Here is a 139,218-nt window from a genome sequence, read left to right on the forward strand (position 1 = left end):
TGGGGGGTGCTTTGGCTTTGTTCCCACGGTTCCTTTACTTGAGTATGGCGTTTGCTTATCACCACATTATCCACATGTTGTGCTTGACTGCTTTTGAGAAACTTGTATATCTTGGGGGCTATATTTTAAGACTCCTTAGATGTGTTAATCTAGAGAGATGGGTGCTTTAAAGTGTTTCCCAGATCCCTTGTACTTTATTTGCTTTGTGCAAATGTACAGAAGTATGGGAATAAGAAATTTAGATGCGTAAGGAAGAAATGGCTAACAGCTAAAGAATCAAAAGGTGGTCTTTCTAAGCATGACTTAGAGTGCTTTCCTGAGTCAGGATGTGATTGGTGAAGGAGGGACTTCCTTCTAATGGCTGGTGGGGATGTGGAAAAGGAACTGAAGCGAATGGTTATCCTGGAAAGTGAAGAAAAATCCATGTCTGAGTTGTTAGGATATAGGCTGTGAGCAAAGAACATAGGGCGAAACCACGAAACTGGACAGAGATGAAGTACAGTGCTGAATGGGGACCGTGTGCTGAGAGGCCATCCCGCGGTCCTTGTACAAACATGCGGAGCCCTCTTTGGAGGTACTGGGTAATTGCCCTTAGTCGTGTGACTTCAATTCCATGTACCACTTTAATAAACCTGTGTTAGAGACAAACGGTCTTGCACACGAGTCTAAAGCGAACCCAACTCCTGAGTGTTTAGGGACCACAGCTACGTTGTCTGCTTCGACACAGAAAGGAAGATAGTTAAGTAAGCTAATGGTGACCCTAAAGAAAGAAATAGGTTAGAGTTGTATTTTGTGGAGGGAATTTGACTTTAATTCATGAAGGAGGATTGAAAAAGAAGCTATGGAAGGCAATGTAATTTTTACATGTTCCTGAACTTTTTGAACACAAGCTAACTCATGGTTACTGGTTTCTCCTTAGAGCGGCGCCATTACCGTTTCTGCTCTTGTGTATGCTGTGCTGTGTGCTGCTGTTCCAGGCACTGTCCCTGCACTGCTCAGTTAACCCTCCCAGTGACCCTGCGAGGCACAGGGTTTAACACTAGGTGAATTTTGCAGAGCACTATTGGGAGTATTTTGATTCCAAATTGGGGAAAAATACACAAACTACTTGAAAAACATTTTATTTATTTTTTTAAAAGGTTTTATTTATTTATTTGACAGAGACACAGTGAGAGAGGGAACACAAGCAGGGGGAGTGGGAGAGGGAGAAGCAGGCTTCCCGTGGAGCAGGGAGCCCGATGCAGGCCTCGACCCCAGGACGCTGGGATCATGACCCGAGCTGAAGGCAGACGCTTAACGACTGAGCCATCCAGGCGCCCCTTGAAAAACATTTTAAGTTTAGCTTTTATAAAATTTCTGAGGGAAAATGTAAGAAAACAAAGTCAGCACATCTGGGTAAAGAAATACCTGTTGCCTCACCCATTTACCTGTGCTAACTTTAATATTTTAGAGCATGAATGCATGTGAGGTGGGGGGAGGGGCAGAGAGAGAAGCCCAGGTAGGCTCCGTGCTGGGTGCTGGGCAGGGCTCAGTCCCAGGACCCTGCGATCATGACCTGAGCCTAAACCAAGAGTCCAACGCTCCCAGGCACCACTGCCCGTGTCCATTTTTAACTACTTGTTTTTGAGTACATGAAGACTAGATTGCAAATATATAATTTCAAGTAAAATGCAGTTTAATGTTGAATAGTGAATGTTACTGGGATCACAATAAGCATAGGATTAATTTTTAACGAGCTGGAGAAATTTTACGTTACACCAGAAATAAAAGGCCCTCTGCCATCCCTCCTGTTTATGACTGGAAGAGACCCCATTAGCTGCTGGTGAGCAAGGAGCAGGGGCAAGGCTTCTCTTACCACGCTGCATGAGGATGACTTCTGCCTTTAGATTTTTATGCAGGTGTTCATAGTACTTTGAGGTAACTTTCTTGGATTAAAAATTATAAGGATGGCAAAATATTCAAAGCTGGGTGGTGGGCACGACAAAGAGAAATTGTTTTCTTAATTTCATTTGTAATTGTGCCAAAAAGAATAAAAAAGGAATAAACATAATCAAGGAGGTGAAAGACTGTGAACACTACAAAACAGTGAAGGAGCTCGAAGACGACACCAACAAATGGAAAGATGCTCCTGGGTTAGAGGAGTCCATGCTGTTAGCGTGCCCGTGGTCCCCAGATTAGTCTGCCGATTCGATGCAGCGCCTGCCAGAACCACAGTAGTACTGGCCCCAGAACTAGAACAAGTAGTACTACAGTTTGTGTGGAGCCACGGAAGGCCTGAGGTAGCTGGGGCAGCCTTGGGGAAGGGCAACGCTGGAGGGATCCTGAACCCCGTTTCCAGGGCACACTGCAGAGCTGTGGCCGCCAGTACAGTGCGGGCAGAAGAGTAGACACAGACCAGTGGAACAGAACTGAGAGCCCAGAAATGAGCCTACGGCTGTGTGTCTAATAGAGATAAATATTATATGAATCTGTGGCAGAGGAGGCAAGAATATATAATGGGGAAAGACGGGGTCTCTTCAGACAAGGGTGTTGGGGAAAACTAGACCACTTTCTTACACCACGCACAAAAATAAACTCAAAATGGATTAAAGATCTAAATGTGAGACCTGAAATCATAAAACTCCTAGAAGAAAACAAAAGCAGTAATTTCTTTGACAACGGCCATAGAAGTCTGTTTTTTGGTATGTCTCCTCAGGCAAGGGAAACAAAAAACTTAGGAGTGCACCAAAATAAAAAGCTTTATCACAGCAACGGAGCCATCAACAAATGAAAAAGACAACTTGCTGAATGGAAGAAGTTATTTGGAAGTGATCTATCTGATAAGGGGTTAGTGTCTAAAAATATATTAAGAACTTACACAAGTGAACATCAAAAAATCCGATTAAAAATGGGCAGAGGACCTGAATAGACATTTTCCCAAAGACCTACATGTGGTCCAAAGACCCATGAAAAGATGCTCCACATCACTAACCACCACAGACTTAATCTCAGAAGCACGGTGTGAGAGAACCCCTTATCTCAATCGGAATAGCTGGTATCGGGGAGATCATTAAGAGGTGTTGACGAGGATGTGGAGGAAGGGGAGCCCTCGGCACTGTTTTGGGAACGTCAGTTGGCGCAGCCGCTGTGGGAAACAATATCATGGTTCTTCAGGTTGCAAACAGAAATACCATATGATCAGTAACTCCACTACTGAGCATTTGCCCAAAGGAAACAAACACTAATTTAAAAAGATACACGCACCTCTGTATTTATTGCAGCATTATTTGCAATAGCCAAGATAGAGAAGCAACCCAGGTGTCCAGACAGATGAGTAAAGGTGGTATATATTCACAATGAAATATTACTCAGCCATAAAGAACGAAATCTTGCCATTTGCAGTAACGTGGATGGACCTAGAGGGTCTAATGCTGAGTGAAATAAGTCAGAGAAGGACAGGTTCCACCTTAGTCCACTTGCATGTGTTAATCTGATAAACGACGTAAAAGGCGAAAACGAAACCCGTAGAGAACAAGCTGATGATTGCCAGAGGGGTTGGGGGTGGGCAGAGTGCGCAAGAGGGAGGAGAACAGTAAGTCGGCGACAGGCGGGTCTCCAGCTCCCATAACTTTCTATTTTGTTGGAAATTTTCCATAATCTAAAATCAACTTGTGGCTTCCTGAACATAATTTTGTGATCTCTTGATTGTATACGGCACTGCCGTTCCCAAGGCAAGGATTGGTGTTTTCAGGGTGCTCTTTCAAAGCCCTTGGGCACACGTACTGACTCCGTGCTCACACCTCTGGTTGGGCAGGTCTCTCCTGACCACCTCGGAGCTTGCTGTCTGCAGGATCCTGCTTCTGGGTCTCTGCATCCGTCTGCTCCTGGACAGCTTTCCTGCTTGTGGTGCTGACATGTTTGAGCAGTTCTGATGTTTTGTTTGCACTCACCTGGAAATTTTAACTTCCTTACCTTGGCACTTCCCTGTTGCTCCCTCATTACTCTTTTCTTGGGGTGAGTTCTCCCCGCTCCCCACCAACAGCCTGTGCTGAGCTCTCTCCGTGCCCCTCTGCTGCACACTGGGCCCCTCCCCCAGACGGAGGGCTCCGTAACTGCACTGGTGAGTGGGGGCCTCAGGCTGTGACTTGGGTCTTGTTTTTCCTCCTGCCTGAGGCTGACTTCATCCTTTTTTATTGGGGAATAAACCGGTCCTGACTGCTTTGGGGATTCCTCCTGTCCCTCTCTACCCTGAGTTTTCATCCCTTAACTCCTGGTAAGTATGACCCTGGGCTCCCAAAGTCCCTCCCTCCCCCCACGTCTGGGGAGAGTAGTCACCTGAGGAGAGGATGTGCTTGCTTCCTGTCGCCCTTCACTGGGGGGCGTCCTGATGTGAGCCCGCAAAGCATTTCCTGTCCCTGTCCTTACTACCTCCTGGGACTGGGGCCAGCCCTGGTCACTGAGCTCCCAGAACAGTGTACAAGGCGTGCAAGACTCTGTATCTGTGTGTTCCTCATGGTTTAAATCTTCCCAGTTCCTCTGTCCAGCAAGCATGGAAATACTGGGCTGGTTCAATGTATTATATGTCATCAATTCTGAGAGCTCTTTAAAACCTTTTTACACATCTGAAAGTAACAAGTGTCTTAATGGCTGATGGTGTGTCCTGACGGCATTTGGAATGCAAAGGGGGCACCGTCTAGTTGCTGGCATCTTCTTTTTGACGGAATACGTTCTGAGGAGACAAACTTAGAGAAGTCCTATTTACACAAGGTCTCGAGACTGGGAAATACTAGCCATTGGAGTAGAAATTGGGTCTTCCCTTGACAGGCTTTTCTTCTTTCAGTGAAATTATGGGTACTTCCAGGGAACAGAGGATGGAGTTCACGTGAAGGCAGTGCTCTGGGATATCCTGGTTTTGGATTATTAGGATAACTTCAGAACATGGGATAAAAAAATTGCTTGGTGAAGATCTGGATGTGCATGGTATTGACAGGCAGGCCATTGTAGGCATCAGGAGGTGGCTTTTAAGAACAGATGTGGTGGGGACAGGTTCCTGCTCCCAGAGGAGGTACTGTACGTGTACTCCACAATTTCCTCCCCTCACTGACCTGAAACCTACATCTAGAAAACAGCTGGATGAATTTTTACAAGTCACACGATCCCACGTAAGATGGAGAAGCAGAACCTGACCAGTGTCACCTTTGTTATGTTTGCCTTTCCCACAGGCATCTGCTGTCCTGATTTCTGACCGTAAAGATGAGCTTTACTTGTTTTGTATATGACATAAATGGAATTCCCCAGCATATACTGGCTCTGTGAGCGGCTGCTTGGGCTCAGCCCTTTATATTGTGGGCTGTCGTGGTGTGTCAGCTTGAACCCAGATACCTCATGAGCTTTAGTTGCAGGAGCACTTAGAAAAAGGGGAAGGAGAGAAATCCAGAATGAGATGGTGGTTAAATACGTCCTTGCGGTTTCCTGACCCCAGCAGCAGTGACTTGAGCACTCCTCGTCTGCTCAAGTCCTAGACAGGAGGCCAGCGGCCGCCGTGTGGAGTCATTGTGGCATCCTGTCTGGTGCACCCCCTTGCTGCATCTTGCTCTCTTAGCAGCATTCCTCAGAACAGTGTCTTACATTTACGTCTCTAGTAGGTGCTGAACCAGTGGACATCTGTGGAATCAGAAATGCAGACCGATCTGGGCTGGCCCCCGTCCTTCTGTTGTGGAGTTTCTGAAGTGGAAGAAGCGTCTGTGGTGTTTGCCTAACGTGTGCCTGAGTGCAGAGAATTTGCAGCTTGGGGGAGAGAGTGTGGTTGACCTTATTTGTCCTGTTCTGGTCGCTGTGGCACCTGGTTGCTGAGCTGAGGTGGATGGGCTGGCTGTAGGGTGATTCCCGGGGCGGGGGACAGTTTGAGCTCCGTGGGGCCCGCTCTGTGTGTGCTTGCTTACGTGTTGTGTTCCGTTGTGGAAGTTCATCACCAGGATTGGCTCTGTGCAGGTTTTATACCAAGCCAACTTGCCCAGGGCGGGTCACAGAAAGGAAGGTGTTGGTGGACGACCTATGCAGGATGACCGTGGTTTGCAGAGATGAGCTGACCCAGCGTGGCAGCCCGACGTGGCTTCCCTCCCCAGAGCGGGGACAGATGTGCCCTTTCTAGTGGGGGGCTTCAGCTGCCCCTCACTGTTCAAGTATGCCAGCAAGCATCACGTGTGAGATGAATGGTTGGCCAGAGCTTTGTCTTTCAGTGTTGCCAAATGCTCAAGAGATTTCCTTACTGAGCATTCTAAGCATTAAATATGCAGTAGGTGTGACGTGTGTAATTTACTAGATAAAACATTTAATGGATGTATCTAAACGAGTAAATTTTTTTAATTTAAATTAATGTAAAGTACACAGGTAAGTATTAAATATCTGAGGAGCTGTCTGCCCCTCCTGAAGCCCTGTCCCACTGTGCTTTCTCTTTTTCTTTTTGTTTGGTGACACATGCACCTAGTTTGGAATCAGGTCCTTCAGGACTTGGTGCAGGAGGAACTGGGCAGCCCGCTACTTCCCATCTTCCCCGTTGTCTCAAGAAATGCCTGTGTGAAGCTTAATTTCTTAAACCTGCCGTGGAGTGGGGGTGTTGGGGTCTCATGCTGCACCCTGGGCCCGTACCTTCCTCTTGCCTGGGTTTCCCCTGTGGCTTCTGTTGGGTCCGGTCCGCATAATGTCACCATGTCCCAGACCCACAGCGTGGCCGGGGCATGTGCTGTGATTGTTCGTCCTTTCCTGACCATGTTTTGTTATCTAGAGTTAATAACTGCTGCCTGTTTGAGCTTTCTCTGCACCCTTGCAGACTGCAGCCCTGGTATTCTGCCTGTTTCTAAGAATCTCCTGTACTTTCAGACCTGCTTAGGATTTTTCACTTTTTCCCTGGGAACTCCCCTGCAGTCTTGTGGCCACTTGAGAGTCTCCTGGTTGTGGCCAGGCTCCTGCCAGCTTCCGTCTGAGCTGTCCTTCTACGTCACCTTCCCCTCCCTCTGACCCAAGCCCGTCCCTCCCTCCTCCATAGAGAAGACGTAGAGTCTTCTGTTTTTCCCTGGCTGATTCCCCTGTTTTGGAGGGGCACATCTTTCAGTAACTTGAGGAGAGAGTGCATGGGCCATGAAGTGTTTGATAGCTTGCATAGCACCACATGCCTTTTTCATACTGATTCTAAGCTTTGCTTCAGTTTTCCATAGTTCAGTGACGACGTGACTTGGTTGGGGCTTCTTTGGGCTGCTTCTGCTTGGGGTTCATGCAGCTTCGGTACTCTGTAGGCTTGTGCCTTCTGCCAGGTTGGGGACATGTTTAGCTATGTTTCTCAACCCACCTTCCAGCATGGCTCTTTCTCCTCCATGACCCCGATGACACCAGTCTCAGGTCTGTCATTTTCCACACGTCCCTGGGGCTCCCCACGTTTTCACCACTGTTTTGAGTAAATTTTGTAAGTCCTTTTTTCTTTTTTGAGATTCTCTGTTTCATTCCTCAATTTTGAGAGAACTTGTAATGGCTTTTGGAGCCTTTTGACGAAAGCCCTTTGTGATCCCAGCGTCTGCTGCATGTCAGTGCGGCCGTCGGCGCCTTCACTGGTTCAGGCCGGGGTTGTCCTGGTTCTCTGAGCGGTGCTTTGCCTTGTATTCTTGACACTTGGGAGGAATTCAAGGAGATGCTGCATCCTACTTTTATGTCTGGTGTGTTTGCAGGCCGTGACCCTGACTGGGCTTGACATAATGGTCCTGGCCTGTGTTGGTAGGTTGTGCTTCCAGTGGTAGCTTAGTTCCCAGAGTCCTTGTGGGGGTGTGTGGTCAGCCTCACCCCCCTGGTACTGCTGGGGTTCCCTCTGGTCCCTGATGACCTTGCTGGATGGGAGAGGGGGACATGCTGGGCCTGGGCCCTCCCCTGAGGCTGGCTGGAGGACAGGGGACACCGGTGTAGGCACATGGGGCCATTGGCTGCCCCCTGGTGGGGGTGGAGGTGGGGACTCCCTGCCTGATCTTTGCTGATGTCTCCAGTGCAGGGGGAGTGCTGGTGCTCCGTGAGGTGTGGGACGACCTTTCCTGTCCCCGTGGACTCCCAGGTGCAGGCTGAGAGGGCGCACCCCTGCCAGTGGGTGAGTGGGCCTGCCCGCTGGCCCTCTTTGGCTCCTTTCACCAGGAGATCAGGCTTCCTTGGGGGGATGTGTTTAGTTTACTCCTGCTGGTAGTTTCTAGTGGCAAGCCTCTCCAGCACCCAGTCTGGGGTGGATGGGAATAAAAAGAAACTCTAGCCAGTCTGCCTCCCTCTTCCAGCCTTTCAGAGATAGGCACATATGCTGAATCCCTGAGGAGAAAAGGCAAATGAAAAGGAGATAGCATTTCTTGCCAGCAGTTGGGCACAAATAAAAATGCTGGGCAGTATTCAGTGCTGGTGAGTGTGCAGAGAGCCAGCTCTTCAGTACTGCCGGGGGGAGTGTTGCTGGCTGTAAGTAGAGCCTCTGGAGGGCAGTTTAGAAATTGGTACTAAAATTTAGAATGTGTCGTACATGTTTTCTGACCTGAACTTAATGTGTAGGCTTATTTACAGGTGTGTTCAGAGATGTGCAGATAGTTTTAATGCAAACTTGTTTTGCAGTAGAAAAACGGTAGCAATAACCTTAAATCCAGTAATGGAGAATGAGTTAATGGCATGGCCATACGGTTCAGTTGCATGGTTAGTTAAGACTAAAGTAATTATGCTAGAAATGACCACACTGTGTTAACTTTTGATAAATTGTCAAGATGCTCCATATAATTTGATGTAAATGTATGTATGAAAGTGTGTAATGTTAACGTAGGCCTAACCTTGGCCAAAATAAGGCCTTTCAGACCAGGAAGAGGGTTTCCCCCGGGGCTGGAACCAGGTGCCGGTGGTCAGGGTACACTGTAGGAGGTCCCAAACCTGTTTCTGTACTTGAACGGTGGTTCTGTTGGAACGGGGCAGTTACGCTCTACTCAGACTGGTCAGACATCATCTGATTTTATGTGAAGTAGACTCCATGAAACTTTTCTCCCCCTTCTAACCTTTTTAGGACATGACTGACAACAGCAACAACCAGCTGGTCGTGAGAGCCAAGTTCAACTTCCAGCAGACCAATGAAGACGAGCTCTCCTTTACGAAGGGAGATGTCATCCATGTCACGCGGGTGGAGGAAGGCGGCTGGTGGGAGGGCACGCACAACGGCAGGACTGGCTGGTTTCCCAGCAACTACGTGCGGGAGGTCAAGCCCAGCGGTAAGTGGGGCCCTGCCGGAGGGGCGGCTGTCTGTCCAGGCACGAAGCACAGACAGGAGGGCGTGCGCTGCACACGGGGAGCTCCTCTCCGGGTGGACTGGGCAGAGGAGTCCTGCTCTTGCCCCCTTGCTTCTTCCAAGACGTGGTCCTTGCTTTCCTCCGCCTTGGGGCGCTGGCGCGAAGGGTCCATCCTTACACGGAGCATTTCATTCAGTCATGATCCCCGGTGAAAAGAAGGACTTGGGGTCTGCCCTATCACACAGGCTGTTAATTTTTATCACTGTTGGGTGCTTTTGGCAATGGTGTATAATTTGCTTTTCTTTGTATTTATGTTTGTATAGTATTTTAAAATGCAGCACTTTCCTTATGTTTTCTGTAATTAACATCATTGACTTCTAAAAAGTTATTCAGAGGCTTATATTATTTTGAAAGGGAATAGTTGTAGTCGGCACTTACGTCACTTGTGTTGAGCGGTTCTTGAGGAAGAGAAGTTCTGAGGCTGGGGCTGTGCTTTCTGTCAGAAGGGTGTGGGTTTGACAGTTCTGTCCCCTGCACGTGCTGTCCTGCTTGGGGCAGTGCCGGGGAGGGGGGCAGTGGCTGTCCTGAGCGCGCGTCGCTTCGTGGCTCGTGTCATGAGCCAGCGTTACGCGGTGTACAAAGACTGCTGGGTTTATGAGTGCGGCTGTGTTGTTCCTGACTTCACAGATTTCCTGCATACAGATGCCCCTTGAACAAGGTGGGCTTGGGTGCCGACCCCCTGCGCAGCCCCGAGTCTCTGTGACTCTGACACTGCAGAACTTAATGGCTAGTAGCCTACCATTGACCAGAAGCCTTACTGATGAAATAAAGTGTATTTTGTTTGTCGTCATACACCCTATCCTTAAAATAAAGTTGAAGGAGGCATTGCTAAAAAAAAAAGCAGGAGAAATCGTGCATTTGTAGTACTACAGTGTATTGAAAATGGACCCCTGCAGTTACAGCCCGTGTTGTTCAAGAGTCCACCGTATAAAAACCCTTGTGCTTCTGTGGACTCGGCGCTAAGTGCCACCCTCCCAGCCCTTCTGACACCAGGTGGGTGGTGTCAGAGCAATTCAGTGACCTCAGAGCTCCCAGAACCCCGTCAATTTCCTGCGTCCCGAACCAGGGGGGCAGACCAACATTTTTTCTGTTTCAAAACCACATTTTGCTTATCCATTCATTTGTTGCTGGACATTTGGGTTTCCACCTTTTGCTGTTGTGAGTAGTGTTGTTGTGAACCTGGGTGAGGTTGCTTGAGTCCTCTCCGTTCTCTTGGCTGTGTGCCTAGGAGTGCGGTTGCTGGCTCCTGGGGTGACAGATTCTGAGGAGCCGCCATGCTGCTCTCCCCAGCAGTACATGACGGTTCCAGTTTCTCCACGTCCTTGACGACACTTTTTTTTTTTTTTTGATAGTAGTTTTTGGGTGTGAAATGGTACCTCAGTGTTGCTATTTTTCTCTAGTTGATAACAAATACGGTATCTTCATTCCAGTAAAGGTCACAGTAAATAAGTTTCTTGGCTGCTTCTGTTCTGGTTCCTGTATGAAGTGCTGTTATCGCGGCCTCATGTAGTCCTCATCACGACCCCGGAGGACACGGATATTCAGGGCCTAGGGCACAAGTCCTCCTCCTAATGCATGCGGCTGTGGAGTCGGCCGAGCACGCGGCGCTGGTATCAGGCTGATAGGGATGGAAGTGTCGCCTTAATCTCACAGATACAGCTGCTGGGGCGGACTTGCCCATTGTCCCTGGTCAGGCCCCGGGAAGGGCTGAGTCTAGTCTCTGAGCCCAGCTCCTGGCCAGTCCTGTAGTCTGCTGGTCATCCTGGGGCCGAGAGTGCTGCCCTGGGCCAGGAACTGGGCTCCAGGATGCTGGAGTTGGGGAAGGGAGAGGGGAGGGTGAGGTGGTCTTTGCCTTTACCAGTGAGGGCAAGGGGTCACAGAGCTGGTGCTGGGGCCCGCCATCAGAGTGGAACCTGACTGGGCCTGTCTCTTTTGAATCCAGGCCTTGAATTCTGCTATGAATGACTCATTTATTTTCTGTTTATTTTATTTATTTATTTATTTATTTATTTTTAAAGATTTTATTATCAAAGAGAGACAGAGGCAGGCAGAGGGAGAAGCAGGCTCCTTGCTCAGCAAGGAGCCTGATGTGGGATTCGATCCCAGGACTCTGGGATCATGACCTGAGCCGAAGGCAGACGCTTAACCGACTGAGCCACCCAGGCGTCCCTCTTCTGTTTATTTTTAAAGATTTTATTTATTTGAGAGAGAGCACGAAGGGGGGTGGGTGGCAGTGGGACGGGGAGAAGCAGACTCCCCGCTGAGCCGAAGGCAGACTCTTCACCGACTGAGTCCCCCCAGGCGCCCCGGGAATGACTCGTTTTAATGGGAATCTTGGGCTGACTTTGAGTTGCCACAGGAAGAGTGCAGGTGAATTTTTACTTCTCAGGTATTTCTCCCCACGGAGTTTTGAGAGTTACGTGTTGACAATTACATGGAAAAGATACTCCGTGGGTCTCAAAGTCCTCTTCAGGTGACTTTGGGAGTTGTTTCCTAAAGGACTGGGGCATGTGCAGTGTTGCTGTTGGCAGTAGGTGGGTTCACAGTGTGCTGTCACCCTAGTGAAGTCTGGCAGTGCCGCTCTAATGCCTTGCACTGCAGAGCGTGGGGACAGACAGCTGCTGGGGACAGATGCTGCTCGAACAGCTAGCCATTGCATGGGGGGTAGAGTTGACTTAAAAGTGAGGGGCACCTGGCTGCCTTGGTCAGTGGAACGTGTGACTCTTGATCTTGGGGTCGTGCATTTGAGCCCCATGTTGGGTATAGAGATTATTTAAAAATAAAATCTTTAAAAAAGAAAGCCATTACGTGTCTGTGTTTACTTATGTCAGGGGTAACTGCATCCTGTTGCACCAATTTTTACATCTTACCCTGTGTTTCCATGTGCACGCGCATGAGAGAGACCCTTTTAAACACGTATGTAACCGCATTGGGTCACATGGAATCCCTGGTTTTTGTACTGAATGGAGACAAGTAACTTTGGAAAATTTCCTGTTTTTCTGTTTATTTTTTCAAGTATAAAGAACACGTTTGCTCCAGTTGGTGACCTCTCATGCTAAGTATTCTTTAGCTCACAGTTGGACTGAAGGAATAACCTTTTGGGAATAACTTCCCATGCTGTGTTCACAGATGATCTGAGTATATTTTAAGGAAACTTATCTCTGAGTTTAGTTGTGGGCATTTGAGACAAACGGGAAATCCTATTTTTACTCTGTCACTTTACAACAGTGGAGAATTTGAGGGTCACAATGACATGCTAGTATTGTAATTCCTCATTTATTTCTGTGACTTTCTGATTTTGGATGAGGATCCCTTTTGGAAGGGTGTGTTTCAGATAAGCATTGTAATTCAGTGTAATTCTTCATTTTCTGTAAACAAAATGTGCCAGATCTAACTGGTAATCATGTAGGATCATTTCCTCGTAAGACAAAAATACGGACGTCCTCTAAGTTGTGAGTTTCTCCTTGTTACAATTCTGATTTACGAATCTCTTTCTTGAATGAACACACCCGAGGTCTACACCTCAGTGACCTCTTCTGGGCTGCCTGTCTCCAGGTAAGTGCTCAAGAACGTCCACTCGATCTGTCCCACTTCTTGGAAGTGTAAGTGACCCTGAGCATTTGCCCTCGTAGCTGCAGACTGCAGCCTTCCTGTGGGGCTTCACCCATGTAGGTGTGTGCCTTTGACCTGTGTGTGCTTGCTTGCTTGCTTTTTTAAATTTTATTTTGTTATGTTAATCACCATGCATTACATCATTAGTTTTTGATGTAGCGTCCATGATTCATTGTTTGCATATAACACCCAGTGCTCCATGCAGAACGTGCCCTCCTTAATGCCCATCACCAGGCTAACCCATAGCTCTCTTTGAAGACCAGTGTCCCCCAAGAGTGTGCAGGAGGGTATTTCCAAAGCTTGCTGCGAGTGTGCTTTTCTCCCTGAGTATGTACCCGCTTATGGCAGGTACCCCCATTATTTAGCGTTCATTTTCCATGCACGTTGTTTTGATATGTAAAAGCCATGGAGTTCTGCTTTTTGTACATACAAGGTATGTGTTTAATGTGCATTCTCTAAGGAATTTCTTAAATTGGAGACCCAAGGAGAGAAGCAACAAAGCGGGTAGTCCTGGGGGAGAGGGACATTGCTTGCTGCTACTGTTGAGTCGGTTGGTAGTAGTGGGCCTCGCTGCAGGTCATGTGCCCCTGGGGCTGGGGGGGTCATGCTTACTTTTGACAGGGAAAAGTGACCTAAAATGCAAACTGGGTTTTGGGTGCAGCGATTAATTTAGTTATAGAAGAACAGTGGTATGAATATGATCTGCAGGGAAAGGGACAGAGGTAACAAGTTTGTTTTTGTATTTCTGGAAGTAAGAGTGTGCGTATGCGATGTTAGGTTTCTGAAGGTGCCCAGGATCAGGTGGTCCTGGAGGGTAGGCCTGTCTGCTCTTTCTTCCAGATGTAGTTGCGGTAACAGGCGGGAAGAGTCATCCCACGTAAGAGTTGTACCTCTGAGGCACAAGTGGGGAACCTGGCATGACGTATGGTGGGGTCTGAGATACGAGGGTATGGAATTTTCCTGGAGTGTGGGAGTGAGTGTTCCTCTAGATTAACGCAGTGTGCGCTTCCCCAAACAGCTGTGTGTGCAGGTGCTGTAGGGGATGTTCTGGGCATGGGTGTGGCCGTGTTCCAGTGACTGTGATTGAACGTGCTGTTCCAGGGACATGTCCCCTAGGGTAGCTGACATAGAGTAGTTTGGGGGTCAGAGTTGATAGTCCTCCAGTATTAGGGATGTTCTTTTAAAGTTTTGTGTTTGCTCATAAAACACTGTCAGTAGTACGAGCCTGTAAAGACCAAGCGAGGAGGACAGAAGGCCCCGGGGTTGCAAGCGGAGGTCCTGCTCCGCCTGCCTCCACATCCAGCCCACAGCTGCCCTCCAGCTCCCGCCCACACGCTGGGACTTCTCTGGTGGATGTGTGTCCCCGAGATGCTCTCCCTAGGTGCGTAGTCTTCCCTTCCCTCTTCCTCGTGAGCTTGGGCTTTACGTTTTCTTCTCCTGTTGCTTTCCCTTCATTGGTAATGCTTGCCGGTAAACATGGTGGGTGCTCGGCTGTGACTCGCTCTGTAACACGAGCGTCTGCCTCGACCTTTCTGCCTTTGGTTGGCCACGTTTTCCACGTTCCATCAGCAGGACTGTTAGGAGTACACTGGGTTCCAAAACCACAGGCCGCATCCGTTCAGCAGATACTTGAGTGAACTCTTATGGGAACTGGGAGAATAACCGTGACAAAACCGAAATGTCTTTTCAGAAATCCTGAAGCTTACCCGAGACTCCCTGAATGGAAGGTGAGGTGGAGTAGACAGTCGAGAAGGTGAATGTCCCCCGGGCACTCTGCTGGCATTAAATAAAAGACTTAGAGGCGGAACGGGGCACGCGCCGTGTGGATCTTACCGGGTTCCCTGGGCCCAGTAAGCCAGCTACAGCAAGTCGTTGTGGTGATGAGTTTGAGTCTAGGGAACTCCGACTACAACTGCATGTGAGAGGGTAGGGCCTCCTGGTTTTGTCCGCTGTGATAATGGCCTAGTGGTTGGGTTTTAAAGTCTGAGTGTGATGGATACTGTAAAGTACTGAAGGTAAATTGCTAGTACCTGGGATCCTGTATAATGCTTCCAGAAAAGAAGAGGAGGGATCTAAGGGTTAACTGTTGAAGCTACAGAAGAGCGTAGATGTTACTCTCTCTCTCCTGTGTAAGTTTCTCTAATTCAGTTGCAGAAAAGCAGGGGCAGTGTAATCCTAGCGTGGAGGGTCCTGAGCGTTTACTCCTAGCGCGTTCTCGCTGAGAGAGCTGGGAGGACTCGGCACGAGATGCCGTCCAGGTCGAGGGCGCCGTGGCGGCGAGGAGGCTGCTGGCGGTAGAATGAACCTGCACAGAGTGAGTGACGTGAGCCGGCGTGGGGACTCGTAGCTGAGGTGACCGCTGTCGTGCAGAGGAGAGGAAGAGAAGTGGGAATTAGCTGTTCTCAGGGCTGCCTGCCCGCTCTGTTGGTCACTTCCATCACGGACGAAGGGGCAGCCGTGGAGGTGGAGCTTTCAGACCGGTTATTCCTAATCGTCCCTTCCGTCAGCGTTCTTACTCCAGAGCAGTCACAGAAGGAAGCCTGTGGTAGCTGAGTCATGTGCCGTGCCTGTGTCTGGCCACCTTTGCCCACAGCCGGGGCGGGCGCTGCTGTGTTTGGAGCGCCCCCTCGTTGGCGGGTCCGCGTTTCGTGGTCTGTTCCCTCTGGTCAGCCGAGGTCTGGAAGCAGGGACGTGTGTTGGGAGGTGAGTGGTAGCCTGACACGCTGTCACTCGGCTCACTTCTCAGGGGGCGTTTTATCCCTTTACGTCCTCACCTCACTGGGTGAGCACAGGACAGGTGACTATTGTTAGGGTTTTCGTTAATCTCTCACTGGGCCTGGCATACCAGTTAAACTTTATCATAGGTCTGTACATAGAGGAAAAATTGTGGCATGGGTAGGGTTCGGTATTCTTAGTTTCGGGCATTTCCTGGGGTCTTGGAACCTAGGTCTCCCCGGTAAGGGGCGGGGGTCTCCTGTATGGGCCTCCCCAAGTGTCCCTACCTTCAGTGCTGCTTAGAGGCGCCATGCCCTCCATCCAGGCATGGTTCTGATTCTGGAAAGCATCTTCTCCTGCTCGTTGCTTTTGCTTTCTCCTGAAAATCCTATTAGATAGGGTGGGGGGATGGGTTAGCCTGGTGATGGGTATTAAAGAGGGCACGTTCTGCGTGGAGCGCTGGGTGTTATGCACAAACAATGAATCATGGAACACTACATCCAAAACTAATGATGTCATGTATGGTGATTAACATAACAATAAAAAATCCTATTAGATAGCTTATTTTGCCCTCTGTAGCTTTTTAAAAATTTTTTTGTTATGTTAATCACCGTAGATGACATCATTAGTTTTGGATGTAGTGTTCCATGATTCATTGTTTGTGCATAACACCCAGCGCTCCACGCAGAACGTGCCCTCTTTAATACCCATCACCAGGCTAACCCATCCCCCCACCCCCTCCCCTCTAGAACCCTCAGTTTGTTTTTCAGAGTCCATCGTCTCTCATGGTTCGTCTCCCCCTCCGACTTACTCCCCTTCATTCTTCCCCTCCTGCTTTTTTTTTTTTCCTTAACATACATTGCATTATTTGTTTCAGAGGTACAGATCTGTGATTCAACAGTCTTACACAATTCACAGTGCTCACCGTAGCACATACCCTCCCCAATGTCTATCACCCAGCCACCCCGTCCCTCCCACCCCCCACCACTCCAGCAACCCTCAATTTGTTTCCTGAGATTAAGAATTCCTCATATCAGTGAGGTCATATGATACATGTCTTTCTCTGATTGACTTATTTTGCTCAGCATAATGCCCTCTGTAGCTTTTAATCTGTTTTTCGTATGTTTTGTTTTTCTGGGCTTCATTCGTTTGGAGTCCACTCCTCAGATGTTTGTGTTCACCAGTCTCCCCTCACCAGTGATGGTAGCTGTCCATTGAGTTCCATTTTAGTGACCACAGTGTTCACTTCCAGGAATTGTTTCATTATTTTCCAGGTGTGTTTTCATTTTCGTGTTGCCTTTATTCTTCATTATGGTTCTTTTTTTCCAGGCGTTTTAAACATACTTACTCTGTAGTTGCCTAGGTTGCCCCATTTCCAGGTCTTGAGTACTAATTTCCCTTGCATGTCCTATCTGTTTACACTCTTGGCTCAGTTCTTCATGAGCTCATACTTTCTTGTTACAGATCTGTCTTTGGGGGTTCATTTGGGGGGGGTGCCTGTGTACCCTGGCTTGCAGAAGTATTCCTACAGAGCGGAGGAACATTTGCTTCCTGAGGGGCTCCCGGAGTTTTTCTTGCCCCAGGCAAATCCTGGTGGGCCTTTGGGGCTTGTTGTGGATTTGGACCACATACCACACAGCAGGGTCAGGCTCCGGGTTTTGATTTCTCACAGGCTGCGTCTCCCATCACTGAGTAGCCAGCCCACGTCCTTGCTGTTTCTCTGGATTGGTGGGCAGGAGCTTTAGGCTTCTGTCAGCCCTAAGGGTCACCAAGAGATCCTCCTGTTTGAGTCTGTCTGGCCCCAGCCTCAGCCCCCAGGGACCCTCACTGTCAATGCCACTAGGGATTCCCCACCCCCTTTACTCATTTAGCACATTTATGTTTAAATTTTCTTGTTTTTGGCGGTTTTAGTTCATTGCAAGAAAGGGGAGATCTGCATCCTCTGGCCCCTGGAAGGGCAGCATGAAATTACATTCTCATAGTTTCCCTGCCTCTCAGTCACAGTGGATTGTGTCCATTCTTAGCTATCAGTTGGGCCAAAAAATGGGTTGTTTGGTGGTGGTGGTCTTTTTTTTTTTATTTTTTTAAGGGTACTGGGAAGGCGGAGTATTTTCTAATGTTTCCTATGCACCTTTTTTGTTACGACTGGCCATAACCGTATGTAGGTTTTGTTCTTGTTTCTTTTGAGGGTGGGGGAGTAGAGGAGAAAGTGCTGGAAGGTTCCCTAGGGCTGCGCAGGAGTTCCCACGGGAAACCTGGGAACCTAGGCCCCTGTCGCTGTTCCCTTGCGGTAGTGTCACCTCCGGGCATGACTGTCCTGAGTCCAGTCACTGGGATGAGTGCGGGGCGGGCTCTCGTGGCTGTTAGCGGGGGTCCTGCCAAGCCTTCTGCCTCAGGCTCGCGGTGTGAGCTGGTCGAGCGGGGGCAGAAGCCTCTAAGCCATGTGTCGGGTGTCCGTGGCAGACAGGCTTCCTTACGCGGGGGCGCCTTCAGTTGGCGGCACTGCAAGCCTGCACAGCTGGCTCCTCTGTGAGGCCGCTCAGGACTGGCCCTTCTTACCTTAGGGCCCTCTGTTGAGAACGGCACACAAGTTTTGGGGAGATGTTTGCAAGCCCTCCCATCCCAGTAAGTTCCACACAGCAGCCAGCAAAGCTGTGGACTCCTTTTTGTGAAGGGAGGAAAGACCCACCCAGGGTTCGGACAATGACTACGTTGTCTGGCTTTCTTCTGCCTACCCTTTGTTTGGATACAGTGTTGGTGGCCTGAAACTTCTTTTAAAAAAGCTTTTTCCCTGAGGGTTCTAGAGGGGAGGGGGGTGGGGGGATGGGTTAGCCCGGTGATGGGCATTAAGGAGGGCACGTTCTGCGTGGAGCATTGGGTGTTATATACAAACAGTGAATCATGGAACACTACATCAAAAACTAATGCTGTAATGTATGGTGATTAACATAATAAAATAAAATAAATAAAAAAGCTTTTCCCTTGTAATTGTCCTAGTAAGTTAATTGAATACTGTTATCTATGGTGTTGGGAGGTGTGTCTTAAATGAGGCATTTGGCAAATTATTTGCTTTTAAAATTTAAAGCAGATTCAAGGTAGTAGCATGCACGTTGGTATTTGTGGTCTCGACGGCTGCCATTGAGGCTCCAGTGCTCTCCCCTTTTATATGTATTTGTCCCCTAAATTATGGGTTTTAAAGATGAAAAGGCATTGGTGGGGTGAAAGCATGTCAGTATTTTCTTCCGCAGTTGCACACCTAGCTACACATGTGAGATTGTTCTAGCTACCACACTTTCCTTCCCAGACTGGTATTTCTTAGGTGTTCAGAAGTAACTCCTTTTCTCACGGAGTTCTCTTTTCCATCCTGTGGGCAGAGAGCAGAATTCTTTCAACTGGAATAACACCCGTTTTGTTCTTCATTTTCAACCATTTGGAAGAGCTTTACAGTGAGGCATTGAAGGAAGGTTTAGGTGGACAGTTGCACAGGAAGGGGAGGGCCCACAGTGGGTGTATTTTAGGCATTTGGAGTTTCTGTTGCTAGGAAGATAATGGCAGTACTGGGCAGGCAGTTGGAATTAGGGGCCTGAAGCTTTGGGAATGTTTGCGGAAGTGTTTGTGGACAGGCAGGTGGAAGGATGCTGAGCACACAGCACAGGACAGCAGAGGGACAAAATGTCGATTTATACAGGGAAGGTGGGTGGGGATGCTGCGAACTACATCCCTTAGGACGCGCTCCGCAGAATTTCTCCTTGCCCTTGCTCCCCACCAGCCCCGGGAGCCTTGGAGGAGGACCGGTGGGCGACGTGCACATCCCCCCGAGAGCCGTGTTCTCAGTTAGCAGACGCTGCTTTCATACCGGTTGCACTGAATTGAAGCTAGACCCCGTACAAACACTCGCCTCTTTGCAGCCATCACAGTTGGCTCCCTTCGTCTCTGGTGCAGAGGTTTTCTGTCCCTGCTTGGCGTGGCTTTCCTTCTTCTTTGCTTGTCACTTGGAGCCAGATCCTGCTTGTTTAGAGAGATTAGTGCGTTCTCAGTGCTCTGGATTCCTGAGGTGTAGTCCTGACCGGGGGTTGCCGGCATCTGGTTCTGTTCCGCTAGTATTTTATCTTTCCTATGCTCCTGAGTTGTGTGGGTGTAGCTCTGTGGTCGGTAATGGAGCACAGTCTGTCAGATACTGAGCCTGCACAGGAGGTATGGGCCGGGGGCACGCTGGCTCCCTGACCTCAGGGAGCTGAGTGTAAGGGGCAGAGACGTGGGTCTCTGTTCAGCTTCCCTTTTTGGTTGGTGGTTTCCGTGGAGGCCCCTGGACCAGCAGCTCTGGGCCGTGTGGGGCTGGCGTGTTCGGGGGTCTCAAGTGCTGGTCAGTAAAACTGTGTTAACGTTTTCATTTCAGAGAAGCCTGTGTCACCCAAGTCAGGAGCACTGAAGAGCCCTCCCAAAGGATTTGACACTGCTGCCGTTAACAAAAGCTACTACAACGTGGTGAGTAACTGCACAACCTGTTTTAGGAGTAACTTGGGTTTGTTTTTGGAGGTCTCTAAAACTCTGCAATGGAGAAGATAGGTAAACTACATAGAACATGGAGAAGGATATAAAAATCATCCCATTACTGGCTGCACAGTTATAACAACCATTAATGTTCTGGTGTATTTTTTTCTCATCTGTTTTACAGTCTTATAATTTTTTTCCAGTATCTATGCAGCATTGTGCCATTTTTGTCACATAATGTGGTGTTCCCTCAGACCATTTCAGGTCTTCAAAGATGAGACTGTAAAGAGGCGCATGATGTGATGTAAAACCATTACAGGCATCAGGTGCATTTTACTTGTACTCAGAGTGGATTGTAAGTACTTTAGATCAATTACTGTTTCTGGTTTACTTGATCTTAACAGAGTCTTTCCTGGGATTGATGTACATATATATCAGAAAGCATGGAATCACAGGAGAGTGTCTACACGTACATAGTAAAGATGAGTGTTTTAGGATCTAAAACTGCATTTTGAAACTTAGGAGCAATTTGTGAACTTAAAAAATACCTGTGAAGTCTAGTCTAAACCATTGCATATACTGCAGGAATAGGAAATGATACTCTTCATTTGGATAACCTTTTAAATTGCTGGCATGTATCAGTGAGATAAACCAGCAAAGTGAACCTTGTAAATGTGGCTTGGTCTTATTCCGTGGAAAATCTGCATTTTGGGTTTCTTCCCCGCTCTGAGTCTTCCGGAGAAAGTTTCCTGATCGCGGTTGTCCATCTGAGTGCGTGAGGCTGTGCGTCTTTGCCGTGGAGCGGCTCCGGGCTGGCGCTGCTGTGAGCAGGGCTCGGGGTTTTCCTAACTGTGCTGCTGGTGGGCGAGAGGGTGAGGCCGCGTGACGCTCCGCCATGCTGACCTGCGGCCGCGGCCCCTGCCGCGCGTCTGCATTCTCAGCGCACTGTGCACTCGCTCGCCGTCAGCCCCACATCTTACAGAGCGGGGTGAGCCCGGGGGCGTTTGTTGCCCTCCTCGCGTCGGTTCGGTTACGTGCCCTGCAGTGGGCCCAGGTGGGGGCAGTGGGTTGTAGCAGTGCCGGAAACGAGGCCAGCCCCCGTTCTCCTGTGTGAATGCGGTTCATTGCTTCCTCTCCCTACCTTCCCTGCCATGTGCACGCTGCCTCTGCCTGCTTTCCCTTCCCCCCTTCTTGTCCCGTGGCCTCCGTGCGATGCCCTAGCCGTCTCACATTGGTTTTCTTCGTGTTCCCCGACGCCAGGCCCCTCTTCCTACGCAGCCCTTCGCTTGAGTCTCAGCCTCCGCTTCTCCCACTTCCTGTTCTTTTCCCAGTCCCCTCTGCTCCCTCCGAGCGCGGGCTTCCACGCCAGTTCTGCACTGAGAGAGTGCCAGGCTCCCCAGCACAGCCTGTACTGGGGCCACGCACCTTTCCTGGCTGTGCTCTGCCCTCCACGTCCTGTTTGGTTCTTTGTCGGAGGTTTGTTCCTGGAACATGGCTCTCCTGAGGTCGTTGGTTCTCAGTGTATGTTGTGCTATGTGCGTGGCTCCGTGCCACAGTAAGAGTCGTCTTGTTGTTCTTCAGGGTTTCACAGTACGAGAACTTGTGGAGCTGCCTTTCCTCTTGTGTTCTTACGTGGGATGTTGGTTTCTTTCCAGGGGAAGGCTTCATGTGGGGAGTGTCAGCTTGTCTGTGTACCGATGTTCTGAAGGAGCTCGCTTCTCCTAGAGGTTAGAGGAAGCAGGTTAGCGCCCTGTAAACCGGTACCAGCTGCATCTCTCCTGTCTCTCTAGTAATCTTGCTCCCATTAGGGATTTTTGTCAAAGTAGGCAACCATGCTTTTCTAGAAGTCCTGGCAGGTTGTTTTCCTTTGCATTTTATACACGCACACAGACACACTTAAAGATTTATTTGCTTATTTTAGCGGAAGGGAGGGAGAGAGAGAGAATCCCAAGCAGATTCCCCGCTGAGCGCGGAGTCCGGCGTGAGGCTTGATCTCACAACCCTGAGATAATAAACTGAGCTGAAATCAAGTCAGACGCTTAACTGACTGAGCTCCCTCCCCAGGTGCCCCTTCCTTTGCATTATAACTTCTGCAGTCCTCTTCAGCTTGAAGCATAATCAGTGGCTTTTTACATTTCTTTTAACTGTGCTTGTACAGGGTAGAGAGCCTTCATATCACACGTGCTATTCTGAGTCAGCTACTCTTTAATTCAGAATGCAGGAAAACACCTTGACCTCAGAATCACGTCGGAATTGTTGTTTACATAACGCTGTGTTAGTAAATAGCGCGTGTGAAAATTGCAGTTGTTGTTATGGACTTAACTCAGAACTCATAGGAATCACCTTTTAGGATAGCACTCCCATTTTATAGGGGAGAACACCAAAAGCTCTAGAGGTTAAAGCACTTGTCCGAGGTCACACACTGGTTAGTGACCAAGTCAGGAATAAATTCCTCTTCTTTGAAGTTTGTATTTATAAATGACGTAAAGTAAAATATAGAACAGAATACCACATGCAGAGCAAAGTAGAATAGATTATGCATTCGGCATTTTCACACTGCCTTGGGTGGTTTCATTTTCTTTTTTTTTTTTTTTTAAGATTTTATTTATTTGACAGAGAGCAAGAGCAGGAACACAAGCAAGGGGAGTGGCAGAGGGAGAAGCAGGCTTCCCGCAGAGCAGGGAGCCCGATGCAGGGCTCGATACCAGGACCCTGGAAACTAGGTATTTCACAGGAAGTATAGGTATTTTTAACCCCACTGATTGGAGAAGGTTCTCCAAGAGGAAAGACTGTTCATGAAAGACTGGGTCTCTGCGTAGGCCCAGCGGAGAGCAGTGAGGAAAGCTGTAGGTGGAGGTACAAGCGTACTGAAATTAAGACAGGAGACAGGCATGAATGGGTTGGATCTGTAACCTGTTTCTCCTGTATGATGGTCAAGACAAGCCCAAAACACTGGGGGGTTCAAAGTGATTCTTGGTGACTTAAGACCGTTGCAGGACATTCATCATGTTTCCTCTTCATGGGACTCCCACTGCGCACACGTTCATTGTGATGGTGCCCATGGGTCTCTGAGGTGCTGTTAATGTTTCTTTGTTTCTTTCTGTTCTTCAGACTGAAAAATCTCTATTGTCCTTTTTGTTGGCAGATTCTTTTGCATTTCAGATCTAATGGTGAGCCCCTCTAGTGAATTTTTCACTTTATCACACCTTTCAGTTCATAATTTCCATTTGAGTTTGTTCAAATTTTCCATATTTTTATAAAAAAGATTTATTTGAGCGAGCGTGCAAGTATGTGTAGGGCAGGGTCAGAGGGAGAGGGAGAATCTGAAGCAGACTGCCTGCTGAGTGTGGAGCCCGACACACGGGGCTTGATCATGACCTGAGCTGAAACCAAGAGTTGGATGCTTAACTGACTGAGCCTCCCATGTGCCCTCATTTCGTTATTTTTATAGTCAAATACACACTGTATTTGAGTCATCATTTGACTTGCCTATTTTAGAGCAGTTTTAGGCTCACAGTAAAGTGGGGAGGGTGATGGAGGTTTCCCATGGACCTCCTGCCTCCCAATGTGCATGGCGACCCCCTGCGATCAGCGTCTCCGGTGGCCTGATGGTGCTCATTTTAGTGCAGGGTAGTAACCCACTGTCTGGATGGGCCAGTTTATCCATCACCTACTGGGGGACATCTCGCTTCCTTCCAAGTGCTGGAAATTACGAGTAAAGCTGCTATAAACTTGCGTGTGCAGGTTTTTGTGTGGACGTGTTTTCAGCTCCTTTGGGTAAGTGCCAAGGAGTGCTATTGTTGGGTTGTGTGGTAGGAGTACGTTTCGTCCGTAAGGAGCCGCCACACTTGTCTTCCAGAGGAGGGTTCTCGTGGGACGGCCTCCGCGTCGGGTGCTGTCCGTGGCTTGGGTTTCGCTGAGGCGCTAGGTGTGCGGTGCTGTCTCCCTGTTGTAGTTGGCACTCACCCTGCTGACGAAGGATGTGGAGCACCTTTTCACATGCTTATTTGCCATTTGTGTATTTCCTTTTGTAAGGTATCTGTTCAGTTCTTCTGTCCATTTTTAAAGTTGGGTTCTCTTACTGAGTTGTAAGGGTTCTTTGTATATTTTGGTCTTTGACCAGATGTGTTACTTTTTCCCTTTAACTTTGTAGTTTGAGGATAATATGCATGGATATAGCTTTTTTGGCATTTATCCTGCTGGGGTGTGCTCGAGGCTTCCTGGGATCTGTGGCTTTGGTGTCTGACATTAATTAGGGGAAATTCTCAGTCATCATTTTTCAGTCTCCTGTTCCTTCTCCTCCCGGGATTCCCATTAGGTGTATGTTACACCTGGTGCCGTCCCACAGTCTTTGGATATTCTCCTGTGTTTTCTTGTGTCTCTTTGGTCTTCAAGGATTCCTTTAGGTGTTGGAGCGTGTGGTTCTTTCTTCAACGTGTCCCGTCTGCTCATGAGACGGTCACAGGAGTTCTTTTCTGTTAGTGCTTCTCTATCAGTTTGCAGTTCCTAAGATTTCCATCTTCTTGCCAGCTTCCCTTGCATGTGGCCTGCTTTATCTGCCAAATCCTTTAGCACATTAATCATAGTTGTTTTCAGTTTCTGGTGGGATCATTCCAGCATTCCTGCCATGTCTGTCTAGCTCTGGTGCTTGGTCTCCTCAGATTGTGTCTTGCCTTTTGGTGTACCTTGTAAATTTTTCTTGATGGCTGGACATGCTGTGTCAGGTAAAAGGAAGTGCTATAAATAAGCCTGCCATGAGATGAGATGAGATGAGGTGTTGGCGGGAGGGGAAGTGCTCTCTAGTCCTGGGATTGCCGCTCTATCTGAGCGGGTGTTTTTACATACCACCCCTGCCCCCACCACAAGATGGGATGGCTGCGGTGAGCTGGGGCTGGGTGTCTCCCTTCCCCAGGTCTTTGAAGCAGGTTGGGCTCTGGCTAACTCCCTCCCCTGAGGGCAGTTCTCATTAAGAACAGAGGCACGGGGGGGGGGGGGGGGGGGGCCTGGGTGGCTCAGATGGTTAAGCCTCTGCCTTCGGCTGGGGTCGTGATCCCAGGGTCCTGGGATCGAGTCCCACATCGGGCTCCTTGCTCGGTGGGGAGTCTGCTTCTCCCTCTCCCTCTGCCTCTCCCCCTGCTTGTTCTCTCTCTGTCTCTCTCGCAAATGAATAAATTAAAAAAAAAAAATCTTTAAAAAAAAAAAAAGAACAGGGCACAGCATATTTCAGAACGTTTCTTTTCCGTTTCTCTGCTGGAAACCCAGGGGCATTTTCCTCTGATACTTTGGGAACCTCCTCAAACTCCTGGACTTAAATTTCCCAGTGTTGTGAGGGCTTCTCTACAACTGGGTCTCCTCCCAGAGTTGTTAATTCTCAGCTTGTCTGCGCTGAGCCTCCAGCCATCCGTCAGTTCTAGTACCTGTTTTCCAACCCTGTTGCCGGCTCTCGGGCTGGTTTCTGCCGGCCCCCCCAGGCTCTGATGAGTAGGACTCCCAGTGTTTGCAGCCTCGCCAGTCTTGGGGTTGGGGGTCTGCCTTGTGTCCTGACCTCTCTCCCACCTGGATCCAGGACACGCTGAGTTTTCAATCTGTTCAGCTTTTTACCTGGTAGGATGGAGTGATGATTTCCACACAGAAACGGGCAGAATGGGAAGGCCCTGTTCGAACATGTTGATAGCAGCTCTTACGAAGTTTTAACCTGCTGAGCCCAGCTTCGGGGCCCCTCAGCCCATTTCCATGGAGTGCCTGGTTTTTGTGTATGGGTGACATGTTCTGGGTTCTTCGTGTACATTGTACATTTTCACTAAAAAGTGGACACTTTAGATTTAGTAATTCTGGGTTCTGAACTCTCCTGCTCCCAGGATTGGTTGTTACTTTTGTTTACTGACTGACTTTGACTAACTCTGCAGTTTATCTCCCCCACAGCCACTGAGGCCTTCCTAGTATTCATACTCAGAGCTGCAGAGCTTAGTATGTAGCCAATGATTGCTCAAAGATTGTGCTTAAACGGGCTTCCATTCTCTGCCAGCGGATCTGTATGTGGTCAGTTAATGCGTTGGGGTGAGAGGAGGCTTTCTAGAATATAAAAGCAATGAATGAAAACAAAAGAAAATACTGAAATTGATTAGGCTTCATAAAAGTTTTATAAATTCTTTGCCTTCAAAAAATGGAAACCAAATTACAAGTTAATTGGAACATTTGTAACAGTTATAACAACACAAGAGTATCCTTAATGACTGAGGAGCTCATTAATGCACATACATTATGATTAGTGGATAAATACGAGAGGATGTGAGCGGTATAAAACTGGAGATGTTGGAATCGTTTGGGCCACCGTAACAGCGCCACAGAGTGGGTGGACTCCTCCCAGTTCTGGAGGCCGGGAGTCTGAGATTAGGGTGCCAGCTGCTTGGGGTTTGGCTGACTTCCCTCTTCCTGGTTGACAGAGGGCTGCCTTTGGTCACGTCTTCACATGGCTGAGAGAGCCGGCCTCTTCATCCCCTTACGTGTACTGCCCGAAGGCCTCATCTCCAAGGGCCACCACACTGGGGATTGCGGGATGCCCAAAACATGCGTTTTGGGAGGACACGAACATTATCTATAGCACTCTGACAGTATGGTTAAGTTTTGCATAAAAATTCTGATAGCAACCGCTTACAGATCTGGTGTGCAAAGATTTAAAGAGAATCTTCACTCTGATAGTGGTGGAAATGTAAATCCATAGTGCTTCTCAAAAGTAATGTGGCCACTGTGTATAGAATTCTGCAAATGGTCAAGCCCTGTAATCTAGTAGTTCTAGAGGAATTACCTAAAATGTGTTCAGTGATGTTTGTGCAAAGGTGGTTTTATTTATTTATTTTTTTTAGGATTTATTTTAGAGAGTGAGAGCAGGGGGGAGGGGCAGAGGGAGAAAGAGTTCCGAGCAGACTCCCTGCTGAGTGGGGAGCCCCAACATGGGGCTGGATCCCACAACCTTGAGATCACGACCTGAGCCAAAATCAAGAGTCAGACGCTTGACTGACTGAGCCCCCCAGGGCCCCCTGTGCAGAGGTGTTTCGATGGGATTATTATAGTGTTAAATTGCAAGCAACCTAAGTATGTAGCAGCTCAAGAACGATTAAGGAACCGGTGGCACGTACATTCATAATTACGAAAAATGCACATGAAGCTTTAAAAAAATACCTAAAATGCATGTTTACGTGCAGTATAAGCAGAACACGAAATTCTAAAGGCTGCAGGATTTAATGATGCAAAACCATGGGCCTGGGAAGTAAAAGCGTGCAGGAGAGCGTGGCTTCTCGGGAGTGGCAGACTTCGTCACTCGATCACGCGAGCCACGGTGGCTCACGACTCTGGCGCCAGAGGCCAGACTGTCGGAGCCAGAAGCAGGGCGTCAGACTTGAGAGCTGCAGTGGAGGAAGTTTCAGGTACTGGAAATACGGAGTTGATCCTTTTCTGTGACAAAGCCAGCCACCACTGTTAAGTCTGTTTTCAAATGGGAAAACAGAAAGTTTTCTGTGTCCTAGATCAGTGCCCGATCTGGAGAGCCCTTGTTGTGGGTGGCGGAGCTGGGGGGGTACAGGCCCGCGGGTCGTGTGTGTGTGCCCGTCAGTGGGGTGGGCTGGCCTGGGGGAAGCCCCCTCGCTGCCTGCACAGGGACTTCATTGTTAGATGAGCTTGCTAGTGTTGGCCTTGACCTGGCGTGTTGGCTTTAGGGAGCCTGATGAGGTGCTTGGCCTTGAGGAGGTTTTCAGGGTTGTGAGGGAGAGCATGTAGAAGCACTTGGGGCATTAGGCATCATTGGGGTCACCATGCTGTTGTGTTTGCAAACAGGCATCCCCTTGAGGGTTACCTGGGAGAGCTACAGTCAGGGGTGACAGGAAGCTGTAATGAAATGTGTCTGTGGCTTGCCTAAGCTTGGAGGATTTTAGCAGTGAAAGCACATGAGCTGCACCTGCAGGATCGTTCAGACCTCTTTCCAGCAGAGCTGAGAGAAGCTCCCGGAGAGAGGGAAAGCTCTGGAGATTGGTCCTTTAGGGGGTGAGGAGTTTCCTCAGTCATCATTAGAGAAGGAGATTTCTTAAATATGTCCATCTATGGAGACAGGTCCTCATGACCTTACATGTTCAGTGGTACTGGCTCATTCTTCAGGTTCTGTCGAACGCTTTTATTGAGGACATTATGTCGGTATTCTTTATGTACAGGAACAGTGAGTAGAGAACTACTTCTCATGCCAGGGGTCGTGAAAAGGCAGGGTAGCTTTTGCTTTTGAAACATTGCAGTTACGGCAGGTGGCAATCACCAGCTTTAATAAATGTACGGGTTATAGGTGTGCTTTTTTTCATAAAACGCTGTAGCAACTTCCATGGACCTTTACTGTGCTCTTGGTGCCTTGTGTCGCTTGGAGCCCCTGCATCTGGTCCAGGGGAGACCGGAGACCGCTGGCCCAGCATCTTAGGCTCCCGTAGACCGGCACTGACCCCAGGCCCTCGTTTTGCTGCTTCTCCTTTTCCTTTTGCTTCCTGAGATTAACCAACACCTTAACCAAGATGGCTTTTCAGTTCTTCTCTCCTGATACTGGAGTCATGTAACAAGTAGCACCACATGGGAGTCCAGGTTTGGGTTGGAAGGCTGCAGTACGTGGTTTGTAAGATTTCTTCTACCTTAAGTCAGGGAAATACTTGATATTGATACTCGAGTGTCACAACCCTGTAAAATCGGGACACTCCCCGCCCCACCTCCACCATACTGCCTTTCTTAAACAGACCCATAGATGTGTGCAGTCCCAGGTGGGATGTGGCAGAGCCAGGAATTGCACCCAGGTCTGCTGGGCGCCCAAGGTTGGCTCTTCACTCATCCCTGTTTGCTAAGCCTGGCTTCTTGCCCCGACCTGTATCGTCATTGACCCAGAGCTTTTGCTGCAGCTATTGCATCATAAACCTTTAGTGTTTGGAAGAAATCTATCCTAAGAACCTATGAATCCCCAAATGTAGAAAAACAGTAATATAACGTCTTTCAAAAGGCACAATAACGTTAAACTTTTATCTGGCCCCTCCGGACTCTTTTGAGAGTTGGTTACTAAGAATATGCAGACATGAGCAAGCTCCGTTCAATCAGTAATTTCCAGTGCGAGTGGGTGGGGTTGGGCTTCTGTGTCCTTAGGGCTGAGGGTGTGGAGCTGGGGGAAGGGGGTTTGGGATTGCTTCCTCCAGCAGCGCGGCCAGGCTGTTCCTTCCTCTGCTTTCCCCAGAGGCTCACGTCCTGTCTTACAATCTGTTTTTTGAAAATGTAAGTACAGTTTAATAGACTGGGTTGGGAGGAAACAGGCAGGGATAATGTTTTCCTTGTGTGGTGGGGCCAATGAGGTGGGGGTGGTTATTTCCTGCTGTCTGATTTGTTACTGTCCCAGGGGCATGCTTAAGAACAAACCAGGGTTATGTTTCTGTAAGTAGGTTTTAGTTTATGATGATCTTTCATCTTGACCAACTCTCTAAGAAAATGTTATGCTTCTTAGGTAAATTAGTTATTTATTTTTAAAGGACTCAGTGACTTAAAGTATGAAACCTACCAAAATTTGCGGTGAAAGTCGCAACTCATTTGTAAAATCAATGGTACTAAGTGTTCCTTGAACGGTGCTGGTAATAAAGTGAGTTTCTGCGTGTCTGCAAGGTAGTGAAGTCAGTCTTTGTTTTGCTCTGCTGTAGCGGCCGAAGCTCAGGGATTGTCTTTGTGGCCTGATGTCCTCCTCCTGTGTGGGCCCATTGTCTGCTGGGCTGGGGCTCTCCACGCCTCATGCCTGAGGGAGAGCTGACGCTGGCGGAGCCCCGCTGTCCTTTCGCGGCTGTGGAACGCAGGCCACTCCTGCTGTGAACCCTGCCCGCGCTCTCTGGGGCCAGCCTTCGTGTGATGGAGCTCTGCAGCGCGGCTGGGAAGTCACATGGGGTCCTGCAGCAGCCAGAGCGTGCAGAAGTCCAGAAGGGGGAGACAGGTGCTGATGAGCTGGGGGGGGGGGGGTGGGGGGGGGTGGCATGTGCGGCTCCTGGCCTCAGCGGGACTCAGGCAAGTCTGGTGGAAAAGCTGAGTGTAACTTGGATTGTTTGGGTGGGAGGGTTATAGAACTTGTCTTTAGCACTTACTTGAAAAGCATGTTTGTGACTGCTAGTTGACATTAACCAACTTAACTGCCTTACTATAGTTTTTTGGTAGAGGATTCTTTGGCATTGTTTCTGGTACATTCTTAGGGGAGGCTTTTATATCTGCATACTATGATTTAATGCTGTGATGGAGGAAATGCCATTTTATCCGACTCACACTCATCCTAGTGATGTTTTCTTGTACTTATTACCTCTCATTTTATAAAAGGTGCATGGGTTTTCAAGCACTCTCTAAGCAGCACTGCTAATAGTTTGTAGTATTTGTAACCAACACATGAAATCACAGTTTAATTTTTGTTGGCACATTGAAGACTTTCCATCTTCTGCATCGGTGACAGATTAAATTTTTGATTTTTTTTTTTTTTTTTTTTACAGTTCAAGGACTATTCTACTTGGATTCATGTTACTTTTAAAGGATAAGGTCTGGTGTAAAGTATAGTTTTCTGATGCAATGGCTGGTGTCACAGTATGTTCTCTGTCCACCGTTCCTTTGACATTTGTGTCTAGTGACCATTTCTTCGAAGGGAGACCTTGTAATCCTGGGACCAGCACCCAGATTTTCCCACAAAGGAATGAACTCCCAGAGCAGCCCCTCCGCCCTCCGGCTCGCTCCCCCACTCTTGCATGAATAGACCCATTCAGGGGCGAAACCAGAGCCCAGTGTCACAGTGAAAGCGACTGATTCTCTTCATCTTAGATAGCGTAGCATGTAAGTTACTTTATCAGGTTTACATTTACTTATGAAGGACTGTGCTCTCCCGAGGACACAGAAAACAGTGAACAGACTAAGAATCCATGTAGTGTGCATGTTACTGATGTTGAAATCTAAATTTAGCTGAATGATTACTTTTTTCTTTAATGTTTAAGCATATATATTTTAATTATCAAACTGGGGAGAAGACTGTATTTGTATTCTATACAACTTTGTGCGTGATTGAGGATGGTTGGTTTCGGAAGAGAAGTAGCACATCTTAGTGCATTTTGTGGACACTCTGAAGCACACGGGACGTGATTTTCTCATTGAAGAAGGTGCTGGGCTGCTGACAGAGCGGGAAGGAAAAAGGGGATGGAGGAAGGGATTTGCTTGCGTTCCTTACTTACATCGGGTCTCCTGGGAGCCCAGATTCTTGCACTCAGCCTGGCAGCCAGAGAGGGCACAGAGGGGGCCGGGCTGTGTCCAGTCCAGGTGCACACGCCCCACGCGGGCTCTGCTCCTCACTAGCGCTTTGATTTTGGAGGATCCTTCCGGAGGACCAGACTGAAGCCGAGAGGGTAAGAGGGGTACTTCTCTGAGGAGGAGAGAGCTGCTGGCCTTGGCAGCTCCCTGCCCTGCCCTGCCCTGGGAGGGGCCTGTGCTCTTGGCCACTGTGATGGAGAGAGGCTCATTTTTTAGTTCAGCTGTTGTGCACTTTTTTTTTTTTTAAGATTCTATTTACTCATTTGAGAGAGACAACAGAGATCATGAACAGAGAGAGGGAGAAGCAAGCTCCCCACTGAGCCGGGAGCCTGATGCGGGACTTGATCCCAGGACCCTGAGATCATGACCTGAGCCGAAGGCAGATGTTTAACCGACTGAGCCACCCAGGCGCCCCGTGTTTTGCACTTTTTATCTAACATAGGGTATCAGGAAATATTTTAAGGTTGATTTATCATTCTTTAAAGTAGTGGCTATTTAAGGGCTTTATACTGGTGGACTTTTAATTTTTAATGTGTATAGCATGATCTGAGACCATCATTCTCTAATGAAATTGATTTATATTTGCTAGGCTCAATCTAAAGAGTAAACTTGATTTTATTATTAGTTGAAGTATACTTTGCGTATGTTAAAATGCATGGATTTTAAGGGTACAGTTCAGTGAGTTTTGACAAGTGTATTTATTTGTAACAACTACTCAAATTATGATATAGAACATATCTGTCACCCTAGAAACCTAGGCCCCTTCCCCATTGTCACTTCTCCCCCCTTCTGCTTTCTGCCCTCAACAGATTAGTTTTGCCTGTTCTTGGACTCACTGTAAATGGGATAGGCATGGCATCCTTTTGTGAATGGCTGGCTTCTCCTGCACGACACCGTGTTGGGGATTGATCTGTGTGTGCGTGCTGTTGTGATGTGAGCAGATGAGGCATCACTTCTCTGATGATGGAATTCATCCCAGCCTCGTTCGACATGTTACCCGTCCCACGTGTGCTTGGCAGTGAGAGGAAGTGAATTGTGTCGCTGTGGGAAGAATCTGTTACACAGGTTTTCATGGTTAACGGTCACAGGGAGGGGTAGCAAACACATTGGTATTCTGTAGAAGCAACACTATCCTGAGTTTGGATAGTGATGAAATTCCCAAAGCTGCTAAATCTCAACGGCGAATAATGCGATTTGTCCTTTGTTGTAGGTGCTACAGAATATTTTGGAAACAGAAAATGAATATTCTAAAGAACTTCAGACTGTGCTTGCAACCTATCTCCGGCCTTTGCAGACCAGTGAGAAGTAAGTTGGATGATAAATTGTATTAACTGCAACATAGTCGACACCTAGACTGTTTGCTCGTGTTCTCTGAGAATGGAGGATAAAATGCTGGTACAATCTGGTGCGCCAGTTTGTTTTAGATGTGGGGGTTTTTAGTGGGTGGAGCCTCGGCATTGGGAGGGGAGAGGAGAGTGAAACTGTACGTACTTTCACTGTTATTTTTCTCGGTTCTAGGTTAAGTTCAGCAAACACTTCATATTTAATGGGAAATCTAGAAGAAATATGTTCTTTCCAGCAAATGCTTGTACAATCTTTAGAAGAATGCACCAAGTGAGTAAGACCCTAAAAATCTGCAAAATTCAGGTTATAGTACAACTGGTATTTAAAGAATCAAGTTTAATGTAATTTTAGAAATCACATTTCTCATGATGGAAACTGTTACTTTGAATCTTTTTGCTGTATCAACTTTTATAGTAAAAGTTGTGTTTTTGACTGTCCAGTGTTTATAGTAGGGGTCTCTGCTGACTGTAGAGAAAGGAAAGAGACTTGCCAGGAGTAGGAATTTTTAAGGGGAGGAAGATCCCGTGCCGGTGGGCTCCTTCTGCACGTGTTCCTGGCTCTCTGGAAGCGGAGGGATCGTAAAGCACTATGTCTATAATGTGATTATCATGCTTTGTTTTACCTTTTCCATGGTATTTTGTGGGAAGTGGGGAGGCATGTTCTGAATGATTGACCATCTACTTGACTTTTTTTTTTTTTCTGTGTGACTGTTTTGTTCTTGGTCAACATCAGACATAGCGAAGGGTGTTTACTAAGTGCCTGCTGGGCTTTGGAAGATTTGAAGTCATAATGCACATGAACACACTTTCCTCGGCTGTAGGTTTCCAGGTGGTACTCAATGTTGATTTACCTGTGGATTTGGTAGAGGAAGGAGATCCTTCTTATTTTTAAATTCTGTTTCTGTGTCAGCAGGACCAGGAAACTTTTTCTCTTGGAATCTGGTTGGTCTCTGGTTTTTCCTTCCTGTAGCGTTTTGTCTTTCTCCGTCTTGGAAGTGGTGAGGGGTGTTCTGCCCTCTGTGCCCCAGGCCGACAGTTGGCCAGGCTCAAAGTAGGTTCCAGGTTTCCTCCAGGCTCTTGATCCTGGAAGGTGTGACAGGGAAGCTGAAGGACACAGGAAGTACTGACTTCCAAACAGAAATTCACATTGTGTTTCCTTTTGTAGCATTTTTAGTTTGTATAAAGTGGCATTACTTACCGGGCATGAAAAGAGTAGTTTGAGAATCGCTTTGCTTTCCTTTTGGTGAATGGAGGTCATTTGCCAGCAATGTGGGGCCTTCGCAAGAGTCCAGCCTCCATGTGTTTGCCCCTGCTTTTCCCAGTGGCCTTGGATAACGTGGACTAAATAATATTTGTGGAGTGCACTTGTAGCACCTCTCTTGGGCCTTCCCTCAGGCTTCTGTGCACCGCACATGTATGGATCTGAACCCTGAAATTCAGGGAGGGCACAAAGGGGACGAGGTCCAACATCTCGTCAGACCGTAGGCGTTGGCGTCATCTCGGACCTCGGTGTGACCTAGGTAGTGTTTTGGTCAAATTCCTCAAGGGCATGGTGCGGTTGGTGTTAGCTGTTGGATTTTCGATGGTGGAACGGAAGGTTTGAGCCTAGCTTTCCTTATCAACCGTTCCTCTTTTCTCCTGTCACGAATATTCTGAAAGTTTGCAGAGATTGGTGTAGAACTCAGGTGCACAGTCCTAGGATTTCCCCCCAGAGCCCCAGCAGCTCAGGTTGAACCAAACTGTGCAGTTTGCTCTTGGGGCTTAGCTGTCCCACGTGGTCCAGCCTTGGCCACCATTGGCCCCGGAGCATAGAGAACTGTGTCCTTTCCTTCTCCAACTGCGGTCGTCTCCAGAATCTTCCTCTCTGGCCATCTGCTGCCCTCAGACAGTTGGTTTTATCTTTTGTCCGAGTTTGTGTACCTGCAGGAGAGTCCGTTTGATAGGATAAGGTGGCTGTAACCTGAAGGGGAGCCGCCTCCATGCTAGAAGCCAGCTGAGGGCTTGGCCTTGAGCTTGGAGTCTGACGGGCCTCCCAAGTAAGGACCACTCGTCATCTGTTGCTGTTCTTCCACAGTTGGTGCTGACCATCTCCCCTTCTGTTCTTTTTGTTCTTGAGAGTTTATGCCTGTTTGAGGCTCAGCAACTGTCACAGCCTAGATTTGAGAAGGGAGAAAGGGGGCCTGTAGGGGGCTGGGCCTCCAGCTTCCACCTAAATGGAAGGAGGGCTGTGGTGTTTCGTGGTGTGTGTGTGGGGGGCGCCTGTCTCGATGCTACCTCAGTAGCAAACCTCGCCAGCCAAGTGATTTTGTAATTCCCCTCTTATACAGAGCTGAAGGATTCATGACGTCTATTTCTCTCACTGCTCAAAGCCTCGCTCTGTGGGCTTGTTAGCTGTGTCCAGGTGGGTCACGGCAGCCGGATGCTGGAGGAAAGAAAGGCGCTTAGTTTGCTGCTTTATAGCAGGAGCTTTCAAGGCTGGCACTTGCTAGATTGCTGGTATGAACACGCGTTCTGGGATGTGTGTATTTGGCTTTCGTAGTGGTGGTATACAAGGAGGTCTTCCTCACTCAAATTTTCTGTGTTTATTACTTGGCAATTTCCCTTCTTTCTGTAAAATTTAGGGTGATTTCCCTTGTGTTGCATATCTCTAGGTTGCCAGAAGCTCAGCAGAGAGTTGGAGGATGCTTTTTAAATCTGATGCCTCAAATGAAAACCTTGTACCTTGCGTATTGTGCCAACCACCCATCTGCAGTGAATGTTCTCACAGAGCACAGGTATGCTCCCTCAGACACCCTCCCCTGAGGGGAAGGACCTCGTGGGGTGTGCTCCACGTCAGCTCGTTTTGACCACGCGTTACATGAAACGCAGTGCGATATCCACTTGTCTGTTGAATGGTTATGGTGTCTTTAGTCTCCTCTTGAGTTGAATGCCCAAGAGGCACTGGTAAGGGGTCTCTGAGGTGCTGAGTAGCATTTTTGGAGTAGAAAAAGAATGTTTTTGTGAAGTCTCCCTTCAGCCTGGAGCCCTTGGGATAGTGGGTTGGGGGAAGTGTTAGGATTCTGGAATGTAGTTGTGAGCTAACTCCAGGCTGCTGGAATCCTGTTTCTCTGAGTTCATCGAACTGGAAGCAGGAGGGATGGAATTAGATTTGCTGTAAGAGAAAATGCTACTTTTAAAAACTGGGGCTGGGTTTTCTAGGTAAAAGTGAAAGTTGGGGATAATTAGCTTCGGGTTCTCAACCTGAAACCGAACTAAAAGAAGTGAAGCGGAAGGCACAGATCTGCCACTTGTTTGGTGAGACCCGGGAGGCGGCAGGAGGCAGAGGAGCAGCTCTGTGGCTGGGGGGGCGCTGCTCAGTGGAGTACAGGGGCTCTGTTTCTGCTTCTCAGAGGGGCACCAAGCTTTACTCTGTGTGCTAGGAAGATTGTCATGGTTACTTTTGAAAAGAGCCATTTAAAAATCTTTTAAACCGTGAATGAAAAAATTGTTCCAGTAGCATTAAGGATAAGTTACAGTTAAATATTTGAATATTTGAACTTAAGAACTCTTGGTAAGCAAGCATGTTTGAGCTATTTATAAATTGAGCTGAGGCTCAAGTGTAGTGTCCCTGTGAGTGGGGCTGGATTGTGGGGCCGTGGAGGGAGGGTCTCTGGCTCACTTGACTTGGTTTGAGCCCCAGCTCCACTCAGCTGGTGAGCCTTGGGTAAGTCGTCTTGCTTCTCTGGGCTTTATTCTCTTCTCTGAAAGTGCCGACTTGATGGGGTTATTGTAAGCATTAAGCAAAACATATGTGAGCAGACCGGAACTGAGTGAGCGTGGCGGGTCGTCTCCGTGCCCCTCCGCCGGGAGACCCTGTGCATTCACTGCTGCTCAGTGTGCTGAGACACAGTAGGACAGCCTCTCCAGTCCTGAAACGAGGCAGCAGCCTCTGCTGGGTGACAGAAGGAAAGGGAGGTCAGGGTGTATGGTGTCCACAGAAATGGAATCCAGAGAACCCCCGCCCTCTCGCCCCTAAACTCTTCCTCTTTGCCTTTCTGGGACGGCGGCTGTGTCCACACATACCTTCCGTTATGTGCTCTGCCATCCCCTCCTGGCCATTAGAATTTCCATAAAAGTTGAATGTGCAAGGATTACATTTATATTTCTGAGAACTCCACAGGAATTCTTGACGTGGCAGTAGGGGAGACAAACAGAAAGCAAATAGGATGTTAGGGTTAAAACTGTCCTTTAAAATTTTTGTTCTCCTTCCTTTTGGGGGGTTGGGGGTTGATCCTCTAGGGTTGGGCTGGAAGTCTAGAGAGGGTGGGGTGGGCACTTCTGGGGACCGATTCTAACTAGATATTTTTCCCCATGGAAGTGAGGATCTGTCCTGGAGATGGCATTTAAAGTGATTCAGATTGTTTACGAAAATGTTCAGACTTTGAAGGGAAATGCTTGCGAGTATGTGATGTTTATTCCCTCTTCTGTGCTATTACTTCAATGATTGTTTGTGTCCTAGCTGAAACTTAAGTGCAGCGTTTTCCCAAAATAACAGGGAAGGAATACAGACAAGTTTGAGCGGGGAGCCTCTGTACCGCCTCCATGTGGCATGTCCTTGGGGTGGAAGGGTCACGGTCCTGCTCTGGCAGGGTGAGCTGTGAGAGCGGGCGCAACTCAGGCTGCCGGGATGCGCTGCCTGTGTGCCCCCCTGAGGTCTCTGGGCAGCGAGGGGCCCCGCCCTGCCCACCTGTCTGACCCTGCTCCGCAAACGTAAGTTGGTGAATTGAGACAGGGCTGCAGTTGGCCGGGAGCTTCTGTTCGTGTTCACCACATTTTATTCTGGCCTCTTAACCTGTAAACTCTTCCCTGCTTCCTTTGCATTTGTTGGGAGTCTTAAAGCTGCCACACTTACGGGTTGATTCACCTATTTTTATGCTGGAATATGCTTTTTAAGGATTGATTCAAGTGTACTGATGAGAAATTTTAAAGGCTTTATTTGCAATTGTGTGATTGCTCATTGTGTTGAAATTCTGAGTGTGAATCTTGGGAATGCAGAGACAGTGATGCCCGTTGTGTAGAGTCAGAGCTGAGAGGTTCCTTTTGCATTTTCATGATAGTAGACATAGGTTCCTGGCTGCCTATTTTAAATGAGTTATGTGTTTCATAATTCAGTCTGTAAATGGGTTTATTTCTTCCCCAGCACTGTAATTGTTGCTTTCTGCTTGGCTTACGTGATGGTTCTCTGTATGAGTGTCCTTTTGTTGGAGCCCACAGTGTCATTTCAGTAACTCCAGAGGAGATCTTCTGTATAAAGGTTGCTAGCATCAGTAGAAAGTAAGCTGAAAGAGCCATTGTTTGGTCACAATGGCCGTAACCAGCTGTTTTCTCTTGTACTCAATTTAAAAAACTAAAATGAAATATGATCTATAAAGACCTAACTGTGTACATGTTCTGGCATTCTGAGATCATGGATGTTAAAAGAAGTTGCTTTTGTTTGCAGAAATGTCATTTTAAATTCTTAGTTTTAGGGTGTTTCTGGAGGGGGCGAGGAGTGGAACTTGCTTAGTTCTGTTACTTTTTCTCTGCCATTACTACAGTTAGGAAACTTCATATCCAGAAATATATATATAAAAAAAAAAGACCATTCCGAATGGACTTTCTTGTGTTTTTTTCTTGTGGTAGGAAAGGCTCCGCATGGATCATGTTTGAAGGAGTTGTGAAATACACTTTTAGTTTAGTGCCATAAGTTCCGCTTTTGTGGGACTGTGCCTGATCGGTTGTTCAACTTAGAGAAATGCTGCTCATAATACACCTTCCTCCTTCTCAAGTCCGTCCCTTTCACTCCACTGCCTTAGGGGTGGGTGGATGGGGTAGTGGAAGAGACGGGCATCTGAGGAAGGAGGTGTGCGGGGCCGGCAGCATGTGTGTGAGACACAGAGGAGTACAGCAGGGTCAGAAGGACCACACCAGCCGCTCGGGTCCAGCGTGGGCCTCGGAGCCCTCCTCGGGTTCAGCCACCCTGCTAGCAAGGGGGATGGGGGCCTCCGTCCTCGCAGGGTGTCTTCCTCTGTAAATGTGCATAATAACGACACCTGTGTGGCAAGCTCGGGGACGTGCTGGGGATTATGTACAGAAGCCTCTCAGATGCCGAGCAGAGTGCTTGTCCAAAAGTGGGTCATCCCCTTCCCTCTCTCCTTCCTGCTGCATTCTCCTGGCTACAGCTCTCCCTTCCACCCAAGTTGAGCAGAAGGGAGTGGCTGGGAGAAAGCCGGCCTGGGAGCACTCCTCAGTTACCCGCCCCATCTTAGTGGGGAGAAGTCGATGTCGAAGAAGGGAGGAGGCAAAATGGTGATGCAAACAGGTGCTCGGGGTGCTGCTCCTGGCCCTTAGACCCCCCCACAGTGTCAGGGCCAGACACTGGACCAGTGCGTGGCAAGGTTGCAAAACCCTGCTGTGCCAGGCTTCCTGCCGTCAGGGGCTTGTCCAGAGAAAACCAGTCTCTGAAAGCGTGTTAGATACACACACACCCACACATACCTCGAGAGAAAGCTCAGCAGCTTCTTTGATGATTTAAGTCGCATCACCATGAAGGGCTGTCTTACAGGAGTAAAATCATGAAGGCTTAATCTTACAGAAATGAGAAAACGTTATGTGTGATAAGTTTTTATAGCTAGGATTATGTGAAACCTTCCCCTTTTTAATGATTTGCCTTGACTTTGATAATACTCCGAAATGTGTATATATAAATTTATTTGAAAGGTTGATTTTAAGAAATGGAGCAGTCGGTACAGATGAGTGGATAGGCAGGCAGATGGCAGGTACTATTCACCGCCTTAGTCCTGTATTGTTTACACAGCCCAGGCGCGTGCTCTGGCTTCAGTGAGTGCCCCTTGCTTAACCAGGCCACCTCCTTTTCATAAACCCGACTTTAGGTAGAAGTAGCTGTCTAAGGGAGTCTTCGTGCTTAAGAAGTGTAAGACTGGTTTCATAATGATCGATTCCTTTGTTTTCAACCTGAAATGTGAAACCTTTTATTTCTAAGTTGGTTTAGTTAAGTGAACTGCTTTCCCCGTGGACGCGTGAGACCAGTCGCGGTTGGGTAAGAGGTAGGTTGTGCCCACACCGATTCCTGTCCTCGCGCATTTCCAAGTGAAGTCCTTTTAGTTGAACTATAGGAGACGGTCGTACTCAGTACTTTGGAACTAGCAGTCTCAAAGGGTATACATTTTCGCCAGGAGCCTTTAGTGTGGCTGGTGCTCCCAAGGAGCTTGGGCAGTGGGCAGGTGTAGCTGAGTTGGGGCTGAGGGGGACAGAGGAGGTGAGGCAGTGGTTGGGGGCCCCTGGGGTCAGATCAGGTCACCCGCACTGTTACAACTGCTCAGTTATTCTTCAGGGTTTTCATATTTTTTGGCTTCGCTTAGTGTTCTTCCCAGTAGGTGACAGGGGGGGCTCAGCACCTGAGCTGGTGTGTCCTCTCCCCCAGCTTGTCTGACCCTCCCGTCCCCATGCCTGGAGTGATGGAAGGGGCAACAGCGAGGAGAACAGGGCAGGGGTGCAGGAGAGGCACAGGTGGACAGGTCCGGTCTCCGGCGTGAGTCCTGACGTGTGTGTCGCTGACCGAGCTCATGCCCACCGCTGCACTCCTGGCCTGCTTGGCTCATTCCAGACGATATAGCTGTTGAACTGAAACACTCAGGGCAGACCCAGCGTGCTGGTCGTGGAAGTTAGAAGAGAAATAGAATGAAGGTGACAGGAGCGCGGAAAGTATGCGGGCTTTCAGCTCCTTTAATTTCTGAGTACGCGCTCAGTGTCCTCATCTCAAACACGGGCGACATTCTTTATATATTGTGAGGGCTGAGTGAAGTGATGATGGAACAGTGCTTTTGAAATTGTAAAGCCCAAGTGGATCAGTTACTTGATTGTGCTGTTGTCTCGGGCTCGTTCCTCACAGGATGCTTCAGGGGCTGTTGTCTAGACCGGTAGGCGCCTAGAGTGTTCGTGCCCTGGTTCAGTGCATGGTAGCACCTAAGCGTCTTCTACCTTCTTTTTTTTTTTTTTTTTTTAAACCACCTCGAGGTACCCAGATAATGGAAATCCGTTCTAGCTTGGAGAACGCTTGCTGGAATTTGGACGCTCCTGTGTGAACTTGCGGGAGTGGCCTTTCATGAATGGAATCGCCTGTGTTCGCTTAGGCGCGGCTGTTCTTGCTCATAACCAGAGCAGTAATAGCACAAACCCCCTGGGGTTGTCCCCTTTGGTGTTCCAGTGTAGCCAGCACCCGTGTGGCTAAGTGTGAAGTGTTAGAGCCCCCGTTACCTCACAGGCTGGTGCTGCTGGTGGGCAGAGTGTGGTCCCCTGCCTCTGTGCACGCGCTAACTGCCGCGCCGTCTGCTCTCCCCACGTGGCCGCCGGCCGTGCAGCGAGCAGCTGGGAGAGTTCATGGAGACCAGAGGCGCAAGCAGCCCGGGGATCCTGGTGCTGACCACCGGCCTCAGCAGACCGTTCATGCGCCTGGACAAGTACCCCACGCTGCTCAAGGAGCTGGAGAGACACATGGAGGTACTGTGTGCTGCGGGCCGGTCGCTCGGGATCCGATACCCTGTCAGAAAAACTCCCAGTCCACTTCGGAGGCCAGGACCAACCAGCGTGCTTTAAGGGGTTTGATTTAATGGAGTTTCAGGAATGGTTCTGTGAAATACTAAGTTTTCTGCTTATCCCAGCTCCATAAAAAACATGTCGTCCTTCATCTCCTCTGTCACCCACTGCTGCTGTTAGAAAAATCTCCAAAAACTAGAGAATGTTAATCTCGGTTTTGAGTAGCACTGAGGTGCCCTATTAGGGACACTTAGCCACAGGTGGTCAGGGCAGTGTTTATACGGTAGTAATAGTAAGAGAGTCCATCAGTTTCTGATCCAGATGTGTCTTCCTTTTGAGTAATAGGCTGTAGGCCTGGCAGACACTTGTGTCCCAAGTTACCGTCTGGGGGAGGGTTGGCACACTTTCCCTGTGAAGGGAGGGCCCTGCGGCCCCTGCCCCGCCGCCCACCTCCACTCAGAGCCGCAGAGGCCCTGTGTGAGGCCGGGTGGAGGGGGGTGGGTGCAGACTCCTGCCTCGGGCTTCTCTCTTCTTACACTGTTCTTTCCCCAGAGTCCAGTGGCTCTGTGAGAACAAGAATGGCACTGAGAAAATGCTGAGAAAATAAGATCTGCTGTGGGTTGAAAAGTGTTGGGAAAGTTTCAAGCTAGTCTGTAGAGTGCCTTTTAAAGAGAAAAAACTTTACATTATGAAAGCTAATAGTGTTTCTTCTATTCAAAGGATTATCATCCAGATAGACAAGATATTCAGAAATCCATGACTGCCTTCAAAAATCTCTCGGTAAGTGATTAAGCCAAATGTTATGGCTTTATCCCCCAGGCATTATTATGACAAGGGAATGTAGAAAAAATTTTTGTCACCTAAAAATGTCCGATGATAAAAGATACTGAGAGCTAGAATTTGGATGTACTCAAGTAAAAATGAACATGGTAGTTTATTTACCATGGTGGTAAATTCACATGCTTTCCTGGGCTGTGGACACCAGGAAAGTTACAAGTAGTTTACCCTTCAAAAAGGCACCGCATCTCTGATCTATAGTTACGTATAAAGGTCCTCCTCCACGGCCAGTGCCTTTGGCGAGGATGAGTTCAGTCCCGCTCTGTCACCGTGCTGCCACATCCCCTGTGTTTCTGGAATGTGCCTCACAGCATTTGCTCTTGGTCCCCTGCTCAGCCTTTGCACTAGCAGAGACCAATAAAACCAGAAAATTCCAGTTTAAAACCAGTCCGGAGTGCCATGGGTGTTGTCCCTCTTAATTCCGTGCTCTTGAATTCAGCGCATTCTCATTCAGTGGACTATCTGTCTCAAGAAGAAACAAAATAATATGGCCAATACTTGAGGTTCTGGAAGCTTCTGTGTCTTCTAACAGTGGTGTTCTGTGTCTCAGGCCCAGTGTCAGGAAGTACGGAAAAGGAAGGAACTAGAATTGCAGATTCTGACGGAGGCCATCCGGAGCTGGGAGGGAGATGACATTACGACCCTGGGCAGCGTGGTGTACATGTCCCAGGTCATGGTTCAGTGCGCTGGGAGTGAGGTATGCAGGGCCCGAGTGCCGTGGCGCCGTGCCCCCCTCTGCAGAGCGGTGGGAATGGAGTGGAGGGACGAGGTGGCTGTTGGACTGGTGGCGGTCCTGTTCCCATCTCCAGAGTGTCTTTCTTGAAACAATTTAAGATGCCTTGGGGAAAAATGGACTTGAGAGCTGAACATAATTTGTATTCAGTATAATTTGTTTTCTAAAGGCTTTCTCAGATTCCTCAGTGACAGTCAAGAATGTAAATACTTTAGAACATTATGCTTTTATGATCGCATAATAACAGATTTTAAAGGAATGTCAAATTTAATAGGACTCTTGTATCCTAATTTGGTATCTGCCTTTTGTCCTTGTGTGACATAAAAGTGGCTTCTGCTGTTAGGGAGGCTCAGCTCACAGTGGACCACTTGACCAGTGTAAGTCAGCCAGGATGAGTGATGATCAGCCTGTGTCACCTGAAGGGTGGCATCCAGACAGGACCTGTGTCTCAGGTGTCTGTTGCAGAGCAGGATGTATGTCCCCACCTGCCTGGGCCTTCCTGCCAATGCGATCACTCTAGGAAGTCTGTCTTCGATGGTTTAGATCATTCAGCCTGTGTGTCCTCTCTCCTGGTTGGCAGTTGTGGAAATCCAGTACCTGGTGGGTTTGGTTTAAGTGAGAGATGAGTGTAGACTGTTGTATCACCACCCAGGGAAACCATGATTTGCTTCCCTGTGTGTGAGTTCCATTCACTTGCTCACCAAGCAAGTGTCTCCTCTGGAGTTTTGTCCTACCTTTGTGTGTTTCAAAACAAAACAAACCAAGAACAGTAATTAACCTGACCAAAATATGCTAAAGACCCACTTGCAAACTTGAAACTCTGAGGACAGTAAGAGAACTGAAACTAACGTCAGTTTGGGGACTGTAGGAAATCGTGATTTCTAGTCTACTACATTGACTGAAAGACCCCAAACCTTTCCAGAAAGTCTTAATCATGCACTTTTAAACGTTGGGAAATGTTTACTTTGTAAGCAATGTTTTCTTTATAATGTGAGATGTATGAAACATGAATAGGTGTGCTTAGACAGTGGTTCCAAGCCGTGACTGGGAAGATGGTGGTGGGTCGGACAGGTTTCTCGATGAGGGGGGCCTCTCAGGGCCTGGGCTCTGAGGACTCCTGCCACGCGTTGCACACCTCTGTGCACGGCATGTAGGAAGTGCTATCACACAAGTTTGAAGTGCGCAACCTGTTTTCAAGGCCCGTGGCATGTGACTGGCATCGGAGGACTGCGGAGGACCCGGCTTCTGGACCCCTCGGCGTTTGCGGGCCGTGTGGAAATGGCCGCTCGTGGAAAGGGCTGTCTGCATTCTTTACATTCCCAGGAATCTGTCCTTTCGTTGTGGTCTCTCTGGGGCTTTTTTTTTTTTTTAAAAACCTTTTTGAAGCAAGTGGTTTTTAATAGAAATGCTTTTAAGTCTTTCATGTAAACTAGGTAAGGTTTGTAGCGTGGATGAAAACAACACTGAAATTGATGTATCAGGCTTTAAGACAAGTGCCAGGAATTATTAATAGACTAAAGTTGATTTTAACATTTTATCCTGTCGTCCTTTAGCTTGAAAGGTCCACCTATTCTCCACCACAACCCCCAAACGTTATGAGTTCTTTATTTTCTCTGAAACCTAAAAAAAATTTTAGACTAATTAAAGAGTTAACGGCAGAGCTGAACTCCTTAACCAGTTTTTTTTTTTTTTTTTTTTTTGAAAGAAGCTATAGGGGCTACTTGTAAGTCTAAGAGTTTATCGTAATTTTGTTTCCATTTATTTTAGCTGATAGAATTTGGTGGAAACAAGGAAATATGGTACATGTTTCATAAGATCTAATGTAGATACTTGTCCTCACATCTGTATGTTTTAAAAACAAAATTACTTGGATTTTTTTGTTCTTTTACATTAGGAAAAGAATGAGAGATACCTTCTGCTCTTCCCAAATATTTTGCTAATGTTGTCTGCCAGTCCTAGGATGAGTGGTTTCATCTATCAGGTAAAATACATTTTAAGTTTGTGTTTCCTTGTTCGCTGTGGCCTGAGAGCCTGTCGCAGGCGCCGTTTGCGGCTCTGGGTGAAGCACTCCGTGTCTGTGCCGCGTTCTGCCCGCGCTGCCGGCCGCTCAGCGCCCCTCCGCTCCGCGCGCACACAGCTCCTGGCCGCGCCGCCGGGCAGCCGGCGCCTCGCGGTCACGGAAGCGCGGGCGGGAGGAGACCAGCGCCGTTCGCGGGCTGCCTCCTGAGGGTGTGGGCCGCCTGAGGTGCCCGGCGGCTGTGTCACCGCCTGAAGTCCCGTCTCGGAGCTGCTGCCTTCTGGGCCACCGTGGGCCGGCGGCAGCGGCGGGCTGGGCTAGTGGGGGGGGGGGCGCGGGGGGCGCTGGCGCTGCAGGGGACCGGCTGGGGCAGCTGGGGCCACTTCACCTTCTTGTTCGTAGTCGTCTTGCTGACGTGCTCTGAGAGGAGGGGTGAGCTGGTTTAAGAGGAAAACGCAAGGGGGCGGGGGAGATGCTTTGTTTCCGTACAGAAATTTAAAATGGGGTATTACGTAGCTGTTTTCTGTCTGGTAGGTGCTCCTGGCTTCCCAGCCTCTTTTCTGTGTGCTCACAGAAGGTCGGGTCCTCCCCGCCGCTCCCCCCCGGGTCCTGCCTCCACAGGAGTCAGCCCCCTGTTTGCCGAGTTTCTTCAGACGTAGTATGCTTTCTGTCAGGGACACGAACGCAGGTGACCTGGAGTTGAGGCACCCGTGGCGTGTTTCTGCCTCCGCAGAAAGCTTTGCCGCCCGAAGAGGGGCAGTTGTCGCACACTTACTCCAGAAAGAGCACTTTGAAATGATAAAGCTGCCATGTGCAGGTAAACCCAGAAAGTCAGCTCCTCTTACTTTGTCAGCGTGCTGTGGAGCAGGCGTCCGTGGCCGACATGCCCCCGCCGCAGGTCCCCCCACACGGGCAGCTGCACCTTGTCAGGCAGCCCCAGTAAACGTGCAGCCGAGTCCTTCCCACCGGCCTGCTCCCGCTTCATGTCTTGTACCCCGAGAGGCTGAGGATGGGCCCTGCTCAGACCTGAGGGAGCAGAGGTTGCCGTTTGGGGCGGGCTCAGGCCCCTGGCGATGAGGCTGGCGTCCACGCAACGTTTGCCCTGGATGTTGGCATTGACGTGCCACTGGAGGCCTCATGCCCGCAACGGGACCCCACTTTGCCGTTCTGTGCAGAGTGTCCTGGGCAGGGTGTCTGAGTGCTGTGACCCATGCTGTGTGCACCGTCAGGACCCATTTCTGGCTCTCAGGGACAGAGGAAAGCTTGCCAGTGCAGTGCAGGAACGTGCTGCCTGCTGGAGTCGGTGCTGGGTTCAACCCGGGCCCGCACCTTCATCTTCCGTAGCACTTCCCCAAGCTGTCCTTACACTGCCGTGTGCAGCGTAGAGCGGTTTTCAAGTCTCTCCGCCCCTGGAAGTGCCAAGCACGGTCCAGTGTGCTACCGGGTGAGCTTCCGGACAGGCTCTGCTTGTGCGTGTGTGTGTGTGTGGGGGGGAGACCACCATGGCTGCTGGAGGATGCTGGACAGCTCCTCGGCAAGTCGGGAGTGCCCAGCCAGCCGTGGCACTGCCGCTGTCCCTCTCGGGCCCCCTCCCTTGCGGAGAACTACTGCTTTGGGAGCCGCAGAGTGTCCTGCTCCCCTGGGAAAGCATCAACAGACTTTTCCTTAAGTCTCTGTCACTGTGTGCCGTGGAAATAACGTTTTGTTTTTAGCCCTCTGCCCTTGCTGATGCTTCGTTTGCAGCCCCGTTCTAATGGTGTCTGTCCACTGACCTTTCCCGTTCTGGTTCCCAGCCGTTTTCTGCATTCTGTGCAGTGCTCGGCTTAACTACTGACTTCTTCGGTGGACATTCAGGTGTAACTCCTGTGCAGTTCCTTTTGCTCCAACTTCCCTGTTTTTGCCTTCCAACTCAGAACTTCCTCTGAATTTCTTTGTGAGGCAAATCAGTGCCTCCTTTGCATACTGCATCTGAAATATAACTACTGTAGACTCTTGTTTTTTTGTCCTAATAGGGCCCATGTTCTTGTGTCCTGGTGTTTATGTTTAGAGGAACACATCAGATGGAATTTGTTTTTGTTCTGGTTGCTGCTCTGTACCTTACTGCTGGCTCCATTTTTTTTTTTTTTTTTATTACAGTGTTATGATTTCTTACTTGACCTAGAGATCTTGTAATATAAATGCATATGGCACAAAGAGCTTTTTTGGTTTACACAGTTCCTCTGCCATTTCTAAAATCATTTAATACTTATTTTGATAATGGTACCTTCTTTACTAGAAAAGCACTAATTGTTTTTTTTTGTGGGGGGGGTCTTTTTTAGGGAAAGCTACCAACGACAGGAATGACAATCACAAAGCTTGAGGACAGTGAAAATCATAGAAATGCATTTGAAATATCAGGTGATAGGCACAGACTTTGTGGATACTCTCTGTCACGGTGATGAGAGGCAGCTTTCCATTTGTGTGCAGATTCTTGCTGGACTGTCCAGAGGGCTGATGGTTAAGCGCTGTTCAATTCTACTCTGGGTGTGTGTGTGCCTGTGTGTGCTTTCTACCTGTTTTCCCATTTCAGCCTGTGTCTTCTCGCTTCCAGGGAGCATGATTGAGCGGATCTTAGTGTCCTGCAACAACCAGCAGGATCTCCATGAGTGGGTGGACCACCTACAGAAGCAGACGAAGGTCACCTCTGTTGGCAACCCCACCATCAAGCCGCATTCTGTGCCGTCTCACACCGTAAGGATCCCTGTACTTCTGCCTCCACACCGGGGGGTCAGCCTTTGGTGGGTTGTCAGCGAGTCAGCAAGCACAATGAAGCATGATCGATATTTGGACCAAGAGCACAAATACGGGCCTGGATTTCCCTGAGGGTACTGGCGTGTCCGTGTGGCATCTGATTGCCTCACACTGCTTGCTCCTAGGCTCTGCCTCCCTGCACGTGGTTTGCTGGCATCGGCTCCGAGGGGGACCTGGGAGACCAGATTATGGGGGTTTTCGCCTGAAACCTCAAGAGCCAGCAGCCCATGGATTTTGTTTTGTTTTGTTTTGTTTTGTTTTTACTGAGAATCTTAATCATTGTTTTGATTTTAAGAAATCCATTCATCTTCTACTTAGAAGAGCTCACCAGCTCTTTGACTTTTTAAATACTTAAACGTTTCAAAGTATCTCAGCACAAAGTGTCCCGTGTTTAGAACCTCTCTTTCCTGGTATTTTATGCTTAAGATACTGGTATCAAGTCCTTGTTGTAACCTCCCTCATCTTTCTCCCACAATATTGAAGCACGCACACCTTTTCACAGGTGACCTGTGAATGCACAGTATTTCCAGGTGGTCAGTTTTCCTCGAATCCCTATTAGATGGTTGTGATCTTTATTTGGACTTTCTACCATGTGGTTTGTTTCTACATTCAGTATCCTTAGCAGTCAAGTTTTTGCTCAGGAAGAGTGGCTGTAGTGTAACATCTTTTTTTTTTTTTTTTTAAATAAAGATTGATTTGAGAGAGCACGCACTTGTGTAAGCGGGGGGAGGGGCAGAGGGAGAGAGAGAATCCTCAAGCGGACTCCCCACTGAGCAGGGAGCTGGATGCGGGGCTCGATCCCAGGACCCTGAAATCATGACCTGAACCAAAATCAAGAGTCGGACGCTCAACCAGTTGAGCCACCCAGGTGCCCCTGTAGCGTAACATTCAGCTCAGTTTTATCTTACTTGGTTTCTCTTGACAGTTTGGAGGTTGAGACTACTTGTTTGCTTTAGCTAATGTTTCATTTTGAATGGCTCTGCCATTTATAACTTCTCCATACTTAAAAAAAAAAAAATACTAAAGATGCTTAGCTTACATGGAACTAAATTTGTTCCAAAGGTATTGTATGTACACGTGAATGTTTATAAAGAAAAATGGAAGTGCTTCTTCATATTGTCAGCAACACCTTGAAACCAAGCAGAGGGATTTCACACCAGATAAAACTTTGTTCTTTGAACCCTGGCGGTGTTTCTCACAAACAGGCATTTGAAATGTTAAATATTCTTCCTAGAGAATTTCCTCTTTGAGGTATTATGTATTCTCCCTGTGACCTAGCTGTGTCCAGCTGGAATATTCTCATTTTAGCATAGACCATTCCCTCGTTTGACTTTTTAAGGAGAAACAAATCCAAATACTATTTACTATGATGTTACTGCTAGAAGAGATATTCTACATAATTTCTCTGTGTGAATTATGTAGTTTCAAAAAACTGTTATGCAGTGGTTGTATTGCCTGTTACAAGACACACGCACACACACATACACACGCGTACGCGACCAGGACGGGCCTGTGGTTACTGTGGGAAGTTTCTTGCTCTTGCCCTGGGGTGCAATGGCATCAGCCACTGCCAGGCTTCTCATTAAGTGTGTGTTTCAAATAGGCAGTTCTTTTGAATGATGATCTCACCCTGATTTCCAGCTTGTAGAACACTTCGCTCTTTTATTAAGAAGCATGCCTTTTTGTTTTGGGTAATTTGAGGTCATTGGCTGATTTTGAGTATTATTTTATTGAACATTTTTGCATTTAATTGTCACTGTAATGGAATATTTTGGGGTTTTCCAGGCATATGAACCCCATTATCTTTCTGAGAAACTATATTTTATATAACTTTATTTTGATTAAAGCTGGTTTTCCTGAGAAAATAACTTGTTTTACCCTAGGGATTGGCAAAATTTTTCTGCAAAGAGACCGTAAAATATTTTTAGTTTTACAGGCAGTATGGTTTTATACTTTGGTTTTATAGCCATCAACAGGAATGGGCCTGGCTATGTCTTGGGAAAACTTTTTAAATGAAAACAGGCATTTATCCCACTCCTAAATCACCAGGCAGTAAATTATGTGACTGGGGAGAATTACCCTCCCCCATAACCACATTCTCAGTACAAGAAATGCCTGTTCTTTTACAAAATTCTGATCTAGGCTATAAATGGAACACCTTGTTGCAGATGCTACTCCGTGGCAAATAAAGGTGGCAGTGGGGTGCTTGGGTTTGGGCCTCCGCATCCTGCTGCCTGCTCCCCCAAGCTGCCCTGACGCAGAGTAGACGGGTGGCCCAGAAGCTGACTGCTTGGGGTTGGAGATTAAAGAAATGATGACAATCTGGGAGTGTTTTAGAAATAGGCAGAACCTCGTGGGTCTGGTTGAGGGGACCCCTGATGGCAGCTGTGGTGTTTCACGCTCTCTTCCCCCGTAGCTCCCCTCCCATCCGATCGCCCCATCCAGCAAGCACGCGGACAGCAAGCCGGTACCCCTGACGCCTGCCTACCACACGCTGCCCCACCCCTCCCACCACGGCACTCCGCACACCACCATCAACTGGGGGCCCCTGGAGCCTCCGAAGACCCCCAAGCCGTGGAGCCTGAGCTGCCTGCGACCCGCACCTCCCCTGCGGCCCTCGGCTGCGCTCTGCTACAAGGAGGTGAGGTCTGAGCGCAGGCGAGTGTGAACTTGACATCTCGGTGGTGTTAGGTTGTCTGTTCTCTGCTTCGTTCTGTGTTTCTGTCTGTGATTCTGTGACGTAAGACAAATACAGACTCGCTTCAGAACCGTGAAGGTCTGCCTTGGTTCTTCTGTCCTTCCCTTCTGCTTTGGCTAGCATTAGATGCTCTGTGCCCCTCGCGGACAGGCCTTGCTTCCTGCCGCCGGGAGCCTGGAGCGGGGGGCTTCCCTGGGCCCCGCCTCCGGGGAGCCTGAGTTAACTTTGCGCACCTAAATCCATGGTGGGTCTTGCCGAGGCTTTCTGACCCTTCTCCAGGTGCGAGTGAGGGCCGCCCTGGAACCCTGCGTTGGTCACCGGGAGCTATTTGAGAGGAAGAGAGCATGCACAGATGGAAGTGGGAGCGCACGGCTCTGCAGCTCTGTGTTGGAGAGCTCTGTCTGCGACAGGGTCCGTCCTGCACGGTCACACCAGGCTGCTGACGCTGCACCTGCGTTCAGGACACGAACTACCTTAACTACCCGAGAAATACTTGCACTTGAGGAAGCTCATGACTGAAGTGCTGGGTGTGGTCATGAGCATGAGTAGGCGTGCACAGCCTGAGTGCGAGTCTGAGCGCAGAGCGTGAGGTGGCACGTCCTGGTGCACTTCTCGTCCGTCTGAGGTCGCGTTTGCCTGCGGCCCTGGACCTCCCCCATCCTTGCCAGCGGCCCTACGTGTTTTACGACCCACAGAAGTATTACATAGGTGATGATCTGTCCTTGACGTGTTTTTGTTAACGAATTTTGCTGTTCAGGACCTCTGTCTCGCTGGTGATCACATGCCCAAGTCCGAGGTTGCTTTGCCGTGGGCGGTTATGTGACACGTGGGGTTCTGTTACCCATTTAGCCTGTGCACATGGTGTCGGCTGTGCCGGTGGGGGTCTCCCTGCTGTCGAGGAAGGGTGGGCGGAGAGTGTCCAGTCATGGAGCACAAAGCATGAGGGGAGAGGTGTGGCCGTGAACCTGAGCTTCTGGTTTTGCTGTCTGGGCTACACCTGCTTTGCTGGACCCAGTGCTGGGGTATCTGTGGCCTTGTGTCCCTGAGCCCCTCCAGACCCTTCGTGCAAGTCTTGGGCCCACGGGTGGGCGGACGTGGCCTGCGTGAGCATGGCGTGCTGCCCAGGGCTGTAGAACACATGCTGTAGTTACTTCTCTGGGCACTGATTTCTGCCACATTTTTAAAAGCCTGTACAGTTTAGCAGAAGAGATTTTGAAGAGCTACCTTCCAAAACCAAGCTGTGTTCCTTCTGTGCTTTTGGTCTGATTTCCTCTCATAGCCCCTGTCACGTTGGTTTCCTGTCGTAAGACTCACAAATGGTTTGTGTGACTTCAGTGATGCAGCATTAAGACCTTATCGGTATTTCATACATGCTTGGCCGCTGGAGCCTGGCCTGTCCCTGCGGACCTTCTCTGTGGTCTTTAGTCACTGTGTTTGAGAGGGAAGGGGCGGATCGTTGCATCGTGACTCCGCCATGAGCTCATGTGTCCATGCCAGGGTCCATGCCAGTGCTCTGTTGTCTGCATGCGTCTGCACTCAGGGCCCACGGGCAGATATTCTTCCCTTTTCTCCTCTCTGGAGGCTTCTACTTTTCCTCGAAAAATGGCCCTAGTTTTCCTGATCTCTTTCTGGTTCTCTGCAGCAGATGGGTCTGCTCCAGAATTTGCAGCACGCGTGCATCTGTGCCTGTGTCAGCTAGCTTGCCTGCGAGCCTGCAGCACCTCTGCACTCTGTTGTCACAGTGCCAACGGGTCCAAGGGACACCAGGGTTTTCATCAGAGCCTGCGCCCTCTTGCTTTTGCTTTTATTATATCAATGCTCAGCAGCTGGCCAAGGAAGCCCAGCATGAGTAAAGTAGGAAGTTCTTTACCTTGAACGGCTGTAGAAACTTCTATTTCATGCCATCAGTGACTCTCACCGACACGTCAGGAAAAATTCCTGCCTTTGGAATATGTCAGCACTTTTTCCCCTTTTTCTTTCTCCAGGATCTTAGTAAGAGTCCCAAGACCATGAAAAAGTTGCTACCTAAGCGCAAGCCTGAGCGGAAGCCTTCCGATGAAGAGTTTGCATTGCGGAAAAGTGAGTACACACCACGTGTGGCTGAGGACACGGGCCCGTCTCGGGCGCAGTGCTCACAGCGTAGAGAGAGGGCTGGTGGCTTTCCGGAGGCGTCAGCTGTCGGGGTCTGAGCCTTAATGTCTTGTCTAAAGGACACTGAGGAGCGAGGGCAGTGAACCCTTCCAGCGGTGACACCCACGAGCAGGAGAGCTGCCTCGTGCTGAAGCACATGCGTGGTTTTCCCCTTGATGGAACCGCTTGCAGTCTCTTGGCCTCTGTGATCACTTGTTCTGGGGACCCAGGCCAGGGGTGTGCAGGGTAGCCCTGGGACCACCTATTCTGTCTGGCCCCCTCCTTGGCCTGGGCTGCACCAGGTGTCTCTACGTGTCCGGGGGACACTCCTCCACTGATAGTGTGTGAGCAAGTAGAGCTATTTTGAGAAGTGACTGGAGAGATTGTGTGTGCACGTGTCCACCTGCTGCTTCCCACTGCCGAGCTGGTTTCCCGGTGCCACAGGCAGGAGGGGTTCCATGGCCGCAGACGGCTGTGGGACTGTCTGCGCTGCAGGAGGACCTCAAGGGGGAGACGGCCCAGGCAGTGGCAGCCTCAGGGAAGGGGTGGGCTCTGCCTCCTTGCCCCTGTGCTCCCGGGACCTGTCACGGGTCTTCCTGACTTTGTGGAGCATTGCTCTTCTTTTTTGCTGTATTTATTTGGGACCTTTCAGGGATTCATTTATAAAAGAAGACTCGTGGGAGAGATGTTTGTAGTCAGAACGTGAGCATGGCTGATGTCACCCCAGGGAAGGGGGCTGCTTGGTTCGGGGCCTCTGCAGGATCCCTGGAGTCCAGGTGGCCTGCACGCGGGCCTCCTCCCCCACTCATCTTGATATGGCTGATAAGCTGGAAGTGGTAGATGCAGGGAGGGGCCTAGAGGCTGCTCCATGAACGTGAGCGCTTACACCGCTCGGCACTGCAGCGGGCACAGCGTCGCTTGCCATCATGGCGGTCCTTCTGCCAGATCCTGAGCATGCAGAGCAGGGTTGCACTCCCTGGACACTAATGAAATGGGTGAGGAGACAGTCCTGCCTTGGGGGCTCTGGAGCCAGTGCCTGGGCTGCTTTCTCCACGTGGTGCCCTCTCCCCACCTCCCAGCTGCGCCCTCTAAAGTGGCCCCAGCGCCCCTCCCTCCCCCACCCTTTGCACCAGCACACTATCTGCCTGTTGAGTCTTCTGTCTTTTTACTGAAAGGTAGCTCCATGGGCACAGCAAGGACCCCGTGGGGCTCACGTGGGAGGTGGCGGGGTTGGTAGTGAGAGCTGATTCTCAGAGGCGCCCTGAGCAGATGGGCCGCTGCAGTCCTGCTGTGAGCGGAGCGTGTGATGGGCCTTGGTTTGAACACAATCGCCGACTGCTGTGTTGAGTTCAGGCAAGCAGAGGTGGGAGGAGGCAGGCCAGGTAGGAGGTGAACTGGTCCAGGTGAGGAAGATAGGATGGTGGCTGGACCAGGTGATGACGGTGTAGTGGGCCAACGTGGACAGAGTTCAGATTTCTTTGAAGAGGGAGCCTGCAGGCTGTGGTTTCTCAGCCGGGGGTGACTTTGCCCCCTCTGGAGGTACTCCCGTCTAGAGGCCTTTTTGGCGGTTACAGTTGGGTGTGTGGGCACTGCTGCCTTACAGTGAGTAGAGGCTAGGGATGCTGCTAGACGTCCTAGAGCCCACGGGACCTGTCGTACCCCCCCCCCCCCCCCCCCGCCGTGCAGTCTTGCCGAGGCTGGGAAGGGGTCCTGCAGGAGGAATCCCAGGCCCGAGGCCGGTGGAAAGGCGGGTGGTGAGGATTCGGAGCTGCTTGCGGGCTGACACGGCTGCTCAGGCCATGAGATGTGATGCGAGGAGAAAGACAAGGTCAGGCCTGGGGAGCTGAGGAGCCAGCGGAGGGAACTTGGAGGGACCGGGGGCTGAAAGAGAACCAGGGGTTCCATGTGGGTTGGAGGAGAGATGTCAGCCTTGCGACCTCTTTGTAAGGGGGGCCTGTACATCTCTCGTGCTCCCTGAGCACCTGCTCTAAAGTCACACGGTGCTTTCCCAAGTTCTTTTAGTCTTGCTTACATTCAGAATCCTGAAAGTTTTTGTGGGCTAGCCTGTGCCACATAGGGGCTGCGAGGAAAGCAAGCTCGGTGATAGCCATAAACTCCGTCGTGGGGAGGCTGGTGAGCGTCCTTTCTGGTGTCCGTGCTGTCTCTGGGCGTTAGGTGTTGCGTGCATACCGACTCACCTCTGACATAGCTGTCCAATCCTGTCATCTGGACAGGTAGTCCCAGGCACAGATCGCGGTCCCCTGGGCAGAGGTGGAACGACGTGCCTGTGAAGTTGCCATATTCAGCAGGTCCTGAAATGAAGTGAGGAAGACCCTCTCTTACTCCTGAGGGAGGAGCTTGTCATGTACATAATGGGCTCCAGTCAGTGGCGCTAAGTCCATTTTCCAATAGCTCTTCAACTCTGGGTGCTGAAATTTGTGTTTTCTTTGTAAATTTTATTTGAGTGTAGTTGACCCACAACATTATGTTAGTTTTGGCGTTACCCCATGGTGGTTTTATGTTTGGATGCTCTGCGCTGCTCAGCACCTGTGCGGCCCCTGTGTGTGACCACACAGCGCATCCCACCATTGACTGTACGCCCCGTGCTGGGCCTCCCATCCCTGGGGCTTACTCATGCCTTAACTGGAAGCCTCGGTCCCCCGCTACTCCTCATCTGTTCTGTTACCTAACCCCAAGCCGTCAGTTCTCTGTATTTACCAGTCTAATGCTGCTGTTTGTTCGTTCGTTTTTATTGTAGATTCCACATATGAGTGAAATCATGGTATTTGTGTTTTTTAGTCTGACTTACTTCGCTTAGTGTAATATACTCTTGGTCCGTCCATGTTGTCACAAATGGCACGATCTCATCCCTTTATGGATGCATAATACTCCTGTGTGTGTGTGTGTGTGTGTGTGTGTACACCACCTTCCTTGTCCATTCATCTATTGGCGGACACTCGGGTTGGCTGCTTCCATAACTTGGCTGTTGTAGACTATGCTGCAGTAAACATACGGGTGCATGTATCCTTTCAAATTAATGTTTTTGTTTCCTCTGGGTAAATACCCAGTAGTATTACTGGATCATATGGTATCTTAAGAAAAACAAAGCCGGAGATACCATAATTCCAGATTTCAAGATATACTACAAAACTGTACTAATCAAAATAGTATGGTAGGTACAAAAATAAACACATATGCCAGTGGAACAGACTAGAGCCCCAAACCCATAACAAAAGAGGCAAGAATGTATCATGGGAAACAGAACAGTCTCTTCAAACAATGGTGTTGGGAAAACTGGACCACTTTCTTACAGCATACATGGAAATAAACTCAAAGCAGATTAGAAAGACCTAAATGTGAGACCTGGAACCCTAAAAATCCTAGAAGATACTGTTATTTATTTTTAGTACAGTATATTCGATTTGTCTTGTATATGTATCTTACTATCATAAAATGTTGAGGCTTTATATAGCTTCTACTTAAGCTTTCAATTCTTCCACATTTTTATTAGAGTAGGTGAACCTCTTAAAATACATACCCAAGTGTAATATCTTAGAAAATACAAAAAAATATAGAAAATGGAGTAAAACAGAGAAGAGGAATAGTTCACCCCCATAGGATCATGTGAAGTCTGCTATGCGCGAGGCACCGAGTCCGGGACTGACGGCACTCGATGTTGTTGGTCTGGAAGCTTCTCTCCTCCTCCATGCGTGTGGTCTGAGTACATGAAGCCAGCGTCTGGAGGGATCCATGGTTGGACAGTGCTGGAGGAACACTGTCAAGGTCTCGGTAGTGCTTTGTGACCATCTGGGGTGAGGTTGGCATGAAATCTCTCGTACAGATGGGGGGTCAGAGGAAGTGCTCTTTCTGGAGCTCTCCAGGATCTTCGTGCTGCCCCATAGCACTGGGGATTGTCAGAATTCCTTATGTTTGTCAGGCCAGTGGGTGAAAACCTGAGGCTTTGTTTTGTTACTTAGCAAGAAGAAGCCTCTTAAGGTTTTTTTGTGTGACTTGCTTGTTCCTTGCCCTTTTTTCAATCCCAGCATGGGAGGGTACCGCCTTTCCTACGGACTAGTAAGACCGCTGCTGCATATGGAGGGCACTGGCCTTTTGCCAGGTATGGGGTAGGTATAGTTGCACAAACTAGGTAGGTATGTTGCGCATAAAAAATATTCTAAAAACATAGAGCTGTTTTATAAATGTTAGGAAACCGTTCTCTGATAAAAGAGAAGTTGTTTTTTAGATCGTGACCTGTTCTACTTGTTACTTTTAGCTTGATTGTGGCGTGTCGTGTCTTGACAGGCACGGCCGCTCTGGAGGAAGATGCGCAGATTCTGAAGGTCATCGAGGCTTACTGCACGAGCGCCAAAACGCGGCAAACGCTCAACTCAAGTAAGTCTCACCGTCTCGGACTGCGCACTGCAGCGCCTCGGTGGGGTTAGGGTCCCCATCCGAGGGGCCTGTGCTGGGCCCTGTGTGTGGCTGTCACTGAAGGACACCTGGCTGGCCCGCCCGGCGTCCCTGAGGCCCCACAGAGGGGCTGAGCTGCCAGGAAGAGGACGCATTTCTACCAGACGTTCTGCTGGGGAACTTTAAGTAGGAGGTGCTGCCAGGGTGTAGAAAGCTTTTGCTTAGTAAGAAGATGTGCTTGGAAGACAGAAGATGCGTTCAGTTATTTTTAAGCTCTTTAAGCTATTGGTAGTGGGACTTTTTTCCTTAAGATTCGTAGAATTGTCAAGAATGTAAACCTAGAGCAAGTCTTTTTTAGCAGCCCCCCACCCCCCGCTTTTCTAAATGATGCATTTATAAACATTTTTGGAAGTGGACCCCAACTAATTTATGTGGTGGATTTCAGCACCACTGAGTTTCCTGTATCTTTATGCACAAGGTCTCAGTTGAGGAACCTTAATCTGTCGGGACAGGAAAAGGTGGGCTCTTTTTGTCTTTAACTTCCCAGCGTTTGAAGGTGGAGTGCAGCGCGGGGGTGCAGACGCAGTGGAATGCGTGGTTTGTTCAGGAGAAAGGGTCGCCTTCCCCTCCCCTGGGGCCAGGACCACAGGCACCACAGGGTGTCCTGCACGGTCCTTTCTAGGTGGGCTTTTTGGGGTTTGGTTTGGTTTTGTTCGAGAACTGGTTTACGTATTCTGGCTTAGAAACTGGTTTCTGTTGGATCGTGTGTCTTGGATTCCCTTTCTACCCTGACTTTGGGCACATTGCTGATCACTGCTTCATTCCCACCACCTCTACTTTGGTGGTTCAGATCTGCATCCTGGCTTGTGTCAGACTAATTCTGATAAAAAGGACGGGGGAAAGGGAATTTTCACCCGCTTTAGCTTTTGTTAAAGATGGTGACAGTTAAAAAGGGCTGGCAGGATTGAACCCCAGGGGCAGTCTGCAGATCACCTAGAAACTTCCCTGTGGCCGGTGTTTTAAGTGTCTGGTGTGCGCATCGAGACTCTTGTTTGTCCTTGTCCTGTGAGAACACACATTCATAGTAACTGGTCAGCAGAATGGGGGAGACATGGAAAGGCCTGGAAGTGGGGTGTGCATCAAGTCAAACGGTCATTTGTAAATACAGTTTGTCTTTTGATACTGATTTCATAGATTTGGTAAGAAACTATTTTAGGTTTTAGGTTATATAAAATGTGGCCATAGTGTTTTGGGTTTTGAATTGGAAATTTTGAAGAATTCTCTCAAATTACTTGAAATAAAATTGCAACGTGGTAGTCTCAGGTAAACAGACCAGGTAACATGAGCTTTGTGTGTGTGTTCGTGAGAGCTTCGTCTGTTCATCGGGGAGACGGTGCCTCATGATGTCCCTGTGGCCTCGCTGCTTTGGTTGCCTGGAGGGGACGGCCCGTAGACCATGCGGGTTATCTGTCATCTGTATCATGTGTCTCCAGTTCTCCTGTGTCAGAGAAGTTTGCACGATACATGGATTTTTATTTTCAGCTGATACTATGGGCTAAGCACTCTGGGGCCTCGTGTGTCCAGTCCTAGATGGCTGTAACCCTAATACTCTTAGGACCAGATAGGATAGGGGAAATGGATCCTTGATGCTGGAAGGGTAGTGTGGGATTACAGTGGAGGCAGCTCTTTTCATATTACATTGCTTAGTAAAAACAGGGTAATATACTTTACCTAAAATCCACCTCCTTTCAGTGTATGTTTGGATGCCAAGAAGACATTTATAAAGCCAGACACCTTTGGTTATCGATTTCTGTCTCAAGGAAGTAGTGACCTTCATTAGACTCCAGGGATTTAGTTGAAGGAATCCAAACTGGCCCACTGCTTGTTCTTGTTGTGGTTTGGGAATGGAATGCCGTTGGGGCGGCAGCAGGCTAGGGCGGGGCCCGCGGGGGCTGCGGGGTGCCCTGTCTGTCGCGCAGCGTCCCTGCATGCCTCCCTCACAGCTGCCTGGCCGGTGCCCTTGCTCCCAGCTGCTGACTGCTCTCCCATCTTGTGCCCACTTTTGTCTGTCGCCCTGCTGTTAACACAGTGGCTCTCGGCTCATCGTGTCTCTTGTCCTGTCGGTAAAAGGGTGTGCATCGGGGCTGAGAGTGTTTGAACAGGCCTCCCACTTTTTCTCTTCCCCTGGCCGAGCTCTGGGGTACAGCGGCAGGAAGGGGGTCCCAGAGGGACCCAGACCCTGTGTAACCCTTTTCTCCACTCTGAAGTTTTTACAGTGGTGGTAGTTTGATAAGGTAAGTTTAGACCTCACCATTAAGATGACTTCTGGGGAGTTCTGGTCTGGCAAAGGGAGAGCTGAAGAAGTCAGTCCAAAAATCCTCTGAAGCTCTCCTGCTTCAGTATGTCCACTTAAGAGTGAGACACCGTTCCTAATGAAACGCATAAATGGCTTCTCTTACAAACGTCCTGAACGAGGCTCACGGTTAGTAGACTGGGATAGAATTGTTGATCTGGGAAATGTCCGTGGAAGTATCTGTGGACATGGGCTTATGTGAGGGACCGTTTGGGAACAGTATTGTGACTTAGGTTTATGTAAATAATCCTGTTTTACTCTGAGGGTTGTGCTATTAAAACCCACCGTAAATAAGGAGAAATGAACATTGTTGCCAGTTTTTAACAATATTTTCTCTCTTCCTTCTCTTCCCATCACCTTTTGCTTTTGTTTTCATGTTTTTGGTTGTGGCTCTTCCTGTCCGTCCCCTCCCACCTCTGCCTGTCACTCCATCCCTCCCCGTCGTAGCATGGCAAGGCACTGACCTGATGCATAATCACGTCTTGGCTGACGACGACCAATCAAGTCTAGACTCCTTGGGTCGTCGCAGTAGCCTTTCCCGTCTGGAGCCTTCAGACCTCTCGGAAGACTCTGACTATGACAGTATATGGACAGCCCATAGTTACAGAATGGGTTCTACATCTCGTAAGAGCTGTTGCTCATATATCTCTCACCAGAACTAATGCACTTCTGAGCTTTTCTTAACAAATGCTTGTTGTATCGCAGCCTGCTTTTCTTAGATGTTTTCTTGCTGTTCCTTGTCTTTTATGTGATATTTTAACAACTTTTGAGAGCATTGCTGATATTTCCCATTGTACTGTGTGGAGGCCCACTTGCCAGTTCGACCGTCTGTTCGAGCTGCCGCGGTGGAAGGAGGCGGTGCGCTCACGGGGCCGCGCCCGAGGGTCCCTTCCCCCGTGGGTGGTGGTGGCTCTCCAGCTCTGAATGGTCTGGGGTCCTGTTCTCGGTGTAGCACCTGTCTCATTTCTTTGTGAATACAGCTGTGTGAACACTTTCCTATTTTATACGAGACCATACAGGTTTGTGATCTAAGTGCCAGCACCACAGAGGCGACTCTGGCCTTACATAGGGGTCTCAGTGTTCTGTGTGCAGCAGCCCCACTGGGGAACGAGTTGTGGAGAGAGGCCAAGGAAACGCGCACTGGGAAGATGGGGTCAGTTCAGACGGCTGTGTTCTGAGGACCCCACAGGGTGCTTGGCTGCCACGCAGGGCTGTGTGTGGGTGTGGCTAGCGTGGGCCGTGGCTCATCAGGGTGCCTCAGACGGCCGTCCCACGTCCCCGTTTGCCGGGGGTGGGGTTGGGGGTGGGAGTTCTCCGAGGGCCAGGTTACTGTCAGAGCTCAGACCCTCCCCCACATCATCACACCCAACTCTCCTGATTTGGAGCAATCGCTCTTAACTGGCGCTTAGCACGCCCGTGCCGCTCCACTGAAGATTCAGGCCAGACTCGGAAGCACTCGGCCTCTGAAGGTGTATATGCGACTCCGTTCAGAGCCAGGTGAGTGCTTGGCTCCAGTCCCAGCCTGGCTGTACCCCACATCCCTGTCACGCTGCCTGCGACGGACACGGGGTTTGTTTTCAGCAGCTAGCTGCCGTGAAACTCCGTTTACAGCAGCCCGTCCTCTGTGACCCCCATTCCTGATTGTCACGGGGACATCTGAGTCCATTGAAGACCTCGGTTGCCAGGTCACTCACTCACAAGAACGTCTCAGATTTGGAGGGAACTCCCCCACTTGCCTGGGATTTGTTGTAAGGAGATTTCACTGGCCTCTCTCAGATGAATTTCTGCTTCAGAAAGAACTGAACGTGACCTGTTACTTTGAGTTGTGGCATCCAGATCCACATCTGGTCATTGTTCTCTCCCGTGCATGCTGTACTTGGTGTTAAAATGGAACCTCAGGGTTGTGTTTTAAGTATTCATTGAAACCAGCTTCAGAAAACAAGATGCCATAACACGTTGGGAATCACCCGTTTTCCTCTCCTCAGGGTGACTGTAGTTCCGGGTGGCTGTGATCTCTCTCCTCCCCCGGCCCCCAGCGAAGCCCTGTAGCCAGTGTGTGTTTTGCTTGCGCAGAGACAGCCGGGCTGCGGCGCGCCCTAGTTGGCTGGGCGCCGGTGAACCCTGGCGGCGGCGTGTTGCTTAGAGGGTCACACGCCTTCAGTACTGCATGTGGTGAGGTCCTGAGGAAAACCAAGAATTCCAAATAGGTCTCTGTTGCCACACAGCTATTGAGCTGCTCACGCCATCTGGAGATTTCATACTTTTATATCAATTAATATAAGTAAGAAAGTTGAGGAGCAATCTTAAAATTAGTTAGAGCCCAGTATTAACCCACGGTAGAGATGGGGTTTATATGTATTCAGCCAAATAGTGGAAGTTTGGGAGAAGTAGGACTACGAAGTTCATGCAGTGAACTTAGCAGCAGTTGTTTTATTTTGTATGTGTACAGCAGTCACCTTTTCTGACGCTAATAGTAGAATGTCTGTCTGTCTGCTCTGAGGCTGCCGTTGGTGAGTTGGCGTAGCCGCCTTTGCCAAGAAGCCTCAGTAAGCGCGGGGGCCCGTGTCGCGCGTGCCACAGCACTGCGATACTTCCTTATCACCAAGTGTCGTTTGGGTCGTTCTCCGGAGACCTCACGTTCTGTCCACCGAGGTCTGACACTGTCCCCCAGTCCTTTGGTACCAGTTAAAGCCACGTGCGCGGTGATTTTGCTGATGCTGGGATCACTGTATCACACCGCCCTGGCTTCTGGTTGTTTGGGCTTGTTTCGAATGTCTGTCACCATTTGCTCTTGTGACCTGGTTGGAAGTGTTAGTGCCACGGGCCTGGAAGTGGTCCCTGGGGGGCAGTGGCAGTGTGGCACCAGAGGGCGGGGACACTCCATCCGTGGAGCTCCGGTCACGCCGAAACGGAGTCTGCTTGGTGCAGCTCTGTCCTGGCCGTGTGCACAGTTAGCGCCGTCGTGTGCGGGTGCAGACCCTGAACCTGAAGGTAGGTGGAAGCCGTCCCGGGCCTTCCGCGGGGCCCTACGTGGTGTTGACCTTGAATTTACCCTTGCCACAGTATATAAGCTATATTAATTATGTGTTTTGCGTAAAATTGCCAAAACACAGTAATGTGTATATAGTGGAATAAGAGACCTTGAAAAAAAACTTCTATATTGTGTTTTTTCTCTGTGAATGGGAAAGCCATTTTTAGTGGGTGACGGCCATTTGAAGACTCAGTTGGATGTACACCTGAATGTTGCATTGTATTGTACAGTATGCATACTGTTTGTGGTTGCATATGGCAAATGAAGTGTTTGTTTTATAAAAAAAAAAAAAAGACATCTGTTATGTACAGTTGAAATAAATTTTGCATTTGCTAGCCTGTGGCTTTTAATATTTGTTACCTGGGGGGCGGGGGAGTAGCATAGCTTGCAACTGAATATGATTTGGCTGTTCTCCTGTATGTTGTCTTCCAGAGGAAGGCCAGGCAATGGGACACTTTCTGTCTGCTTTGGTAGAGAGACATGCATTTCCTTAGAATAAATACATTCTAGACAATACAGGGTGACTCCTGACACACTTTTATTTCCTTTCTCCCTCTTTTTTTAAAGAAGTTTTCGGTCACTGAAAGGCTTGTCTTCAGAAAGAAGCACTCTTGGTTTTGTTGTGCATAAATGGGGGGAAAAAAGCCTATAAATAATAGATTTTTTATTTTTTTAAGACTAAGGTCAGTTTTAATCTTTGTTTTATAAAGTGCGTGCCCAGCTGGCTGAGAAGTGAAAAGGAGTGTCCGTGTGGGGCTAGGGCAGGGTGCAAACGGTAAACAGATGCAGATGGTTCCCCAAGGAGATGCCTCACATTTTCCTAAGAAAAAAATTAGAATCCTATGATAGCCATAAATAACAAATGACCTTTGGGAGAGGTTTTATTAAATAGATTTCTTTTAAAAGTTGTAATATTTTCCTTCATTCTGAAAGTTCGGTTTCGCTTGAGTATAATTAGGTGCAGATTTTAGAAAGATGATGAATTTAAGAATCTATGGAGTTCTCCCACAAATGTACTCGACTGCTGGCCAGATGAGCAGATGATCTTTCCTGAAAAACACCATGTTTAGGCTTCTGATGCAGGCTGACTCTGTCACGCATACACACGCACATGCCCACACGCACACGCTAGCCCTTGTGTGCCCTGGAGTTGACTGAGCCATGTGTCCTGTCGGTGTGTCCGGTCAGGTGGCAGTCTAACCACGGAGAGGCGCCCGGGCTTTGAGTCCCCTGCTCTGTGCTGCTCAGGCAAGGCCTCTGTGCGGTACCGGCCCTCGCTAGATGTGTGTTTCTCAAAGACCCACAGTGCTCTGAGAGGCTGCAGGTGTTGTAGGGGGCAGGGCTCCACGTGTCTCCAGCTTGTAGATCACACCTCTAAGGGCACAGGCTCGCCTTCCCGTCTCCCGCTGTGTGGCAGTGTGCAGCTACCATGGCGTGTCTGCCTGTGGCCTCCGCAGCCAGATTCTGCGGGCATGTTCTCTGGAGTCCTCCAGTTGGAGAAATGTTGGATTGGTGCTACGTGTCGATTACAGTTCCATTGTAGTCACCCCCGTACTGAACAGCAAATCCAGCCAGTACTTGTGTGCATGTCCTTGTAGATGCAGACAGGGTTCTAGGCTAGTCCAACACCCCTTTTAAACCGTGACACACACAACTGTGGAATGTTGCTGAAAGGAGGCGCGGCACTCAGGTGACTTGAGGAAATGCCGAATTAAAGTAAGTGGGTATTTCTACTACACACCCGGTGAAAACCGTCAGCATGCCCTGTGTGCACTGTGGACCTTCCAGAAGTGGCCGTAGCCGTCGGCATTTTCCAAAGCAATGTGGTGCAGAACCCCTGCGTTAGAAGGTGGAGGGACAGCAAAATACCCCCAAACCGAGAAGGCACTTTGAGGCAGGAAAAGGAAGCAGGCGACACCATACGGCTTACACAGTGTTATTCTGGGGGGCACCCCCTTACTGATGGGGGGTCAGGTGGGCGATGATCCAGGTGCTGCACGGCTACTCTCCAGGAAGTGCAGACCTGAGTCCCCCAGATGGTGTAGACGAGAGGGCTGTGCAGCAGAGGCTGCTGTGGGGGCCCAGCGTCCGTGTGCCAGGGGTGGGAGGGGAGAGACGTCTCTCTGCTAGCTGTGTGAATGACTTCAGGCACGTTCCAGATGAGCCCTTCGGGTCAGGGCACACACTCCCTCCCTGGGGCCTGGAGCAGTAGCCCCCCAGGGAGGTCACCGCATGAACGCCCGCAAGATGGAGTACTGACAGTGCTCGTACCCCATTACCTCCTGGAAACGCAGACCTTGAATGTGCTGGACCATCATGAACCCATTTCTCTGTGTCTCAGCCCCTTTTAGAGGATTTTAAATAAAGTGACAGAACATTCTTGGCGGGTTCTGTTGTTTTGCCAAACAAAGTAATTCAGGGAAAACATGCTGTGATCCCTCTAAAAATACCCAAGTGATCTTTGAGATAACTTGTTAAATCTACTTTGTAAGACTTGGCTATTTCTGTAAGAACAGACTTACTTATAAACCTGGCTGGAGAACATCTATTTAATTTTCTGAAAAACCCAAGTTTTCCTGTCCTCGTAGAAACACATTCCACTGAAACTAGGCGCATTACTAGCATCGTATGGATTTCTCTGCAGGCTAGTAAATATTCATTTTCCACACCAGCATCTTTCAGGAATCAAGCCGTTAAGTCCGTACATTCTGCCTATAACATTCTCAAATTTAAGTTTGTATAATAAATTCTGGTATGCTTTCAGTGTATTTCCAAAAATAACCGTCACGTGTATGCTACTCGTGTATCAGTTCTCACGGGCTTTTCATCCTCTGATGTCCCGTTACGTAACGGGATTGAAGGCTTTCGTTTTTGTGACTTTACCTGGTAAAAGATACTAAATGTGATTCTTAAATTCTCAGAGCAGCTCTGCAGAGTTGGTAGCTCCGTTCTGCTTTACGAGCCCTGGGCCTCCCTACTCGTGCGGATGGGACAGCGCCTGCTGTCTGACCCTTGTCCTTATGGCACAGGCGTCCCTTGTTTCTCCTGCTGCTTGAAGCTGGGAGCGCCTCGCGTCAGCGGGCAGCCCAGGAAGCTACAAGGTGTGAAAATAACCGGAGAGAGATGCGAGGAAGCCCATCTTCCCACAGCGCTGCCCGGTGAACTTCTCATCCTGTCGAGTCCTCACATGGATGACCTAACGAGACGTCGTATTTCCAGCCGGGGGTGATGGACTCACAGCTGGGGCCTCTTCTGATCTGACCATAACACAGAGTGGGTGGCAGGGGCGGGGGCACTTAGGAGCCGACTAAGTTGACTCATGACCTCTCTTCATGGCGAAAATTCACTGAAACCGTTTTGTCCTACACATGTGGTATACACATTTGAATTTTTATGTGAATGCCTTTGTTTCTCTGGGGAAAACAGCACATGAGCAAACTAACTCTCCTGATGAAAACGGAGGTAACGTTGTGTGTCTTGGAAGCACGGGATGTTCCACGGCCTTCAGAATTCTCACCTCAGCTGGTACCACTGAGCTTTCCCTTATTTGTCCCACATACCAGTTTCCTTCCTAAGCAGTATTTTCCGGTGTGGCCCAGAAGCCCCCAAAGGATCTAGAAGATGACGTGCCTGCAGTCCCTCGCAGAGCCGTGGCAGCTGGAGCCGGCGATACTCCAGGAGGCCGATTGTCAGCGTACTGATGTCTTAAGAAACCTGTCCCTCTCAGGAGCCGTGTCTTGAAGGATGTTGCCCTCTGTCTGAAGAGTAATTCCCCTTGGGGATGGGTGACTGTGACGGGGTGGGGTTCTGCCCCTTAGTGAGGGGTACCGCAGAGTGACACGTCCCAGTCCCTGGCAGCGACGGGACCGGACAGGAGAGCGGCAGTGTGCTGATGTGCGCCCATACACCGGCTGTTGGGGCTTGTGACAGAATCCTAAGTGCCCCATCCGATCAGAGCACTAAAGTTACTGATGCCCCGAGGGGCCCTTCCTTCCTTGGGCTGGAGACATATGTACGTGCCGAAGCGTGCGCCGTGGGACACATAGTGGCACTTGCTTGCCCGGAGTTTAATCTTCTCATGCTTGGGACGGCACAGCAGGAGGTGGTCCACATCCTAGCTTTGTCCAGTTCCTGCCGTTACGTTTCATGGTGCGCTTGGATCTGACGTCCTTCCCAGGCTGTGTGACGGGAACAGAGCAGGTCTTGAAGTTGTCCAGGTGGCAGCAGGGAGAGTCGAGGCCAAGGCCCTGTGGCCAGCGAACTCCAGTCCTCTGCCCTGTGGTGTGCAGCCGTGGAAACAATGGAGCCCTGTGGCTGTCAAGCTTTGATGGTAATTGTTAGTCCTGTTGAGAGGGGATTAAGCTGACGCTGAAGTGCTGGTGAAACTATTCTTAAAACCCTGTCTTTAAGAAAATTGGTGTCCTGCTGAATGTCCCCATGACGCAAGGAGGCACAGCCATCTTAGAGTTTGGCAAACTTTGCGGAAGGCGGACTAAAGGTAAACCAGGAGACAGTGAGTTGTACCATCATCTCTGTAATCCGTTAGCAGCTGTCAAACACCAGTTGTATTTGTTTAATGGAGAAATGTTTATCAAAATACCACTTGCAGGTGTTTACATTCTGTGGTAGATTCTTCCCTCAAATTTGCATCTGATACTTCTCAAAAGTAGAAGTTTTGTAGTGTTGTATAACCTTTTAAGAAAGTACTACCTCAGATTTTCTTTTTTGTGTCCTTAAAAAAGATTTGAGTCTCCTTTCTTACCTGTGAGATATTGGGGTTTCCCGGTTTCTTTTTTTTTTTTTTTTTAAGATTTTATATATTTATTTGAGAGAGAGAATGAGAGATAGCACATGAGAGGGGGGAGGGTCAGAGGGAGAAGCAGACTCCCTGCTGAGCAGGGAGCCCGATGCGGGACTCGATCCCGGGACTCCAGGATCATGACCTGAGCCGAAGGCAGTCGCTTAACCAACTGAGCCACCCAGGCGCCCTGGGTTTCCTGGTTTCTAAAGTACCCATCCCACAGCGCGTGTTCCTCGGGACAGGGCCCAGGCAGGCTGCAGCGCGGGCCCCGGAGAAATGGTGCACGCCTCCCTCCGACATCGTCAGCACTTTACCACCTTCCGCTGGGAAAATGTGTATGTTCCAGGGAATGTCAAATGACGTTTTCACGAAAGAAGTAATAAATCTCAGTTTTTCTAAACCACGTGTCTCAACCTTTATTTTTACTTGTTGCTCTAAAGTTAAGCGTTTCGTCAGCTGTTTGCATTTATGAGCACCCTGTGCGCGCCACTGTCTGGCCCATCTTTCTAAAATGCCCGGACTGATTGGTCTCAACGTTTGATTCAGATGTTCCCCCCAATTTTTTTGGTATTTATTCCAAAACATCCAGGGCACTGGGGTCAGGACCTTGCTACCTGTGGAAGATTTCAGGATTTGATCCCGATTCATGAAGGAACCGAAGCTTAATAAATCACCAAAAGGCTGGTGCTTCCTTTCGTCTAGATGCTTTAGGCATGAGAAGGACTGAGTTCGCTAGGCAGAAGTGGAGAAAATTGGTAAAAAGCTGCCCTTCCTGTGTTGTATCTAGAGAGTTTCCTAACGCACGATCCCCGGGATTTAATAGTGATGTTTAAGTCGTGTTCTTGAGTCCGGTTTTCACTTCCACCATGGCATTCACCTGTGGCTTTGTGTTTCTGTTGTTTTAATGACATAGGTTCACGCAAAGAGCCTGCTCCACAAGTTTTGCTTCCAGAGGAAGAGAAGATGATAGTTGAAGAAACCAAGAGTAATGGTCAGACGGTGATCGAGGAGAAGTAAGCGACCCCCAGCGTTTCAGGGCAGGGAGGTGGGGGTGGACGCTAGCCTTAACTGGGCTGCTGCACGGCGAGTGGAGTGGGACGGGTAGCGGGCGGGGCACTGTTGTGCCCCCTGGTGGAGTGCTTCCGGGCGGCGTCCTCACTCCCATCCCGGTTCAGGTGTTTGTCCCATTTTCTGTTTCAGGAGCCTCGTTGACACGGTCTATGCGTTAAAGGATGAAGTCCAGGAGTTGAGACAGGTGAGTCCTGACCACCTCTTCAGTCTTGTAGTGGGGTCAGAGGAAAGCACCGTGTGAAAAGCGAGGCCATCTGTCCCTAGGGACACTAGCACCGAGGGGGCAGCCTTTCTCTCTGCTCCAGGGTCAGTTTGGTCCCCTGTGAATGGGACAGACCAGGAAATGAATTCTTAAAGTGACCTGTTCAAACTTTGTACTGTACTGTCGGCATTATAAATCATCTCAGGTCCCGTTGGGATCATCATTTAAAACATCCAAAGATCCTGCTGGGAAGTTCCACCACTTGCTGGTGGAATGCACGGTTCTTGTTCTTAAGAAGTCAGGTGAACTTGGCTAAGTGACCGAGTATATTTTGCGTATTTTGGGTAAAGTACGTTGCACACCAGCTTGTGTCTCCGAGGAGTGCGTGGTGAGCCCTGCATGTGAGGCAGGGGGGTTGGGGTGTGGCGCGATCTGGGCCTGGACGTGCACTCGGCCGACCTCGCTGCGTCCTCGCGGCTTCCACGTGCTTCTCTTCCGAGTTTGAAGGGACCCTCAGCAGTGGGTACAGGTCTGCACGCCTCGGGGCGATCGGGTTGAAGTGTGGGAAGGCAGGCTTGTGTAGCCTTTCAGCTGCTGCTACCGTTTTTCTATAAGAGGACTGTAGGATCTTCGCAGATGTGGAAGGATGCGCGCAGTTCCTTTTGTGACTTTCATTCACCCTCTCGTGAGCTATGCGGAGATTCTCTGGCTCGATAGTTAGGGCTGTTCTTCCATCTGTGATTGGTCCTGCTCATAGGAGCATCTGTGGGAATGTGGCGGATTCTGGCCCGGGATCACTCCTGGGAAACAAGTCCTCTTCTGTGCCCAAGACACTCAGCTTCCTGTGGTCTGCTTCGTTTACAGGATAACAAAAAGATGAAGAAATCTCTGGAGGAGGAGCAGAGAGCCCGCAAAGACCTGGAGAAGCTGGTGAGGAAAGTTCTCAAGAACATGAACGACCCTGCCTGGGATGAGACCAACCTCTGAGGAGTGTCGTTGCTTCTTCCTCCGAGAGCAGCTGGAGACCGAGCCGGGAGCCCCACCCTAGCCCGGGGTGACCCTCAGGGCCACGGGGCAGGGCTGGACAAAAGTCATCTTGCTTTCTGGGCATGGAAAGGCCGGAGTCCATCCACAAATAGAAGCGGTCACATTGTCCCTGAAGGACCCAAACACGAGGTGTAGACCCTGGGGCTGAGCTGCGTTAATTTTACCCTGTTACCACCTCAATTACCTCTTTTTGCAATAAGCGCAGTGACTACAAACCCTGGCGTCTCAGGCTCTTGTGGGTCTGTATAAACAATTATATGTACACGTTTCTTGTAAGTGCTCCGTGTTGAATGCGTACCCGTGATTGCTGCACCTGGGCTGACCACCCGTTGCTAGAACCCCCTTCCATTAACCTTCCTGGTCCCACAGACAGCAAGTTGTGCTCATGTGCTTGTGGAAAGCAGAGGCGCGAGGGCGCCTGGACGCATTGCTAGGCGCCTGGTTGGCTCTCCGCTGTAGCCCCCGTGTGCTCTGGGAGGACCCCCCACTTTGGTAGGCCCACGTAGCCTTGTTTGTACCTGCAGGGATACCTTACTAGCCTTGAAAGTCTTCCGTTGAAGCAGTGCTGCTGTCACCCTGAGTGGGTGTCCTGGCTCAGTGAGGGAGACTCTGGCTTCAGCCTCCAATCCCAGAAGTCCCCCGTGCACCACCGTGTCCGGCTGCCGGCATCTGCGATTGCCTGCTGCGTGTGAACGGCGGCTTGTCGGCGTGCATTCTGTGCCCGGTGGGAGAGCAGACTTGTCTATATAGGCTGGTTTAATAACGTGACAAAACGCACCGTTTGTCCCCCCCCCCCCCCCCACCGAGAAAGCTCCACCAGAACCTGTAAATAAACTGCATTATTTATTCCGTATCACTGAGGCCGATGAAGGCACACCAAGGATACCGTGAGTGGACATGGCAAGCGTCAGGTGGGAGTCCTTGTCAGGCCTCTGTGAACTCCGACCTCTGTACCACCAGCGTGCAACAAGCCTTCTGTGCTCCCTGGGAAAAAGAAAGGTTTCCCTCCAGTGAGAATAAAGCAATAGAAATTCTGCCTAAAGTACTCAGTTTAAATGCCGGTCCGTTCCCCGCCCCATACCTGAACGGCACTGGGGGCAGGGAGGAAGCCTGCCTGAGCCCAGCCCCGCTGACCTCTCTGGGCCGGGGAGGTGGGAACCTCAGAGCCCTGGGGCAGGAGCCTCAGCCATGGAGCCAGCTTGTTCCGCCTCGTGGGCAGGACACCGTGTCCCAGGAGCTGCTCTGCTGCTCTCCTCCGAAGAGGTCGGCTTCCAGTGGAGAGAATCTGGTCCCTAGAACGAGTGTTCTGTCTTTAAAACAAACCAGCACTACAGACTTCCCAGAAACAGCCGTGTGGCACCAGGTGGGACTTGGGCCTTGCGGTCTGTGGGGTCAAGCGACCCTTTAACTGCATGGGGATCTTCTGACGCCTTGGAACGGGGCGGCTCTGGGACTCCTTGGCTTTCTGCTTGCTGGTGGCTCCTGTCCAGGTCGGGGCTGAGCCCTTGGCCCACCCGTCTGCGGCTGGCGGGCAGTTGCTGGAGCTGGGCCCTCCTGGCTGCGTGCCCAGCAGGTGTGTGCGCGGCTCTGCATCCGCCTGCCCTTGTGTGGCCTTTCTGGTAGAATTCTCAGCTTTCTGCACTTCACATTTTGTTTACTAGCGCTAGGACTAGAAAAGAGCCTTTGTGGGGGGAAGCCTTACTTTACAGTGCTTTTTGGTGATGCAGAAGACCTTGCCATAGAAAACACTTTGGAGTGTGCCGAAGTTTGTGGTCTTGCACTCAGGGACGGCCTTCACCCCTGATCTCTCCACCTCTCTCTGACGGGGGATGTTGCCAGCTGCCTCCCAGGACGGGTCTCCTAAACCTGCCTTAACTTGACTGCAGCACTGAGGGGGAATGCACGTTTCTCCCCGTCCCCGCTCTGATGGGACCGTTGGGACTGTTGAGACGCCTGGCAGTTCCACTGTTTCACTAAGCTTCTTAGGGAGCAGAGTCTGAGAGCTGTTCTGTCTACGAACCTGCGGACCGCTTCCGTTTCCCTGACCTTCCCAGGGACTGGGGGCTGGCGGCGGTGGGTGGAAGGGGCCCCGTTTACCCCGAGGGCGAGGAGATAACGCACTTGCGTTTCTGCTCGATGTTGAGATTTGATGGCGGAGACTGTCCTTGGGGCTCCCGCTGTGTGCGTCGCATGCGTGCCAGGCCCTGGGACAGGGGAGCCTCAGGGTTTCTGACCCTTCCCGCTGCCCCCGCGCTGGGTCCCTAGGCCGCACTCACGGCATCCCTGTTGACAGTAGTGGGGCCTGTCACGTGAATGCCACAGGCTGTCCTGGTCTTGACTAAGCCTGTTCCGTCGTTGTCATTAAACAGACTTTCCTTACCTTACGACGTTGCTGTATCTTCTGTGACGTGCTGGGGTTTGGTGCATGTTACCTCTACGCTTTCTTCTGACTTAAATCTTGAAAAGTTCTGGTGTAGATTTTTGATGTTGGAAAAATCACATTTGCCTTTAAAATCTAGGGTTTGGGAATAACTGAAGATACGTCGGATTAGAAAAAGGAGGTTTGTAGGGAAGGAGGGGGAAGGCGTGGCCGGCGCTGTGGGGCACAGCCCCTTGGCCGGCTGTAGAATAAGGACTTCCATCCTGGAGGATGCTCGGTCACCCGTCCTGCGGGTGCAGTGAGGGAAAGCGTCCTTCGGGATTTCTGAGGGCCTTCTAGGACAGATGTGACAGCAGCAGGTTGCCTGAGCGCGAGCCTTGCCCTTCCCTGCGGGCACTCCCTCCCGGTGACCGCCCCGTCCTGCTGAGCGGCTGCAACCCATGTGCTCCTGGCCGCGCAGAGCTCCGGCCCTTCGGCTGAGGAGCCGAGCGGTGCACCCCACAGGCACTGGGGTCTAAGGAAGCCTTGTCACGTGACTTGGTAACCCCTATTTTGTCCCTCTTTCTCTGAGATTTTAGGGAGACCAGTGATGGCGCACGGATCCTGAGGAGAGGCCAGTCTTGCTCGGTGCCGTGTGACCTGCATCCGCGGGGTGGCTCACATTTGCCGTGGCCCCGTACTGTCCCCTGACCCTCCAGAGGGCAGGCCATCCCCACAGCCACGCACCTGGAATTCCGGCCGTGCGCCGTGGACACGGGGTGGCAGGCCGTCCCTGGAAGGGGGCCGCGAGGCCTGGATGACACAGCCACTGCCCAGAGTGCCCTCGGGCCCGGCCCTGCGCATAGCCGTGCCGGCCGCCCGGCCGCCAGGAACCCCAGTGCAGCTGGTGACCGGAGTCGGGAGGGTTTCTGTTACTTGCGGCTGGAAGGAGTCCTTCGGGAAGGCCCTTGTGTTGATCTGCGCTGTGAATGGAACGGGCGCTCCGTCGGGCCTTTCTCTTCCGGTTGTTCGACTTGGGGGGGCAGTTTAGGCATTTGTGTTTCTCATGCTAGTCTCCACAGTAATACCTGCTTGTGGGGAAGATGCGCAGGGACGTCAGGTGAGGAGCACGTATCCCCTCTCCCAATAGCCTCTCCTGCTTCCACGAGAGTAACGACCGGGGTGACGGGTCTTGTGTTCCCCTCACTACTTTCAAGCAAATGCAAACACATGTCTGTGTGATTTTATTCCCCACAAACAAGAGCATACTGACCGTAAAAAAAAAAAAAAAAAAAAGCACACTGACCGTGTTCTTCTGTAACTGGCCTTTCTCTTAAATCCCTGTGGGAGTAGTGGGCCGCCGTACCACATCATAACAAATCCGCGGTGGGTCGAAGACCTGGATGGGAAGAACAGAACTTGACAGGGTCCGAATACGGTCTTATCATGTGTGTTCCCGTGCAGGGGCGTGTAGGCTGCCTCCTTGTCCGGCAGCCGCACGGATACCCCGCTGATGGAATGTGCTGGTTCATTCCAGGGACCTCTTAGGAGGTGATTGGGAGGGGCGGTGAATGTCCCTCTGTGTGCAAGCAGGTGAGTATTACAGCGATAGCATTAATTTCTGGAAACATTGTGTCTTTTAATTTTGAGAAAATTTGCCAGATTCCTAGAAGGCGTTTTAGAAATGACATTCTTGACCTTGCGCTTCTAGTTTTTCAAAAAAGGGAGTTGAGGTCTGAATGCCGTCCACAGCCTTTTCTTCACTGTTGGTGTGTTGGCCTCCGTGCCGTGGAGTCCCCGGGGAACACGCTGCTCAGAAAGGAGGCTAAGGCAGCGTACACCCACCAGCCCAATACTCCCTCCATAAAGCAAGTGAAACCGGTCGCAGCGACCTCCCAAGACCTCCTCTCTGGCCCTGCCTCTCCCCCTGTAGGTCCTCCGGGCACAGGGTGCTTCGGCCAGGCCGGGTTGGGCAGGCGGCCTTCCCCTCTGGTGGCTGGGTGCTGCTGGCCGGTGTCCGGCCCAGCACCAGGTAGACGGAACAATTGCTACAGCTGTGATCCGGACCCGGCCAGTGCTCCGAGGGCCCAGCGTCCGGGGGTGAGGGGGGCCCGCAGGCTGGCGGGCTCATGCGCGGTTCCGTGGGTGACTGCGTCTGTTTCATGTCCCGTAGCCATGGGAGGACTTCTAGCTGGCCCGGCTGTCTCTGCGGCTCAGTGCCGTTAGTCGTGGGACACTGTGTGCCGTGCCCCTGAGGCTTTTTTGTACGGGGAACGTGGAGCCTGTGCAAGGAGAATACATGGTCGTGGTCCCCTAGGGCTGATTCCCATTCCCGGCACTGTGGCCCCTGGCATCGCGGCGCCTGTCACCATGCCAGGGAACGGTCGGGAGGAGAGGCCAGGGGCCCCTCACTTCTGGTCCCTCAGTTACCAGGGAAGCCCTGGTTTCCTCTCGAAACACAGCAGATCACGTCCTTAGGCTTTCACATGTGGTTTTACAAAGCTACGATTCTGCGGCTTCCCCTTCGGCCACAACCTGTTTCTTTCCTCCTGAGCAGATAGACCCCTCTGGAGACTTGTCCATTTCCTCCCCGCTGGGCTTCTGCCCTGCTCCCCCCATCGTTGGGGAGATTCCCGGAGCACCCCAGGCCCACCCAGCCAGGCCAACGTGGACCCTGCCCTTCCCACAGCGCCGCAGGCCTCCACGGACGGACTGTGAGCTTGCCGGTTCCCTGACCCCGGGCCCTACGCCCCCCATGTCAGCAAAATCCCTTTACGGTGCTAGTAAACGGTTAGGAGTTGGAATTCTTGGCGGTTGTCATGGGTCCTGGTGGTACTTTATTTCAGAAAACCCGTGGCAACACCTACTCCCCCTGGGAAGTCCTCACAGTTGACAAGAGCAAATGTCTGTCCTCTCCTCCCTCCTCTCCCACTCTTCTGTCAACGAAAATGAAATGTGTTCAGTGCAGTCGCTAGTCCTCACTGGGGAGCGGGGCTCAGGGCTCACAGACTAACTCCGACCACGCTGGCTGCTCCCTTGGTGGCCACAGAGAGGAAGCGAGGCAAATGTCCGGCCCCCAGAGGAGCCGGGCGCCGACACCCCTGCCCTGTGGACGAAGCCGGACACCGGAGACCGCACACCCCGTGCTTCTAGTGATGGGCATGCTGAGCGCGGCGGGCCTTGCTGGCTGGAGGTGCACCATGGGTAGCGGGGCAGGGGCGACGCCCTGCTCATGGGTGCGAGGTTTCTTCCTGGGCTGTTGGAGACGTTCCGCAACGGGTTGTGAATGCTGCAGACTCCGCAAGTGCCCCGAACCCACTGACTGGTGCACTTCCCGTGGGTGAAGCGTTTGGCCTGTGAATTGCAATGCAGTGGGCGCCAGGCTAGCGCATGGGGCTGTCAGAAGCCCTTGGGGTGTGGGTGCTACCACGGAGCGGGTACTGTGTCGTCACCCTCATGTTACAGTAAAGGAAACCGTGGCGCCGAGGCCAGGTGCTACGATTGGTGATGAGGGGGACTGAAGCCCGCTTCCTTGTGGCGTGAGCCGTGGGAGGACAGGCACTGCCAGATCCGCGGGCTCAACACCGCACCCCAGACTTGCCAGGCTGCTCTCACTGGGGGCCCGTCTCCCACCCACCCCACCGTGGGCCGCCCTGGCTGCCCTTGCGGCCCTCTCCCCTCTCGCCTGCACCCTCCGCTCCTCTCTGGCCTGGTTGTCACGGTTTGCCTTCCCCCACGTCTCCCTGGGGCCCTGCTCTTGGGGTCGCAATGACCCAGGTCCCAGCACAAGGCTACCCTGATTCCCGCCCCACCAGCTGTTGCTCGCTGCCCTGGGCTCAGCCTCTGGCAGCAGTGCAGCTCCTGAACCCCGCGGGCTGGCCCTTCATGGCCCCCACAGCCCTCCTGCCATGTCCTGTGGCCTCCTTCCCACCTGCGGTCTGCCAGCACTCAGCCCTCCCCTATAGGTCCCTGCTCTTTGCCCCTGCGGCCCAGGCGTGGGAGAGGGATGGTCACCGGGCACCTGGACCTCCTCACTGCTCCCATACCCTTCTCTGGGCTGGGCACGGGCCTCCCTCCTCTCCCACTCTTCTGGAGCTCCTGCCCCCCAGGCCTGCCTCATGCAGGTTCTGTGGCCCCAGCAGGCTACTTCCCCAAGGCACACAGATGGCTTTCCAGCCCACCGGCTGCTTGTCACGCCCTTGGGACCTCAGCCCTGGCCAGACCGGTCCAGACCGGTCCCCTCAATCCTCAGGTCTCCCAAGTGTGCAGCCTCTTGGTTTCTCAAGATTGGCCAGGCCTGGCTGACCCCAGGGCCTTTGCACTTGCTGCTGCTTCAGGCTTGCATGCTTTCCCTCACTTCCTCCCCACACTGTTCAGCCAGCCTGAGGCCGCCGGCTTACCCCACGTAAGCAGGGAATCAGTCTCAACTCCGTGCTCTGCTTCTCCCCTGCAGCACGTGCCTGACCTGACGTGGTCTGTCTCCTTCTGTGGGGCTCCATGTCCCTGAGGGCGAGGGGTTTGTCTGTTTTGCTCACTGTTGCGTCCCAGCAAACGTGGACACCCCAAGAAGGACGACCCAGGAGCGAGCGCAGGACGTGAAGCCAGGCCTGGACATCCTGCAGAAAAGGGTCTTGGGCGGGGGGTTCGTGGCCCCCCTTCCACTCGCCCTCAGCACTGTGAGCATTCCCGCCACTGGGCCCCCCTGTGTGATGTCATGGGCTTGTGTGACGTCACAGTGGACAGGGCGGGCTTGCAGTCGGCTCCAGTCTCCACTGGTGGGAGCCCTGGAGGGAGGAGGTGCCGGTTTCTTGTTTGATCCAAAGTTGTCCCCTTGGAGTGTAACAGGGCTACGCGGCTGAGGGGGCTTGGCTGGGGACATGGTCGCCGGGTGAGACCTGGGCCCGCGCTGCCTGGCCCCCTGTCCCTGCCCGCCCCCCCCCGCCCATGAGGTCCCGCCTGTGCTAACCCGTTCTCTCCCCCAGGTTCCCTTGACCCTCTCGTCTGCCCTTCGACTGCTACAATGCGATATGCACCAGAGTTCAAAAAGTCCCCCTCGCATCTGCTGAAGAAATTTGCAGGTACCTGGGAAGGCCCGCCGCGGGGGCCTGTTTCACCCCGTGGTGGTGGCGGTTACTCACCAGGCTGAGCCAGGGACCGGGGGCAGTGGGATGCAGGAAAATGCTGTGAAGCCTTCATTTTCTTGCAAGTGTCGTAGAGACGTCTGAGCCGGAGGTGTTCAGCTGGCTCACGGGGCCCCAGGGTCAAAGACGTTTCCTTGTGATGAGCCACATGGATGCTTCCATCTCAAAACGTTTGTTGCAAGAGCGACTTTCTCTTGAAGAGAACATGTTTCTCAGCAGGAAAGCCCGCCTCCCCCATCCTGGGTGCCCTGGGCCTGCGGTCGGACACTCGTACTGGGCGCCAGGGGAAACCAGGGCTACGGGGCCCGCGAGGCTGCCGGTCCGAGTGTGCACACATCTGCGCGGCCACGGAGAACCACACGGGGTGCCCCGGCGGGTAAGGAGGGAGGGGCCGTTCCCACCGTGCACGCTGCCGTGTGACTCAACTTTTCTTCTCGGGGGAGCTTGTCTGTGTGCACTGTGTGATAAAAGATAAGAAAATGGAAGGAAAAGAAATTTGGTTTCTTCCTTTTTTTTTTTTTTTTTTCTTTCTTTGGCTTGGAGCCTGGACTGGCGGGGAGGGTTCTGGGCTGGCCAGGCTTCGGTGAGACAGTTTTCCTGTCACTGGGGCTCACTCGCTCGGACGCCCTTCCTGGGGCCAGTCTGGGGGGCTCCATCACACAGGGCAGCCGGGACACGGAGGTCAGTGGGTCTGGCTCCAAGGCAGGCCGCGGGGGGCCCACTGGAGGAGCTGTGGTTTCCCATCCACAAGGCCCAGGGCAGAGGAGCAGGCTGGCCTGGAGTTGCCCCTCGAGTCTCCTGGCGGAAGCACCCACATGGGGGACAGTGTGTTCTTAGGCCCCGGGAGTGGACAGCCTCTCTCGCCTCTACTTCAGGGCTGTGGGACTGGCGGCCCCGTTGCGGTGGGATGGAGAGCGGTGCCCACCCCCTTCTCCAGGTGTGGGCTGGGGCAGGTTGGTCACTCAGGTGTAGCGAGGCAAGCCGGGGTCCCACCTGTGCTAACCTGCTTGGGGCGGGAGGTCGTCTTCCCTGTCCTCACTGACCCACAGAGGGCCCCGCTCTCCTGGCTCACAGTGACCCACCTGCACTTTGACCCTAAGCCGCTATTCCTCCAAGTTTGCGGTGGGGGGTGAATGGGGGCATGTGACAGTACATCTCTGTCACCCTCAGTAGGCATCCATGTGGCTGTTACATGTTTTTTACTCTGGGACTCGTTGCTAAACCGTTAGATGACAGCTGTTTTGTCAGCACCTGCCGGCAGCCTTCCTGGGGCCAGATGTGCTTCTGTTGTTGCAGGCTGCCTCTGCTGGGCACTGGCCACTGTGGCCTGGGCAGGGGCGGGGGAGGGCAGGTGTGGGGGCTGGGGAGGGGGCGGGCAGGTGTGGAGGCTGGGCAGGTGGAAGGAGGTGGGCAGGTAGAGGGGGGAGGGGGAGGGGAGGTGTGGCAGGCGGCCGGGTGGAGGGGGAGGGAGGGCGTAGGGACGGGGCAGGTGGGGGGGGCATAGGCTTGTTAGAGGCGGCCTGGATGCTGGTGGACCAGAGTTCAGAGCAGAGCCCAGGTCAGCCAGCTGTGCCCGTTGGTTCAGACCTTCATCCCCACCCTGGCTGGGACTCCCCCTCCATCCTCCAGGATGCAGCCTTGGGAGGGCGTGCCTGACCCTCCTTTACGGACTTCTAAGGGTGCTGTCAAGCCCTGAGGGCAGGTGCTGACTCTGTGCGGGGGGAACCCCGCCCCGCCCCGGAAGCGCTGCCTGCCCGGTGTTCCTGTCCTCAGGTGTGCGGCTTTAGCTCCCCCACGTCTGGGCTATCCTCCTGCCTGCCGCTGCTGGCAGGGATGGCGTGGCTCACGTGGTGCCACTGAAGGCTTGCACAGCCTCGGGGCACCAGCCTGGGACTGAACATACAGATGAAGGAACGAGGGAGGGTTGTCGAGATGACAGGCAGCCTCCTAAAGAGGGACTGGCCGCGGTGGGGGGCGGGATTGGCCATCTTCATCTCTGCCCACCATACTCCAGCTTGCCATGCCTGGCAGGTGCTCACCAGGTGGGTGTGGGGAGACAGAGGGGTGCACCCAGTCTCTAGGGGCTGGGGGGCACATCTCAGCTCCACCTAGCCAAGCAGGGTGCCGGCCTGGGGCTCAGTCGCACTCCGTTCAGACGGTGTCCTGTTGAGGGCAGAGGGCGAGCCAGCGGGTCCCCCACCCCACACGGGGCAGCCTGTGAGTTACACCCTTACCGCATGGTTCTGTGCGCCGGGCACTCTGCCCGCCCTGAGGGTGGAAGACCTACGCGGGGTCTCGTGGCAGAGCGACGGCCAGGGTGTGCTTGCCAAGCTCGGGACTCCAGCCGTCCTTCATCAGCAGAGCTAACCTCGGGCCAGCCCCAGCCCCAGGCGGTGAGCTCTCTCCGAGGCTCTACGGCACTTGGTCCTTCCAGAGCCCCACCGCTGAGACCATCCCGTCCCCGTCCCGTCCCCATTGTAGAGAAGACGGGGCTCTGCCAGGTCACGCGGCCGGCAGTGGGGGAGGGAACTTGAGTGCAGGGACCTGGCGTGTGGCCTGTGCCCGTAGCCCTTGTGGATGGATTACGTAGCCTCTAAAACCAGCGTCCTTTTCCTCATGAGGTGCTGTGGCGTTGAAAGTCGTTCCAGTGCCCGTGCCTTGTAAACTGTAAAGTGCCTTACAAGTGCCGTTTGTGTTACGTCTGTGGAGTGGCCGGAACGAAAACATGGGACTCAGCAGCGGGGCGGTCTGTGGTCCTTTCCTCCCACAACCACTGTCCCCTCGTCTGAACCCTCCTGTCTCCACCCTGCGGACGGTCAGCTGGGCGCTGTCCAGACCCCAGCTCCGAAGGGGTCACGCCAGGGATGGAGAAGTAGACGAGATTCTTCTGGGGGCAACTTTCCAGAAACGCAGCAAGACCGCGGGGGAGGTCCAGGCAGATAAAACAGTCCTGGGGAGGAGGTGGGGTGGGCGCGGAGATTTCAGATGTGCTGGGAGACTAACCTCTGCACAGGTGCTCTGGGGACCAGCTGCTCTTCCAGACTGTTCCATGAAAGCAGCCGGACTGGGAAATCACCGACCCACATGTTCTCATGTGAGGAGTGACGTTGAAAGAGAACAATCGTTATGAACAAAATTATGCCTCAACAGCTGGTTTTCTGCCCGTGCTCTTGGCTGAAATAATCCTCTGCCATCATGGAGCACCTTGGAGAACCCTCGGTCCTCCGGCTCCATGAAGACAGTGGGGTGGTAGGGACGCCAGCTCTCCTGGTCAGCTGTGTGCTCTTGGGTTTCCTGGAACTTTCTGGACAAGGTGGAGGGGGCTGAGCACACCTGTGTTTGCCACCATGCTGGCTGTCATCCTGTGGGGCCCCTGCTCTGAATTGTGTGGGAGTGCGGTGGTGGCCGTGCTCCCCATGTCGCCATCGTGAGGGTCTGGTCGGGCTCCCTGCAGCCTGGACCCCGTCAGAGGCGAAGCTGGGCACGGCTGGCATGCCTTTAAACGGATGACCCACCTTGCAGGGCGACTGAGCACTCGGTGACCCCGGGCAGCGGGGGAGGCCGGCCCTACCCGGCCAGCTAGCCGGGCTCTGGGAGAGGGCAGTGGTGCAGGAGGGTGACGCGGGCTTCTCCGTCCCCTGAGGCCGCCCAGCCTGGCTGCTGGAATGTGTAGTGGCAGTCCAGTTGCACGCCTCGGGAAGGAGCGGGAGGGACAGTGGGTTTCTCTGGAGCCCCCACCCGCGCGCTGGGAGACCCCAGCAGGGTTTGGGCAGACACTGCTGCCTGCCCCTGAGGGGACTCACGGGTGCCCGAGGCTGGAAGCGCATCAGCATTCGGCGCTGAGCGGCGCTGAGATGCATCCCCCGCCATCTGCGCCGCTGGGCCCACGGCCCGGATACCAGCTTGCTTGCTTTTGGTCAAAGCTGACATTTTACGTTCTGTCCTTTTCAACCAACTTTTAATTAAACTCTGGAATAATCTTCAGCCTGAGTTGATAATTTTAGCTCACCGTGTGCTCCCCTGTGAATTAATCACACGTTGTGCCTGCGACCCCGATGTCCGTTGTATCCGATCTTCGTTTTCCGTTTCCTTTGCAGAGCGCCGGTCCTGGCGCTGCTGAGATGCACTTTGCCCTCAATCATTACAGGACCCCGCATCAGTGCCTGCAGTTAACTTGACATTATTTTGTTCAGAAATCGGATTCATCCTAGATCTTGGGACAGAGATTTGTATGATGCATAATTAAACACGTCACCCCCCCAGCACCAGCCTTGGAGCGCCCCCAGCCATGGGCTGGGGCTCCTGGCAGCGCTGTGTGTCTGCTTTGCAGTGTGCGACATTCCTCTGTACGACATCTGTGACTACAACATCACCAGGGACCGCTGCAAGGAGCTCGGCTGCTGCTTTTATAAGAGCGTATGCTACGAGAAAGCCGTCCCCGGTAAGCATCCGTGGCCCCCCGCCCCGTGCCGAGCAGCCACTGAGCCCCACAGGCTTCGTGCCCTCGCGGCCTCCGCCGCACCCTGGTTCCATCACTCTGGCGAGTTAGCGGGGCGAAAGGAAGTTCACTCCTGGATGGAACTGAGCTGATACAAGAAGGGTCCCGGGAAGACCCTGGGCATGCGGGGAGGGGGCAGAAGCAGCTGGTTCGAGGTGGGGCTGGCCACCGGCCGTGCCCAAGGTCAGACCCCACGGGGCTTCGCCACAGCCCTGTCACGGTCAGCATAAAACCAGACCCCACTGAGTGCACCCTGACCCCGGGAGTCCAGGATGCACCTGGGATGGTGGGGCCAGCAGGGAGTCCCGATCCGGGGAGGCTGTGGGAGCGGGGAGAGGCCACCCCCCCCGCCCAGAGCAGGGCCTGCTTCCGCTGGGGCTGAGGGATTCACGGTTGAGTGGGAGAGTTGGGGTGCGGGGCAGGATACAAGCCGGGGTGCCCTGGGGGAAGGGGTCTTCTAGTTACACTGTCTGGGGCTTTGCTCACACTTCAGAGCTTTGGGCTTCTCAGCCTCTAGAATTTTCTAAATTAGTATCTCCAAACCCTCACAAAATTCACTAGATGACTGATGTGTTTTCTTGCCCTGTTTGCGGCCCTTTTAGAAGTGAGGGTGCTTGGCTCTAGGAGTATTTGGAGAGGAATGGTGTGTGCGGCGGGGTGGCCTACACAAGATCTTGCCAGAGAGGAGGAAGGTGCCCCACAGACAGAAGCTGGCACGGGCCGCGGACACTCAGCGGGTCCCATGCTGTGGGAGAACGTGTCCCGGGCCCTCCCTGTCCCAGGCCACTCTCCTCTGTCCTCACCTCCCCGGTGGGTAAAGGCATGCTTGTGCCGGGAGACTGGAAAGGTTTCTTCTCTCCTCTGAGCCCCAGGTAGGCTGAGCCCTCGGAGGTGAGACGCAGAGTGACATCTCCCATTCCCGGACATGGGAAGGCCTAGGAAGTCAGAAACATTCATGACTCATAACTGTTCCCAAGGAGGGACTCATGGGGCTGCCTGATCCCACAGACCCCAAACGCTAAGCCAGCTCCTTGTTCAAGAAGGAAGTGACATTCTGCGTAAAGGGATCAAAGAATCCAAAGCATCCGCAGGATCCTGGCTCGCCAAGGGGGTGCATTTGTCTTGCTTTACGGTGAAGTTTTGGCACTTAGGGCAAAAGAGGAGGAAGTTTGGCTTCTCAGAAGGAGGTGAAAGCAGAGGCCATAAGAAATGCCATGAAGATTTTCTGATGACAATTTCTCATCCAGATCTTGAGTTGGAAGACTTGGGACCAGACTCTCCTTACTTCTTTCTGCCTCTGGGAGACCCGAGCAACCCTAGGATCCCACACCTTTCCCTGTACCTGTAGATAGAAACAGCTGGAAGTTACCTCTTTTTTGGTTATTTTTATTGAGATAAAATTCTCATACCATACAACTTACCCCTTTAAATAAAGTGTACAATTCAGTGGTTTTTAGTGTATTCACAAAATTGGGCAACCATCACCACTATCACTTCCAGAACATTTGTATTAGCCCCAAAGAAGCCCTGTACTCATCAACTGGACAATCCCCATTCCCCCCTGCCCCCACCTCCAGCCCCTGGCGACCGCTGATCTGGACATGTCACATTAATGGAATCATGCAATATGTGACCTTGTGTGTCTGGCTCCTTTCACATGTTTTCAGAACTCATGCGTGTGGGAGCAGGTGTTAGCACTGTGTTCCTGTTTATGGCTGAGTAATATTCCATTGTAGGGATAGACCACATTTGGTTTATCCCTATGTTAGCTGATGGAAATTTGGGTTGTCCCCACTTGTTAGCTACTGGGAACACACGTGTGTATAAGTTTTTGCATGAACATATGTTTTCACTTCTCTTGGGTATTTAGCCAGAAGTGGAATGTCTGGATCATTTATTAAATATACTTAAAATGTTTAAAGAACTGCCAAACTATTTTCCACAGTAGCTGCACTGTTTGACAGTCTCAGCATGATTACCTGAGTTCCAGTTTCTCTGGATCCTCACCAACACTAGTTGTCTGTCTTTCTGATGATAGCCGCCATGATGGATATGAAGCTGTGTCCACTGTGGTTTGGATTGTATTTCTCTGATGAGTAATGATGTTGAGTACCTTTGCATGTGCATTTGGCCATTTGTGTGTCCTCTCTGAAGAAGTCTATTCACATTTCTGGCCCAGTTTTTAACTGGGTTAACTGGGTTAATTCTTTTTATTGTGGTGTTGTAAGAGCTCTGTATCTCTTCTGGATAGTAGACCCTTCTCAGATAAGTGATTTGCAACTACTTTCTCCCAATCTGTTGGTCATCTTTTCACTTTCTTGATAGTGTCTCTTTGAAGCACAACATGTTTTAGTTTTGATGATATCTCGTTTATCTGTTTGTTCTGTGGTTGCTTGGGCTTTTGGTGTCATAGCTAAGAAACCATTGTCTAATCCGAGGTCACAAAGATTTACATCTCTGTTATTTTTCTTTTTCTTTTTCTTTTTTTACATCTCTGTTATTTTCTAAGAGTTTTATGGTTTTAGCTTACACATTTATGGCTTTGGTCCTTTTTTTTTTAATAATTGATGGAGCATTTCTTATGCAACAGACACTGTAAGGTATCATTTGCAACCCTTACAACAACCCCACACGACAAGGAAAATGAGATTCTGAGGGTTTAAGTGACTTGCTCGGGCTCTAATGACTACCCGCGGCTGAGCTAGGACCTGATGGCCCCAGCAGTCTCATCAAATGTAAGTACGGTTGTGTTCCACGCGTCCAGTGACAGGAGCCATCTCTGTGGCCCACCTCTGAGGAAGTAGAATGATCTCTGGCCCACTTTAGGGATGGGGAGATATCAGGGCAGACCTCCAGCAGCTCTTGGCCAAAGGATGATGGAATTTTGAGGCTGACGGTCTTCAATAGAGGAGACTGTAACTTTGGAGAATCCATATGAGCTGTGCTCTTTTTCTCTGCTTCCATGGGTCATCTCTTTCCTTTTGGTTCTTAGATCTGAGCTCCCTCCTTCTGGTTGACTTTGGGTCTGACTTTACTCAGGATCTGGTTTTTTGTTGTTGTCATTTTTATGAAGGCATTGTCCTTCCTGGTGAGTACTCTTCTGCTTTCTGAACCTCTGGTTTTGAGTAATGGTATCCCAATCTGTTAAAATTCCTCAGGGAGGGGTCCTCCTTCTGGGACCCTGGCTGGTTTTACATTTAAAAATTACAGTTCCTTGTGCTATGGTGAGCACTGTGAATTGTGCAAGACTGTTGAATCACAGATCTGTACCTCTTCCAGAAAGTGGTCGCTTTTCTGTTCAGAGAGTTGCTGCCATTCTTTTCTTGGATCTCCTGTTGAGTTCATAGGTGTTCAGAATGGTTTGATCCCTATCTAGCTGAATTCCTGGGACCAGACAAGATTTAGGTCTCCTACTCCTCTGCCATTTGCTCCTCCTCTGGCTTTGGTCCATTTTGACTCAATTTTTTTTTTCCACGGTGTGAGGCAGGGATCCAGTTTCATTCTTTTGCATCTAGATATCCAGGTATTCTAGCAGCATTTGTTGGAAAGACTATGCTTTCTCCATTGAATTGCTTTGCCATCCTTGTCTAAAGTCAATTGCCCATAAATGTGAGGGTTTATTTCTGGGCTCTCAGTTTTATTCCACTAAGCCAGTACCACACCACTTTGATTACTATAGTTTTAGGATAAATGTTGAAATTGAAAAGCATGACTTCTCCAATTTTGTTCTTCTTTTTCAAGATTGTTTTGGTTACTATGGGTTCTTTGCATTTCCATATTAATTTAGGACCAGCTTGTCAATTTCTGGAAAAAAAAATGCCATCTGGGATGTTGATAGGGATTGTGTTGAATCTATAGATAACTTGGGGGTGGGATATTGCCATTTTAATAATGTTAAGTATTCCAACCCATGAACAAGGGATATCTGTCCATTTATTTAGGTCATCTTTAATTTCTCTCTGCAATATTTTGTAGTTTTCCATGTACCAATCTTGCCTTTCTTTTGTTAAATTTATTCCTAAGTATTTTATTCTCTCCTGATGTTATTATAAATGGGTATATCTCCTTAATTTGATTTTCAGATTGTATATAGAATCCTAGGTATAGACACACGAGAATTGAAAGGTTGCTAGAATATAGAAATGCAATTGATTTTTGTATTGTGATCTTGTATCCTGCCACCTTCTTGGACTTGTGTATTAGTTCTTCTCATTTATAGTTGATTACTTAGGATTTTCTGGATACAAGAGTGTATCATCTGCAAATAGAGATTTTTTTACTTCTTTCTTTCCAATATAGTTGGTTCAATTTCATTTTCTTGCTTAATTGCCCTGGCTGGAAACTCTAGTACATGAGGAATAGAACCAATGAGAATGGACATCCTCATCTGGTTCCTGATCTTACGGGGATGTTTTCAGTGTTTCATCCATAAGTATGATGGTAGCTATGGGTTTTACCAAAGGTCAGGTTGAGTAGGTTCCCTTCTCTTCCTAGTTTCTTGAGTGTTTTTATTATGAAGGGATGTTGGATTTTATCAAATTCTTTTTCTGCATCTATTGGGTACCTTAGTGATGCTCTTTATTACTCATGTGGATTTGAGTTACTGTCTAGTATCCTACCCTTTCATCCTGAAGGGACTCCCTTTTAGTATTTCTTGTAAGGCAGGTCTGCTAGTGATGAATGCTCTCAGTTTCTGTTTGGGAATGTCTTAATTTGTCCATTTTTGGAGGATAGAGTCACAGTATATAAAATTCCTGATTAGCAGTCTCTTTCTGTCAACACTTTGAATATTTCATCATCTTGCCTTCTGGCCTCCATGGTTTCTGATGGGGAATCTGCTGTTAATCTTTAGGTTTCTTTATATGTATCATGTTGCTTCTCTTCTGTTTTCCAGATTCTCTGTCTTTTGACTGTTTATTATGTATCCAGGGGTGGATCTCTTTGAGTCTATCCTAATCATCAAATTTAGGAAGCTTTTGCCATTTCTTCCGATACTCTTCTCCTTTCTCTCCACTACCCCTGGGACTCCTGCTGTGCATGTTGGTCCACTCCATGGTACCTCTCAGGTCTCTGAGGCTCTGTTAACTTTGCTTGATTCTATTTTCTGTTGCTCAGATAGTCTCAACTGATTTATCTTCAAGTTTGCAGATTCTTCCTTTTGCCTGCTCAAATCTATTGAACTCCTCTAGCGATATTTTCATTTTTGTTACACTCTCAACTCCAGAATTTCTATTTTGTTCTTTAAAAAAATAATTTCTGTGTCTGTAATTGGTACTCTCTATTTGGTGAGATATCATTCTCCTAATTTACCTCTTCTGACATCATTTCCTTTAGTTTTTTGACCATATTTAAGGTAGCTAATTTAAAATCTTTGCCTAGTGAGCCAACATCTGGTCATCCTCAGGGACAATTTCTGGCTTGTGTGTGTGTGTGTGTGTGTGTGTGTGTGTGTGTGCGTGTGTGCTCGTACTTTCTTGTTTCTTTGCATATCTAATATTTTTTTTATTGAAAACTAGACATTTAAAAATGCGTGGCAACTCTGAAAATCATGTTCGCCTGCCTTGCCAAAGTTGTTGTTAGCATCGTTTAATGACCTTTCTGAACTAACTCTGTAAAGTCTGTATTGTTTGTGGTTTGTGACCATTGAAGACTCGGCTTGGTTAGCTTACTGGTCAGCTAATGACTGGAAAATCTGCTTAGATTCTTGGAGACAAAAAGTCTCAGTCTTCGTGTAGGGGCTTTCTGTGTGTGTTGAGGCACACCTTCAACAGTCAGCCAGATAGTTTCCAACTGTGCCTTAATCTTTACTTCATGCTTACACAGAGATTCAAGGCAGCCAGAAGTGAGAGTTTAGGGCCTTCTCAGCTATTTCCTAAGTATGTGCACAGCCTTGGGCATGCCCATTGCCTTCTGGATCCCAAGGAATATGTCACAGCTTTTCAGACCTCCCTACAGACAGATAATTCCCCAGATTTTCCTTTTAAACTTTTTGGTCAACCTGTTATCTACCCCGAACTGCTATCAGCCACTTTAGCCATCATGATTTTCAACATTTGCCTCTGATTGTTTTCAACAAATGCCTGAGAAGAAGCTGTTCACACTAAATTAGCTCCAAGTCAGGTCAAAGAAAGACAACCTTGCAAGTGAGATCTAGCGAAGTACCGGTTGGATCAAATAATGACGGTTCTTTGGGACTGGACTTTGAAGAAGCTCCAGCCCTGTTCTGCCCCCTTCAGAGATGCCAGGCTGCTAGTGGTCACCATGATTGTGGGCTGTTGGTTGAAGACTACCATGGAACTGGAGGTGAGCAGAAGTAGAAATAGCACCAGTTAAAATGTCCACATTTCACTGTTCTTACTGACACTTACCTGTGCATCTGCAAACTTTTGATTGATTAATTTTCAGAGTTCTGAAAACGTTTATTCTAATGAATGTTGCCAGTGTTCCCACTGGTTTTATGGAGGAGGGATTGGGGCGGGGGGCTCCTTTTCTACACTTTTTTTTTTTCTGATGTCACACTGGAAATTCCAGACTTTAATGAACCTCAGGTCCAGTTGCACACAATTGGGTAGTGAAAGCTGCAATGAGACACAGCACTTTGTCTTTAAATTTGTTTATTGTCCTCTACTTCTCTCATTGTAAAACCTACAACCTGTAGCCCGTGTGGAATGGCCTGTCGTCCAGCAGCTTGTTCTCCGGGGCACGTGACAGCTATTCCTCAGTTGAGGTCCTGGCACTGGGTGGTGGTTTGGCCATAATTTGCTGCTTTTTGCACGTGTCATCTTTTTGTCATTTTGTGGCATTGGTGGTTTGACACACATCTCACTGTTGGAGGGCAACAGACGAGCCCGTCGTGGAGCTTTACCTCTTGGCTCCCGTGTCCTAAGCACTTATGTATCTTAGTTTTTTGTTTACCATTTGGGGCTTCTAAAAGCAGGAAACATTCACATCCAAAGGGCATTTGGATTTGTTCTTTCAGTCTTGCACATAGGAAGATGCAGAAGACATTCAGTTCCTAAGTCAGGTCTCACACGTGGTCGTAGTCTTTGGCTGTCCCTCCGGTTCCCTCATGTCCCAGTGAAACGGCCCCAGCAGCATCATAAGGTGGTGAGATGGAACCTGGAAGGCAGATCGTGGCTAGCAGGGGCGCACAGATTCAAGCTGCTGCCACTACTTTTCCCATCTGTCCCTCCCCTGAATGTCTTCTCATGAGAATTTTATGAGAGAGTTAGCCATTTTGCTCATATTAATATGTAATCCAAACATATCGTGCGTTAATATTATTACCTTATGCCTGTAACTCATTTGAAAGATGAGCCTTATTCTTTATAAGCACCTTACGTATTGGTGTCTGTGAGGAACCCAGAAAAGAACACGGACTCTCAGGAATTTTCTGTCAGGGAAGGGGGTTCACTGTTCCACAAGGAGTTAACGTCATTTCTGCATGGAGGCCAATGTCAGTTTTAATAAATGAGTTGTGTGGGCTATAGGCTTTTTCTTAACTTCTGACTTCTTTCAAGCTTGAGAGGTTGGGCCATCTGTGGGAAGAGTCTGGGCAGTGAGCCCTACATTTGGGTTTTCACTGTGCCCTCAAATTATTTTTCATTTCCTTGACATCTTTCTCATTCAAGACGGCAAGTGAACCTTTGTGCTGTGTAAGTTGTAGTATTCAGTGACAGGGTATTATGAGTTCTTTGTGCACATAATTCCATGTTATGAAAACCTTTCACCAACTTCTTAAATTGGCTGGTTTGAAGTGCACATTGTGTTACGGCATAATCTGTATTATTAAGAATATGAACTTGGGGAATTAGCATCAGATCTTTGAGAAAGAATTGGGAGTTCAGAGAGAATGACTTGCCTTCACCCTTCAGTCTTGATTCAGGGCACATCATTTAACATGTCACTTCTTCTAAGTGTTTGACTTCTGTTTCTTCATGGGACGCGCTGAGATGATTTCAAAACTTTTAACTGTATCGGGGGGTGAAATTACCGAGAGATTCCTTAAAGAAAATGCTTTCTTCAGTTGTTGCTATTTTTCAGTGACCAATCATAATATATGGCTTATTATAAACCACATATATTGTTGATAGCAAATCATGTGCTGGCCAGGTCCTGCGCAGACAGGATCACAGAGACGCAGTCTCTGCCTCCAAGAACTTGACACCAAAGACTGAAAGTACTTACATGTGTAAAGATTTGGAAGATACACTGACAATCGGATATTCCAACGTGGTCCATGCATATGTCTCTTTCACTGCTTAAATTCTAAATTTCCTCCATGAACCAGGACACAAAATCACACTAAGGAACATACATGTCCTGGAATTCGAGAATTTGAGGGCTCCCTTCCTGTCCCTTAAAAGCTCCTGGTTTGATCATTTCCATTCAGTTCATTCAGCGTCATTTAAGTGCACTTTCTCTGTGCCATGCCCTTTGCCACACCCTCATATTAGTTACTTATGCTGTGTAACGAGCTACCCAGAACTTAGTGGACTAAAGCGACAGCTTAGAGGCTTGGCTGGGTGGTGTGGGCTTGGCAACTCGTGAGGTGGCAGTCATCTGAGGGCCGGACCGGGGCTGGAGGGCCTGCTCTGAGACGGCTTGCTTCGCTGGCGAGTGGTACTAAGGGTTAACAGGAAGCCTTTTTCCGTGCCATGAGACCTGCTTGCCTGTCCTTATGACGTGGCGATGGCCTCTTCCCAGAGCGGGTGGCCCGAGAAAGTCAGGTAGAGGGCCACAATGACTCTGACCTAGCCCCGGCAGTTACACCCTGCCCAGTGCCCTTGGTTCAGAGGTCAGCCCTATGCAATGTGGAAGTGTCTACACCGGGGTGCAAATACCGGGAGGCAAGCATCCCTGCGGGCCATCCTGGGGGCTGGTTATTGCAGCCCTAGAGATGGAAAGATGAACTGAGGTGAACATGTTTCCACGGGAAACGCATCATTGAAGGAAAGAAACCAGCTGATTAGAACAGAGCCTTCAACAAGCAGCTCGCTGCTTGGTTCATTGCTGTGGTGTGCTGGCCACCCCTGGCCAGGTCCCACTGCCTCCTCCACCCTCTCCCTGAGTGACTCTTGACCATGGGGTGCCCCTCGTATGTATGGCTGGCCACCACTTACTGAGCTCGGATCAGTAGGGAAAAAGGAAGCTTTGGGGCTGCTATCACTGAACGGTTTGGCTTCAACCCCCTTCAGCTTTCTGACTTCAGCCCCCATGTTAAGGATCCTGGAGGCCCTGTCCGTTCTCAGAGACACTCTGGGTTAGTCCAGAGAATGCGGTTCCCGTTGGAATAGCCCTTTCATGCCTGTGAGGCAGCTTTCTCTGCAGCTACTGCTTACCTTCCGTTGGGGGTTGAATTTTGTCGGCTGCCCCACGCCCCCGCCATGGATGCACTGAAGGCCAGACCTCCGGTACCTGTGAATGTGACCTTAGAAACACGGTCTTTGCAGATGTGATTAGTTAAGTTGAAGTCACACTGGACTACCGTGGGCCCCTTACAAGAGGAGACCTAGAGATGCCCAGAGCACGCACAGAGGGGAGCGCCCCATGAAGACGGTGTCCCAGAGGGAAACTGCCACGTGCTGACTGAGAGCCAGGTGAGGGGCCTCCAAGCCGAGGACACCAAGGAGCCCCGGGACCGGCAGGAGCCAGAGAGGCAGAAAGGAGGCCCCAGAGCCTCACGGGGGCGCCCCCGTGGACTTGTCCCTGCACAGCTGTGAGACCGCACCTTCCTGTCGTCTGAAGCCACGCACTGGTGGCACTTTGTTACGTCAGCCTCAGCACATGAATGAACCTCCAGGGACGCGGCATCTAATAGTGTTACTGCTGGTTAAGGACGGGTGAAAACGGTTTAGAGGAGGAAGTAAGAGAACTGGAGCAAACCCTGTTGCTCGAGGTAGGGGTGTGCAAAGAAGTCAGTCTCTGCCCTTTGAAAGAGTGAAAAGCTGTGCGAGGTGAGGGACGATGGTAGTAATACAATAGGGACACTGTGCACCAACTGTGTGCCCGGCGCCCCTTTGGGAGCTCCACGTGCGACCCGTCCAGTCCCGATCTCCGCCCAGTGAGAGGGTCCTGGTCGCAGGGCTTCCGCTGAGCACGCTCACGGGGGCTGCCTGGGCACGAGGGCCCCAGCACACGGCCCCTCGCTCTGCCTGAGCCCAGGAGCCATGGACCCCAAACGTCAGGCCCAACGGGAGAGGTGCCTGCGATGGAGGGCCCCCACGGGAAGGCTTCCCTTGGGGGTGGGGGAAGGGGCCCAGAACGTTCCCACAGCTAGAAGCACGGGAATAGGGGCCGCCGCCCAAGAGTCACCCTGGAGGCCCAGGTTCTTCTGTTGGGGCGAGTCTAGAGAAGGGGGGACAGTGGAAGGCCCTCCTTAATACAGAGACGCTCAGCCGGTGGAATGTGGCTATCAGCCAAGAGGTGTTCTCCTTCTATTCAGCCTTGGGACAGCTCACCCTAATGTTGAGGAACCGTTTCTGGGGAGTTGGGGTGGGGGGCCCCGCTCATGGGTGGCAGAGGGGCTTTTCTGGAGAAGAGTCGAGGGCGCTGCCTGCACCACTGTCCCCATGGGCAGCCCTCGGCTGTCCTCTGCGTGGCCCACGTGGAGCCTCACGCGTCTGTGGGGACGTCGAGCCCTCGGCAGTGGCCCCAGGGGGGAGGTGGTGGAGGAGAGGCCGCGGGCAGCAGGGGCAGGGCGCCACCTGCCTCGGGCGGGAGGCCCGACTTCCGTAACGGAAACTGTTTTCCAGTCTATGTGCAGGTGTTCTCTGTCTTGATCGTGATCATCGCCGGGGCCTTCATCATCACTATCATTTACAGGTCAGTCGCTCCTCCACTGAACGCACCTGCAGAAGGTGCGGGACTCAGGGTGGCGAGGAGTGGGTGGGGCTGTCGCGGTCGGAGGGGCCCAGCGGCTCCCCCAGAGCTCCTGATGATGCCCCCCAGCAGTAAAGGAGCTCCCACATGGTCCGTGTTCTGCTCGCCCCCCTCCGCCCATGAGCCGGCCCGGGGCTCCCCGCCCGGTGTGTCTGCAGGGTGCTCAGCGCTGTGAGGCACAGTGTAGACGTGCTCCAGGCAGGAATCTCCCCTCTCGTTTCGGTGACGAGGACGCAAGGCCATGGCAGCTGGCGGCTGCCCACGGTCAGAGCCTGGATTCATCGTTGCCACCCGGGGCGGAGTGCCCCCACCACGAGCCCCCTTACGACACAGATAGGAGCCCCGGAGACTAGCACGTCACTTTGTCCAGCAGCAAAGAAAACCACTCCCCTGCTCTGAGTGGTGCCAGGTGACGTCTTGAGTGACCTGCCCGCACACTCACCCCGTCCCTGCTCTGTTCTCGCCCTCGGGCATCTGGACGCCGAGCACGACTGTATGTGTGGTGCGCCTATCAGGAGCTGAAGTGGGCACGGCTAAGGCAAAGCATGTGTCCCCTGTTTTAGGGAGACGGCCTGGTGAAGGACCGGACGGCCCATCGAGTTGTCCACCTTCAATTTCTCTCTTCCCATCAGAGTCGTTCAAGAGAACAGGAGAGAAAAGGAAGTGCCCACGGACGTACCTCTTTCTCCTAAGTCCAGCGAGAAAGCAGAGGCAGCCCCATCCGGCGGGCAGGTGGCCTCCCAGCCCGCGAGTATGGAGCCACTGAGCAAGAGTGAGAGCATCAGGGGGGGGAATGGTAAGACGGCAGGTCGTCCAGGCACAGGGCGCAGCTTGGCTCCTCCAGAGACCCTGTCCGGGACAGGCACGCCCCCGGGGCGGGCAGGGCAGGGAGGCGCGCGGGCGGCCCTGGGGCTGGGCGAGTCGGCATCCGCCGAGCGAATCGGGTGCTTCCTGGTGGGGGTGCGGAAACGCGTGGCCCAAGGGCTGGGAGCAGCCCCTCAGGACCCGGCACCTGTTATTAACTGTCTCCAGAGGGGAGGGCTTTGGCGGGTTGCTTGTTGCTCTTCACAGGTGAGCACCTGGCCAGCTTAGAGCAGGAAGCACCCCAAACCCTCAGCTCTACCTCAGGCTGTGTGGGTGCGTGCTCTCTGGGCCTCTTGTTCCCCATTAGCTGTGAAGACTCGGTTTCACCGTAGCTACGGGGCAGAGAAAAGGCCTACCCAGACATCTTGTCGGGTCTGGACGCCTGCCCCTGCCGAGCTGTCTGAGCCGCGGTACTTTCCCTCAGGGCAGGACGTGCACCCCCTTGTCGGGGGCTTCTGCAGAGTGAGGCCACGAGAAGTGGAGACACTTCTCCTTTGCTGACAGGGAGCCGGGGCAGACAGACTGTTGACCAGACTTGTCTTTGACTAGATCATGGCCATGTAGATGGGTTCGCAGACCTGATGGCATGCCCTTGGGACTGCTGAGCATTCCATGCAGCAAACCTGCTCTTTGTTTGATCTTCAATCCAGCTTCCTTGACAATAATGGAAGAGGAAGAGACTGAGGACTGAGGGCATGCCGAAGCCCGAGTGAAGATCGGCAGAGACGCCCACCGAACGGGCCCGGCCGGTGGGCCGCCGTGAAGTGTGTGATGGAAAGAGCCACAATGAGGGAACAGTAAAGGTATTTTCAGTGCTTCCTGTCGCGTGCTGTCGTAGTCACTGCGGCCTTTCCGTCTTCGGGCAGACCCAGCCCGCGGGAGCAAGGACGCTGAGTGGAAGCTCTCGGCGGCCAGCTGTGCCGCCTGTGACCGCTGCTGGAGCCCCGCGAAGCCGCCACGCCTCTTCTCGGAACACAGGCTGCACCTGCATGGGGTGGGCATGTCGATACGACTCGCGGGGAGGCTCAGGACCGGCCCAGCAGCGAGCTGTGCGAGGAGAGGCCCGGCATCGGCCTCTGGGAGGCCCCAGGCCACCTGCTGCAGCTTCCTCACGGCCCCTCTTCCAGGGCGGAACACACCTAGGTTCCAGAGTGACGGGCAAGCGCTAACTGGCGGGGGGATGCAGCCCAGGGAGCCCCTTGGTCTTGGAGAATCTCTGCCTTCCACCTTGAAAACTTGGGTTCTCCAGAGCAGCTGTGGCTCAGGCATCCATACACGGCAGGCTTAATATATACATATGTGGGTGTGCATACGTGCATATATATATATATGGCAGTTCACTTATGTACACACACACGTGCACATGTACATGCATGTGTGTGCCTGTGTACGTACATGTGTGTGCACACGTTTATGTGTGGGTGCGCATGCACGCACGTATGTGCACACATGTGGACGTGCATGCATGTATGCACACACGTGTAAGCACACAGTGCATGTATACAGTACACGTGCACATGTATGTACGTGTGTACATGTGTGTGTTGTGTGTGTGTGTACATATAAACAATCCAGTTGAACAGACACATACTCTGCTTAAAGGGTGTATACAGTACACGTGCACATGTATGTACGTGTGTACATGTGTGTGTTTGTGTGTGTGTGTACATATAAACAATCCAGTTGAACAGACACATACTCTGCTTAAAGGGGTGACTGCTCAACACTGACGGTCAGGGCAACAGGTCAAGCCCAGCGGGCAAGTGGGCAGGGCCCGGCTCTGGGGGCCCGAGGGCAGCTCCCCTGGTTCCTGCTTTCAGGGCTTCCTTGTCAGAGCTGTCAGTGGGCCGAAGTTCATCGGTTCCCGTCAGCCTCAGAGTTATGGAGGGACCGGAAGGGAAGGATCGGTGCCCCGAGGAAGAGCTTATTATGGCTTCTGTGGGCTGGAGCAAATCTGCACACCGTGAACAGAAGGGGCATGAGCCATGTGGGCCATTTTGCATTGTTTTGAAAAGTAAAATAGATGAAGTGAAGTAGTACATTCTGTTCAACCCAATGTATCCGAAATCTGTCCTCCACAGTCAGGATAGAAACACGAGGAACATGATGCTTACTGTGTCCTTTTATGAATCTCTGTGTGTTTTACACTTTGAGAGTGTCTCAGCCCTGATGAGCCCCGTTTTCAAGGCCTAATGTGGCCAGGGGCTGCGTGTTGGACGGTGTAGCTCTGGAGGCAGGAAAGGGGCTGGGGGACCCGAGGGCAGCCCACCCCCCTTGCTCACAGTCCCAGGGCGGTCATGGGCGCAGCAGGCGGCCGTGAGACTCGCTGCGTGGCGCTGGGTTGGCCTAACCCCTTCTCTGTGGGGCACCCTCCTGCCCGGTGCCCCCTCCTGCCCTTTGTGGAGTGGCTGGTTTAACCCTCACCTAGGTTGGGAAGGAGCATCAGCCAGTCGAAACTGAGTAGAATAGACTCCATTTGTGGGACTCTATGGCTTCATACGTTCTTACCTCCTCCTTACAAAATCCTATTACAGAAGATGTGAAAAATCCAGAAAAGAAGATAGAAATACGTTGCCTGTGTCCCTACGACTGCGAATGACCACAGTTAGTACTTGATCACACACACTGTTTGCTCCTTCTCTGACCCCACAGTATGGTGAGGCCAGCCTGTCCCTCAGGACAGTGGTAGACACTGATCTTTGGTCCTGGTGATGGTTCATTTTAGGTATCAACCTGGCTCAGATATTTACACGAGCGTAATTCTGGGTGTGTCTGGGAAGATATTTCTGGATGAGCTTAGCACGACGGCTCAACCTAGTGTCGGTGGGCCTCATCCAATCAGTCGAAGGCCTGAATAGAACAATAAGGCTGATCGTCCTGTGAGTAGGAGGGAATTCTTCCTGCCTGATTGCCTTTTCAACTGAGACACTGGCTTTTCCCTGCCTTTGATCCAAACTGAAAGATGGGTTCTCCTGGCCTTGAGCCTGCCAGACTTCAGACTTGCACTTAAAGCCTTGGCTCTCCTCTCCTCCAGCCTGCTGACGGCACATCTGGGGACCTGTCAGCCTCCGTGACTGCATGAGCCAATTCTTTAGAACCAATTGATCTCCTGTGGGCTCTGTTTCTCTGGAGAACCCCGACCAACACCCCCAGTGTAATGAAGACGTTGGCCTTAGCCCGAGGAGAGGTCTGGTCTTTGTCGCTGGTGCCTGGGAGGTGATCTCTGTCCTTTGGTGTTTCTCGAGGGCTAGACGTGTGTCTGTGATTCAGGGCGGGCCCCCAGACAGTTGATGCTAACAGGAGGACTCAGGGTGGAGTTGGCTGCACCAGAGACACTGACCACGGGACGTCAGCCCACCCTCCGGGAGGGAAGAGGGCTGGAGATTGAGTTCAACCACATGGGCAACAATGCAGTCAATCGTGTCTATATAACGTAGCCCCGCTAAACACGGGACACTGGGCTGGGCTGAGCGCCCCTGGTCGCTGACCGTCCTGGATGTGGTGGGAAGGTGATGCACCCTGTGGGACCCTCCACCTTGTCCTATGCATCTCTCCCTTTGACTATTCTGATTTGCACCCTTTTGTCATAATAAAACTTTAATCATAAGTATAGTGCTTCCCTGAGTTGTGTGAGTTGTTCTAGCAACTTGTGGAACGCAAGGGTGGTCGTGAAGGCCCCCGACTTTGCAGCCAACTGGTCTGAAGTGTGGGTGGCCTAGGGGCCACAGACTTGGGGCTGGCACCTGAGTGAAAGCAGTCTTGTGGAAACTGGCTAAACTCCCCGGTGCCCCCTTCCTCACGGCAGCGATCTGCCCCCGGGCCCCACGGCTGGCGGCCCGCCCTGGGGCAGACAAGAACCCACGTTCTCTTTACCCGCCTCATCCTGTGAGGGGACAGCCCGGGAATGCTCATCTTGGCCTTGTTGATGCCCAGAAGGAGGGAGAGACCCGGCCGGGTCATGCAGAAGGTGGGGGAGGCCCGCCTGACCTCGGGGAGCCAGGAGCATCCTGCCTGAAATGTTGGCAGCGTTTTCTGCCCTCCACGCTGCATTTCCGAATGGTTTTGTGCTTCGCCGCTGAAGCCTGTTGCGCGGCCACAATGGGCACGCCACGAGACAGCCTCCGCGATCGGCCTGTGTGGTACCTGACAGATTATGTAATAATTCTCATTGTCCTCCCTTGTCTGAGAATAAAAACGCTGTATTCTGAAAGTCAGGTGGCGTACACTATAATCTGATCTTTTGATGAAGCAAAGAAAAGCTGATTTATTTTTAGATAATGAACTTGCTGATAAGTCTTAATTTGGATCCCGTGTATTTAAGTGCCTGGTACAGTTCGGCACGTCCCCCATTCCGTGTGTATGTGTGTGTTGATATGTCACCCACGGGGACGTGGCACTTCCTGGGTTGAATCCACACAGAGCGTGCCGTTGATGCTTCACAAAGGAGAAAATAAAGTCAGAGCGTTTTCTTTGGCATACAGCTCTCCCTTCCCGCCCATCTTTGTGCTTCTTTCTAGGTTGCAAGCAAATAGATTTTTAAAATGAACCCCAATCTCTTGCCTTCCCAGAGTGATTTTAGAATTTAAATGTAGGTGCCTAGAATAAAGTCCCCCCGGAGTTGCTCTGCTGTGAGGGCTGGCCGGCCTCTCTGGGGGCTTTCTTTCTGGACAGCAGCTGGGAGTAGAATGAGCACGTTTTCATCTTCACGTCTATGGACATCTCTGCAAATAGGAAGAGACTCCAGAAAATTGGCCGAGGCCTGGATCTGGGGAGGGTCTCGGGGATTCTCCACGTGGAACCGTGGCCTCGGACGTTTGTGGCCTCATAGGTGGCACGGGTGGAGGGCTGACATGGGGATGGAGGTGGAGAGCAGTCTTTCTTCTGGCTGGCCGCTGAGCGAGGTGTCTCAGCCTGCTTCAGAGTGGCACGTGATCCGTCCTTCCCTGCACATGCCTGGTGCCACACAGCACACACCTGGGTCTGCGGGGGTGGCAGGGAAACCGCTAGAATCTCCAGACAAAGCCCCATCCTCAGCGGGGAGAGAGGATGGGCAAGAGGCAGAACAGCCCCAGGGATGCCCGCATCCTGATCCCCGGAACCTGTGAATTCGTGGGTCACTTCGCAGACGCCAAGCCCTCGGGGTCCTCGAGGTGGGGAGACCGTCCTGGAGCGTCACCTGGGTCCTGAGAAGCGGGCTCTCCCGGTGGCAGTCAGAGGGAGAGGTGCCCATGGAGGGAAGGCGGAGGAGGCGATGCTGCTGGCCTTGCAGGTGGAGGAGGGACAGTGGGCCCAGGTGCAGGCACTGCTGGAAGCTGGATGCAGGGAAGCGGAGTCTCCCCAGCACCTTCCCTGCAGCCCCGTGAGGCCCGCGTTGGAGCCCCGACCTGCAGAACTAACACATCTGTGCCGTGTGGTGTTGTGGAGTGGGTGGCAGTTATGGCCGCTACAGAAAGCGAGGATGGTGCTGTGGAGATCTGAGGGCAGAGGGGCCGCTGGGAGTCTCCATCTAGGACCGCGGGTACCAGGTGTGGTGGTTGCAGCTGTGCCAGCATGCCCTGGGGGCTCGTTGGGCGCACACACCACACCGACTCAGGACGTGCGGGTGACTGCTGGCCCGGGCCGTGGAAGGTCAGGAGCAATCGAGGTACGTAGAGGCATGTATGGCCATGCCCACCAGGCCAGTGCTCATGAATCCGAAGGGAGAACAGTGAGCACAGTTGCAGGTTTCCTCTTGCGCTTCAACCTGGTGGGTGCGGGTGTAGACAAGATGGAGAGCCGGATTGAGCAGGGTTATAGTTTAGCCAGTCGAGCGTGCCAATGGGAGAGGGGAAAAGGGTTAACAGTGTCTAGAGAGAGGGAAGTCCTAGTCAGAGGACTTTGGAAAATAAGCTGCGTGAGGAGAGACGTGAGGACACAGGTGGGGACGGGACAGGTGGGGGTCAGCTCGAAAGGGAGAGGCGGGAACCTGGGGCCAAGTGTGAAGTGGAGGTGACTGGTTGTGACAAGGTCAAGAACAGTTCCGGGTGCCTGGCTTCCCTCGGTGCAGGGTCTTCCTTGTGGCACCGTGAAACCCGCCCCCAGCGGCTGCGGCCCAGGATTTTTCACCACTAAACGTGTGTGGCCCATGGCGTCCAGTCCTGCGGCTCCGACTGACAAGCCTCCTCCTGAGGTCGCGTGGAGCTTGGGATCCCACCCAGGGCCAAGGATCTATTTTGTGGGTGCACTGAGGTGCTGACTTCCATTTCTGAATAAACTGGCTCTCAGGTCCAGAAAGGGAGAAACCCTCTACCCTTTGGTCACGGCTTTTCTCACCCAGACACCTGGTTTTGCTTTGAAAGCTCTGCCCGCGGCCAACAGGAGACGGAGAGCGGCTGTCACCTCTGCCTCTGTCCTGGGAAAGAGATTGGAGGAAATTAACACAATCTCTTCCTCAATTCACCAGTGAGCCCATCTGGGGCTGGTCCCTTCTGTTTTGGAAACTTGGTGTCTGTTTCTTCTTGTCAGAGTTCTGGCAAATTGTGTCTCTGCAGGAACTGGTCCTGTTCATCCGTTTTATCGGATTCGTGGGCATAAAGTTGTTCATGGTTTCCCCTTATTATCCTTCTATTGTCTGTGGGATCTGTGGTGATGTCTCAGCTTTCGTTTCTGATATTAGTAATTTGCCTTCTTTTTGTTTTTTTAAAGATATTATTTATTTTAGAGAATGTGAGTGTGGGCGGGGCAGAGGGAGAGAAAGACTCTCAAGCAGACTCTACGCCCAGCACCAAGCCTGGCGTGGGTCTCGATCTCATGACCCTGAGATCATGACCTGAGCTGAAGCTGAGAGTTGGACGTTTAACTGACCGAGCCACCCAGGCGCCCCCATTTGCTTTCTTTTTTAAAAACCTATTTTTTGAAACACTCTCAAACTTACAGAAAAGTTGCAAGTTATGGTACAAAAGTTTTTTCCCCACTGAACCGTTTCAGAATAAATTGCTGCCATAATGCCCTTCTCCTATATATTCTAACATGCATTCCCAGTGAATAAAAATATTCTCTTACATAATCATAATCTAACTCTCAATGTCAGGAAATTACTATCAACTTCCCTTTGAATCCTTGGACCCCACTCAAATTCTGCCAGTTCTCCTACCAATGCCCTTTTTATCCAAAGGATCTGGTTCAGCTCATCTTCCATTTAGCTGTCAGGTCCTTTTTGCCTTCTTCAGCCTGGAACGTTCCTCAGGCTTCCCTGGGCTATCATGGAGAAGTCACTTTAAAAGATCACAGGGCAGCTGCTTAGTAGAATGTTCCTTATTTGGGGTTTGTCTGATGTGTTGTCATGAATACATTCAGGCTGTGCATCTTGGTGTGGATGTCACGGAAGTGGCACTGTGTCTAGTCATTGTGTGCATCAGGTGTCACATTAAGTGGCCCATTGCTGTGGGAGCCATTTTAATCACCTGGTTAAGATGACATCTCCCAGGCTTATCCACTTTTCTTCTTAACTAGTATTTTGTGTGTTGGTGCTTTGAAATTAGGTAAGTATCCTCCTTAAATTTCCTACTCATTCATGTCTGTGTGGACTCACAGTCCAGTGGTTTCATGCACTGTGGTCTGTTACTACCAGTATTTACTTTGGTGTTTCAATTCTCTCAAGTTTGACCAGGGGAAGCCCCTGCAAGCGGGCTGCCACGTCTCTGGCGTGTCACCATCCTTCTTCAAGAACCTTCCTGCTCTCTGACACTATGTGATTTTCTGTGTTGTCTGGTGCCTTCCCTGCCCCAGCCTTGGGGTCAGCAGACCATCCCAGGGCACTGGGAGGCCGGGGGAGGAGGCCGCTGCCCCCAGCCCCTCCAGTCACGCACAGGCTCTGCACTGACGAGCCCTTCCCAGGCAACCCCCCATCCTCCCGAGCAGGGTTGGTGCCTGTCACCACGGCCCTGCTTGTGCAGCCACAGAGTCCTCCTTCCTCTTCTTCTTTGTTGAGTTTTTTAAAAACCGCTTATCTGTTCTGCTTCAAATTAATCCCCGACTGTTCCTTTACCAGACCATTAGTTGTTGCAGTGGCTGGTGATTACAGATGTACATCATTTCTCTCCCGGCCTTTTTAAGGGCCAATCGCTATGGCAACCGTATTATGGAAAATTGCTTTGTCTCCTTAAAATACCCTTCAGAAAAAGGTCATTCAGTATTAACACTTCCAACTAAAACCAGCAATGTAAGCAGCACTAAGAACGTTGTCATGTTCTTCCGCGTGTGCATGTTTTCAGTCATGTAATTTCAGGAAACTCTCAAAACAAGACTAAACATGGGAGTGCACGAGCTCTAAAGCCCGGTGTGCGTGCAGGTAATTTGAAAACATGTTCCTTCTGGTCCTTGAGCTTGCAGGGCAAGCTTTACTGGCTCCTGATGGTGACGTTCTGCCGTCTCCCTGCTCCCGTGTGGTTGGGATGGCGAGAGGCGCCGCAGTGGACGTGCAGACCCGCTTGCTTGGGCGCTGTAACAGCCTGCGGTGGATCACACAATGGCACCCGTTGTTGTTGTTGTTTTCCACTTAACCTCAAGATTTTGTTGTTGTTGTTGTTAAGATTTTATTTGTCAGAGAGAGCACAAGCAGGGGAGCAGCAGCAGGAGAGGGATCCCTGTTGAGCAGGGAGCCCCACTTGGGACTCGATCCCAGGACCCCAGGATCACAACCTGGGCTGAAGGCCAACGCTCATCCGACTGAGCTGCCCAGACGCCCCATAACCTCAAGATGTGTATACAGGGCGTCATCGCTTCTGGCCCGTGGAGTGGACAGAACTAGAGGTGATAGATTCTCACTCACACCCCCACACTCAGGCACAAGGTTGTCCACGTGCATATTTCCCTCTCTTACGGTGAGACTCTGGGTCCCCTGAAGCGTCACGTGGGTCAGCCCTGGGCTCTATGCCACAGTGGGCATAAGCTCATTTCACAATCGCTACACCAACCCACTGCCAAAGACAAACTTAAGAAAAGTTCAGGACTTCCTTGCAATGATTTTTGTCCTGAGAATACATCGCACAAAGCGTGAGTAGTCAATAGTTCAGTTCTTAGTGAACCTTCTTTTTTATTTATTTTTATTTTTAATTTTTTTGAAGATTTTATTTATTTGAGAGACAGAGAGAATGAGTAGTGGGGAGGGGCAGAGGCAGAGGCAGAAGCAGGCTCCCCGCTGAGCAGGGAGCCCGATGCGGGACTCGATCCCGGGACCCTGGGATCATGACCTGAGCCGAAGGCAGACTCTTCACCGACGGAGCCCCCGGGAGCCCTGAACCTTCTTTTTTATAGAAAAGGTGATATACCGTATATACTCTTGTATTTTCCTTTTTTTTAACTTAAAATATATCCTGGAACTCACCCTGTGTTAGTTGTTAAGGTTTTCCTGTTGGTAGCCACATAAAACATCAGGTGGCTATCCTATAGATGATCTAATTGGTTGCTTACAGACGGGCACTTGAGTCGTTAGACATTGCAATTAGAAATAACATCCCAATTAGAAATAACGTCCCAATGAATAGCCTTGTGTGTTGGCAAAGATGTTTGTCAGGGCTGGTTCCTGGAGGTGGGATCTCTGGGCGAAAGGCTGCAGGCACGGTTCTCTTCGGTTTTACCACAGGTGGGCTACGGTCGGCATTCCCACCAGCCACGTCCACGAGGGCCTACTGGCCCCCGGGGTGTGCACTCACGCTTCTAAATTTCTGTCCACGTGATGAGTGGGGTATGGGATCCCAGTGTATCTGGGATTTCATCTGTATTTGTGAGTGAAGTTGGACATCTTTTCATATGTTAAGGGCATTTTGTATATTGTTTTTTTGCAGACTGTTTTTGTATTTTATCCATTTTCCCATTGGATTTTTGACCTTTCTTTTCCTCTATTTTTGAGATCATTTTATAGGTGAGGGAGATTATTAGCCCTTTATCTGTGAGAGATGTGCAGACTTCCACCAGTTTGTCTTTGGCTATTTGACTTGGTTTACAGTGTTTTTCGGAAACTTAAAAAGTTTTTATAACCAAATTAATCCATCTGTGCTTTTATCGCATATTAATTGTTATAGTTTATTTTTTTAAAGATTGTATTTATTTATTTGAGAGAGAGAACATGTGAAAGAGAGTACAAGCCAAGGGAGAAGCAGACTCCCTGCCAAGCAGAGAGTGTGATGTGGGGCTCGATCTGAGGACCCTGAGATCATGACCTGAGCTCAAGACAGACGCTTCACCCACCGAGCCACCCAGTTGCCGCAGTTGTTATAGTTTAGAAAGCTTTCTTCTCATCCTTCATGTCCAGATTATAAAAGAACTCATACATGTTTTTTGCTCTGTGTTTTCCATTTCGATCACCGATCCATTTGGTCTTTATTCTGGCATATGATGTGAGGTATGGACTGATTTCTGCCACCTCGTACATGGCTGCCCAACAATGCCGGCATCCTTTGTTACAACAGAGTATGTCTTTCCAGCAAGCTGAGATGTCACTTTTCTCCTGTGCTACGTCCCCCCACATGCGTGAGTGTCTATGCCCGCACCTTTCCACTGGCCTGTCTGTTGACCAAAACCACAGTTGTAATTATTGAGGCTTTTGCGTGTGTTATAATATCTGCTAGGACTAATCCCCCTCCTTGCTCTTCTTTTAGAGTTTTCCTGGCTGTTATTGTATGCTTAATTTTTCACTTAAACTTTAGAGTCAATTTGTGTAAGTCCAGAATAACAACATACTAGGGGTTTTATTTCAATTTTGTTAAATTTATATACTCTAGGAGGACTGGTGTTTTTACAATATTGAGTTATCCCATTCAAGAACAAGGGATGTTTTTACATTTGCTTAAGTCACTTTTGTGTCTTTAAAGGTGGCTTAAAATTATTTCCATATGGGTTTTGCATCTTTTCTGATAAGTTAATTCCTAAGTACTTTATCTTTTTTGTTGCTTTGGTAATAGTGAGTTATCTCTTTTCTTCTCTTATTCGTTGTCTGGGTGCACACACAACACACTAGATTTTTATAGATTTAGTTTACATTCTATTTTTGTGAATTCTTTTGTTATTTTTGGTATTGAGCCTCTTTGGTGTTCCTTTTATTAGGATGACAAATAATTTCATCATCTGCAAATGAAGTTCTATTTCTTTACAAACTTCTAATCCTAGAATTCCTTTTTCTTATCTAATTGTATTCATTATATTTCTAATTGATTGTTAAAGAGTGGTGCAGATAGTGGCTATTATTCTTGCTTTGTTTCTGACCTTAGTGGGAAGTACATCTACCACTTCCTGTGAAGACAGATGATGACATAAAGGCTGACTTTATGTACACACATGTATGTATCTCCGTGCATGCTTGGTATGCACACACGTGTATGTGCATGTGTGTAGGTATGGATAGAGATACACATACAAGTGTGCGTGTGTGTGTTTAGAGAAGTGTACATGAATTCTTACTGGGTATTTTTTTATCAGGATTTTTTTTGTGTGTTATGGAGAAAACCATGTAATCTTTTATTAGGATGGCAAATTATATTAATGGATTTTCTGACATTGATCAGCCTCACATTCCCAGAATCAGTTCAACATGGACATGATGTACTATTTTTGAATGTGTTGTGGATCGTGTGTGCTAATCTTTTATTTAGGATATTTTGCATTGATATTTATAAGAAATGTGGGTCTATAGCTTTCTTTTCGGTGCTATCTTTATTGCTTTTGATGTCAGTGTTCTACTTGCTTCAGGAAAGAATTTGGAAGTTTCCTTCTTTCCGTGTCCCAGGACAGTTTTATAATGCTGAGTCGTCTTATATTTGCCAAGTACATTCCCTGTGAAACTACCCAGGTCTTGTCCTTGAGGGTGTTCTTTGATAACTTCATGTATTTTATCTGTGGGAGTAGGGTCTGTGCAAACTTTCTATCTTTATTTGGGTCAAGTGTAGCAAGTTGTATTTTCCTAGGAAATTATTCATGTCATTTAGGTTTTAAAATGAATTTGCAGAGACTCATACAAAATAGTTCTTATGAGTTTTTTTTATGTTCATTTGTTTCATGGTTATTTCTCTCTTGTCACTTTTCTTTATTTTCCTGATTAGGAAATTATAGAACTGTCTGTTCATTTCTTTTAAAAGAAACAGCATTCTGATTTATTTAATAGTTCTGTTTACTTTCTGTTATACTCCATTTGTAGTTCCATCTAGTGGTATTTAATGAACATCAAATATTTAGTCTCTGTTCTGTATCACATTTGCTTTTAGCCTTATTATTTTATTCCTCCTCCTTTCTCTCTATTTTATAATTATTTTTCCAACTTTTTGAGTCTGGAACTTTTTTTTTATTAATTCTGTTGGTATAATTATTTAAAGTTATAAAATTTCCCCTGACTACTGTTTTAATTGTGTCCCATAGATTCTGATATGTAGTGTTTTTATCACACTAATTTTTGGTAATTCTGCAATTTTTATTTGTACTTTTCGGTCGGTTGTTTAATCCAGGTTTTTTTTTTTTTTTAATTTCCAAGAGAAAAGACCTCTTGGTATTTTGATTCGGTATTAATTTCCAACCTTTTAAAATTTCTATTAGAGATTTATGTTTGTATTTTATTATTAGAATTTTTAAAAAAACTTTTATTGTTACGTTAATCACCATACATTACATCATTAGTTTTTGATGTAGTGTTCCATGATTCATTGTTGGTGCATAACACCCAGTGCTCCACGCAGAACGTGCCCTCCTTAATAGCCGTCACCAGGCCCACCCATGCCCCCACTCCCCTCCCCCTCCCCTCTAGAACCCTCAGTTTGTTTTTCAGAGTTATTATTAGAATTTTATTTGTGACTAATAAGTGGTAAATTTCTGAACCTGGCATTTGAGAAGAACCATGTTCTCGATTTTCAGAGGCAAAGTTTAATAATTTATCATCATATCTACTTTATTGATGATTCCATTTCCTTTCTGTTTTTTGTCCTTTTGACCTTTCCTGGACTGAGAGGAGATGTTATCTCTGTAAAGTAACTCTTCTCTCCTGTGGGTTAGTGGGTTTTCCCTTCCCGCAGCCTCTTTGACGTTCCCACATCACGAAGATGGTTCCTGTGTGAGTTGTTATATACACGCTCATAACAGGTATGTCTTCGTCATGAATTGTTGCTTTAGGCACCAGAAGTGGTGGTTTTGTCTCTTTAAATGCTCTTTCTGTGCTTGACTCTTGTGCTGAACGTTTGTGCTCCCGCTTTCCTGTTGGTTGCGTTTGCTGGTAGCTGTTCGCCTGTTCAGCAACACAGAGGAGCACTTTGTTCTGGACGGGTCTTTGGGATCTAGTATCAGTCGGGTTCTACTTTGTGAACCAATTTGAAAATCTTGAGTTTTCAGTGTGATGTTTGATCTCAACCATGTTATATCATTAAATGTGATATTTACAGTGTGTATTATAACGTATTATATTTCCTTCTTTTCTTACATCTTGTTCTTTTTTTTGGTCATTAGGAAGCGTGTGTCTGTTTAATGCCTGTAATCTTCTTCTTCAGATGGACTCTGATTTTTATCGTCTGTAAGTGTCTTCTGCTGACTCCTGTCACCTCTGCAGCTGTTTTTATATATTTATTTTCCCCATATTTATTTTTTGCTCTTGTCTTGTTTCTACTTTGCAAGACATTAAACATTTACGTACTATTCTTCTATCCCCATTCCCACCCTGGTGTTAGTTTTAGATCAACAATTAAATATTTTCAATGCTCACTATCAGCCCTTTTGGTCAGTACTTTCTTTGGTCAACACTTGTTTGGAGGTAGTTTGTCTTTAGTAAACTCTTCAGAGGAGCATCGAGGCACAATATTTCATGAGCTCGTGAATGCTTACAACTGCTTTTCCATAACTTGAGTTTTGAAGGACATCTTGAAAGAGCAGAAAATCTTTGACTCCTATGTTCTTTCCTTGAGTTCTTTAGAACAACTATGAATCTACTGTCACATTTGCATTTTGCTCTCAGGTCATCAGATGCTAACTCAGGTTTCATGTTCTTCGCTTTGGGAGTCACTTGTTCTGTTTACCTGGAGGAACAAAGGATTTAAAAAACACCTCTAACCACTTTAATGGGATGTGTTCTGGTTTTGATCATTTCAGGTCAATTTTATTAGCTACACGTGGGCCCTTTTCATATACGGATTCAAGTCTTCTTGTATTTCCACAGAATTGCCTTCTTCGTGGTTTTATTGGATTCTACTTTATAAATATTAGCTACTCATTGTTACCTGGTTTCCCTTTTGGAACTCCGATTAGCTGCATATTGGACCTTCTCTGTGCATCCTCTGTGTGTGTGGTTTTCCCTTTGGCCCTTTCACAACCTTCCTGTGTTATTCCCATTCTCTTGTTTGTTTCTGTTCCTGCCCCAGTGTCCCTGTCACATACTCCGTTGAATGTGTTGTCTCTTGGGCACCTAATAGTTTAATTTTTACTTCTTTTCGTCAGTGTCTTCCCCCAAATCAGCAAATTCTCATCTACGTATTTTGATATGAACTCTTCTTGTTTCGTTTTCAGCTTTTGGATTCCTGATGTGAAGTTTTTAAAATGTTAAAGAGAAAACATGTTTGTTTCATAGTATTTACTTCTGGTTGGGTGCTGCTCCCAGCTCTTCTCTGCTCCATGGCCTCTTGTGCGGGGATTTCACCGGCTGGTGCAGCAGCTGGTGTGTGTGAGCATCTGGTCCCAGCACACGGTAGGCATCAACTCAATGAGGACTTATTGGGTGGAAGGAATGGGGGGGCACTTGCCAGTGGGGAGGCTCCCAGGGCCTCCTGCCTCTTTCCAATAGTGAAACCATCATGCAGAGTCGGAGGTCGTGTGACCCCATCAAGAAGCAAACCTCACGCACCTGGGCTGGGGGCTGGGCGGCGGGGGGAGGGGCGGGATCTGCAGAGCCAGCAGGTGTCTTAGAGCTACAGGAGAGACAGAGTTTAGGCTTGGAGTCGGGCAGACCTGGGTTTGAATCCAGTCTTTACAGGTGGCCCACTGGGTCACGTGGGCAAGTCATTTTGGGTCCCTGAGCAAGCTCACCTCACCAGCAGATGTGACTCACCCCCCAGCCCGCACCTGGCTGGTCTGCAGGGGACATTGCTCCCCTCAGAGGAAACCGCTCTGTGCCGTGCACTGCTCCCAGGGTCAGCTTTCCTTCACAGAGGTCCTGCTGCTCCTCCGGAGGGAACGATGGCTGCACTCCGACCCCGGCCTCGCACGGACGGTCATGGCCCAGGGGGGCATGCAGATGCCCGGGCTCCCCACACGGGGGGCCACAGCTCTCTGGGACAAGGGGCAGCCTCGGAAATCCCGCTGGAAATAGATATTCGAATTTCTGGATTAATCCTTGAAACTCTTCTCTCTGGATTTCCTTGTCCTTTGTTTCCATTATCTGGATCATCTTCTCTAGCTCCGTCCCACCAGCCGAGCTGGAAGTGGCCTTCTATTTTGTGTTTTCTGAATGAATGATGTGTCTTCCGTGGCGTCCTCTTCTTGTTCACAAAGCCGGCATCTGCTCTGTCGTCGGTCCTGCCGACTTCCGAGGCAAGTCTCCTCTGCTGCTTTCTCAGTCAGCTGTTCTTTCCTATCCTTCCACCTGGGATTTCCCGCGGGTGCTTCCCTGCGGCACCTGGACGCCGTCGGGGTGCTCTGCTTTCACGGAGGGGCTTGTTGGCTGCTAGGTGGTTAGCTGGCCTGGCCGTCTGTGAGGGGGATGCCTGAGAGGGCAGGCTTCTCGCCGTCCTGTACATTTTCCCAACTCCCCTACTTGTCGGTGGTGCCCAGGCCTGGCCGCTGGTGCTCTGGGCGCTGACGGGAAGGACGCTGGCATCTAGCAGGTGGGAAGACTGCTCCCCAGGCTCTGTCTGCAGGGTGGCGTCTCCCCTTCACGCCCAGCCTCGCCTCGTGTCCCTCAGCCTAGAGTTTACCGTTCCACCTCCTCAGAGCCTAAACTTCCTGCCTTCTGTGGGGTGGAGGGGCTCCGTTTCCAGGCTGTGGAGGTAGGGGAAGGGGCCTGGGGGTCTAGCTGCGTCTTGGAGCTTCGACAAACCCATGTCCTCCACACCCCACCCCTCCCCTTCCTTGGGAGACTCTGGAGCTTCCAGTTCCTGAGCCTCCTGGCGGCCCCGGGGTGGGGGAAGGCTCAGCCAGCGCGAGTCGCGTCTTCCACAGTAGCGCTCAGATCTCACCGACAGCTAGTCCTCCGTCGGTTGCCACCGCCTGTCTGCTTGCCATTTGCCCCTTCCCGGCCCGCGCGCCGCCCCGATCTGGACCAGCGCCCTCCGGGTCCGGCCGTCCTTGCAGCGCGCACGTGCGGCTGAGGCAATGGGAGCTGCTTTCTGGGCTGCTGTCAAGCTCTTTCCTCATTTTATTTTTTGCTTTGCTGCCCAACCCTACCTTTTCCCTTCTTGGCGTCTCCCTAAGATGTTTAAATTCGAAAGGTTGTCCTTTGTTGTCACAAAAACGCAGCGTGCCCGGAAAATTTGGAACCTTCTCAATGAAAGCAAACACGAGTGAATAGAACGACGGCGTGCATGACTGCAGGCACACGCGTGACCGTGCGGGCCGGCGTGAGTGCGGGCGCGAGGCGTGCGAGCCGCGACGGGAGGGGAGGGGTCCGAGCAGCCGAAGACCCGATTCGCAAGTTTACAAAATGCCAGAAGCAAGGCTGTAGCTGGGATGCTAATTTGCTCCGAGGCGTGCATGTCACTGATAGCAGGTTGGGCCCGTGACATTCTGACACTGTTCTCAGGAAAGGGAAGGATGCAGAGGAGGCCCGTGTAATTGGAGAGCCAGCTGAGACCCGAGGCGGCCCAGGACGAGGGTGGACCGTTCCCTGCACAATGGCGCTGGGTGAAGGTTGTATATAAGGTGGCCTTATTAAAGTGACAAGGCAATTTAATTCCTTTGTGCGCGATGATTCTACTTCATTGATTTACAATGGGAAGGATATAATTTTGCTAGTGTTGGCAAAAAGCTCAAATGTCAGCCTTTTCAAATTACCATACTTGCCTTGTTCTGGATGAATAATGAATAAGTCACCTTTTGTCTACAGTTAAATATTCTTGAATAAATACAAAGAACATAGAAGACATAAATGATTGCCTGATTTATATTTAAAATAAAGATCAACATTGTGATAAATGGTTGAAAATGCTGTGTGCAGCAATATGACTCTCCTGATAATTACATTATCAATGAGGGAGCGGCCCAGTGCAGACGGTTGTCAGGGTGCACACCCGCTTACCTGTGAAGCCGCGTCAAGCTGGGGGCCGGAGGTGCCTCGTGAGGGGAGCCTGGTCTCCTCAGCACCCCCACGTCCCGCAACCCCGGGGCCCAGGAAGGGCAGGGAGCCCTGGGCCCGAGGCCCTGGGCGTCAGGGAGGGCAGAGGCCTCGACAGAGGCTGATTCACGCTGCGCTGAGGATGGCCGTCCGTCTGTCACCTTTGGAAGGGGGTTTGTAAGGACCGTTGGACAAGAGTGGGAGAGCAGATTCATCCGAAAAATCCGCCAGTCTGTGGTGAACAGCTGACATATATCCACGCTGTCGGGTTCTGTGCAGCATTTGGAAAGGAGCAGGTTGGGGAGGGCCTCTCCTGGTGAGCACCTAGGCCTATGTTACGCTCCAGTGAATCAGGCGACTTCTACTTCAACATGCAAACAAAATCCGATTTTTATTAAAAATGTGTGTATATGTGGATTAGATTAACTTTCTCCAGTTTTCCGAAGAAACAGAACCAACAGTATGTGTGTCTACAGTGGAATAGATGTATATGCGTATATCTGTGTGTTTGAGAGACGTATATCTTAAGGAATTGGCTCGTTGCATTGTGGGACTGTTGCATCTCAAATGCACAGGGCAGGCTGGAGACCCAGGGGAGAGCTGGTGCTTTGGTTCAGGTCCAAAGGCCGTCGGGGACAGAGTTCTCTCCCCCTCGGGGGACTTACATCTTTTTCTTTAAGGCCTTCAACTGATTGGGTGAGGCCCACCCACACAATGGAGGGTCATCTCCTTCACTCAGAGTCTACCAATTTAAATATTAATCGCATCTAAAAAATAACTTCGAGACTTCCAGACTGATTTTGACCAAACATCTGGGCACTGTGGCCTAGCCAAATTAACACATTAAATTATCACCATACATATGTATGTATGATTGAAATAAAATACATCAAAGCACTACCAACAATTATCTCTGTGATTTTTCTTTTGTGTCTATTTACATTTTCTAATTGTTTTTGCAATGAACATGCTGTATTTTTCAATGGAGAAATAATACAGCAAAGTACATGTTTAAAAAAAAAATCTTGAGTTCCAAACCTACCGTGTGAAATCCACTTGACTCTTGGTGCTTCCAGGACCATGTTCAGTGGGACATTTTCCCTTTCACCATTGGGAAGCCCCTCCTCTCCCCGCTGTGCCTCCTAGAGATGTCACCACAGAGCCGCTGGGGGTGCGTCCATCCTGGATGCATCACCCACTTTCTGGGCATCCGTGTCCTCGTGCATCAGTGCAGGTTTGAAGAGGGGGGCATCTTGGGGGTCCTAACGATTGTGGGGTGAACTGAACCGGTGTTTAGAGGGCTGAGTTCAGCGGTGCCAGGCCTCTGGTAGTGTGCGGAGCTGTGCTGAAAACCAGATTTGCTCTGTGTCCCACACACTTTTGAATATCCTGTGAGACATTCCTGTAGGTGGGAAAATGGCCGTTAGCTGCGCTTGAAAGCTGGTGGCTTCTTGCATATGCACACGACGCATTTTTGCTCACTTTTAACATCCGCTCGTTTCTCCCCCTGAGAATGCAGCTGCAAAGGAAACTGAGGAGCTGTAGTACCTGGTGGTGTGTGGGATTTCCCAGGAGCCGCTCTGCGCTGCAGGACGCGAGCCCGAGTCCCGCCGCGTGGGCCCGCCGCCCTTCCACACGGGCTCACCACCTCCTCCTCCCGACCTCCGCGTGCCGGGGCCGGCTGTACACGTTACCTCACTGTGCATTAGTCTCATCGCTTATTGGTGTTAGGGTTACTGGTATAGATGTTTGGAAATTCGGATGTAGGAAGATGCTGTGTCTACCTCTTGTACTGTAGGACGGCACAGGAACCGCTCCCACTTGGGTCGGTTGGTGGAGAACCACCGCAAGATGGTGCTCCGTAAAAATCACGATTCTACCCTTCTGTTTTAGAACATCTGGAAGCACCTACATGTTTGCCCTCAGTTTATTAGATACAGTGTGTTTTTGACGTTCCTTTGTCCCTATTTGTAGCGGAGAAAGAGAGAGAGGGTCCCCAAGAGGCAATGGGGTCTCCCTGCTTCCCCCCCACCTCATCGTCCACTGGATCGTTGAGACAGCCCCTTGATGGGGGCCCCGTTACTTCTGCCTTCCCTGCTGCACCCCTCACACAGCGGCCGGACACACCTGTCCCGGGGGCAAGAAAGATCAGCTTGTTTGGTTAGGGACCGCCAAGTCCTGACCCCTAGGTTGGGTCAGGTCCCCTGTTGGACATCGTGGCTGCTTTTGGTTTTCCTTCCTGGCACGGATCAGAGGCTGTGGATCCATGTGAATGATTGTGACTGTTGATAGCGTCCTGCACGCGGCCCGGGTCTGCCCGCACACGGGGGGTGCCAGGCACCTGTGACAGCAGTGGCCTCAGGCCTCGGAAATGCCGCTCCACGGTCCTCTTCCCGGCAGGGCACCTCGCCTGGGGCATCGAGGTCACTCCGTCTCTCTCTTCCTGCTCAAACGGACGTCACCGGGAGGGGCCGTCCCTGCTGTGTCCCCATCCGACTCCCTGCATTATCCTGACGTGGCAGAGACAGCGGCCCCGTCCGTTCTCTCCCGCGTGAGGCCGTCCTGGTAGTCACCCTGAGATGTTTGTGAGGAGGGGAGGGTGCGTGTGAGTGTGAGTGCGCGTTCACATGTGCGAGTGTGTGAATGCTGGTGTGTGTCTGTGAATGTGTGTGTATACGTGTGTGAACGTGCACGTGGATGCTGGCGTGCATCTGTGTGTGCACGAGCATGAGTGTGTCGGGGCAGCAGGGCGTGCGAGGCGGAAGGAGTCACGGTCGGGGCCAGGCCCGGCCCAGCAGGGGCGCGTGGACGCAGGCACCGACGGGCCGCTGCAGAGGGAAGTCTACGGCGCGGTGAGGAGCAGGGGGTCGGGAGGAGAGGAGAGAGGGGCCGGGGGCGGGGGGTGGCACCCAGGGAGCCCTGCCTGGGTCCCGGATTCCTTCTCCGCTTTGCTCAGGTGCGGGAGAGCTTTGCCGCTTTCCGGGACGGTCGTCCCCACGAGAGAGCCGGGCTTGCTTCCGGGGCGCCGGGGCTCAGCTGGAGGAGGCCTGGCATCGGCGGCGGCTGTCCGTGCCCCTCTTCCCGGCCGGCCCGCGGTGGCCGCAGCTGGAGGAGCGCGGAGGGGGCGTCCGTGGGTGAAGACAGAGCTCTGTCCTTGTTTCCAGAGGAGGCACGGGACGGTCACCAGGAGGAGAGCAAGAAGCCCACCGAGGAAGGCACCGTTCACGCCGTGTTTGCCTACACGCTCGGCACACCCTGAGCCTCCAGAGCGTGCTCGGCGCCGGCCCCTTGTGTCCCACCTGTGTCCTGGACATCGCGTCCGGAGCAGGGTGGAGCCGGAGTTTGGTGACTGCGCCTGGCCGAGGGGCAGGTGTGCGGGGCTGGGAGAGCCTGGTGGGGCCCGGCCGGTGCCCTCCTGCGGGAGCAGTTTAGACGGGGTGGGGGGTGGGGCGGCCCAGCTCCTAGGAAGAGGACGGACGGCCACCTCGGGACCCCCAGGTGCTGCCAATCGGTGCGGGAGGGGGCGTGACAGGCAGCGGCCTTGTACGGACGCAATTCCAGTGCACTTCGGCCGCCCGGAGATGAGCAGAGGACGGAGCCCTGCGGCGAGCTCCTTGTGGTGACTACACCGGGGGATCGGCCCAGGGAGGGCAGCATGCTTGGTTATTTTTTAATTTTTATTTTTTTTAAGATTTTGCTTATTTGACCGAGAGAGGGAACACAAGCAGGGGGAGCAGAGGCAGAGGGAGAAGCAGGCTTCCCGTGGAGCATGGAGCCCGATGCGGGGCTCGATCCCAGGACCCTGGGGCCATGACCCGAGCCGGAGGCAGACGCTCGATGACCGAGTGCCCAGGCTTCCCTCCTGCTCCATGGGGCAGGACTGCTGCTTTGCATGGAGATGGAAGCCCGCCCGCCCCCAGGTTGAGATCCTCCGGCTGCAGGAACAGGGGGAAGCCTTTTCCATCTGCTTCCTTCTCAGATGGTTATATTCAGGATGAGTGTGTGGGGAGAAGGCAGAACTGGGGTTCGCATTCCCTGCGGGAATGTGAGTGAGGGGCCCCTAGCTGGCAGACGGAAGCACGGGGTTCCCGGCCGACCAGGCTGTGCTGCCCTCTGCCCTCCGCCTGTCCCTGGGAAGGTCTCTGGGAAGCACTTCAGCCTTTTCTTTATACGACGATGCTGACCCGCTGAAACACTGATGAACTGATGCTCGTTCCAGTGGGATGGCGTTGCTGTTGCCGTGCTGGGTGCTGCGGTCACGGGCACTCTGCAAACGTGAACGACCCGTCTCCAGTTTCCTTGGGTACGGGGCCTCTGCTCGGGGTGCTCCATGCTGATGGCAAGCAAGAGGGGGGGCTGGTTGGAGGCTTGCTCATCCTGCTCGTGGTCTGCAAGCTCGTGATCCTGCAGCTGCCTTCTGTGGGTTCTGCCGGAAAAATGGAGAAAGAAAAGGACAGATGTTCGCAAACAGCAGAGCAGACGTCCCTGGAAAGACCTTCTTGGGCACCTCAAATTTGCCTGGATTTGGAGAGGGTGCTTGGGTTAGGGCAGAGGTGCTCGAACTGGAAATTGCCTTGTGCTTGCTGAGCCCAGATGTCTGTGCCTGCCCCGCACTCAGAGGTTCCATCTCTAGAGAACCGGGGCTGCTCACCCTGAGATTTTCTACCTCTTAGAAGAGAAATGTGCAGTATGCTTCGTGATGAATTTATAAGGGAAAGTGTTTGTGATTTCGGATGTGCAGGGGAAGCCCATGCTGCGTGAGTGTTTGTGAACCACACGGAGGGCTGCTGAGGGTGGGCCGGGCGCTTCCGCCCACATCCACGGCCAGGAGCCCCGGGCCGGGGCCGGTGTCCGGTCTGCAGGACAGAGGGTGCGCCCCTGCCGACACCACGGAAGGCTCTAGAGTCAGGCCAGGGCTCGCCCTTGGGGACAAGATGCCATTCTCATGGTTTCTGCAGGTAACATCCCTGCTGGTGAAAACTCAAGCTCATCGTATGTAAAACCAGTCCTTTCTGCCTCCGTGGCTCTTTTCCTTCCCACATGTCAAACTGTGGTGCAGACGCGTTTCATCCTGGCCCCACTGCTGAGAGGAGAGGCGTTTGACGGGAAGCACATTTCTTCCACAGACGGAAAATTTGGGATGTGACGTTAGGATGCATTCTGCTCATCGCTATGGCCAAGTCACGACGGGACACAGGCGTCCAGAATCTGGGTGGACAGAGTCTGTCCACAGTCCCTAGAGTGCCAAAGAAGCTGGGCAGGGCGGGTGACCCCTAAGGAACACAGGGGTGAGGTCACGGAGGAGGGGAGGGAGGGGAGCCGAGAGACTCTGCATGAGCTTCTCCTGCTTCCTCATTAGTAGCCTGGATGGGATGCTCGATGGCCTCAGCCACCAGCACGTCCTCAGGGCCAGACCCCCTCTTACTGTTCCATTTACTCCTCCTGATGAGCCCCTGAGACAGGGACAGGCGCCCCCCCCCGCCCTACTTCCCAGTGTGAACAGTAAGGAACAGAGAGGCTGGGAGACTTCCCGGGGCCACACAGTTCAGGATTCCTCTCCTGCCGTCCCCCAGACCACCCCCTAGGCTGCTCTGCCCCGAGACGAGCTGTCCAACCACACCACCTGGAAAGGCACCTGCAGGCCAGCAGAGGGTCAGGCTCCAGCCCAGCGGGGGCTCGGCTGCTGGGCTGGTGCAGGAGTGGGGGCCGAGGGCAAGCGGACATGGTGTCCTGTCGGGGGGATGTGCTGGGCACCCCTCCACCCCCCGGAGAGGCTGGGCCGGGAGCGCTGGGGCCTGCGCACCCCGTCAGCGGGAGGACTGTGTGCAGGTGGTCGGGGGCATGGGGCCAGCCTGGGAGTTCCCCCACCCCCCCAGGGTCGGGCGCCCTTCGGCCATGCTGTGGGCGGGGAGGAATTGGTTAGACCCTGAGGTGCCAGGCCCGAGGTAGCCTGAGGTAGCCCACCCTGAGGTCTGCTCGGGAGGGGGTGGCCCCAGACGGCGGGCAGGGTGGGCCGAGCCTCGCCCGGTCTCCAGGAAGTCCCCTCCCTCCTTCCCTCCCCCTCCTCGTCCTCCCCTGTCCCTCTGCACACCCAGTGGGTGGGATAAAGCCTTCAGGAACAGCACGCATACCTGGGAAGGGGCGCGGCGGCCCCTCCAGGCTTTGGCAGCAGCGGCTGTGGGCTTGTCCACACCCAGCAAAGACCCCAGGACACACCGAGGTGGGTGGTGGGCCAGAGGGCGCGCGAGGGAACTGCGGGCTGGCTCGGAGGGGTCAGAGGGACCCGCCAGAGGGCGGGGCTCGTGACTTGGGGGTGGGAGTGTAAGCAGGTGCTTTGCTCTGGATCGGATGCTGTCGTGCATTCGTGGCTGTGCACACGCGGATGGCGTTCCTGTCTCGTCTGGGCTCTGACGTGGGCTCGTACCGTGGTGTGTGTGTGTGTGTGTGTGTGTGTGTGTGTGTCCCGCCGGAGAGCGCCCGGCCGCGGTCAGCGCTGCTTCTGTCTCCTTTCTCCGGGTTCGTGGGCTCACGTCCACGGTTAGTACTCCAGGCCCAACTCTCTCCTTGAGCCACTCACGCAGCCGCCTGACCACGGACCTAGCAGCGTTGAAAAGCTTCCGGCCCCTCTGAGGCCTCCCCCGGCTTTGTAAGAGGGGGTTCCCCAAGTTCTGTAAGCATCAGGCCCCGCCATGGCCACCTCCCGGCATCTGTGTCTCCTAAGTCGGGGTCTGGCCGGTCCTCCTTCACTCCCACGGGCAGCTCTGCTCTTTCCGTGGCCGTTGTCCTGGGAGGATACAGACACCAACACTGAGACCACCGAAGCCCCCGCCACCATGCGGGTGGGGCAGGGGTCCGCTGTAGAGTATCAGCCACCGGCCAGACTCTTGCAAGCTTTTGTCTGAGGAATGGGGCCACGTTGCTAAGTCTGCCACCTCCGTGAGCCTCAGTTTATCCACCCAGGACGGGAGAGGGTACTGGATACAACCATCTCCACGACCCCTCAGCCCTGGAGTCTAAGACAGGCCCTTTGAGAGCTGAGGGTTTGACTGTCTAATGATTTTGCAGGATGGTGGTCCCCACGGGCGTTGGTGTCCTGGGAGAAAAATCCCGGAGCGGAGTGGGATGGAGAGAGTCCTTGGCCTGTTCCTCATCTTGTCAGGAAGGTGGGCCCAGGGGCTAACGTGACTTCCTCTAATCTAGACCCGCAGCTCGTCCTTGGCCAAGCTCAGTCACTCCGGGCGTCACGCCTGCTGGGTGTTGACCTGGGGCAGGGTGGTTCCCGCAGTGCGCCTCGCAGACACCGGCCCGTGGCTAACTCCCTGGGCGCGGAGGGTCCATTTCTGGGCGGAACGCATCTGTGGACGTACAACCAGTCCAGATGGAATTCGAGATAACCGCCTCATGGGGCCAAATGGAAAGGAAAGCCTAGCCTTGCTTGGGACACTTTGCCCAAGTGACCCACGGTGGCGTTTTCCGTGCTGGGCATGGATGCTCCGTCTGACGTCACCCAGGAGGTGGCAGAGAGCCACGGACTAAGCACGAAGCACGCGCCCAGGGCGGGCCTGCACGCTGCACCAGCCGGGGCGTTTCCTGGGCTCTGGGGACTTCTCTGCCGTTTTGTATTCTGCTTTGCAATTTGGAGGTGCCTTGGTCTTTAATTGGGGGTCGTTAAGACACTAATAAAAACCCACTTCCCCAGAATGCCTACGGGATCCCAGCTGCCCTCAACTTTTCTCTACTGAGGTGGTGAATCCTTCCTCATACCAAATGCATTCTAAAATACCCAATCCATTCAGATTAAATGCAAAACAGATCAATGGAAGAATTTGGTTTTATCTAAGGGAAAAAATAGCTTTGTCCACTGTCAAGGGTTTCTGGTTTCATTAGGTTGGACAGAAAGCAGTAAAATCCCCTCCTTTTGCCATAATGGGCTTAATGCACTTGAAGAGTAAATGTGGGGTCCCGAGCCTCCTTTGTGCCTCGCTCAGCCTTTGCTGTGCGTGTCCTTTCTGATCTTTTGTACACCCGGTCCCTTTTTTCTATTTAAAAAACCTTCACCCAAATACCCATCAAATGTGACTGCATTAAATATAAATACATCCTCCCTCAATTGTCTACAAAGCTGTGTTCAGTGGCTCTGCCAAGAAAATGCAAAGCCAACCTTTTAAAGCCTTATTTGAAAACCTGGAGGAAAATTACTCCAGGATTCAGTTGATTTCATAAATAAGTAAAGGGAAAAAATAAATACATAAAACAAAAATTGACTCCGCTGGCCTCAGCTTTTATTCTGGGTCTATAGACAAGAATATCTAGAAGAACCACCTCTTCTCCCTGCAACATTTTAAACTGAAGCATGAACGGCGCTCCGAACCAGGCCTGGCCCTCCACCCTCTCCGTGGCCCCGCCAAGTCTGGAGGCCGTGGGGTGTCCTTTGTTTATAGCATCTGTGGCCGATTGAAAGGTGGCTCTTCTCCTCCGTCCGCAAAGCCCTTCCAGCCAAAGCGGGTCTGCGACTCCTTGCTGTGCCCCTGGGCTGAGCCAGTGCTTTGCGGTGGCCAATGGAGCGTGGTAGCCCGTCCTCATTCCCGTCCGGAGCCCGGTCCTCCGGAAGCCTCGCATCGTCCTCCCCTCCGGGAACACTGCCGCCCCGGGGAGCACGCCCAGGCCCGCCTGCTGGAGGCTGGGACGTGGGGCCCCGCCTGGAGCGGCCGACCCGCCGAAGGGGGCCAGCTGGTGGCCCCTGACAGTGGGAGTGTGTCAGCGCCCGGCCCAGCCGCGCTCAGCGTGCGCACCCACGGGACCGTCACCTAGACGGGCAGCTGCTGTGTCCGCCCCCCGCTAGGCCTGAACCTGACGATTATAGGTTGCCCTCTGTTTTCCTGGTTTCTCCCCAACGGCGGTGACTGAGGCACAGCTATGCTGGAGGTTGGCGTACTGAAATGCCCGCGTTGGAGGTTGGTGATGGGCACCCCTCCGGCCTCCCGAGCCTCACTCCTCTGCCCACCTCCCAGCTGGGGCCTCCTGGGCAGATCAGGCTCCCAGGCCCCAGTTAGTCTCCCTTCTTGGATGGTGTGCACCCCTGTTAGCTGTTCTGACTGTCGCCCCTGCCAGTGGTGACCACTGGGCTGGGCTGGCACCTGACCCTCAGCTGTAGCGTCCCCTGATGCCCTGTCCCCCCCCTTTCTCAGACCCAGGGGAACACTGGGTACTTTGCAGAGGCCAGTGGGGGAAATGTCTGTTTCCGCTGGGGCTGTGGCACCGGCGCTGGGTGGGGTCACCACAGGTCCCGTCCTGGGGCCGGTCCCGGCTCATGCCTGTCGCCTGGTGGGATTATTAGTAGCCTCCTACTGAGGTGACAAGGACACGGTCACCATGCCCTAGAGAACGCCCCCAAATCTAGTAGGGCCAGGAGGGTGGAGGGCAGGGCTCCACGGGAGGTCTCCTGGGTTGGGCCTGTTGTTGGTGCGTCCCGGTTGGAATCATGCTGTTGGGTTGCGTGTGGGGGCCCTCGGTTTCCTCGCCTGTGACGTGGGGACAAGGGTCCAGTGCATCGTGAATGGGGTGCTGGGCTCAGGAGATGCTCCACTGCCACCGAATGACTCGGAGGGAAGCGTGGCCTGGGACCTGGGCTCAGGCCCTGAGTCTCTGTGGGCGGATGAGACCGTGCAGTGCAGCGGCGACTCGTTTGTTGACGAAGGAGCCGGTGACATTTAAGGCACCGGGTCGCCCTTCCTGTAGCTCTCCCTGGGTCCCAGCAGCCATGACAGTGTCCTTGCCCCGTTGTCCGACCCGCTCCTGCAGGCAGGCCCCGCCGTGTCCTCTCTACCTCTGCTTTGAGGCCACACTCTGGGGAAGCCGGGCCTCTTCTGTCTTTGTCCCCGAGACACTGTCCACAGCGCGCCCGTTTCAGGCACTCACCCACTGCAGCCTGCCTTTGAGCCAACTGGACTTTGCTGTTTTCTTCTCTTTCTCCTCTAGAATATTCCGCCCTCTGACAGCGTCTCTTTTCTCTGCGTCATGAAAGGGCTTCGTGCCATTGTACTCTAGCCGACAGCTTCGCCTTCCCACTTGAAACCCTTCAACGATATTTATTTCCTTGCTTTGATTCCAGCACACAGAAGTGATTCTGGAGCTTCCTTCCTGTGTGCGTGTGCCCGTGCGAGCCCGTGTGTGTGCGTGTGCCCGTGTGTGTGCGTGTGCCCGTGTGTGCCTGTGCGTGCCCGTGTGTGTGCGTGTGCCCGTGTGTGTGCGTGTGCCCGTGTGTGCCTGTGCGTGCCCGCGTGTGTGCCCACATGTGCGCATGCCCGTGTGTGTGCGTGTGCCCGTGTGTGCGTGTGCCCGTGCGTGCCCGTGTGTGTGCGTGTGCCCGTGTGTGCCCGTGCGTGCCCGTGTGTGCGTGTGCCTGTGCGTGCCCGTGTGTGTGCGTGTGCCTGTGCGTGCCCATGGGTGCGTGCACGCGTGTGATGAAAAGGAACTTGGCATCCACACATTGTTCTAGCGATTTCTGCACCAGCTGACCATCAACTCATGGCTTTTCTTATGCTAAGTCTGGCTCACGAGGGTGGTTTTGACTTGGGGGTAATATTTTGCTTCCTGTAAGAGGAAAGATGTTTTTGTTCTGGAGCCCGTCCTCTCCTACACTCGGGACTAATCTTGCCGCACCTCTAGAGGATTGTCACGCTGTGTTCTTGGCTGCCCTCGGCGGCTCTCCTTGGCTCTCAGCGTCCGCGAGCTCCTCGCTCTTTCTCTGGCCTTCGGGGAAGCTCCGGTTCCCACACATTTCCCTGCTCCCCCGCCTGTGTGGCGTGTTCTGACCTCCATTTCCCTTTGCCCTGCTCCTTCCAAATGCTTGTGCCACTCTGGATGTGCTGGCAGATCACGCAGAGTGGACCTGTATTCAGGTGAAGGAGATTCTGGACCCCGGTGACCCTCAGGGCAGGTGGATCCGAGCTGAGGTCACATTAGCCCACCTGTCCTGCACCCCGATCTGGAGGACGGTGAAGTTCCACTGATGATCTGAGCCACATGCCGCTGCTTTTGCTTGGGAGGCTCGAGCTGAGCAGGTTCTGCACCCACACTGCCCTGGTCGAACTCGGTGAGACAAATAGAGAGCTGAGTATTCCCGCTGGGGCTGCGTCCACGGGACAGGGAGACGTACCGTGCCATGAGGGAACCATGCAGGTACGTCCACTGTTGAGGACGCCCGGTTTGTGGGTTTGCAGAGTCTGCATAGCCACAGTCCAGGCCAGTTCCATGTGGGCCCCGTGCCTCTGCCCCCATCCAACCCCAGGGAAAGGATGTGCCCAGCTGGCCAGCCCCCGCCTGTTTACACCTCCGAGGCAAGTGACCGTGGCCTGGACGAAGCCACAGATACACTGGCTGAGTCTCCCCCCAGCCCCCATGCCTGTGGGCACTTGCCCCAGGTTGCTCCCTTGCCTTCAGCCCCTGTGGCTCCTGTCCTCCATCGTGACCAGTGGCCCTTCCCTCCTGGTTTGGCTGGCTCCTTCCCAGCGGGAGTGCCCACCCATGCAGGGCCCACAGAACACCTCATGCAGCCCCCTCCCATCCGGACTTGGCCCTCATGACGAGCTCTCGGGAACACCACCCTTTGGGCTTTACTGGCCCAGGGCGGGACACAGGCAGACTGCGCAGGATCCGAATCCTGGTGAGACTTTATGGGACGCCCCCGGGAAGATGGTGGGGAAGGAGTGTGAGGTCATCAGGCCCTTCCATCGTAATAATACGAGCACCACTTAGGTTCTGGTCTGTGCTGTTCAAACAGGTGTAAACTTATAAAGGCGACTTAGGTCCCACCGAGTCTGGACGGAGTGTGTGGCTCCGAGACACTCCAGGTCCACGGCTCTGGGTTCCCACACTTAGCAGGAGAGGCCTCGCAGGACGGCTAGCTTGTCCTATAGCTGCACCGTGGTCCTGTCTGCGTGGAGTGCGGGCACGACCCTGAGTTCTGAGCGGCGGGGAGCCGGGGCCTCCCTGAGCCTCCAGGCCGGCAGTTGCCGCCACGCCTGCTCGCGCCTCCCTCTGGTTTGTGGAAGGGTGCCCCAGGCGCGTGAGGAGCACCTTGCTCAGGGAGGTCCCCGCGAGCATCAAAGGTGCAGGCAGGTGCTGGGGGGAAGAGAGGGAACGAGGTAATAAAATGTCCCGAGTGAGCTGGCTGTCGCCCTCGGCAGGGAGCAGGGCCGATGCTGGGGATTTCTAAGAGCTTGACACCCCAGCAGCTTGTGGGGTGGCTCTCGGGAATCCCACAGCTGCCACTTCTCAGCAGCCCTGCTAACCCTCCGCGCCCAGACCCCCATCTCCAAACCGGGGGGAATGGTAGCAGCTACTCTGCAGAGTGGCTGTGGGCTCTGTGGGCTCAGATGTGTAAACCTCCATAGCACAGGGTGCCCAGATACCTGGGGACAGTGCTCTGGGTGTGTCTGGGAGGGTGTGTCTGGATGAGCGTTTGAATTGGTGACTGAGTGAGGTGGGTTACCCTTCCGAGAGTGGGCAGCCTCCTCCAGGCTAATTCAGGGTCTGCCTGGAGCCGATAGGAGGGCATGTTGGACTTTCCCTTTGCCTGGCCGGGGAGCCTCAGCCCTCCTGGGTCCCAGGCCTTGGACCGCTAGCACGGGCTCTCCTAGGACTCTAGCCTGCAGAGGGCAGGCGGTAGGACCTCAGCCCCCATAGTCGTGTGAGCTAATAATACCTGATAAATCTCTTTGAATCTCCGTCCTGTTGGTCCTGAAGAACCTTGACCATTCTCGGTAGGGCTCACCCTGGGGAGTGGCGAGCATTACCACTGTGTAAGTGAATGGCCTTAGCTCTGCTCGCCTGGCATGCCTGGGCAGCCGCTCTCCATTCCAGCCAATATGGGACAAGAATGACCACTAACACAGGGAAATGCTAGCCAGTGTTTGCATTTAGTCTCTGGCCCCGTGACTATCGCAGAGGCCGGTCCTCATCGTTATCAGCCCATGGTGTGACCTGTGTGCACAACAGGGGATATAGGCAGCTAGACGTACCTCCAAGGCAAAGCGGCTCCTACGCGGACTCGTTCACTTGAACTACCTCTGTTCTTTCTGCCCTCAGCCTCATGTTACTGGAAGCCCTAAGCTAGGCCAGCCTTGCTGGCATGCCCAGAGAGGGCTGCAGAGCTACTGTGTGCCTGGTAGATGGTGCAGGGATGTGGGCTCACATATTGCACCAGTGGGGTGTAGTGAAAATGCATTAGGTCTTTGCCCCCAGGACCTGGCACAGGAATCCTAAAACCCTAGGAAACCCAAGACTCTGGAAAACCATAAAATCCTAGGAAGATCCTTTGTTATTCATTACAAACTGATGAGCTGACTCCTGCCCCAGGAAGCAATCACTAGGTAGAAGGGTTAGGACTTCGATTTCCCCCTGAACTCCTGGGAGGGGAGGGGGACTGGAGATAGAGTTCAAGCAAACTCCAGATAAAAACCCGGGACTCCTGAGGCTCTGAGAGCTTCCTCCAGGGTGGCCTGACTGGAGAGAACATGGAAGCTCTGTGCCCACCCTCTCCCCAGACTTTGCCACCAATGGGTACCTTTTCGTCTGGCTATTTATTTGTATCCTTTATAAAAACACGGTGATCCAAAACAGGGTTTTCCTGAGTTATAGGAGTTGTTCTAGCTGATTACTGAACCTGAAGGAACCCCCAGATCTGTACCTGGTTGAGCAGAAGTGCTGGTGATCTGGGGACCCAGAACTGAGGGGACTGGCTTCTGAGGGGGCTGGCCCTCTTTGTAGGACTGAGCCTTCCACTGGTGGGGGTGGGCGAACTGGGTCCTTAGTGTCAGGACTGGTCAGAATAAAAAGACATGAAGTCAGAGTCAGAGAATTACCATTAGATCGTACTTGGAAGCATCCGACTGCTCCGTGGCTGGTGAATACCACGTGTTCCCAGCCCCAAAGCCATGTGTGTTCCTCCTGTTGAAATAGTGCTTGTCCCAGAACCCATCACAGGTCAAGCCAGGTGCTGTCTTGCAGCAGGAAGGCTCCTGAGGGTGTGAGTGGAGCTGGGTCCCTTAGTGCCATTCTCCAGGTGATCGGGATGCATGTTGTGGGTGAGAGGTAGATCTCAGGGGAGGGCAGATCCAGCGCACATTTGGGGCATCGTTCTCCCTTCAGGCTGCAGACAGGCGCAGCTGGTGTGTGTACTTGATCAGATAGCCACGTGTCATCCCAGGTACTGCCTGAAGGCTTGAAAAACAGTGCCTGTCCCTGGAGCAACATCACTGGGCAAGTTCAGAAGTTGCTTGTCGAAATCCAGAAGGATTTTAAATAGAAATTTCCGAAATGAGGTAATTTTATACTTTGAGTTGAGTGTGGCTCATTTCTTACTGCTGTATATTTGGGACTAGAGGATGAAGTGGTTCATCCTATCTGGACTTGAGTCTTCAGATGTGCATTTATTTTAAGAGCTTGTGAGCCAGCTGCAAGGAGCCGGCTTCTCTTTCTTGATAACCAGAGGAGGGAATGAAAGAGGGGAATAGAGAAGGGGCAGGTACTCAATCAAATCACAGATTTCAAGCATCTAGGTCATAGTTTTGAAACATACAGTAGAATGAGATAAAGACTAGACAATGCATAAAAAATTGGAAGTGATTTTATCCTGGTATAATTTTTAGATGTGCTTCTTGAACAGTAGATGAGGAACGAGTTTAATGACACAGTCACAGTCTTCATAAATGTCTAGTGACTCTTGAGTCTCATACGATACCATCAGACTTTGAAAAATTGTCTTCCCAAGGCAGCCTGGCTGCTCGGAGGAGGCCGTGGGCCGTGTCACGTCATACGCTCCAATAGTGGCGTTACCGAGTGTCATTGGCGGCGAGCATGAAGGGACCACTCGGGGACGGACTCTCAGGGACTTCGCTGCTTGTGCTATAACCTGATTATTTTGTTTCTTTGGCCTCCTTACTTGCAGTCTGTGGCAGGGTTTGCTTTTCCCGGGGAGGGTCTCAACTTCGCCCGGAGGGCTGAAACACCAGGGCAAAGGAGCAGGGCATTCTGAACATTTTGACGACCTGATCTGACCAGATTGTACGGTTATTGATTTCAGATCGTTGAAGAACTACTTATGGAGTCAAACATTTCCTCATTGGTCAGTGCTTCTGCTCCTTTGCTTCCAAATACCGAAAGGCAGGCAAAAGTGCGCAGTTGCTTGGGTTTACGTGCATGTGGAGCTGGGGTGGGGAGGGGAAAACCAAGTCAGAGTGACTGAAAGATCTCAATTATTTGAAAATGTAAGTGAGACCTCGTAGTTTTAAAGATCCTTATTTGTTTATTTTTTAACATAAACAAATTTATAACATTTGACTTCATGGTCGTGTTCCCTGATTTTATTAACTTTTGGCGTTTGCCCTTAGCCGACATGAGATACAACATTCAAGATTTTGTCTTTTTTTTTTTTTTTTAAGATTTATTTGTTTGTCAAAGAGAGCACACGCGGGGAGAGCGGCAGGCCGAGGGAGAAGCAGGCTTTCCGCGGAGCAGGGAGCCCGCTGCAGGACTCGGTCCCAGGACCCTGAGATCATGACCTGAGCCGAAGGCAGGCGCTTTACCGACTGAGCCGCCCAGGCGCCCCAAGGATGATTTTGTCTTTCTTAGATAGCTCATCCGTCCGTACTCTCTGAAGGCGTGTCCTGCTAGGTTTTTTTTACTGAGCAGCTACTATGTACCAGACTCTGTAAATCCAAAGACAAGTGAGCGGGGCGGCTCCTGGTCCTCCTGGAGTTCATGGTTTGACCAGGAGACTTAGCCAGTTGTCCCACAAGCAAATCGCATGTCTGTCTGATCTTTCTGGCTTTGTGGACATCACAACAGCTCAGAAGAAGCTTCCTTTGGTTTTCAGTGGTCCCTTGGTTTTTATCCTGAACATAAAGTAAGTATGAGGGGTTGCATATCTCATCTCTTTTGTGCATTCCTTCATCCCCTCAAGTTAAGACTTATCAAAGGCTATGAACACCCTTACTTACGAATTAAGCCTGCACCAAGCGTACAAGGGCATTCCTGAGCCGAGCGGGCTACCTGGCTGGAGGTCGGTAACCACGGTGGGCAGGGTCTCCATCGCCAGGTGAGGGAGGAGCTACAGCTCTCCAGGGGACGCTCATCTCAAGACCCTGTCATTTATGTGGTGTTGTGCATGGTGGTTCTGTTCAATGCTGGTCAACTTCTCTAGGTCACTTGGGTCTTATCTGCCCAACTGATAGCAGAGATTTTCTAGCCTGAGGAGGAATAGGGGCCACCTGTGGCAGAGAGTTAGGAAAGCAGATTTCCAGGGCCTTGCAACAAGCTGGACCCAGAAACTTGTACTTCTCACGAACTCCCCAGGTGATTGTGACGTCAACCAGGCGCACAGTTGTCCCTCTGTTTGGTGGGCCCCCAGGCCCCACTGGCCGGCTAACTCCCAGCCTGCTGTCCCCACTCCCCGCTCAGCCAGGCCTGCCTGCCTCCTGGGAACTCCGTCCCTCCTTCACCAGCCTCGAGGGTCACCTTTCCCTGGGTCACAGGCCTGGGGTCCCCAAGCTGTGGCCCGCATCTCCGCTCTCTTTGCGACCTTCCAGTACACTCCTGTCCTGCTCCCTGCAGATGCCAGTGGATAAACACAGGTGCTCACTAGTGTTTACTGGTTGACTGATAAGGCCACAGCCCTGTTCTACTCTTTGTATTTGTCTTAGCTTGGGCTGCCGTAACTAAATACCACGGGCTGGGCAGCATCCAGAGCAGACATGAACGTCTCACAGTTCTGGAGGGTGGGAAGTCCAAGACCCGGGTGTCTAGTGAGCACATACCTCCTGGCCCGCACACGGCTTTTCCCGGGCGCGCGCGTGCTGAGAGGAAGGGAGAGCTGTTTGTCTTCTCATCAGGCCGCCGGTCCTGACAGATGAGACCCCCACCCTCACGACCTCATTTAAGCTGAATGACTCCTGCAGTCCCCGTGTCCACAGTCACGCTGGGGGCTGGGGTCTCTGTGTGTGCACTGTGGGGGGACATGACCGCAGGAGGCCTTGAGTCAGAAAACGGATGAAGTTGATCCTCATTGCTCACACGTCCTGTGTCTGTGAATTCGCCTACTTACTAAAAGTTAGGTGTAACCCCAGATTTTGCGCAGTGGGGCGAGAAACGACCATTCCCAGCGAAGTCGACCATCACAATACCCCCGCTCTTGGTTTGGTTCTTGTGCTTTAAAAATGCATCCTAGTTAGGGTTTGAGAGCCACATTTTCAACTTGCGGTGTTTCTGGTGTGGTTTTGGTGTCTGAAGTGGTCTCCACGCACGGTGCAAGCAGGAGGCAGCGATGAGCCTCGCGGAGAGAATGGCTTGCCTCTGAGAAGCCTCGTTGAGGCCCGAGTCCCAGGCTGTCGGCCACAAGCGCAATGTCAACGAATGGCAGTATCTATTAAAGTGTCTTGAAGCAAAACACACTTCACACAAAGGATGATCGGTTTGACGGGTTTTAATATGGATCGATCGGGTGGTGAACATGTCAAAACCAGAGGCTTGCAGGCACCTGGCCTTGCGTCTCCCCTGGGGGCACTGGCTCGGGGTTCTCGGCGGATTATAAAACATCACTGCCGTACAGATGTGAAGGATATTCGAATGTGGACTGGCCTGTATTTTGTGAATAGAGCCAGCAGCCAGCAGTTTACTGGGACGCCGGCTGACTTACCAGCCCGATGCTGAGTGCTCGCAGAGAGCCCGTGAGCGCTTTCGGGAAGTCGGGCTGTTGACATGTGAGCTGTGATGTTGTCGGACACGGTGGCTGCTCTGGAGCGATGTGGGGTGGGGGGGGGGACATGTCGTCGAAGATGCCATGCCCCAACCAGACATCTTCCCGTGTCCTAGCGCACAGCGAGGCTCTGCTCGCCCGGCGGCCAGGGAAGGAAACTCCAGCATCGGACGTTTGCCTGCGACAGGCTTTAAAAAACATGGAATGGCCAACCAGGGTAGTTTTACCTTTCTTTGGTTTGTCTGGTTTATTTTTCCTCCCCATGGGGAATGGGCTTTTTATTTTTCGTTCGGTCATTTAAACAGTCTTACTTGATTTCAGACGTGGACTGCCTTGTCGCTTGTGCCAAGGGTGGTCCAGACGGTCTACTTGAGGTTGGTGCAGCACGTGTATAAAGGAGAGACCCTCTGAATCAGTATCCGCTGAGCTGGTGGGCAGGAAAAAATCAGGTCCTCTTCCCAGTGCGCTTGGCCAAACTTCTACCCCCATCAACTATACCTATAACATGAAACTTCCATCTTAGTTATTGATGGGTTTTGCCTATCGGCCCAGCTTAGAAGTGAACAGTTCTGGCTAAATCCCGCTTTCCTACTACAGCACAGAAGGCGACACGCTCCTCACTTCAAGTCCCAGCTGTACCACTTGGGTGGGCCTGAGGAGGGGCTGCCCCCTGGCTGATGGGTCGCTTTTTCAGGGCATCCTTCCAGTCTTGGTTGGCCCTGTGTTGCCTGAGGTGCCGACGCGAACGGGCCATTGGCGGGGGCACCTGGAATGCCACGTTATTACACCCTAGATTCTATTTGCATAATATCAAGTGCAGGTTTCTTTGGCAACCCTGCTAGCTTAGCCATTATTGCTCAAATTTTAATGAAAAGAGAAGTGCCATGCGTGTGGAGAAAGCCATTTTAGCGGTAGCTCCCTGTATCATTTAAACATTTGCCCCCAAACTGTTTTTGCGAGCAACTGAGTCCTTGCAAACTTCTTGCTTCCTTGGGGAAGGGAAACAAAGCGGCCGGCAGACACATACCGTCTGGGCGGCTCCAGGACAGCCGGTCCAGGTGCAAGGCAAGTGGGTCCAGCGTCTGGGACACTGGGCCATTGTCTGCAGCTGTGGATTTTCCCACTTTCAGTGGAAGAATATTCTGGCACAGGGGAAGATCCTCCTCCTCGGAGCCTGGGTCAAGCCTGGCCCCACGTGACAGCGGACACCCAGGGGCCCCCAGCTGTGGCCGCGAGAGGCGTTGATTCCTGCATGAACTTCGTCCCTGGGTGTGTGTTTTTGGAGTGTGCCGGGGTGACATTCAGCCTCTACATTCATTTTTATGATAATTCCGAGTAAATTGTGGTGCAATAAACTCTTCAAGCCTGTCTTTCTTGTGAAAGCCGTGAATCAATCAGCTGTGGGCTTTTTTGGGGGCTTTTCAATGTATAGTGATCATTTAGATTTGACGTGCATTGTGAGACCTTAGCTTGCGTCCCGTCCCCGGCCTGTGATTAATCCCAGCCTCTGCTATTCTGAAGTACCGTGAAGGGTGGCGGAGAAATCATTGTCCTCTCCTGCTCTGTTATTGCACAAAATAGCAGCGCAATAATTTTTTGTCAATGTTTTACTCTAAAAGCTTTCTACGTCAGTTTTGAAAAGGAAGCAATAAAGCCCATTCAATGGTATGAATAAAAATCCTTTGAGGGTTAGGGCAGAGCTTCTTTTCTTCAGCTGGTAATCAAATTGGAGCTAAAATGAAATTGAGTTTTCTTATGAAAATAGCCTTTGTTGCTGGGAAGGCTGGTAATTCATAAACAATAACCTGCTCTTTTGTGTGGATAATAATATATTCATGCTCTTTCAATAGGGTAAAAGCCAGACCTAGTGCATTATGGTACAGTAAAAATAGCTCGAACGGGCTGGCTGGAATGATCTTGAAGAAGGAACGTGGCGTTCGGCGACGCGGGCTTCCTGCATCCCTCAGAAATGGGACTTTGCCTGGTTTGTGCACCGGTGTTGGTTGTTGACGTGTTGCTGCCACACAATGTTTGGCTAATTGCGGATGGTCTCCAGCTGTGCTCATCGCTGCGGCTGCCGGAGACCCAGCCGGCTGCCACAGGACCTTCATCATTCGCACACGCAGGTTCTCGGCGCCCACGAGGACTGGAGCATCCCAGAGCCCTGGACCGGCCCGGCAGCTGCATGCGGGGCACGGCAGGTAGGCGCCTGGGTCCCCCCTGCAGGAGGAGGGGGCGTCCTTGGTCGAGGGGGAGAGAGGGGTGACGCGGCAGGGGCACAACCTGCTGTGCTTTTCCTGCTGAGTGGTGGGGGGCATGCAGGGGGAGAGCGTCTGAACCGCGGTGACTTCCAGCTGGATCGCAGGTGGAGCCCACAGCCACTCTGCCCTGGAGTCGGCGCGGGACCCTTCTGGGGGGCGCGTGTGTGCGGCCGCTGGGACTGTCCCCTAGGACCTGGCACCTGGGTGCGGGGCCCTGCGTGACCCAGAGGCGGCACGCCCGTGTCGCCCGGTGAGATGTGTGTTTGCTGAACTTAGCTCGGGAGCCCCCCGTGTGGGAGGAACCTGCCGTCGGGGCTCAGGTGGGTCTGGAATCACCACCCCTGGACGTGTCGCTCGCTGTTGCTACTTGGACAACAGTGACTTCTGTTCTCTCTCTCAAGTTGGTAAAAAGTTACGTTTTGGTGATGGCAAAAATGTGTGCCAGCCCCACCTTTATGTTGGATTGTGAGAACAGCCCTGGTGTTCCCGGACCCAGACCGAGGGGCCAGGGCCACGGAGATAAAGGTCCTTTTCTGGTACATTGAACACAGAGCCGTGAGAATAAAGCAGCGTGAAGACGCCTCGTCTACTGAGACTCTGCAAACACAGAAGGAAGGTTCTTTCTGACAGATGCCCTAGCTGTTCGTTTGGGGATTGTTTTTGGTTGCTGCTTAAGTTCCATTTTCTTGGCTCTGAATATCATTCCACGGACAAGGAAAGAGAAAGAGAGAAAGAAAGAAGAGAGAGAGAGAAGAGAGAGAGAGGTGGGGGGGAGAGAGGAAAAACCGTTTGCCTGCTGAGAAATGTACAGGATGGCGTGGGCCGCGTTAGCACTGGTCAGAATAATGCCCTTCTCGCTGGATTTTGATAGTGGGGCGGCCTCGGCCCTTTTATATTCACTGGTAGTCTCACTCCGGGCTACCGTTTTTGTGAAGGTCCCACGGAATCGTGTGTTGTTGTTGTTGTTTTTTCTGGCTTACGTTGAGGGCTTGGCAAAGTCCATCCTTGGTTCAGGATGGAAGAATGCAGAAATGGAGTTGAAAACCCTGGTGTGCAATTTTAAAGCAAAGTGCTGAACTTTCAGAGACGCCGCGTCAGTGACCGGCTCGCCCACCCGTGGAAACGAGCCGGAAGTGACAGTGAGGGCATTGCGGGCGTGTTCATCCGCACCCAGACAGGCAGGGATGTGTGCCGGGCCAAGGCTGGAGAACAGGTACTTTTGTGTTGTTTTGGTGTTTTAACAATGAAATTGCGTGCTTAACAAAAGAACTTTTTCAGGCACAGTGGAAGCTGACAGTTGTGGTAATATGTGTCATTATCCAATTAGTTTATGTGAATGTATGTTTTTATGCTTTACTTAACACACCTCTGTGTGTTTTCAGCTCCAACAAATATGACTTCCAAGGAAGTCTTTCACAACGAGGATTCTAATTGTATATATTTTACTCAGCTGCAGTTAGTCTGTGCTTTCAATATCATGAGCACCTTAAATTCTGATCTTAAAATCCATTTTACCTTCATTTTCCGGGGAGTGGGGGCAGGGGGGGGGGAAAGCCAGGATTCTTTTGGCTTTCATCGTATACTTTGTCAGAAAAAGCCCGGACAGGCTCCAGCTGACTTCCTCCCCCTGACAGAGATGCCTCTCCTGGTGGCTTTATTCTCATGCTAAGGTTGAACCGATGTGAAAGAAAAGATTGCTGAATGTCACAGAATCAGCTTTGGGCGTTACGCGTAAGGGAAACGGTAAAGAAAAGTTCTGGAGTGTTTTCACTGTGGAAGGAATGGTGCAGAAATCGACTTCATTCATTGTGCAAACCATTGCCAGGTCGCACGGCACTCTTCTGACCAGAAAACTGCAGTGTTCTTTAAGTGTCTGGTGGTCTTGATGAAAAGTTCTCCTTTGAATAATTCCTATCTTAGCATGGCTTTGTGTCTTCTCTGCCCGGGATGTGCGTGGCCAGCCTGTGGAGGAATAAAACATTCTGTTGGGGTGTGTGTGCGGGGCAAACCCAGCAGGGCAAGCCTGGCCGGGCCGGTGTTTGGAAAGCAGAAGATGGGCACTTGGGACACTGGTCCCATGCCTGACTCTTTCTCTCCAGTTATTTAAAAAAGATGCAAGGAAGTTGCACTTACTGTCCCCCCTTGGCACGGCCCAAGGGCCTGTTCTCTGCTGCAGCAGCGAAGGAGGTCACTGCCTGAGGGGTGACAGGCTGGGCGTGCGGTGCCCCGCTCGTCTCACGTGGCCCTCCGCCCCCACGCGGGGCACAAGGCAGGCCTTCAGGAGTGGGGGCCTCCTACCCAAACAGCCTGCAGGCTCTACCCCAAGGATGGGCGTCGCATGGAGGGCCAGTCTTCCTCGGCAGAGATGGTCTACCGAGTGTCCCGCAGCAGAGCATGTGAAGGCGCCCTCCCCTCTGCACCGACCCCTCCCCGGCCGAGCCCTTCCATCTCGGCGTCTTCCCCACCCAGCCCCACGATGGGCGGCCACCTCTGTTGGAAGAGGAGCTGCTCTTTTCTTTCTGAAGACGCAGGGTCTGGGGGCCGGGCGGGCAAGTGGAGACACAAGGGGCTCCTGGCCTCAGGCGTTGGCGGGGTGGACACACAGACTAAACGGGCTGGGGAGCAGTGAGGGGCGATCCGGGCAGATGGCTCCTCCAGAGCCGACCCCTGTGCATTGTGGTGGGGGCCTGTCCCGCCGGCCTGCTCGAGCAGGTGCAGGTGGAGGCTGCGTATCCCGGTCCCGCAGAGGCAGGGAGGCCGGCGGCCCGTGAGTGTGGCCGGTGCAGGGCGCCAGTGTAGGGTGGCCAGAGCCCCAGGGGCGCGAGGGCTGGCCCCGTGGGACCCGCTCCTGCGGCTTCGTGTCCTCTAACCGTTTGTTTAACTGTGAAATGGGACTATCAAGTGGAGGAGGGAGAGAGACAGAAAAGGGGTGAAAAGCCACAGAGGAAAACACTGAAGTGTTCCAGTGTGACTGGTCGGGTCTTACCCAGCTGCCCAGCCCAAGGTGACCTAGCCGTCCCTTCAGGTGAGAAGGCAGAGGGACAGGAATTTATGCCAAGGTGAATGCAAATGAAGTCGAAGGCTCTTCATTACTTCCTGTTACAGGACCTCTATCCTCCCGTTATGTCATTGGAACCTCTGAGTCCTGATTGCCAAGGGCTCTGTGGCTACCTTGGCCTGACCAGCTTTTCTACAAGACGGGGAAATATATGAAGTAGGTAACAGGGATGTTTGACTGCATATTTTCCTACTTTTTAGGGAATTAGAATGTAGATTAAAACTGTAGACTTCTTGATCAATATAACAAGGTTAGATATAAAAATTGGGTGCAAAATAGGCAGTTTTAGAAATACTAACAGCCAACGCCAACAATTTCAAAGGACGTTAGGCAGATAATTATCTGCCAGAAGTTGTATCCCGGTGCTCCTGGCTTTGTCTCTGTTTTCACCTGCACTACTTGGCCATGTCCCCTCTGAAACTTTGGGAGTCCGGTTCAGTGCTTCTCTAGTGCCGCATGCAAATTGCATCTCAGAGTGCAGAGATCCAGCTCCGAGCTGGCCAGGGTGTTGACGACTTCCAGCGGCCATGGGCTGTTGCAGTTCAGAGCTCACGTACAGCAGGTGGCTCCTTGCATGCGCCAGAACTCGAGGAGAGCTGCGAACCTCGCCTCACGTTGTATCTCATATGTGGCGCACATTGCGCGAAACTGACAGCCAAATCTTCCTCCAAGTGTTTCTGAAAAATTGCAGGTTACTGAAACACAGACCTAAAAACACGCTATTGTACATTATACCTCAGTTTTGCCTGTGCATTAGTGTGCATTACTAAAGCCATCTGTCAGGTATCTGGGATGCTTTAGCTCAAAAAGTGAAAAAAATTATTCTAGCGCTCTTTGGAAGGTATTGGTTACGTTCTCAAAATATCATTTCTTTTCTTTTTGAAAAGTTAAAATGATGTTTTAGGAGATAAATTCCTGGCCCCTGGGAGAAAGGATTTAGTAGCAGGATTTTTATCATTCTAGAAATAGTGTGTCTTTCCAACATGGAGAATATTCATTTCTTATATCATGGTTTTGGATATCCTTTAGAATTTGTGTTTAGGGACTTACAAGGATGCTTATTTCAGGAGACAAAGGTTGGAATTATTATTAGAGTTAATTTTCATTCTTTTCTCAGCATTGCTTGATACTGCAGGCATCTTTGATTTTAAAGAAAGTGTATAATGAAGGTACAATTTATAACATGAATCCTCATCCAGTTGGTTTTGGTTAAATAATTGTAGTTGAGTTCTGCTAGAAAACATTTTTGCTGTCATCCTTAGATTTTGAAGCAAAGATTTGAGAACATAAATTTAAAGGAAAAATAATGAACTAAAGAAAATCTAACAGTGCCCACAAAAACAACACTGAGTATTAAAAAAAAAATATAGTGTAGTGTGTGGTGTTTCACTGCACGATTATCTCTTCACCTTGGGTCATTGCAAACCTATAAAAATGGTTAATCACCTTTGCATATAGGAATGTCTAACTTTTTTCTTCTTTTGGGTCTGTCGATTATTTGAAAACCACCCATTTATTTCCACTCCTGACACTAGCTACTTCTCTTGGCTTTGAGTCCTTCTGCTGAAAATAAAGGAGTTATTTATGCTGGCTCCTGGGGTCTGTTTAAATTCTTACGTTCTCATTTTCAAGGAACACACACCCAATACACAAACAGCCAAACTCCGAAGCATGCAGGGTTGAAATCTCACCCCTGCATCTGTGGGCCCCAAGCAAGAGGACAAACGGAGGCCCCCGTCTTGTCTTGATATGTCAGTCGCAAACCGAGCCAACAGTGTAGCTTCTGCCTCTTACCTTGACTCAAGTGCCTTCACGGTAACCCAAAGTCCTGAATGCAGAATTCCACCTTCCAGGACTCGGCACAGGAACCCGGGAGGTTCGTCAGAGCCATGCCAACGACCCCCTATTCTTGCCCCACGAACCTCAGCCATGTCTGTACCTGCAGGCAGTCGCCTGAATCCCTCTTTGGGGAGATGAGTTTGAGAAAATGTCCATGCAGGCCCAGGAAGGGGGCTTGCATCCACCTGCGTTGGGGGGGATTCAGAGGTCCTGGCTCCCCCAGTGTGGTATGGGGGTGAGATCTGAGTGAGCGTGCCCCCTTGAGTCCTGTCCAGGAGGACAGGCTGTGATGGGGGGCAGAGTGGGCGCTCTGTCCCTGGGCCGCAGACATGGTGATCAGTGGTCTCTGGTTGTGCAATTTTTCAGAACATGGGTCAGATTAGAGAACCTGTGGGCTGCATTTCTCCTGGGCAATGAGGTCTTAATATTATGGTGCATTTACTCAACTCTTGGCAAGTAGTGTTCTCATTAAAGGCTATTTGTCTTTAAAATGGTGTTTGTTTCATTTAGCAGACAATTGGACTTGGTTCAGCCTTAACTAGATGCTGGAATTCGAGCATTAAGTTCCCTTCCGCTAGCAGCAGGAGTAATGGACGGTGCACAGCGGAGCCCAGCGGCCCGGGTCTCTCCTGGCTCCGCCGCCTTCACCTCCCAGCTTGGCTTTGCGCTTTTGTGCAATCGGGAGATGATATGATTGGACTCGCAGGACTGTGCCCGGGTGAGCCAGTACATGGGAAGTACTTGGATCACAGCCACCATAAGCTCTCAACAAATGCTGGCCATTGTTAGGGCTGTATCTCCTCGACTCTAGCAGGAACTTTTTTTTACATTTTCATATCTCTGAAATTGGGCTATCTCTATTGTAATAACTTAGATTTGGTGAAATGTGGTACTCAATCCAGTGGACGCCCCAATAATGAATGATGTCCTTCATCTGAAAATGTGTTGGGTCTCTGAGAAGGGAAGTGTGTCTGACTTGGTTATTGTTGGAAGTCCGTCTTCTGGAATCCATTTCCCTGAAATGCTCAGGCAAAGAGGAGCCATGGAGTTAATGCTGAGATTTGTGATGGTCACTCTTTAAAGCTGGGACACAGAACAGACAGCATCTTGAGGCAGTAAGTCACATAATCATCACCAGAACATTTGATGTTCAAAAAGACACAAATTGCTCTATTTTGAAAGGAACAAATCATTTTGTCTTACATCCTGGGCACTAGCAGACTTTACAAAAAGAAGATAATTGCCTTGACATCTTCCATCCCTCTCTCAGAAGGAGGTCAGCCATCTTCTGATCAGGCTCGGAAGCATCATCTGTCCCACTGGTTTTGTAAGAGGCTTTGTGTCCCCACTTCCAGACACACCGACAGCCCAGGCCATGCCTCCAGGGCAGCCCTGCATGTGCCCGTCATCTGGTTGTAGGGCTCCCAGCATCCCTGACCGACTCCCCAAGTGCTAGCCCCTTCCAAGCTGTGCTCCCAGGGCCTGTGTGCTCTTCCTCTGTGTGACCAGAAATGACAGTCACACTTCACAAAGCCTGTCTGCTCCTACCTGGGACCATCCGGAACCTGGTTCCTTCCCTGAGACAGCCAGGTTCTGTACTGACAAGGCTCCAAACATGGTTCCTGCAGAAAATGACAAATGGATGCTCTAGTACCTGAGAAAAGAGGATGATGCCACCTCATTGATACTGGGGGAGACTCCGCGTGGCCTGGGACGCAGGCCAGGCTGCAGGTCGGCTCCTCACTGGGGGGCTGGGGGTCTACGTGAAAGGTGGAGGTTGAGGGCACCCAGGCCTCTCGGATGTTGGGAAGGTCGCCTGGAGGGCGTGGGGAGGCTGCTACTGGTCCCCAGGTTCTCCGTGTGTGCACTCCTGTTCATGCTTGCTGTACAGACCTAGGAAGCTTTCGGGGTCCCTGGGACAGGAAAGAGACCCTCAGAGGGGCATGTTCATCAGGACTGACTGAGGAGGAGCAGTGGTCTCGGCCAGGAGAAGGATCTGCACACTCTCGCAACGTCCGTGCATTCATTCCTGTAAACAGCTTGGTACTACGGCTGTTCTAACATACCGTGCAGATGAGAGCGTCCCAGCAGAACACACGTGGGGCCTTCAAAAGGGGTAAGTGAGACATCTTAGGGAAAGAATTCTCTAGACAGAGCTGGGCAGGGCCGAGGGGCCTGAGGAGTGATGGAAAGCCCCACCCCAGGCCGGTGGCACTGAGGACCCTCACTCCCCCACCCCGGGCTGGTGGCACTGAGGACCCTCTGCCCATCCCCCCCCCTGCAGGCCATGGCGTGGAGGGAGCTGTTTCGGAGCCAGAAACTGTGGTCTTAGGGGGGTGGATGCAGCTGCTGCTAAGCCACAGGCTGGCTTAATAAGTAAGTAGCCAGACTGTTCGCTTTTCGGAATACTCTAATTTTCTACGAACGTCTCTCACGGGCAAGAATCCGCAGAAACGAGAGAAGCAGGTGGTGGAGTGTATGGACAGTGGCTTCCCCAGGACCAGAGTGGCGAGGCCCAGCGTGCAGATGGAGCGGCAGGCCGAGGAGACCCAGCATGGGGCTCACTAAACACAGCCCCTCAAAACAGTTCACAAAAGATGAAGTCAAATAGAATAGATTTAGGGCTTAATAAACCGTGTCTGATGGCAGCCTCGCAGGCAGAGAAAGGGCCAGGCCCTGGTTCTCTCTCTGCACCTCCGGGGACTCTGGGGGACGTGGGAGTGAATAGAAGGTGGGGGCTGGGGAGGTTTTAAGACCCCCCCGCCATCTGGCCATTCTATCCAAGATCAAATGTAGACAGGGTCTGTCACCTGGAGCTGATGGTGTTCTGTAAGTTCCCGTCAGATCTTCTCAAATACATAATTATCTCTACGCTAAAGTGTTTTTGTTCAAATGGGATTACCAATATGGCAACAAGAAGACCATGTGGGTTGGAACCCAAGTGAACAAAGTGAGATCAGTACAGTTTTGTTGGGCTTGTCTGTCTTTAAGCCAGCTACTACCTTACGGTTTCTGCATGCTTTGAAATTGCCATTAAAACTTTTTGTTGCTCATATAAAATCTACCTTGAAATCATTACATTTCAAAAGTTTAGCTTTCTTTCTAAAAATAAACTTTCCAGAGTAAATTTAAAAATACTAGAAAATAGAAATCACCCAAAGGCAACTGTTTTTTTCACTTTATAGTTAATTTTATTTCTAGCCATTCAAATCAAGCTTATTTTGTTAAAAAATTGCTTTTTAAAGAAATTTTCAGCTGAAGGATAGTGACCTGATTCTAGTTACACGTGCACAGCACAGCGATCTGTTAGTCACATGCATGATGAGATGGTCACAGCATCGTCCCCACCTGTCCCTGGACAGCACTGTCGCCATGGTACCCACCACATTTTGCATGCACACTGTTCCTCCCGGAGGCACCCATCACATAGCTGGGAGTGTGTCCCTTGGCTCTCTGTCCCTCACCCAGGTCGCCCACCTGCCCCCTCTGGCAGCCGCCAAATGTTCTCCGCATTTCTGAGTCTGTTTCTGTTGGAGTTGTGGTTTGTTTTGGATCGTACGTCTAATGGGATCCCAGGCTTTCATCTGTTCGGGCTGGACTTGTTTCCCTTACAGGCCACCCTCCTGGTGGTCTTTCTAGTCTCTCTGCATGTCATCCACCCCATGGCCAGGGGCGTGAAGAGGGGGGGGAAATGTTTGGCCTGAAATGCCTGTGTTTCTGCGAGGAACGTAGACACCCGCCCCTCAGCCCCTCAGCGGGTGCCGGGGTGCGGGCGGTGCCGGGGTGCGGG

The 139,218-nt window shown here is 51.2% G+C and overlaps 2 protein-coding genes across 5 annotated transcripts; both read left to right on the forward strand.

Moving 5' to 3' along the window:
- The first annotated feature begins 8,030 nt into the window (after positions 1 to 8,030).
- Positions 8,031 to 70,545, forward strand: LOC112826467 (rho guanine nucleotide exchange factor 7). Of its 4 annotated transcripts, XM_025874595.2 has the most exons (19): positions 8,031 to 8,104; positions 9,041 to 9,242; positions 20,044 to 20,132; positions 32,677 to 32,771; positions 32,985 to 33,080; positions 35,461 to 35,583; positions 41,209 to 41,347; positions 42,104 to 42,163; positions 42,771 to 42,917; positions 44,848 to 44,934; positions 47,289 to 47,367; positions 47,561 to 47,700; positions 50,177 to 50,401; positions 52,444 to 52,537; positions 56,891 to 56,980; positions 59,799 to 59,975; positions 68,097 to 68,196; positions 68,384 to 68,438; positions 69,321 to 70,545. In XM_025874595.2, exons 2-19 carry the CDS (start codon positions 9,044 to 9,046, stop codon positions 69,441 to 69,443), a joined length of 2,118 nt encoding a protein of 705 aa, XP_025730380.1. In that variant the 5' UTR covers positions 8,031 to 8,104; positions 9,041 to 9,043; the 3' UTR covers positions 69,444 to 70,545. The 4 variants fall into 4 exon arrangements, with proteins under 4 accessions (XP_025730380.1, XP_025730381.1, XP_025730379.1 ...); XM_025874596.2 differs by lacking the exon at positions 59,799 to 59,975 and having other exon boundaries at positions 8,082 to 8,104; XM_025874594.2 differs by lacking the exons at positions 56,891 to 56,980; positions 59,799 to 59,975 and having other exon boundaries at positions 8,082 to 8,104.
- Positions 70,546 to 74,530: 3,985 nt separating this feature from the next.
- Positions 74,531 to 94,061, forward strand: TEX29 (testis expressed 29). The gene is made up of 6 exons (XM_025874600.2): positions 74,531 to 76,750; positions 76,845 to 76,940; positions 81,334 to 81,444; positions 92,256 to 92,325; positions 93,015 to 93,178; positions 93,897 to 94,061. Exons 2-6 carry the CDS (start codon positions 76,883 to 76,885, stop codon positions 93,935 to 93,937), a joined length of 444 nt encoding a protein of 147 aa, XP_025730385.1. The 5' UTR covers positions 74,531 to 76,750; positions 76,845 to 76,882; the 3' UTR covers positions 93,938 to 94,061.
- The last annotated feature ends 45,157 nt before the right edge of the window (positions 94,062 to 139,218 follow it).

This window comes from Callorhinus ursinus, unplaced genomic scaffold (assembly GCF_003265705.2).
Source record: "Callorhinus ursinus isolate GAN/ISIS: 27379988/994484 unplaced genomic scaffold, GSC_fseal_2.0 scaffold79, whole genome shotgun sequence".
Lineage (NCBI taxonomy): Eukaryota > Metazoa > Chordata > Mammalia > Carnivora > Otariidae > Callorhinus > Callorhinus ursinus.

Coding starts and splice junctions, on each gene's coding strand:
- LOC112826467 (XM_025874595.2), top strand. CDS start 9,044: ATGACTGACAACAGCAACAACCAGCTGGTCGTGAGAGCCAAGTTCAAC. Junction 35,584..41,208: donor AATGTTCTCACAGAGCACAG/GTATGCTCCCTC, acceptor CCGGCCGTGCAG/CGAGCAGCTGGGAGAGTTCA. Junction 42,918..44,847: donor TTCAGTGCGCTGGGAGTGAG/GTATGCAGGGCC, acceptor CTTTTACATTAG/GAAAAGAATGAGAGATACCT.
- TEX29 (XM_025874600.2), top strand. CDS start 76,883: ATGCGATATGCACCAGAGTTCAAAAAGTCCCCCTCGCATCTGCTGAAG. Junction 81,445..92,255: donor CTACGAGAAAGCCGTCCCCG/GTAAGCATCCGT, acceptor ACTGTTTTCCAG/TCTATGTGCAGGTGTTCTCT. Junction 92,326..93,014: donor ATCATCACTATCATTTACAG/GTCAGTCGCTCC, acceptor TCTTCCCATCAG/AGTCGTTCAAGAGAACAGGA.